The sequence below is a fragment of the Neophocaena asiaeorientalis genome, unplaced genomic scaffold (assembly GCF_003031525.2).
Source record: "Neophocaena asiaeorientalis asiaeorientalis breed wild unplaced genomic scaffold, Neophocaena_asiaeorientalis_V1.1 scaffold423, whole genome shotgun sequence".
Classification (NCBI taxonomy): Eukaryota; Metazoa; Chordata; class Mammalia; order Artiodactyla; family Phocoenidae; genus Neophocaena; species Neophocaena asiaeorientalis.
This window is the reverse complement of record NW_020174133.1, coordinates 1,010,154-1,147,918: the sequence shown is the minus strand read 5'-3', so window position 1 is coordinate 1,147,918 and position 137,765 is coordinate 1,010,154. Positions and strand designations below refer to the sequence as shown.

Genomic DNA, 137,765 nt, shown 5'->3' with positions numbered 1-137,765 from the left:
CCCAAAAAAAAAAAAAAAAAAAAAAAATCACTGCTTTTTAAACTATTTGTGCTGAAGTATTAAGTTTAAAGATTTTTTAATTCATCATAGATCAATATTTTTATACAATACAGTACTTTCTGCAAAAGGCAAAATTACAGCGTAATTGGTAAAAAGATCAGTGGTTGCTAAGGGGAAGGGGGAAGAGGAGGAGTTGAGTAGGTGAAGCGCTGGGGTTTTTAGGGCAGTGAAACTGTTCTGTATGTTATTGTAGTGGTGGATATATGACACGACCCATGTGTAAAAGCCTGTAATACTTTACAGCACAAAGAGTGAACCTTAATGTGTGCGAATGAAAAAGTATTAATTTAGGAGGTCAGGAATCCCAGGACAGAATGCAAAATGTGTCAAAACAATCTAACTGTATTACAAATGTATGAAACAATCTCCCTAATAGGGGTGGAGGAAATAGTGCTGACATAAGTAATTTTGCAGATGAGTGGAGTATATAAGATTAAAGGCAAAAGAAACTGTATATCAAATTCTTTCTCCTTTGCGTACAGGTTAACAATTCTGATGTACACTGGTATTGAGCAATTAAGCAAATGGTGATGGCAGCAATCAGGTACCTCCCTGTTAGAGTGGGAGGTTACAGGTAAGCAGGGGAGGAAGATAGAGTTATCTGTAGAAATGGATTGGCGTTGGAGACATCAGCATGAACTCATGTGTAGCTTAATATAGATACAGATGATTTTATACAAAATATTTATATATATATGTGTGTATGTATGTGGGTTAGTATATACATATATTTTCTTGCTCTGTCAGCTTAGAGATGCTGTGGTAGCAATGGACACACCTAGCATCAAGGATCTTGGTTGCTAATGCCATTCGCCAATAAAAAGGAGCCTGGGCTCCTTGGAGAAATGACTAATTCTAGGATTCAGGCAAGAAATACAAAATATGAACTGGAGCATCTTGGGTTTTTTTAAAATTTTTAATTTTATTTATTTTTTTATACAGCAGGTTCTTATTAGTCATCAATTTTATACACATCAGTGTGTACATGTCAATCCCAACCTCCCAATTCATCACACCACCACCACCACCCCCTGGCCGCTTTTCCCCCTTGGTGTCCATATGTTTGTTCTCTACATCTGTGTCTCAATTCCTGACCTGCAAACTGGTTCATCTGTACCATTTTTCTAGGTTCCACATATATGCATTAATATACGATATTTGTTTTTCTCTTTCTGACATACTGGACTCGGTATGACAGTCTCTAGATCCATCCATGTCTCCACAAACGACCCAATTTCGTTCCTTTTTATGGATGAGTAATATTCAATTGTATATATGTACCACATCTTCTTTATCCATTTGTCTGTCGATGGGCATTTAGGTTGCTTCCATGACCGGGCTATTGTAAATAGTGCTGCAATGAACATTGGGGTGCATGTGTCTTTTTGAATTATGGTTTTCTCTGGGTATATGCCCAGTAGTGGGATTGCTGGATCATATGGTTATTCCATTTTTAGTTTTTTAAGGAACCTCCATACTGTTCTCCATAGTGGCTGTATTCTCCATAGTGGCTGTATTTACATTCCCACCAACAGTGCAAGAGGGTTCCCTTTTGTCCACACCTTATCCAGAATTTGTTGTTTTTAAATTTTTTGATGAAGCCCATTCTAACTGGTGTGAGCTGATACCTCATTGCAGTTTTGATTTGCATTTCTCTAATAATTAGCGATGTTGAGCAGCTTTTCATGTGCTTCTTGGCCATATGTATGTCTTCTTTGGAGAAATGTCTGTTTAGATCTTCTGCCCATTTTTAGATTGGTTTGTTTTTTTTTTAATATTGAGCTGCATGAGCTGTTTGGATATTTTGGAGATTAATCCTTTGTCCATTGCTTAGTTGGCAAATATTTTCTCCCATTGTGAGGGTTCTCTTTTTGTCTTGTTTATGGTTTCCTTTGCTGTGCAAAAGCTTTGAAGTTTCATTATTTTTTGTTATAGATTAGTTGACCATAGGTGTGTGGGTTTACCTCTGGGCTTTCTATCGTGTCCCATTGATCTATGTTTTTGTTTCTGTGCCAGTGCCATATTGTCTTGATTACTGTAGCTTTGTAGTATAGTCTGAAGTCAGGGAGTCTGATTCCTCCAGCTCCATGTTTTTCCCTCAAGACTAGCTTTGGCTAGTAGCTTTGGCTATTCGGGGTCTTTTTTGTCTCCATACAAATTTTAAGATTTTTTGTTCTAGTTCTGTAAAATTCCTATGTTGGGTACATATATATTTATAATTGTTATATTTTCTTCTTGGTTTGATCCCTTGATCATTATATAGTGTCCTTCCTTGTTTCTTGTAACATCCTTTATTTTAAAATCTATTTTATCCGATATGAGTATTGCTACTCCAGCTTTCTTTTGATTTCCATTTGCATGGAATATATTTTCCCGTCCCCTCTCTTTCAATCTCTATGTGTCCCTAGGTCTGAAGTGGGTCTCTTGTAGACAGCATATATATGGGTCTTGTTTTTGTATCCATTCAGCAAGCCTGTGTCTTTTGGTCGGAGCATTTAATCCATTCATGTTTAAGGTAATTATCAATATGAATGTCCCTATGACCATTTTCTTAATTGTTTTGGGTTCATTTTTGTAGGTCCTTTTCTTCTCTTGTGTTTCCCACTTAGAGAAGTTCCTTTAGCATTTGTTGTAGAGCTGGTTTGGTGGTGCTGAATTCTCTTAGCTTTTGCTTGTCTGTAAAGCTTTTGATTTCTCCATTGAAACTGAATGCCAGGTCGAGTAATCTTGTTTGGAGGTTCTTCCCTTTCATCACTTTAAGTATATCATGCCACTCCCTTCTGGTTTGTAGAGTTTCTGCTGAGAAATCAGCTGTTAACCTTATGGGAGTTCCCTTGTACGTTATTTGTCATTTTTCCCTTGTTGCTTTCAATAATTTTTCTTTGTCTTTTGATTTTTTCCAATTTGATTACTATGTGTTTTGGTGTGCTTTCTCCTTGGGTTTATCCTGTATGGGACTCTCTGCACTTCTTGGATTTGGGTGGCTATTACCTTTACCATGTTAGGGAAGTTTTCGACTAATCTCTTCAAATATTTTCTCAGGTCCTTTCTCTCTCTATTCTCCTTCTGGGACCCCTATAATGTGAATGTTGTTGCATTTAATGTTGTCCCAGAGGTCTCTTAGGCTGTCTTCATTTCTTTTCATTCTTTTTTCTTTATTCTGTTCTGCAGCAGTGAATTCCACCATTCTGTCTTCCAGGTCACTTATCCATTCTTCTGCCTCAGTTATTCTGCTATTGATTCCTTCTAGTGTAGTTTTCATTTTAGTTATTGTATTGTTCATCTCTGTTTGTTTGTTCTTTAATTCTTCTAGGTCTTTGTTAAACACTTCTTGCATCTTCTCGATCTTTGCCTCCATCCTTTTTCCAAGGTCCTGGGTCATCTTCACTATCATTATTCTGAATTCTTTTTCTGGAAGGTTGCCTATCTCCACTTCATTTAGTTGTTTTTCTGGGGTTTTATCTTGTTCCTTCATCTGCTACATAGCCCTCTGCCTTTTCATCTTGTCTATCTTTCTGTGAATGTGGTTTTTATTCCACAGGCTGCAGGATTGTAGTTCTTCTTGCTTCTGCTGTCTGCCTTCTGATAGATGAGGCTTTCTAAGAGGCTTGTGCAAGTTTTCTGAAGGGAGGTGGAGCATCTTGTAGAAATGCAGAAAGTTAAGGAAGTGCTCATCAATACATGAATGGATAAAGAAGATGTGGTATACACACACACACACACACACACACACACACTGGAATGTTACTCTGCCATAAAAAAAGAATGAAATCTTGTCATTTGAGACATGTGTGGACCTAGAAGGCATTATACTAAGGAAAATAAATCAGAAAGAGAAAGACAATACTGTATGATTCCACTTATATGTGGAATCTAAAAAACAAAACAAATGAAGAAGCATAACTAAACAGAAACTTGAGTCATAGATACAAAAAATAATCAGGTGGCTGCCAGAGGAGAGGGTGGTGGAGTGATGAGAGAAATAGCTGAGGGAAATTAAGATGTACAAATTTCTAGTTACAAAACAAATGAATCACAGGGATGAAAGGTACAGTGTAGGGAATATACTCAATAATAATATAACATCTTTGTATGGTGACAGATGGTAACTAGACTTATTGTGATGATCATTTTGAAATGTCTAGAAATATTGAATCACAATGTTGTGAACCAGGAACTAACATAGTGTTGTAGGTTAACTATACTTCAAAAATAAACAAACAAACTCATAGAAAAAGAGATCAGATTTATGGTTACCAGAGGTGGGGGTGGGGGTGAAGGAAGGGGGAATTGAATGAAAATAGCCAAAAGGTAAAAACTTCCAGTTATAAGATAAATAACTACTAGGGATGTAATGTTAAACATGATAAATATAATTAATGCCACTTTATGTTATATATGAAAGTTGTTAAGAGAATAAATCCTAAGAGCTCTCATCACAAGGAAAAAAATTTTTTTCTTTTTCTTTTGTATCTATATGAAATGATGAATATTCACTGAATTTATTGTGGCAATCATTTTCTAATGTAACTGAAATCATCATGCTGTCATGCTGTACACTTTAAACTTATACGGTGCTGTATGTCAATTATGACTCACTAAAGCTGGAAGGAAAAGAATCAGAAAAAAAGAGAATTAGTGGACAAATGAAACATAAAAACCAAAGACATAAAATATTAATCCCAAAATTTTACATGATAATATGCTTATTTTATATTTTATTTATCAAATTGTTGGGTATCATTGAACCTATTTTATGATTATAAATACACAGTGATTGCTTAGAGTATTTTTTCTGATTAAAAATAAATTATAGGGCTTCCCTGGTGGCACCGTGGTTGAGAGTCCGCCTGCTGATGCAGGGGACACGGGTTCCTGCCCGGTCTGGGAAGATCCCACATGCTGTGGAGCGGCTAGGCCCATGAGCCATGGCCGCTGAGCCTGCGCGTCTGGAGCCTGTGCTCCGCAACGGGAGAAGCCACAACAGTGAGAGGCCCGTGTACCGCAAAAAATAAATAAATTGTAGCACAATCAGATACCCTTCATCTGACTTTTAATTTATTCTAATTCGATTACAAAGAGCAGAGCCTGGCAAACTTTTTCTGCAAAGGGCCATACAATCTTTGTCCATAGCTACTCAACTCTTCCATGGTAGCATGAAAGCAGCTGTAGACAGTATGGAAACGAATGGGCATGGCTGTGTTCCAATAAAACTTTATTTACAAAAATAGGCAGCAGCTGGATTTGGTCTGTAATTTGCCAACCCGTCACATTTTAGCCAAACATTTGTGAACTTTATGTTTCCCCAAGAGTATCTTCGTTTTCAAATCACTATCTTGTGAAGCAAACTACTCATTTCTTTTCTTTGTGGAATTTTTTTTTCAAAAATCCTTGCTTTCAATGAATATTGCTTGATGGGCCCCATGAATATAGAAGTCTTTCAAATGACATTATAAAGTGAAATAAACATTCCTAGAGACACGTTTATTAAACACATAGAGATATTATTTCATTTAGTACCAGAGTTTCAAATTGTCAAAAATCTTCATTTAATTTCCATGAATTTTTCTCTGATATTGTTCCCTTACATTGATCTATTTACCAGTTCTTAGACCAAGACTATACTTTAAGTTACTATAGTTTTACATTTTGATGTCTGGCTAGTTACTCAAAATTTATTTTTCCATGTGAATTTGAGAATCAAATTTTCAAGTTTCAGGACTTCCCTGGTGGCACAGTGGTTAAGAATCCACCTGCCAATGCAGGGGACATGGGTTCAAGCCCTGGTCCGGGAGGATCCCACATGCCGCGGAGCAACTAAGCCTGTGCGTCACAACTACTGAGCCCACATGCCACAACTACTGAAGCCCACGTGCCTAGAGCCCATGCTCTGCAGCAAAGAGAGACCACCACAATGAGAAGCCTGTGCACTGCAACGAAGAGTAGACCCTGCTCGCTGCAACTAGGGAAAGCCCGCGCAGCAATGAAGACCCAATGCAGCCAAAATAAATAAATAAAATAAATTTAAAAAATAAATTTTTTTCAAGTTTCAAAAAATAACATTAGCATTTTAGTTCTAACTGCAGAGATTAATATGGGGAGAATTACATGTTTATACTATTAACACTTTTCATCTGGGAACACGACATGTCTTCCTATTTATTCAGGACTTTCTTTTTTAAATCCTTCGTTAACAGTTTAAAAGCTTTCCCCATATGACTTTTTCACAATTCTTTTAAAGTTTATTCCTAGCTGTTTTATGCCAAATGTTTATTATATAAGAGAGAAGCAACTTCTCTGTCACAGTGCTGTAGAAGTTCCCAAACACCTCTTCCCAGTTTCTGTAGTTATCTCACGGTGACCAGCATAGGTCTGAGGGCTACATTTGGGAATGCACCCATTTGGACCTCTCTGAGCCTCAGTCTCCTCTGGGCTGACATAAGATGGTAATCCCCTTCTCAGGGATTGTTATGAGGGAAGATAAAATGTTCCCAGAGGGTACAGAGCAGACCCCTAGCCGAGGGAAGCTTTGAGGAGGCATGCCTTCTCTGCCTACATCCCCCAAGCCCTGTAGCTGCTCCCCATGCTTCCCACCCTCCCATCCCCCCTTCCCAGACCCAAGTTCAGGAGTGGGTGGGGAGAGGGGAATCTCCCTCTTGGATGTGATGTGACGTCAAGGTACAAGAACTTGGGCACAGAAGCTCCTTGACAACCAGCCTATTTCCAATACTCATTCCCACCTGCTCTTATTCGGTGTCTTCCTCTGTGTCCTTTCTCCCTCGTTTCCACCCCCTTCTGCCTCTTCTGCCCCATTTCACAGACTATGCCATCTCCATGGCCTTCCTCCTCTGGTACATCCTCGGAGCCATCTTTCCCCCTTCCCTCCTTTCTACTCTCAAGCCTTCTTTAATTGTTGGTTGTCACTCTGGGAACGCAAGACGAGTCAACACAACTTTTTATGCGCGCCTTCTCCCATCTTTGGTTCCTCCCAGTGGGAGATTGTTGAGCGCTCCTGCCAGCCTCAGCCACTCCCCAGCCTCAGCCCCACCCTGGTCACCTTTCACATCCCCTCCACTTCTCTTGCTTGGTGGCTGCCTGGCCCTGTGTGCCTCTGCAGGCTGGTGCTCACGTGTGTCCCTTGCCTCTGGCACAATAGGTCATTGGGCCCCCGAGACTTCCCATCATTTGCAACCTGCCTTGACCCACCTCCACTGAACTCCTCAGTCTGTTCTGCATCTTCCCAGCTTCTGCCCTTGAGTCTTGTTTTCCTGCCGGCCTCAACCCGCCCCTCAGACCTCACTCTTGGCCCTGCTTCACTGTCTATGAACATCTGCATCACATTGTCCCCCTGGCTGTGCTGTGGTCCGTAGCACTATCCAGCCTGGCCTGAGACCTTACACTCCCCTAGGACGTGACAGGTGTGCGTCCCTGGTGAAGGGATTTGCAGACTGTCCTGGTTGTTAGGGCTGCACAGGCCTCACCTTTTTCTGTCTCTGCCAGAGAGCCCTCTCCTTTCTTTGCCTGGCTAATCCCTACAGTCTTGAAAGATTCAGCTAAGGTGTCACCTCCTACGGGAAGCCTTCCCAGATATGTGCTTACCTGTCAGGCTGGCTCAGCTGGGAATGCCAGGAGGACAGAGACGGTGTCTTTCCAGGCCTAGGCAGAGCTGAAACTTAGAAAATATTTGTCCACTGAAAAGAAAATCACTTGCTTGTGATTCACTTGGCGCTTGGCCTCACATCTCCCTGGGCCCACCACACATAATATCTTTTGAAGAACAGCTTCTTTGATTACACTTATGTACTGTGGGGCAGGGTTTTGTGACAGCCATGAAAATGCACTGCTCAGGTCTCCTGCTGCAGGGAGCATAACTGACTGACAACACAGCTGCTGTCCTTCTGTGTCTACCGTCACCTTTGCCCAGAGGCCATTTCTTCCCCCTACCCCCACCTTAGGCTGCTCCCAACCAATGCCTGAGCACAGTGAGACTATAATGCAGGCCCATTCCAGCAAACCATGGAGCTTCTCCAATGCATGACTCTGGCTGGAGAACACCCTATTGGCCTGATGAGAACCATGTTAGAACTGAGCTGTGACCTAGGACTCTTCCTACCCAGTCCTTTTTCCTTTCCTCTTTCCCTGAATCGTGGTCCAAAGGCTGCTCTCACCCTCTCTGGTTCCCTCGCTGTGGTAGCCAGTCTCCAAATGGCGTTCAATGATCCCCACCTCCCAGTATTTGTGTTCCTATGCAGTCCCCTCCCACATTGTACCAGGTTCGGTCTGTGTGACCAGTAGAATATAGCACAAGAGATAGTACGTCATTTCTGAGATAAGGCTATGAAAGGCACTGCGGCTTCTGTCTTGCTCTCTCCCTCTCTCTCTCTCTCAGATCACTTGCTCTGGGGGAAGCCAGCTGCCATGTTGTTGAGCAGCTCTAGTCCACACAGTAAAGAGTTGAGGCCTCCAGCCAACAGTCACCTGAGTGAGTTTGGAAGCCTTTAGCTGACCGTTGCCCCGGCTGACAGCTCAACTGCAACCTTCCAAGAGGCCCTGAGCCAGAAGCACCTAGCTAAACCTCTCCAGATTCCTGACTCTCAGAAACTGTGAAATAATACGTTGGTTGTTTTAAGCCGCTGAGTTTCGAGGTAATCTGATCTGCAGGAATAGATAACAAATATACTCCCCTTCTTTCAGAGGCTTTTCCTCCAATTAATCTTTTGCATGTCTAATCCTGTCATGGCAACAGCTTTTCAGAGGACTGAAACAACATAGGTGTCAAGAGATGACAATAAAAACAGGTAACAGTGGTGGACACTTCTAATCATGTATCATTTTAGTTAATCCTCACGACCGTCCTGTGATAAACTATTATTGTCCCCATTTTATAGACAAGGCACAACAATGTTAACTCTTGAATGTGGAGAGAGAACTTAGAATAGCAGAAAGAGCTGTGTTTACCACAGGGGCTGCTAGTTCTGGCTCAGCTGTGTGACTCTGGACAAGCCGGTTCACTCCTCTGGGCCTCAGTTTCTTCATGCCTACCATGAGAGTACTGAAATAATTGGTCTTTGAAGTCCTTTTTAAGGATAACAATAAGGATTGTTATCCCATCTCTAGGATTCTGAGAGACTAACAAAACTAACATGTAATAGGTAAGATCATACACACAGACACATACACATGTGTACATACACAAACATATAAGACCCAAATGTCAACTGGAGTCATCCTTTCCTTGAAGTCTAGATATGGTGGGTTCAAGTCCCATCCCACCTCCCTCATCAAGTTCAATGCTCCTCCCGGACACTGAGAACCCTTTGGTGGTGGGGGATTGGAAGGGATGTTCTTGTGTCAGCCCCCTACACCCTGACCCCCTCCTCCAGTTTCCTGCCTGGTGACTTTTTGGGCTCTACCCTGCACAAGGCGGTTCTGCTTTTCTCTCTGTCCCTGTGCCAACCCAAATGTGAGACAAAGCTTTCCTCTCCTGGATCCTGGCCCTGTGCCCCAGCCCCATGAGGCACCCCCCTGTAGCAGAACACTGCCTGTGGTCTCCAAGTCACTGGCTGCACGGCACAGCAAACAGCTGCCTGTCACAGAGGGGCAGGCAGTCTTCCTGGCACCTGCCTCAGGCTTGCCCCCAGCACCCCCGCCTCCCAGCCACCCAGGCCTCCCCTTCTTGCTGTCAGATAAAATACAGGAGGTTCAGTTAAATTTGAATTTCACGTGAACAACAAATGATCTTTAGTATAAGTATGTCCCCAATACTGCATGGAATATACAAAATAATTATCTGTTGTTCATATGAAATTCAACTTTTACTGGATATTCTATGTTTTTATTTGTGAAATCTGGCTTCCTCTCCTTTTCCAAGGCTTCTCCTCACCTCTCCCTCTAAGATCACCCTGACACTCCAGATTCTAGTCACTGTGTAAGTCAGAGCAATTCTGGTCTCCCCAGACCTCATCCCCAAACTCAGCCCAGGTCCATGCCTGTGTTTCTAAATCCCTCACGGACATCTGCTTCCTTATTGGCTCAGTGCACCTGCAGTTTATGATTTTTTTCTTGAATTCCTTCCTGGTTCTCCTAAACAGCACTTTCACCCCCTGTTGCTGGTATAGAAGTCGTCTTAAACACAAAAAGGCTTCCCAAGCTATCATCAGGGTATAGAAGGGTTGTCAGAGCCTTGATAATGCAAATAACACAGATAAAGAAAGAATTTGCCAGCAGAAACTGATCAACAAGGAGAACAAGAAAGGGGGCCCATGAAGCTGAACCAGGTGGGGCAGCCTGATGGGAGGGGAGAGGCCCTGGGACAGGAACACGGCTCTCCACTTCCCAGAAACCATTACCCACAGTAGCCCAGCATTAGCCTTCTGATAGTATTAGGGAGTGTGGGGGAAAACAGTTTCACCTTCAAATAAATTTGGAAAATTTCTTGTAAACTTGTTCATTTCACAGCCTTGAATAGGCCAACACACACTGTCAATTTCCAGGAGGGGGCTGAAGTATGCAGCCTTCTCCAAATGCAACTGGCTTTACACGTCCTTTTTTTGGGAAAGTTATTTATGTGAGAATGTTCTGCTTTGGGAAATGCAGCCTTATACTCCCCTCTCCCCTAATTCTGATTCTAGGCTCACCAAGCTACTTAATTTGAGTGTTCAGATACCCACAAGTTGTGAAGGAAATGCCCTGTCATCAGACACAAGTGTTCTAATCCTTGCAAAGGGGCAGACCCCACTGAAGATGAACAGACTAGAACTGGGGAGAATAAATCAACAGGCATCAAGCATTCAGACACTTTGGGAGTTTCATCTTATATTTTCAGTTAACTAACTGGCATTTTGGTTTATATACCAGGTGTCATCCAGTGGGTGTGGTTAGCTGGAATCATTTCCCCAGAGGCTGGGGCACTGACAAGACCTCACTCTTGGCCGCTGGGCTGAGAGCATGGGCCCGGCCAATGTGATCAGTAGGCTCCTTGTCACCTCCCATGGAGCACCTTCCAACTCTAGAATTATGGGCTTTAGGAAATGTGGATCTTTCATAAATGTTAAATTTGCTAAGGATCAAAGGGGTCATCATGGGTCTACCATCTTAGCAATAGGCAAAAGGCCAGCTAGTGGCCTGAGGTGTATGAGGGAGGAGAGAATTGAGAGAAAGGGGAAGGATGACAAAGAAGAGGAGAGATGAGTCAGGGAGGTGCATAATTAGACACGGACAGGAGATTTGGTAGGTGCCCAATACAGCAGGGCAGTGGGGAGCAGAGAGGTGTGGGAAACAGGAGGACAGAGGAACCAGGCTGCTGTGGGCTGGGGCTTCAGAGCAGTTTCAGGTTGAATGCAGGAGAACAAGCCAGGAGGAGATGCACATCTTAGCCTGGGAAGGCCGAGAGATGGCTGTGGGTCTGCACAGCCACGTGGAGTTCTGCAGTAGTGGACAGAGTGTGGAGACCATCCCTGGGGGAGGCACCTGCTCTAAGCTCTCACATGGGAAGAAGGGGCAGGTGAGGGCTTGACTGGGGTGCTGAGTGATGGCAAAAAGACTCTGAGGACTGAGAAGTCAAAGCCTCCCATGCCCCACCTTCCCTTTCATCAGCCACTGCCCTGGTCCTACTCCTCTGATCCAACCTGGTTGTAAGAGGAGAGGGAGCTTCTTGTGGGCCAGTGGAGACCAGCAAGGTCCCTCCCTAGGGGAGCCCCACATTTGCCCCCACCTCTGCCAGGATGTCATGCTGCTGATTCCATTTCCTCTGCCTGGCCCCGGGGTCTGAGCCCATAGTCACCTCCTCTCTGCTTCTGACAGCCCCACCCTTCACCCCATTCCCCACCCAGTTCTCACAGCAGCCCAGATTGAAACTGAATTTGAAACATTCCCTTACTTCCTTGTTCCTCTTGGCACTGGGATCACTGCTGTCTCAGCCCCAAACATCCATGGTGCCAGCACCCTCTGGAATCAGGGACCCACCCAACCCGACTCAGAGTCGCACAGTGTTTGACCTGAAAATGGCTATAGCAACTGACTGGTCCAACCTCATTTCACAAACAGGGACCTGAGGCGCAAAGTGGTAGCAGCCGCCCAAAGTCACACAGTGGTCAGACTGTCCAGGTTTCGGTATCTCCGTGACCTCCCTGAACCAAAGCAGCGCCCACACAGAGAGCTCCTGTGATCAAAATCCAGAGCTCATTTTTTCCAGCCTCCTGCGTCCAAGGGGTTGATGACAGCAGGGGTTGCTGCTGTCTCATAACCTCTGGAACATGCAAGGACCACTCTGGCTGCCCATTGGCAAATCCAGTCCTCTTCCTTCCTCAGGCCCTAGCACATTTTTCTACTCACTGACTTAACATAGGCCATCAAGTAAATGGTGTCAATCTAAATAAAAAGGTAAAATGAGGTAAGATAAAAATTGTCAAAAAAGGGCTTCCCTGGTGGCGCAGTGGTTGAGAGTCCGCCTGCCGATGCAAAGGACACGGGTTCGTGCCCCGGTCCGGGAAGATCCCACATGCCACGGAGCGGCTGGGCCCGTGAGCCATGGCCACTGAACCTGCGCGTCCGGAGCCTGTGCTCTGCAACGGGAGAGGCCACAACAGTGAGAGGCCCACGTACCGCAAAAAAAACAAAAAAAAAAATTGTCAAAAAAGATGAGTTTATTCAGGAATAGCAGAGGAATTCCAATTCAGGACACATATGGGCAGGAATGTGCAGAAGGGAGAATTCAGTTAGAGTCTGTTAAAATAAAAAACAAATGGAGACCAGCTTTGAAAATTCCTGAGCAGATAAAACCAGTTCAGTCATACAAACAAAGTTCAGGTCAGCTTCTTTTGCAAGACCAACCTGACTTGGGTCATTTCTTCTTCATGCCTCTGGAAACCATAAGCAAAATTTCCCAAGGTTGATATGAAGCAACCCCTGACCAACTCTCTATCATTTAAGAAAACTCCAATATTATCAGTTTTCTGTAAATCAGGCACTTACAAAAAAATCAGTCTCTCAGTCCTTAAGTTTTGTTTTCCTGAGGGTACAGGCAAGAGATTTTCCATTTTATATCCTCAGGTTCCATTTTAGATGGAAATTGTTTCACATTTCCCCCGTTTTGATCAAGATCTTTCGCAGAAAGCATTACTCATCAATTATGCCATTCAGGTGTTTTTGTTAATTTTTGTCTAAGGAATAGTTCTTTAAAAGGTTTAAATGGTTTCTATTTAAATGGTTTGTAAGCATTAAATTCAAGGCCACCCCGGTGGATTCAATGTCTATAGGGAGTCCAGAATTTTGTTTAAAGACAATTTGGAGTCTGCTGTAGTAATCATGAACATATTTGGCAGGCTTTTGGGTGCACACCTGAAATTTGTTCTAGTTTAGTAGTTTAGAGAAAGCCCTTGGAATGGCGAGATGCAACCTTTGAGTATGGTACGAGCTTGGTCATATAACATACGAGCTTGGTCATATCACATACAAGCTTGGTCATATAAAACATCTGGTGGTTGACTTAATTGGAATTCTAAAGATTGTTTGGGGCTTTCCCAATTAGCAGTTTTCATCCAATGCTGGACTTGACCTTCTCTAGCAAGCATGTGGACTGACTGATAAAGATTGGAGAAGCCAGGTTGATAAATTTGAATTGCAATACTGAATTCTTCAGCGAATCTGAGGATCCTCAGTTACCTTGGGAAAAATCTTTTATTACAGCTCTAAATTCAGCTTTGGTCCATGGGATTTAAGAAATCCTCAGGAGGCCTAATTTTATTTTTTAATTGAAGTACAGTTGATTTACAATATTGTACTAGTTTCAGGTGTACAGCAAAGTGATTCAGTTATATATATTTTTTCTAGATTATTTTCCATTATAGGTTTTTATGAGATATTGAATATTGTCACCTGTGTTATACAGTAAATCTTTGTTACTTATCTATTTTATGTATAGTAGTATGTATCTGTTAATCCCATAAGGCCTAATTGTATTTTATTTTTAAAAATAAATTTATTTATTTAATTTTTTTTGGCTGCGTTGGTTTTTGTTGTTGCCTGTGGGCTTTCTCTAGTTGTGGTGAGTGGGGGCTACTCTTCGTTGTGGTGCACGGGCTTCTCATTGTGGTGGCTTCTCTTGTTGCAAAGCACGGGCTCTAGGCACGCAGGCTTCAGTAGTTGGGGTGCGTGGGCTTAGCTGTGGCATGTGGAATCTTCCCGAGCCAGGGATTGAACGCGTGTCCCCTGCATTGGCAGGCAGATTCTTAACCACTGTGCCACCAGGGAAGTCCCAGGAGGGCTAATTTTAAAAGGGAATATTTTAGCAGCCTCAGTTGTTTAGTTTCGGCACTAGAGAAGAAAGGGAGTTCAGATAAAGGAAGGAGATTAGAAGAGGGCAAAGGTGGATATAGAGGAGGCAGAGTAATGGGATTAGGGAAACATTGGCTGGTGCTGCTGAGGAAGAGGCCTCAAATGCTTTTTAAAAATCTGGGCTAAGTGAAATAAGTCAGAAAAAGACAAATTCTGTATATCACTCTTATATGTGGAATGCAAAAAATACAACAAACTAGTGAATATAACAAAAAGGAAACAGACTCACAGATACAGAGAACAAACTAGTGGCTACCAGCAGGGAGAAGGGTGGAGGGAGGGGCAAGATAGGGGTAGGGGATTAAGAGATACAAACAATTAGGTATAAAATAAATAAGCTATAAAGATATATTGTACAACACAGGGAATATAGCCAATGTTTTATAATAACTCTAAATGGAGTAGAACCTTTAAAAATTGTGAATCACTATGTTATACGCCTATAACATATAATATTGTACTATATCTCAATAAAAAAAACTAGAAAAAAATTAAAAACCTCCTTGTTTATTTGCTTCTGTTAACTTAGAAATAGTATTTTGTAAAGAAACAGTTTTAGAATTCTGAATACTTTAGAAGTCTTTAGTTACCAAGTAAAATAGCTATTCCATTCATATGTTTAGTTCTATTCACACAGTCTTCTAATTTAGTCCATAGAAAAACAAGTTTGGGGAGATCTAAGGTTCTCCATAACGGCCATTGAAGTTCTAAATTATCTTTAGTAAGGTTGGTCCAGTTAGTCAACAATGCATCTGAGGAGAGACCATAATTTTTTAACATAAAACCAGCCAGGGTCCTTGAAGGAGGGCCACCCTTAGAGCATTCAGATGACTGGGATCACATATCTCAGAGGTTTTCTTAAGAGCAAAAGAAAATTCCTAAATAGTCTGAAAGGGGTGGTTTCAGAGTTGGGAGTTGTGTTTTGTTTCACAGAGTGCCTTTCATGGGAATCTCTCTCTCTCTCTCTCTCTTTTTTTTCCCCTGGCAGACAGCCTTTGTCTCAGTTGTTTGACTCATGACCAGTTATCCCTTGTTACACAGAAATTGTCTTGCAGTTGGCAGGCGACCTAATGTCAATCTGGCCTATCCACAACCAACTTAGCTCTCATGGGAGTCTTGCTTCAAGATCGAAATCTCTCATAACGAGGAGCGGGGAGTGCTCTCGTAGTGTTTATTTGCTTGACCTGTGCCCACTGATTATTTACTTATTCATTCATTCATTCATTCATTCATTTTTGCTCTCAAGAATTCCAAAGGAATTATACCAAAATTCTAGCATGCTTCCAATAAGAAAACAAACAAGTACTCACCAAAAAGGACAAAGCCTTTAAATAGAGCCCAAGTAAAGTCATAAAGTCGGAGAACTCAGCCAAAGGGAGGGATCTCAGAATCTGAGCGGAGGCTCACCAAACTGGAAGTCATGGGTAACACATGGAAGCGATGAGTACAAGGGGCTCAGTGCATGCGCCTGGCTGGATTCTGAGGGGCGTTGTCCTTTAGAGGTCATTTCCTTTGGATCTTACTTCAGACGCCAAGGAATGTTGACTTAAATAAAAAGGTAAAATGAGGCAAGCTCAAAGTTGTCAAAAAAATAAGTTTATTCCGGAATAGCAGAAGAATTGCAGTTGAGGACACGAAAACTGTAGCAAGCTACAGGCAAGTCTGATGAGGATTTGTGGTAGTCTGTATTTATGGGCAGGGACTGTAGAGAGTGGGGGACTCAGAATTTGCTAAAATAAAAAACAAACAGAGACCAGCTTTGAAAATTCCCCAAGCAGACAAAGCCAGTCCAGTCATACAAACGAAGCTCAATTCAGCTCATTTTGTGAGACCAACCTGACCTGGGTCACTTCTTCTTCATGCCTCTGGAAACTATAAGCAAAAATTCGCGAGGTTGATATGAAGCAACCCCTGATCACCTCCGTACCATTTAAGAAAATTCCAATATTATCACTCTTCTGTTAATCAGGGATTTATGAAAAATCAGTTGCTTGGTCCTTAAGTTTTGTTTTCCTGAGGGCCCGTACATGAGATTTTCCGTGTTATAGCTTCAGGTTCCATTGTACATTGAAATTCTTTCACGGTGGTTTCACCTAGGTGACCCTCAGTGTATTCACTGGAGAAGAAAGAGAATGGTCCCAGTAGACTCTTCCTCTTCACAGTGGTACAGTATTTGTAAAGCCAAAATGAGATTCAGATGCAAAAGTACTTGGGACAGGAACATGTGAGGTCCTCACAAGGTGATGGGGAAAGGAGACCTTGAGCCTTGGCTCTGCTCAGGCCAGTGGCTGTGGCTGCCCTGATCCCTTACCTCCAAGCCACAAGGATTCTGGCTGACACTGTTCCCTCCCCTGGACGGTCCTTCCTCCAGCCCTCAGTGCGCCCACCTGACACCACCTTCCTTTTAGGAAGAGACAGTGTCCCCTGCTTTGGGAATCAGTTGGAACTGAGTTCAAATCTCTGCCAGCTAGCGTGCTGTATGGTCTTGGTCTCAATAGCTTCCCCTCCTCTTAGGAAACGTCTGAGATCCTTCAGATGGCTGATGAGACCTACATCTGTACTCCTTGAGGTGTCTGCTTCTGGCTACCTGCCTCAGCATCACTTGGGGAAACAGGTAAAAGTGCAGGTGCTCTGGCTGAGACCCGGTGGAGTGTGGGCTCCAGAGCCGGCCTTGAAATCAGCTCCCCCAGGAGATCCTTATGCCTGCAGAGCTTGAAAACCTGAAGGATCTGACTCCTACCCAGCTCTCTAGCCTCATTCCACTCATTCCCCTGTCTTGGCCCCAATCCCTCTGGCCTTCTTTCAGATCCTTGATTAGGCCAAGTTTCTATGCACCTCAGGGCCTTAGCACATGCCATTGCTCTGCTCACAGCCATCTTGCCCCACCCCTCCCTGGCTAACTCCTGTTCCTCCTTTAGCTCCTGCCTGCCCCCCGACTAAAGTAAGTGCTCCTGCTGTATGTCCCTAGAATGTTCTCTACTTTCCTTCATGGCACTTATCACAATTATTATTTGCTTGCCTTTCTGTTTAATATCTGCTTCCAGACCAGACTGAGGAGGGAAGAGACTGGCAGTCTTGCTCCCCACTGCCTTTATCTCTGCTTCTAGTCTCATACCTTGCACAGACAGGTGCTCAATAGACATTATTTGTACAAAAAAATTAACATCTGTGTTTAATTTTCTCATCTGTAAAACAGGATAAACACCTACTTCAAGAAGTTTCAACGATTAGAGATAATACATCAAAATGCCAAACATAGTGGATACTAAATAAATCATAGCTTAAAAAAAAAAAAAAAGACAAGAAAAATTTGATAACAAGCACAAAAGAGCTGGCATAGACCTTTACGCTTAGTAGCAAGTAAATTCCGGGAGGATGGTTCTGTTTTATTCCCCTACCTGTGCAGGAGGTGGCTGGCACAGGTACTAGTTGTCAGGAACTTTTGGAGCCTCTGTGGGAAGGGGGAAGTGAAAGACAGAGGCTTGTGTGGCTTCGGGCTGCTTGCTGGAGGGACATGCCTCATCCCAGAGCTGGCTGAGGCCCAGAGGGGCTGGCGGGCAGGTGGTGGGCATTGCCTGTGTGATGCACAGAGGCAGGCTTCTCTCTGCTCAAGCAGAGGGAAGACAGCATGCTGAGGTCCCTGGGTGAATGTAAGTCTAGCTGGCCATCATGGGCAACATAGCTTAGTCATGACAAACTTGATCTGTGCTGACGCATCTCACTCCACCAGACTAGGGGATCCCCATGGCAGGTGGCTGGGTCTTCCTTCCTTCCTTCCTTCCTTCCTTCCTTCCTTCCTTCCTTCCTCCCTCCCTCCCTCCCTCCCTTCCTTCCTCCCTCCCTCCCTCCCTTCCTTTCTTCCTTTGTATCTTTCTTTCTTTCTTCTTTTTCTTTTTTTTGTCAAATGAGAGTTAAGTATTTATTATCTGATAATGCTTTTAGTTTATTTTTCTGCAATGATTATTTGGGTAAAGAGTGTTTTCAGGGAGGAAAAACCGACACGCTTACAAGGTTCCCGAAATTGGACAGAATGTTTATGAATAGAGCTCTTCCTTTAGGATTTTTCTACCAGTAAGCTCCTAGAACCTAAATTTTCACACACTGCACCACGACCTTTCTCAAAACGACTGCCAACTTCTACAACCCAACAGCTTTTCAACCCACCCAAGTGAGTGCGGTGGACACAAGGTAGAGTGGGGAAGACTCAAGCGAAGAGTCAAATGGCAGTGTAACCCCCGAGGAAGGAGCTGTGGCAGCTTAAGACTCAGGATGTCTCTGAAAATATCAACACAGTCAATGAGATACAAACCTGAATTTTCTCTATTTTTGTGGTGTTTAGTGTTTCTGTTAAAGTGATTCATAATTTTTGTGGTGGACTTAAGTTAAGAAGAAAGAAGGACAAAAATCCCACAGCCACCTGCCAAGCACCTATTAACCAAAACCTAAAGTAGCATTGACTCTCCTCAGTCAAGCCTTTTCACCTAGGAGATAAATAACTGCAAAAACAACCTGGATAGGCTAACTAAGGATGTAAAAGCCAAAATGAAGAAAAATACACAATCAATGGCTTGATGTTACATATGGCTGTAATGCAGAAATACTGTAAACTACAATCTAGTGTTAATGCTGTCAACTACCAGAAACTTCTGAAAACAGGCAAGGCCTAAACCATAAGAATAAATATACCTTATGTTTTAAGTCTATCAGCTTGGGATTTAAACTATTCCATGTCTGGTAGCATACACCCTGAAGAAAAATGCACAGCTAAAACAGATGAGACAGAAAGTACCCCAAACTTAAAAGACAAGAGCATATCTCTTAAAGATAAAAATCCTTACTGGAACCACAGAACTTATTGAAGGAGGGCCATTCCACTTAAGTTTTCTTTTCATCTTAAAACCCTATTTACCCCAGCTCTACGCACCACCAGTTCCTACCATCAGGAAACGTGCACAAGCCTCGTAGATAGTCTCCTCCACCAGAGGACAGACAGCAGAAGCAAGAACTACAATCCTGCAGCCTGTGGAACAAAAACCACGTTCACAGAAAGACAGACAAGATGAAAAGGCAGAGAGCTATGTACCAGATGAAGGAACAAGATAAAACCCCAGAAAAACAACTAAATGAAGTGGAGATAGGCAACCTTCCAGAAAAAGAATTCAGAATAATGAGAGGGAAGATGATCCAGGACCTCAGAAAAACAATGGAGGCAAAGATCAAGAAGATGTAAGAAATGTTTAACAAAGACCTAGAAGAATTAAAGAACAAACAAACAGAGATGAACAATACAATAACTGAAATGAAAACTACACTAGAAGGAATCAATAGCAGAATGACTGAGGCAGAAGAATGGATAAGTGACCTGGAAGACAGAATGGTGGAATTCACTGCTGCAGAACAGAATAAAGAAAAAAGAATGAAAAGAAATGAAGACAGCCTAAGAGACCTCTGGGACAACATTAAACACAACAATATTCGCATTATAGGGGTCCAAGAAGGAGAATAGAGAGAGAAAGGACCTGAGAAAATATTTGAAGATATTTTAGTCGAAAACTTCCCTAACATGGGGAAGGAAATAGCCACCCAAATCTTATCACATCTTGGGTCACAAATCAAGCCTCAGTAAATTTAAGAAAATTGAAATCAATCAAATCATATCAAAAATATCATATCATATCTTTTCTGACCACAGTGCTATGAGATTAGAAATGAATTACAGGGGAAAAAAACGTAAAAGACACAAACATGTGGAGGCTAAACACTACGTTACTAAATAACCAAGAGATCACTGAAGAAATCAAAGAGGAAATAAAAAATACCTAAAGGCAAATGACAATGAAAACACGACAATCCAAAACCTATGGGATAAAGCAAAAGCAGTTCTAAGGTGGAAGTTTATAGTAAAAAAAGAAAGAAAAAATCTTCCAACAAACAAAAGTCCAGGACCAGATGGCTTCACAGGTGAATTCTATCAAACATTTTGAGATGTTTCCTTCTTAAACTCTTCCAAAAAATTGCAGAGCAAGGAACACTCCCAAACTCACTCTATGAGGCCATCATCACCCCGATACCAAAACCAGAAAAAGATACTACAGAAAAAGAAAATTACAGACCAATATCACTGATGAATATAGATGCAAGAATCCTCAACAAAATACTACAAACAGAATCCAACAACACATTAAAAGGATCATACATCATGATCAAAGGGGATTTATCCCAGGGATGCAAGGATTCTTCAATATCCACAAATCAGTCAATGTGATGTACCATTCTAACAAATTGAAGAAAAACCATATGATCATCTCAATAGATACAGAAAAAGCTTTTGACAAAATTCAACACCGATTTATGATAAAAACTCTCCAGAAAGTGGGCATAGAGGGAACCTACCTCAACATAATAAAGGCCATATACGACAGACCCACAGCAAACTTAAGCAACTTAAATGCCCATCAGCAGATGAATGGATAAAGAAGATGTGGCACATATATACAATGGAATATTATTCAGCCATAAAAAAGGAATGAAATTGGGTCATTTGTTGAGATGTGGTTGGATCTAGAGACTGTCATGCAGAGTGAAGTAAGTCAGAAAGAGAAAAACAAATATCGTATATTAACGCATATATGTGGAACCTAGAAAAATGGTACAGATGAACCAGTTTGCAGGGCAGAAATTGAGACAAATGTAGAGAACAAATGTATGGACACCAAGGGGGAAAAGTGGCTGGGGGTGGGGGTGGTGGTGTGATGAATTGAGCGCTTGGGATTGACATGTATACACTGATGTGTATATAATTGATGACTAATAAGAAAAAAAACAAAACAAAACAAAAAACCCCTGTTTTCTAGCAACAAGTTAAAGACAGCTCCACTTGCATTAATCTACAGAACCGTCCATATGCCAGTGTGAGGCTGCTATCCAATACCAGCACAGCTAGTCTGCCTTTCCACAAGTGGTATTTTGGCAAAAATGTCAACGACAAGACAGGTCGTGGGTTTCTCCCTAAGAAGGTCATCCCATCACCCCTCTCTTTCCCTCCCCAACACGATCCCCAGCTCATGCAAAAAAAATAAATAAATAAAGATTGCAGTAGTAGCATCGGTGTGCACTGCCAGTCCACCTGGGGGCCTTAATTGCTGCCTTCTCCTCCAGCATCGTCTTGCTGATCACTTGTCCAGAGCGTTAGGTTGCCGCGAGGAGCTGCATGATGAGCATGGAGTCCCTGTAGGAGTCTCCACTGAGAGTGTCAAGCTTGGCAATGGCGCTATTGAAAGTTGTCTTGGCCAAGTGGCAGGCTTGCTCTATGGCATTCCGGATCTCATAGTAGAAAAGGCAGTAGTTAAGGGACAGGCTTAATCTAATGAGGTGAGTGGGCTGCGTGTGCCCTTTGCTGACCTTGTGGGCTTCGCTACATGTCTTCTCAGATGACTCCTCAAAGGTTGCCCTCTTCTCTCCAGTGGTGACTTTGGCCAGGTAGCGGTAATAGTCCCCTTTCATATTCAGGTAGAACACTTTGCTCTCATACCGGCTGTCCTGGCAATTCTTGATCTGGTATTTATCCAGCAGGCTCAGCTCATCCTGACACACCAGCTCCTTGTCTATTTTTTCACGGTAAGCACGTACCGTGTCCACCTTCTCGTTGCCCTCTGCAGATATCTTCTGCTCAGCGCTACTAATGACCCTCTAGGAAGAACGGCGTGCCCCAGCTACACTCTTGTAGGCCACAGAGAGAAGGTTTCCTTCTTCACTAGACACTGGCTGCTTCAGCTCTGTCACGTTCTTCGTGGCCGCGGCCCTGTAGTCCTAGCGTTCCGCCTGCTCCACCAGCCGGGCTTCTGCACCAGTTGCTTGCGGTCCACTGTCTTCACGGGCTCTTTCAGGCCGGGCGAGGAGACCGGGGCAGCCTGGAGCCTGGGTGCTGGAGGGACCGACCCAGGCTGAGGCTAGAGCTGCGACCCTGGGACCGGGTGCGAGGCATCTGCCAGGTCTTTCTTATTCTCTGGGGGTCTCCCCTGCACCCAGCACAGAGCTGGGCACACAGTGGGTGCTCCCTTAATGATATCGAATGAATCTGTGGATTCATTAATGAGCAAAATGGCCTGGCATGGTGGTTTCAGTCTTGGGGGAGGGTCATGGGCATGTGTGTGACACTTTAATGGACCGGGGGCGGGGAGAGGATGACTTAAGAAGAGACAGGGGAGGCAAGGGCCTCAGAACTGGGAGTGGGGGTGGTCAAGGAGTTGAAGGGGTGGGGAGGCAGACCTGGACTCAGCGAGACTTGGTGGCTGCCTTCAAACGTCTGAAGTGCTGCCCTGGAGGAGGGAGTTGGGGGCTGATCGGGCATGATGAGAAGCCAGGACTCATTAAATATAAGGAGACCTGTCTAACAGTTTGTACTGTCAAACACCAGCACAAAGGTAGTGAGTTTCCCATCACTAGGAGGGCTCAGCCAGGGCTGGGCAGTGCTTGGTGGGGCTACTGTAGAGTAGGGTCTCAAACTTTTTTTTTCCAAACTACAACCCATATAAAAGTGTAGTTCATGCTGTAGAGTCCTCCTCTACACATGCACAGAGAGTTTCTTAAAATGCTACTGCTGACCCACTCTGTTCGCATGAGACCCTACTGCCTGGTGCTCAGCACAAGCCTGAGGAATGCATCACACTAGTTGGCCCCAAGGCCCTGTCAGGTCTGGGACTCTGTGGCTGTCTGTCTTCTCAAGGAATTCAAACTCCTATGAATAGTCAGATGAGAAAAACTCATTTAGGAAGGTAAATCTTCGTTTTAAAAACTCACAAAACATTCACTCTTTTCTTATAAAAGAGTGCTTAGTGTTGACTATACCAAAAAGCAAAAAGAATGAATGTCACTGACCACTCAGAGAATGCCAATGTTAATATTGGGGTATTTTTTTCCAAGTCTTTTTTTTTTTTTTTTTTTTTGCAGTAACCAGGTCTCTCACTGCTGCGGCCCCTCTCGCTGCGGAGCACAGGCTCCAGATGTGCAGGCTCAGCGGCCACGGCTCACTGGCCCAGCAGCTCCGCGGCACGTGGGATCCTCCCGGACCGGGGCACGAACCCACTTCCCCTACGTCGGCAGGCAGACTCCCAACCACTGCGCCACCAGGGAAGCCCTGTCTTTCTTTTTTTTTCTTGTTGTATACAGCTCTTTAAAAAACTTTTGCAATAACATGGCATAAATGATTTTGTGAACGTTTTACTACACACTGTTTTATTGTTTTCCCTGATTGCTGTATATTCTTCCACAAGATTATTTTTAATGAATGCATTATACTTTATTGTACTAATGCATCATAAGAACTTAACCAAATTCTAGTTGTCATCAGTTAGGCACTTTCCAGTTTTTGCTATGTACGTATGTCTTAGTATATTTGGCCTGTAATTTCATTTGGATAAATTCCTAGAAGTGAATTTTGAAGAGTAGAAGTAAAATCTTAAGACTTTCATTATGTATTAACAAATTCCTTTCCAGAAATATATGATTTTATAATCTCAAGAGCAATTATGAATGTGAGCTTCTCCATATGCTCATCAATCCTGGCTATTGTCATTTATTTGAAATCTTTACAAATGTGATTTTTTTAAAAAAATGGTATCTTGTTTTGATTTTACATTTCTTTAAATACTAGTGGGATTGAAAACCTCTGTGTATTTCTTTGTTTATTCATGTCCTTTGCTCCCATCTTTATTTTATTTTAAAGTATTATTACTACTTTGTAATAATAATATATGATATTTAATATATATATCTATAAACATATAAATATTATGTTTATATATTAAGGATATCTTGCAAATATGTTGCAAATATTTTTCTTTAGTTATTTAAAATTGCTTTTCAAGTTGACTTATGCTTTTTGTTTTACATACAGGGTTAACCTTCTTTTAAAATATTGCCAAATGTATTTGAAATATTTGGACTTTGCATGTGATTCTTCTTTCTTCACTGCCCCCTCTGCTTCTTCCCTCCCCACCATGCACACTACAGATGTAGATAAGCAAGTACTCTTTATGGTTGGCAAGGGTTATCTCATTTTCCAGTCTCATTTTTTTTCCGCCACTCTCCAGGTCACGGTCAGGTTATGACCATATAGTTAAACAGAAGGGTCATGGGAGAATGTGGATATTCTATGTTCTAGACTACTCATCCCTATAATCCCAAACTGCAGCCATGCTGAGGATTCAGGCCCCACTCTCCTTCCTGGGCACAAAGCCCTGTCACCCCGACTCTGCTCCACATGGGACAGAGGGGGGTTAGCCTGCACTCCTCCTGGTGTCCTCACCCCTGTCCCTGATGGGCTTGTCGGGAAGATTCCAGGGTGGAAAGGCCTTTGAAGCCCTGTCTCTTGGGCCGGGCACAGCCATTCCTGTCTGGGATCGGGCCTCTCACAAGCCCCCAACCTCCATCTGCCTTTCCAGCCCTGACCGCTCCACCAGCACACTCTCTTTCAAACTACAGATGCTTTCACTGTTGGAGGAGGTTAAGTAGCAAGAGTGAAAAGCTGTGGAGAGAGACAGACCTGTGTTCTAACTCTGGCTCTGGCCCCTGTTAGCCGCAAAATTCTGGACAAGTTACTTAACCTCTGAGTTGCTCAGAGACAGTTAGTTATCTGCATGCAAGTAATTTATTTACATATAAGAGGCAGGACAGCAAATAGGCTGTTGGTAATGAACAAAGGCAAAACAGGATTTTTAAAAGATGGCAGAGGAAAAAATTTTCTGGGAACTGTGATTTTCTTTTTATATTTTCTTTGTCAGTTGATAAGTGGGTGGCTAGGTGAGAGGCCCACTTAGGCAATCAGCCCTGAGCAGGCTGGCTGGGCCTTGGAAAGTAGCAGTTTTCATTGTTTACGGATTCTCTGGGAAGCTTGAGAGTTTAGCACGTGGTATACAGGAGGGCAGACTCTGTGAGGTCTGCCACGCCCCTCATGTAGGCTGAGTCCTCACCACTCCCTCATGGGAATCTCTCCCAGTAACCACCTCCCGGGTTAGAACTGTGAAGGCTTTATGGGTAGGTACCCGTAAACGTTAAAACAGGACAGTCGGGTCTGCTATAATGATTGTCTCAGAAATACTAATTTGTTTCAGTGCAATTGATACATGAGGGAACAATTTGAACCTACTGCAAATTTCACATTTGCTGATGAATGATTTCATCTTCGGGAAACACTAGGTGAGAGCAGAAACCTGCACCCAGATGAACCAAGCCGCCTAGGAATACAAAAAACACACATGGCCACACCCCAGACATCTCCAGCTACCTCAGTTCACCATATCCTTCCATATCTGGTAATCGCATAACTGATACCCTCGACCGTCCACCATAACACGCAGCCACCCATGTCCAGGAGCCAACAACCCTTCCAACACCCACATCCAGAAGCCAGCTTCAGGTCTTTCTTGAGGTAAAGTGCCATACTTATTATCATCCTGATGAACTTCTTAACCATTCAATGTGTAAAACCATGCTACCATTTTAACTAGGTGTATTTTTTAAGTTGTTTTTTTTTTTTGCGGTACGCGGGCCTATCACTGTCGTGGCCTCTCCCGTTGCGGAGCACAGGCTCCGGACGCGCAGGCTCAGCGGCCATGGCTCACGGGCCCAGCCGCTCCGCGGCATGTGGGATCCTCCCGGACCGGGGCACGAACCCGTGTCCCCTGCATCGGCAGGCGGACTCTCAACCACTGCGCCACCGGGGAAGCCCGACTAGGTGTATTTTTTACGTGTCATTGACAAAGTTTTTGAGTGTTGTGCCCCAACCTCATTTTCCCCATAAGCCCTGTGATTTTTATTTCACGATTTTGCAGAGCGCTGTGAATTTTAGTAACACATGTGCAGACTATAGCCAGGACCAGCTACATAATATGTGGGATCCAATGCAAAATGAAAATGTGGGCCCCCTTGTAAATAAAAACTAAGAATTTCAAGATGATGGCAGCAGAGCATTAAACCAAGCTGAGTGCCCTCCTAATCCTGAGGTCCTGTCTGCCTGCACAGAGACACACCCACGAAGCCAGCTCTGGTTGTAATAGAACTGACTATGCCAGCACGTAGTAAGTACTTGATAAATGTTAGTTGCCATTCCTATTGCGGTTTCTTTAATGTTTAAGCTATTTTCACACTGTAAAGCAGAAATTCTATAAAGACCCAGTCATTTATTTATCCACTTTACAAACATTTATTGAGAATCATCAGGGGTCAGGCACTGTGCTGGGGGCGGAGACCTGGGGGAAGGGAGTACATGGCACTTGAATGAGTCGCCCTAGTAAACCCAAGGTAGGGGAAAGAGCCAACAAGCTGGGCCAGCTGGACTTGGGTTTCCCTGGTGTCGGATGTCCCGAGACATTTCCCCTTTGATCTCTCCTGTTTCTGCAAGTCTCGGGAGCAGAGGTACTGACAGCCTTTTGTTCTCCACTGTCTTTTCAAGGATGTTTATAAAGTGTGAACAGCCTTGGAAGAGAGAGATAGTGTCTCCCTCTGAGACAGAATGCTAATTTGTTTGCCATCCAATATTATAAAGATAACGTCTACCTTGGGGGAAAGGTTGGGCAGGTTTTCTTGCAGCCCCTTAAAAAGATTGGTGTTTTCTAAGGTCAGGGTTCCTCAGCTATGATACAAATCCATTGTGTCCCAGCATCCACTTGGGCCTACCTCTGCACTGCCCAGTAGGACTTTGTGGGCAAGGGAAGCCAATGTGAACATGAAGTTCAGGCTACTTGCTGCTCCTTGAGTAATAAAGCCCTTTGTCTCTGTCTTCTACCTGAATCCATGAAACTGTGCAGGCCAGTCCAGGAGAGACCAGGAGGAGGGGCCAGGCCGGGGCACTGGGCACCTGGGAAACACCTGACTGAGCAGGACGGCAGGCAAGGAGGCTAAGGTTTGCCTGGGAAAGAGCCTCAGCAAAGACCTGATGAATAAGCTTCTTTCAAACCCTGAGGCACTGTGAGGACCCGCCAGGTAGAGTTGGAAATGGAAAAGACAGCTGCAGGAAGAAGGGAGCCAGGGCAGGAATCCCTGGGGGCAACTTGAGGGAGGACCTCCTCCTTAGCAAGCAGGTGTAGGCCACCTGGAAGCTTGGTCAGAGCTTCCTGACTGGGGGTGGGAGATGGCGGCAAAGCCAGTGAGGAAGGGTCTGAGGTCTCAAAGAATCTTCGGACACCGGAGGGAAGCCGGGAGCCTCTGGCCAATGCTGTTCCTGTAGAAAGCCCCTCCTCCCAGAGATGATGACTTTCACACCCTGGTTCCCACCTACCTTCCCTCTCTCCCTCCCCTCCAGGAACTAAAAGTCCTCCATCCCAGGTAGAAAACAGAAACACCCACCCAAGGGAACCCCCAAACACAGGTGCCTTCTGCACAAAGTCCCCCTCCTAACCCTCACCTCCCAACCCAGCAAGCTGAGAGATGCTGCTCCTTGCAAAGCAGGCTCCTGGCATGTTCCTCAGGCCCTTCTCTGCAATTTCCCTCCTTTCCGAGGCTTCCCTCACTCAGGACAGTCATTCTGGATTCCAGTCAGGTACCCAAAGGATTTCACCTACATTCCAGGAAATTTGGGTGAGTCAGCTGCGAGGACTTCCCACGTTTCTCATAGTGCCATGCAAGCTGGCAGCGCCAAACGGCTAACACCTTGTAGGAGCCCTGGTTTCACTGCCTCATTTGCTCTTATTACCACTCCTTCCACGCCCACACCTGGGCTGCATCCGCAGGGGCTGGACTTCTGATCTGCCTCAGTCAGAACGACCATCTTCCTGTGTTCTGGGGACTCTGCCCACAGCAGCCCTTTCCCGTGGTTCGGTAGTTCAGGGTCTGGCCTGGATGCCTAAATCAAGCCTGTAAATTTGCTTAGCTCTCCCCTCTGGCCTCCGCATTTTCTCCTTGCCTTCCTCACCTGCTGTACTCATCTGATGAAAGGCTGTACTTTAGGTCCTGAGAAAGGAACAAGAAGTCGTTGTTTGTTTGTTTTTAATGTGTTGGTCATTTATACAGAAATGCAGACTCACGGATATGGATAAAAACACCAGTGAATTTTGATTTTGCCTCTCATTCTTGCCAAGGGCTGGTGGGGAAGGAAGGAGAGGCTCTAACCAAAGAATAAGGGTTTGGGTTTCACGTTCTTCATTTTTTTTTTTTTCCTTTGCTTCCAGTTTATTTTGACATCTATAGTGACAAGAGTCATAAAATGGGTTTTAATGAAATACCATAAAGCAATTGGAAAGAAACAACTCCCTTAATTGTTTTACTGGTAGAAAACCCTCTGGTCAAAAATCTCACCTAAACTCAGACGCATATATCTGTTGTCACCTTGATAGCTTCACTTGAGTATCTCATCAATACCTCCAACCTCAATACATCCCCAGACTCGAATGAATGACTGTAGGTCTGATTTGCCAGGTACAGGCTCAGTTTAAGTTGTTGTCCCAGTTGCTCCAATGGTGCCTCCTTTCATTTTCAAACGTGTGCTGCTCGGGACAGAAACAATATGGTCACCCTACCAAGAAGAGACTCATGTCTTTCCCTCCTGCGACCTCCCTCCATGCCTCCAACTTATTACTCCACTGATGTTCCCTTTCTCAGTTACTGGCACCATCCTCCTTCCTGTGGCTCAAAGTGGAGCAGAAGAATGATCCTCTCCCATCAAGCCTTGTGGGTTCTATCTCTGAAACCTTTCTCCAACCAAGCATTCTCCACCTCCCTGCCACTGTACTTCTCCGTACACCATCATCTCTTGCCTGGGCTATTCTATGAGGCCTCCTCTCTCATCTAGTCTCGCTCTTTCACAACTTGATTTCCACCTTTTTTGAACCAAAAGTTGGATCATGTCACCCCTGCTTAAATCCCTGCAATGGTCTCTCATTGCCCTTGGATGAGGAGTGCCAAAAGGAGCAGCCTTTTGTGATAGGCCCTAGCGTGATAGCCCAGTGTGATAGGCCCAGCAAACCATGAGTTTCATGTTCTTAATCCTTTAGGCAAAGTACAGTGATCTTTACTCCGATGGCATGGGGTGGGGGGGCCTCTGAAAGCCAGGTCCTTGCAGGTGTGTACCTGCTCTTGGCAGAGGGGCAAACTAACCAAGGGCGGTGGCCTAACTATCTCATAGGGACCAGGGGTTTGGGGTTTGGCTGCCCAGGACTGTTAAAAGCAATCAGACATTCAGGGGCTCTCCAGGCAATAACAGTCATGAAAGCTTTCAAAGCATTTTTAGAAAGCCAATCTCACACTTAAATTAGGCTAATACGATAAGTATAAAATATATATACCAGTATATCACAATAATTTAATAATTATACAATATATATTATTTATTATAAGATATTGGAGCCTACATTTGAAGTCCCGACGTACAGGTTGCATCCAGGGCCTGCAGGCTTTCACTACTCTGTGAGATAGTCTAGTGTCAGAATAAGAAGAAAGCACTCAAAAATATTCAAAATGCCTGATGACAGGGTGGGGTGGCTTATTTTTAAATACATTGTCCTGTCCCTCACCCCTTGCCCACCCTTATTTTCTTCTCCACGTTGAGAAGGAAACCAGGAAGTGTGACACATTCACTCAGCTGTAGTAAGCCCACGTTGGAGAGCGAGTGCGAGGCTGAAACCGCGGTGGTGGGGGGCAGGTGCGGTCGGCTCCAGCTGCGCCCTGCTCTCCTGCTGTCTCCACTTCCCTGGGCAGTGGAGGGTGGTCTCGGCATGGCAGGAGGCCGCCAGGCTGGGGGCTCCTGGGTCTGCTGCCTGCCCAGCTTCCCCCCTCCCCTGGGAAGTTAGATTAGGTGATTAGTCCCGCCCATTTCCCTGGGTCACCCAGCCTGGCTTGTGGCTCAGGGGTGATGAGGGCCGACGTTTGGGGATTTCCAGGGCCAGCCCGGGGGGAAGTGGGCTTACCTGCCGGGCTTCCCTGAGGAGGCCACCTGTCCTCTACCGTAACAACCCACAAGTACCCTTCGCAAGCTTTCTTCGAAGAGATTTTATTGGGCTGGATGAGTGTCCCCCCAAACTCATGTCGCCTCAGAATGTGACCATATTTGGAAATACAGTCTTCACAGATGTCATCAGCTAAGTTAAACTGAGGTCATACTGGATTAGTGTGGGCAGTACTCCAATGACTTTTGTCCTTATAAGAAGAGAAAAGGGGCAAAGACACACAGTGGGAAGATGGCCATGTGGTGACGGAGGCAGAGACTGGAGTGGTGCAGCTGTAAGCCAAGAAATGCCAAGGATGCTGTCAATCACCAGATGGTAGAGAAGGCAAGGATGGATTCTTCCCCGGAGCCTTTGGAGGGAGTGTGCTTTTGCCAACAACTCGATTTAGGATTTCCGGCCTCCAGATCTGGGAGAGAATACATTTCTGTTGTTTTAAGCCACCAAGTCTGTGGTACTTTGTTACGGCAGCCCTAGGAAACTAATAGGAGAGAGATCCTCTTGGACTGCCCTCAGTGAGTCTGTTCCATTGCTCAACATACACCCAGACCTCAGGACCGCAAACCCAGAGGGCCCATCAGTAAATGCCCCTCCCCCCATGTCTAGATCCCTCTAGATTGTGACCCTGTGACGGCAGGGGCTATATCTTATTCATCTCAGCATCCCCTGTGCTGGGCACAGTGCCTGGCACACAGGTTCACAGAATAACAGGGCTGTTGGAGTGCCAGGCTGACCCTGAGTTTTGTTGCCTCTGCTGTATCCTGGGGAGCAGGGCTTGCTGGGACTCCTTGGCTCTGCTCCCCTTACCTCCCCTTGGCCGACCCCTCCAGCTTCAGCTAGTTCCTCTCCCCAGGGAGCTGGGGAAGAAGGAGAGGACCTCACTTCCCAGCTAGGTTTTGCTCCAGGACTATTTCCATTTTCTTTTTCTCTGATCCTCTGGTTAAATTCCCCCACCCCGTCCTCTTTCAAATTCCTTCTGGATTACTTTCTCTAGAATATCACCTGGGCCATGTATCAAGTCTCAGTTCTTCAAATAAGAGGCCTGGCAGCTGGTCCTGGATCAGGGCTGGGAGCCCACCCAGGAAGGCATCCTTGAGGGACTCCACCTGTTTCCCAATCCACCTGCAGAGTCCTTAATCCAACCATGATTTTAGCTCATCTGACTAATGATCTCATTTTACTGTTGGTTTTGCCTCTACCGTCAGACTGTCAGCATTAGACCCCAAGTGTCTGAGAATTCGCTCACACACTGTAGACTTAGCTAATTCATGTTCATTGACTTCCTGCTGTAGGAGAAGGAAGATCAGAGCAGTGTATCAAAACATACCAGTCTTGATTCTAGCTTAAGGAAATGAGCTTAAATAGGAAATCATCTCTGCACTACTTGTAATAGGGACAAGTAAATAGCCCGTGTCCAACTTAATTAAATAAATTATATGGCAGTCCACTCAATGGAACATTACGCTGATTTTAAAAATGTGTGCGTGAAGTGTTTCATAACAATGAGAGGAAACGTTTAGGTTTAAAGTCATGTGGTAAAGTAGAATCCAAATTTATCTATGATGTGATAGATTAAAACTACGTATATGAGCTATTCCTGGAGAAGTAGCTAGAAATCTATCAGTGTATTAAGAGGGGTTTTTCAAACGTACTGATGATGTTTTTCTCCTCTCCAGTTTTAAATATTTTCCATATCTGCTATCGTGAGAATGTATTACTTTCATAAGGGGAAAAAAACAGCGATGGTAAACTTTATTTGAAAAAACTCTTTAAGGCCTGGGCTGGCCTCTCTGTCAGAACCCTGTGTTGGAAGTCTCTGCTGGCCGCCCTGTCTGAGAGAGCAGGAGGCCCCATCGTGACAGCCCTTACTGAGCATTACTTGTGGACAGAGGTTTAGGCTAGAGGCGGGTCTGACTGGGGTGCTAGGAGTGCACAAGACAACCTAATAACCATGGGAGGAAGAGCGCAGAGCAGAATGAACACTGGAACCATGGGTGCAAGCCCGCATCTGCCGCTGACCAACCGTGTGACTTGGGACACTCCCTTTTCTGTGGGCCGGCACCTCTTCCATGGCAGAATGAGCAGTGTGGACTCCATGATTGCCAAGGTTCTTCTGGTTCTAAAATTATGTTCAGACTCTTTTTTTCTTTCAGAATTTGAGAAGGGAAGCCTACCCGTAGGTCACAGATAGTGAATCTGAGCTCCTAGGTGCTGGCTTTTTGACTGAGCACTGTTGCTAACTTCCAGGACTGAGTTTTCTTCCCCTTAAAGTTGAGTGAATGGATAAATTTAGACTCCTGGGCCTCAAGTCTACCCCTTCACCCCTGCCCAGGCACTCAGCACGGAGCCTCCTTCTTGGGTACCCCAGGCCTGGAAGATGTTGCTTGGGGAGGCATTAGTCCCCCTCCGCCGCAGAGGGAAAATGAGAAATGAACTAACTGGTGTGAGAACGCAGGGCACTTTTAGAGAAAGGGCCTTGAAGCCCAAACCTGGGAGAATGACAGAGGCCTTTTTGTGGCACAAACACCAGGGCCCTGGCTTCCACCACGGCCTGGGAGCCAAGATCTCACGAGCAGAGCTTGCCCTTTGTCACCTCGGCTCCCTCATCCGCAATGGCCTGACACCAACACATAGCACACTCCCATGGCGGGTCCAGCCATGGGGGAGCCCCCGCCCCAACCGGCATCAATCCCATTGGTCTGTATCTTTTGCAGCCTGGGAATCTTGCCCTCGCAAGCAGATCTCCCCCTCCTCTGTGTAGCAGGAGCCACGCCCACCAAGACCATAACCACCCGCCCCTCCCCTTGCTGGACTGTTGAGTACAGAGCAGTGGTCAGAGAACTTGGAGTTGCGCAGATTTGGGTTTGAAACCCAGCTCAGATGGTCAGTCTTTATATCGTAGAATGGTCATCCTCTTTTAAGTGAGTGTCTCAGTGTCTGCTGGAAGCAAACGCTGAGATGGAGTGAAATGGAAAAGTTTATTGGGAATAACACCTGTGAAAGGAAAAGGCCGGAGGCAGGATTGGGCAGGAGCCAGCACAGCTGACAAAGCCACGAAGTCCCTACAGGTGCTGTGGGATGCTCTGGGGCGCAGACTGCCTCTTAAAGGAATCCTGTGGAACTGGAACTAGCCAAGTCCTTGCACCACTGCCTTGCTCAGTCATTGACCTGAGGGTCACCATGAGAAGGGAGTGCTCCTGGCTTGAAAGTTGAGGTGCACCTGAAGGAGCTGACAGCTGGCGCTACCAACTAACCACTCTCCTTGCAGCCAACAGTGTATCCATTCTTAAAGGCGTATCTCTGTGTCTACCTTAGGGAAATAACCATTCAGCATATAAGCCCCCACCAGCAGAGGATAAGCGCTCAGGGCATGTTAATTCCATTCTTTGGCTTTGGAGCCAGGCAGACCTAGGCTCGAATTCCAGCTTTGCGACTTCCCCGTGTGACCTGGGCAGGAGTGATTCAGGGCAGTTAGCATTCCCCAGTTCCACCTGATCACACAACCCGGACCGTGACTCAGTCATGATGAGAGTGCGTGTTCATTTCCCTGAACGTCAGTTTTCTCAGATGTGAGCTGGGGATGGTGATATGTACCTTGCAGGGTTACGGGGACATACACAGGGCCTGGCACTCTAGTTCAAGTCTTAAGATTGAATAAATCAGGATGAATACATATCTGACTTCCTGCCCCATCTCAATCTAAGTGTTTTAAGGCTGGCCGGGAGTAACTTTATTAGCAGCATGAGGGTCTATCAGGGCATAAATTATATGGAGGTAAGCAATTTTAACCCCATCCCAAGATGAGAGTCTCCCACTTTGGGAGACTAGGAGAGAAGTCTCCTTTAAAGATCTTGACACACTGCCCAGAACCCAGGCTGAGTCTATTCAAGCCACATCTGTATCTTCATTCCACGTGAAAATGTCATAATCCTATCCTTGCTCCAATTTACTGATACCCCAAGTCAAGACTGAACTCTCTGGCCCCCCGCATGGAATATCAGCCTCAATTTGGTTTCAGATTCTTGCCCCCGAGAACGCCCAGCAGTCTGCAGGTCTAGGAGGTCTCCATCAGACAGACCTCCGGGAATCTACTCATCTCTTCCCTTCTCACTCACCCCTCTCTGTCCCCATCAGATGCCTCAGGAGGGGAGAAGGAAGGACAAACAGATAAAGAGGGGCATTTGTCATAGAGACCCAGAAGCACACCAACCCTGGAAAATGGGCAAGCCGAGAGGTAGCTGGACTCAAAGGGAAATGGGAAGGGAACTGGAGGCAGGCAGGGAGAAGATGAATTAGATTCACACGTGCCAACATCCTAAAACCCAAAAGGGATGCAAGAAAGACCTCAGTATGCAAATGAGCCTGGAATTCTTCTCCAGACTCCTCTTCATGTCCTGCTTCCCTCACTTGTTTCTACCTTCAGGGTTGATGTCAGGATGAAACAAGAGGCCAAGTGCCCTCTACAGGTGTCTTCACAACAATAAAGCACTTTTACATGTTTGAGCTCATTTTATTTTCGCAACCTTTTGGGTAGGTGTTATTTGACAAAGACTTTTGTTTGACTGAAATTTAGTCAGGCTCCTAAACTTCCTTCTAGGCCTGTCTGTGCACTTCCCTGTAAAATCCAGTTTTAGCAAGAGCCCTGCCAAGTCAGTTTAGCAAGAGTGTCCCATCCTCAATATCTGGAACTCTCAATGTCTGATCAGGCACTTCATCCTCCTCCATCCCTCCAAGGTGATGCCTGATCACCCTGGCCTGTCTTCGGCCAAAAGTCCTGTTAGGTTGGTTTAGCCAGAATCGGCTCACCCCTGATGTTTTCTCTTAGTAATTTTCTATCCACTGACCCTTACCCTGCTTCTTGGCTATAAATTCCCACTTGCTCATGCTATATTTGGAGTTGAGCCTGGGTCTATACTGAGGTTCCTTTTCTCACATTGCAAGAGTCCTGAATAAAATCTGTTTTTATGCTTTACCCGTCCAGCTCTGTTTTTTCTTTGACATATTATCCTTATTTTATAGATGAGGAAAATAAGTCTCAAAGAGGCTGTGGCTTGCCTTGGGTGGCAGAGCTGGGATTCAAGTTCAGGTATCCTGAACCCAGTTGGAGTCCTGGCCACCACAGTAGCTTCTGGAGAACACTCTGTGCCTCCAGTGTCCCTTGCATTGGAAAGTGGGAGGTTTGCTGTGTTAGGTCCACAAGATGTCCAACTCTTACTTTGGTCTAACCTGGAATGCTTTTTTCTCTTCTAAATAGGAAACTGTAGTCCAGTAAATGTCACCAAACAAAACACATAGCAAGTTAACAGAAAGAACTCATGAGCAAGAACTGACACAGAAAAACTGATTAAGAGGCCAAGTTGGCCTTGGCGTCTATGTACATTTTTTTCAGTGATATCTTCCTCGTATCCTGTCCCACTGCTCTATGCTTAAAATTCTTTACCCATATGGGTTTCCTTCTCCTGGGAAAGAATGGGATCAACGGATCCATACAGAGGTGGGACTGTTGGGGGGACCATGCTACTTCTCTGAAGTAGTTGCACTATAACTGGAAAGTCCAGCCTTTGGGCTTTGGCTGTAATTGGGATTTCAGCTTCAGAAAGCAAGTAGCCGACAAGGTGGTGGAGCCTTCCTGGTCCTCTGAGACGGCGCCACAGTGTAGCCATCCTCTCCTCTTTGGATGGCTCCAGGCTTCTGCCTGGGAACGTGGAAATGCCGATTCCTCATCCTAGGCTGTGCAGTGAGAGCCTGAGCTCCCTGCCTGGGGACCAGTCACTCCACAGACCCCACACTCAGGGAATGAAATCTGGAGTAACCAGGGAAGCAGGGGTTCACACCGTGGCAAAGGGTGGGGAAACATCGCTGCTGCTGTCCTTTGCAGAACTATACCGGCTACCTTCTTTCCCCTTCAAACTCTGCCTGACACGCTCAGTTTGGAGCTCCTGTCCCTCCTTGGTTATGCTTGTGAGTCCCAAGAAGTCAAAATGGGGTGCCCTGGTCTCCAAGGTCTCCAGGAGCAGACCCTACTTCCTCATGGGCTCACAATCCCTTCTCCCCAGGTTCTACTCTCTACCACACTACCCAGCCCAGATCTCTCAAGCAGCTTCCCCAGGTTGCCTTGGGCTTTCTGGACCCTGGTCCTGCTGCGTCCTGTCCTGGAAAGAGGAAATTCACCATTTGGTGAGGGTCTACCCTGTGCCTAGCACTGAGCAGATATTCCGAGCCCAGTCCTCCATCCCACAAGTAGCATACGGGGTCGGGGGGTATTTCTGATTCCCACCTCTCACCCCACATTGTTCCCCCCACTTGCCATGTTTCTTAGGGTCTCCTCAAGTTTCACTCTCCTATTCATACAGCCCCAAACTCACTCCCTCTTAGCCCCTCTCTTCCCCGTTCTGCCCTGCCCTTCCTCCTGAAATGACCCGGCTGCTCCCGCTGTGGCAGTCCGAAACGCCAGCAAGAAAGGGGCAGCCCAGGACACCAGGCAGGACAGGGGGCCCTCATTTCCGTGTGTCCTGGTTTCTATTCCCCTACATGCCCCTCCCATCCCTCTCCCTACTTGGCCCAGGCTGACTAGGAACAGAGCAGCCTGTTTATATTTTTTATTTTTTCCTGGTGGGGGAAGGGGGTGGAGATTGAGGAAAGGAAAGACGGGTCAAGGATGATTGGCACGGGGCCCCACCTTCTTTTGTCTGCTTCCCCTGGTACTCTGGCCCCTCAGGTAAATACACCTGTTTAAGGCCAGCAGCCAGTGGGGACAGGTTCACCTCTGCTACTTGCACTACCACTTCTGTGCTGAGGAGTTTCCCCAGGGGAGCGTGAGGGACTCTTTCTGGAGCCATGAGGGGTGTCCACTGCAGGAGGGTCCCCTGGGTGTTCCTGAGCTGCTTGTGTTCCTGCGTCCTTGGGCCAGTGCTCCTGGGTAAGTGATGCACCTGGGGCAGCATTCTGGGGACGGGGTAGCTGACGTCGCCGATCCCATCCGAGGAGCTGGGGTCTGTCATGGGGAGAGAGACAGAGACAGAGAGGTAGAGAGAGGTGAATGGATAGAGATGGGACAATATAGGGGAGAGAGAGGGAGAATGCTAAAGAGACCGAGGAAGGAGGATGTAGAGACAGAGAGAAGCAGGGAGTTGGGGGAGTGTCCTGGTTTGGGGAAACTCACTGGGGGAACCAGGGCTTATTTTGTGGAAAGAGACAGGTAGGGAGAGCTGTAGAAAAAGGGAGAGAGGGTTGAGAAGGAATGACACAGAAAAACAGGAAAGCTGGATAACACCCGGAAGAAAAACTTGCAGAAAGATATAGAGTCAGAGGAAAAGACAGGTGAGAAACAGATGAATCAAAGCAAAGTAGATCCAGAGAGAGGAGGGAATCAGAGGAGACAGGCAGGATGGAAAGGAAAGACCAGGGGAGAAAAGAAGCGACTGGCTTGGAGAAAAAAGGCAGGACTAAAGGGCAGCTGAGATAGGCAGTCGGCTTCTTGCCTCTGAACTTGGGTTTAAAAGCTTCCTCTTGGGCTAATGCCCTCAGGGCAGGGCTCATAGCCCTGGCATTGGCCTTGGCCTCCTCTACACCCTGCCTGCCCGCCTCTATCTGGAGCTGCAACTAGAGCTGGAACTAAGGCCTTTGGGGGAAGCTCCCCCTGGGTCCCCTGTCCCTTCCTCACTACCTTCCAAGCTGCCCCCCTGGCCCCAGGGCCAGGTTTCATTCTGTATTTCTCGGTGTCTGAGTCTTCTGAAAGTCTCTGGGGCCAGGAGACGGTGAGAGGTCAGGAGCCCAAACCAAAGATCTAATCACAGCTCCCTCCCCTCCTCAGCAGGCCCGGGGAAGCCTTCACCCAAGGAATCATTTCTCACGCAGCGGGTCAGAGGAACACATTCTCTTACAGATAGTAAGAGGCACAATGCCAAGGATGTGGAAGATTCCACCTTCCTTGAAACGTTTAAGGGCGTGGCTAAGACCAAACAGAACGCCCACCATCTACACCACCCTCACATCCAAAGCCCCTCATCCTCCCTACTCAACACACAGTGAGGAAACAGAGGCCAGAAGGAGCCTTCGGAACCTTCTGTTGCCAGCCCCATAGGGTCTGTTCCTGGGGGTAAACTAAGGGGTGTCTGTAGGAGTCATGACCATGGGCAACGGGGAGAAGGTGGCTTGGATTTAGGGACCTTGGGTCCAGTCTTGGCTCTGCTGCTAAGTGATCTGGTCCCATTACCAGGTCCTATTGTATCTCTCTCCAGGCCTCCGTTCCCCTATGGAAAAAGGATGGCATGGCCTCTGGATTGCTAAGTTCTTAAGGGGCAAGGACTGGGGTGGGAGTGGGCAGGGGAAGGCAGGTAGGGAGCAATGGGGTGTGAGCGAGAGGAGGACCTTGAAGTTGGAAGGGAGTCCCCACGATGGCTCTGAAGCCGCGCAGGGTGCCCTGGAACCGAGTCCTGTGCATTGCGAAAGGGCACAGGATGGAGCAGGGTCAGGAAAGGAGGGGGAGTGGGATGGGAGGTGGTGCCCCAGGTCTGTGATTGAGCATCCAGAGGACCTTGGAGGGAAAAGTAGTCTCTGCTGGACAGGCAGTGGGTGCCCCATGTCTGCCGGGGTGGGGAGTTCTGGGAAAGTGGGAACTGGTCAGTCCCATTCCCTTGGCTCCCTGAAGGGGACTCACGAGTGACCTGCCTATATTTGAACCCAGGGTCTGCTTCCATGTTGCTGCCAGCACCCTCACCCAGGCCTGGGTCATCCTTGGAGCAGGTGTCTGAGCCTTCACCCCAGGTTGAAGGGAGAAACCCTGGGGTTTCCATGAAGGTGCTGTAGTGTAAGGGCTTCCTTAGGAAAAAGCCCTGGATCCTGAAGGGGAAAGGGGAAGAGAAGAGTGGACAGAGGTGGACTGGACAGGGAGCCAGCGGAGACTTGGTGCCTACAGGTGGCTCCCGGCAGGAATGGCTTAGAAGGAAGCCTGGCAACCCTGATTCCACGCCCTCTGGCAAGAAAACGAGGTAAAATAAGCCTCAGTCTCCCATACTATCAGTGGCCCAGTAACGGAGGGGCCACCGCCCTGCACAGCCACTGGGAGGTGATGGGACTGTAGCAAGTGCAAGACGGTGGAGATCCACGGCCACAGAGGGCCCCAGGGAGGGCTCTCCTGCTTCCCTTCTCTCCGAGAACCTCTAATCTGTCTGTCGGTTTAGGGGAGGCCCACCCAACTTGCCACCAATGGCACCCAAGCCCTCCACAGGCTATCTGCCCCCCACCCCAGGAAACCCTCCCTGGGCTTCTGGGCTTCCAACTTTCTCCAAAAGGAGAAAGTCCCTGAACAGGAAAATCAATCAAATTTAAGTCAATGGCTTGCAAAATGTATAGCAAAAAGCAGGAAGTTCAAACCAGGAAGCCCCACGTCAAAATTGCCTCTTACCAGCCCAGAATTTGTGAGAGAAAAAACTTTGACTTGGTGTCTTCACTGGCAAAATTAGTGAAGTGGAAAGAAGCTATTTCACAGGGTTGTGGTGAAGATTAAGTAAGGTAATATCTAGTACAAAGTAGAAGATCCATAATATCTTGTTTGACAGGCCACTCCTAATTTATCCCTGCCTCTCCTTTCCCCTTTGGTAATCATAAGTTTGTTTTCTACATCTGTGAGTCTATTTCTATCGTGTATACAGATTCATTTGTATTATTTTTTAGATTCCGCATATAAGTGACATCGTATGATATTTGTCTTTCTCTGCCTGACTTACTTCACTTAGTATGATACTGTCTAGATACATCCATGTTGCTGCAAATGGCAATATTTTGGGACCACTGCATTTCAGAGCTGGGAAGCTGGGGCAGGAGGATGATGGAGGCAGAGTGGAGAGGGCACCTCTGTTGGCTCGGAGGCATTCCCATTCATCCAAGGATCTTTGAGCTCTAAAAAGCCACCCCCGATCTTCCTGTGGGTTTGCAAGTGTCCGCTTGGTTTATTCAGAATGTGGCATCTCGCATGAACTGACGCTGAATGCCAGCTCCACTGTGGGGCAGAGGTCCCGCTCCCTGACATTGCGGCTGCACGTTTCCTTGTGTGGCAATCTTCTCCACACCCTCGGTTTCTGGGCTCCGGAGGCAGAGGCTGTCCTGGCAGGGTTTGACACACCAGTGATTTACGTCTCCATTGCCAGGAGAGGCCAAGAAGCGGTCGGCCTTTTACATGCTCAAACAAGCAGTTTGCTACCGTGTCTGTTCTCTGGTTTCGTGGTGCTGCTGAATGCTTCAGAGATGCAGCCACCAAGCCACCTCTCTCAAGGCCAGGACTGAGGACTTTCCAGCCATCTCTCCTACTTCCAACCTTTCACCTTCCACCAGGCTGAATTCATGGCAACAAATACTTAGTCACTGTTGTGTCCCTGTCCCCGGCACAGCACTGAAGAGTTCAGTTGAAATGAACTCAATTTGTTGGCATTTCATAGAGGTTTAAATACTCAACATTTTCCATGAGACTCCAAAGCAGCTCCAGGAACTGGGCGTCTGTGTTTGCACATGAGGCCTCCACAGTCGTGGCCAGGCTCCTACGGAGGGTGCTGGCTTTGCGGCAGGCAGCTTGGTTCTCCTAGTGTGCATTTTTAAGGTCTGCAAATACATCTCCGCTCTATTCAGATGTCCCCGACTAAAATTGCAGTTTGAGTTTGACAGTGGGTTTGGAGGAATTCAGAACAGGAAAGAGTGTGGAGTTATTCATTCACTTGCTGAATTTCCACTCATGCCAAATGCTCTGGACACAAGGATGACGAAGTCATGGTTCCAGCCTCCCAAGCTTGTGTGAGGTCGCACAGCCTGTAAATAGGGCAGCTGGGCCTAGAAGGCAGGTCCCCTGACTCCTCGGTCACTGCATTTGCATTGTGGTACACAAGCTCTATAAACCAGCCCTGCTCATTGATGGAGGATGAACAGAAGCACCCACACCTCGTGCTGAGATATTCGTTCGTTTGTTCATTCATACATTTGTTAGTTAAACAACTATTTAAGGAGTGTCTCCTATGTGCCTGACATTGTTCTAGGCAGTGCTGTGTGAACATAGTGAAGAATGGAACAGATGGGGCCCAGCCTCCCGGAGCTAAGATCTAGTATGCTGAGAGACATGAAATAATTACAGAAAAATTCCCAACTGCAAATGTGGTGTTATGTTGAACAAGTATTATGATGAGAGTAAAATAGGGAAACTTCATTTGGATTAGTAAGTCCACCAAGGCCTCTCTGAGGAAGTGCCGGACATGTGAGCTGAGACCTGAAGGTTAAGTAGTAAGTGAGGTGGAAATTGGTGGGGTTGGGGAGAGTAGTGGGGGGGGGGCAGTGGAGGAGGGAGAGGGAGCATGAACCAGGCAGGGGAAGATGTGCAGAGTAAGGAAAGAGCTTGACCCTTTGGAGGACTTGAAAGAGGTAGACAGGTCCAGATGATGTAGGGCCTTGTAAGCCGTGGAATGGATTGTGGATTTTAAGGAACTAAAATGAGCAGACAGTAAGGGGTTTTAGGTAAAGGAGGGATGTGATCAGATCTGAACTTTGGAATGGTTGCTCTGGATACCATGGAGGGAAATGGATTGGAAGGGGGCAAGGGTGAAACAAAAACTAGTTAGGAGCTGGCTGCGGGAGTCCAGGCAGAAGGTGCTATGGCATGGCCTAGTGGTAGCAGTGGAGATCTGGGAAGGGAGTGGATAACAGTAAAAACAGCAGCAAACAGAGCTTCTGCCATAATAAGGACGTAGTCACAAGGATTGTTGCCTTTGTTAGGCAGCAATCTGGCATCTCAGGACCTTGTAAAGACCAAGATAACAGGTAGTGCAGAGTGCCATTTATTGAGCTTAGGTACTGAGCTAAGCTAAGCATTTTACATACATTAGCCCGTTCGCATTACTATTATCTACCATCATCCCACTTTTATAGATAAGGACCTCAAGCCTCAGAGAGGTCAAGTAACTTGCCCAAGTCAAACAGTGAATGTTGGTCAGTTCGACTCTGGAAACAACAGTCATTTTTTTTTTTGAAATTGACGTATGGTTGATGTATAATGTGTTAGTTTCTGGTATACAGCAAAGTGATTCAGTTATATGTATTGATATATGCATATATATTATTTTTCATATTCTTCTCCATTATGGTTTATTTTAAGATATTGAATATGGTTCCCTGTGCTAGACAGTAGGACCCTGTTGTTTATCTATTTTACGTGTAGTGGTGTATATCTGTTAATCCCAAATTCCTAATTGATCCCTCCCCGCTTCCCCTTCGGTAATCATGAGTTTGTTTTCTATCTACGTCTGTGAGTCTGTGGAACCCACACTCTTAACCACTCTGTGGCCTTGTCTCCATTGACTTGTCCCTGTCGGTCTCAGAAAGGACCTTGTTAGGGGGCGTCAGCAGTACCACGTCTGTCTGGAATCACAGCTAAAACAACCAAACAAACACCAAATCATAATAGTTACTGCCATATCATCTTCCCACTTCATTCCCTACTCCCCCAAGTCAGAGACCAGCTGACCTATGTTGTGAGGGAACCGGGGTATCGGAAAATTCACTGACGTCATTACAGCTTTCTCAAGCCTCCCTTCTTTTCCTCACCAGTAAATGGAGCAATCTCCTTAGAGGTGACTGCAAAAAAAATTAGGTCAATAACATCAAAGAAAATTGGCTTCCCATTTGGCTTCAAAGCAAGAACTTTATCTCTCCTTCGCAACTGTACCCACTGAAGTCACACCCCAAACAATGCCTATTCTTCACCTTGGATATCACCACAGGTCATTTGACCTAATGTCTGGTGTAGCAGACATTAGGTGTAGCAGCACTAAGGTTGCCCTGGTGATAACCCCAGAAACTCTGGAACCAAGTCAAGAAGCATCACAACCTAGCTTTTACCATCTGCTTGGCACAGCTCCAACTTTCCTTTTCCTCGATGCCCTCCTTGCCTCAGAAGTCCCATCTCCAGCTTCCAATGTCTTGGTTTTGGAGCTTGTCTCTCCCTGGCCCCAGTCGAGGCAGGCCCACCCTCCTAGCCAAGGGTGGCCCTCAGGAGTTTGGCTACCTTTTGCCACAGCAGTGTTCACACTGCCCAGGCTGCAGCCATCGTGTTGGTCTCCTGACCCCGGGACCACTGTGACAGTCACAGGAGAAATTGGTACCATTTCACCCTCTCTCAGCTAAAGGGACCAAAGACTAGGAGATGGGAACACATGAATTCATTCATTCAGCAGATGTCTATGAAGTAATTCCCATACGCCAGCCATCGTTCTAGGTGCTGGAGATATCTTGAGATCAGTTATCCTAAGGGCATTTTGAGTTAGCATCTTTCATCATCGTGAATTCTAGGAACAATGGAGGAAAGATACCCAGCAGACACAACAGTGGTCACAGTTTCTGTTTCCTCTAACAGCAGGAACACAAACACAGCCACCAGCTCCATTGTCACCTGTCACAGTTCCTATAGCAGGGGCTCCAACAGCCATCACATCCATTACCTAACACCCACCCATCATCCCTGAGGGACAGCTCTGGGAAGTCTCCAGCTCCCAAATCCTGACCACAGAGGGGCAGAAGCCTGAAATCACCCACAGCCCAGGAACCTTTCAGAAATTTCAGGCTTTGGTCACCAAGAATTTCTGAGAGGATGACAGTCTTCATCCTTGATCCTGGGAAGTGCAGACCCAGCTGTCTGTGAGCAGCAGTTTCTACATCCTCCTTCCTCCTCTGTGGGAGGGGCTGATGCTGCATCCCGTTGAAGATGGGGGGCTACGCCGATCTGAGGCTGACACACATACAAATGGCCCTGGTCTCCTGGCATAGTATGGCAAGGAGGGTGGTTCTGCCCCTTTCCTCCAACTTCTTCACAATTTTCAGGGCACCTGCCACCCACCTGTGAGTCAACTTTCTCTTCAAGGTGAATCTTGCCGTTGGGTGATTTCCTTGGCTCTACACTGCCCTAGGCACAGCCCAGTGAAGAGCCCCACAAATCAGGAAATAACAGCAGAAAAGTGAAACTTTGTGGGTGAAATGGCATATGGGTTCCTCACCTCCAGTTCCAAGAATAACTCAAGACAAACAGACCAGGCACGAAGAAGAAGCCTCTGCCCACAGTGCACGTCAGCAAGACACAGGCTTTGTTTTGTTTTCTTCTCAAGGAGTGACGTCACCACTATGTGGGAACGCTATCTCCCACTATCGTCACCGCTTCTGCCACCACTCCTTCACCTGAGTCAACAACACACCCATCACCGCCTCATACCTGTGGAGTCACCAGAGGGCCACACAGGAGAAATGAGGCCTGTCAGCACCATCACACTGGCCGTCCCCGCAGCCCTGAGAGCACAGGGGCAAGAGCTGGCCATCTCCCACCGGACACGGTTCAAGGGGAGAATAACGGCCTTGTGGGGAGATCTCTGACTGCAGTGGTAGCAGAGAAATCCATGGAGGGTTCCAGGACTCCGAGTGAGGAATGCCCCACCTCAGTGCCAGCTCTGGTGTCCTCACTGTCCTTAGATGCAGGTTCCTCCTCTGGAAGAACTTCTTTAAAACTATCCATCTTAGGTGACACGTGTCTTCTGACAGCAGTCTTATCACTGCAAGAGGTCAACAGCCATCACAACTCATTCCAACATCATCACAGACAAGGGGACACCAAGAAAATTGGCAGAAACCTCCTGGTGTCACTTGCCCCTGAAAATGTGTCAGACTTGTTCCCAGGCTCAAACCACTGCACGTGGCAGGCCAAGAGCTCGGGCAGGTCAGTCACCATCCCTTACTTTATCTCTCCTGAGGTAGTGTTTGAAGAGCCCAAATTGTGGAGAGGCCATGCACTTGGTGACAGCCCCACAGCTGAGCCCTGTCCCTCACAAGGTATGCAATGTTGGGCAAGTCACTTAGCCTCTCCAAGTCTCAGTTTCCTCATCTGTGAAATGGGGGTACTGTTAACTAAGAGAAGCTATAAAGCACTCCACAAATATGTGGTACCAAAATTGTTATTATTTATAGAGTGTAAATATGCCTGATGAGAGAAGTATGAAATAAATTCCTATTCCCAATGGTGTGGGTCAGTTAATCACAAGTCAGTTGACACTCAAGAACTTGATGTGAAGACAGTAGCTCCACAGAAACTGCCAAAAGGGTAGAAATGCCTGGGTAAGAGGCATTCCTTATTACAGAAACCATTCTGCAGTGCAGACAGAGCCACTGACAAGACTCTCAAACCCTCTTCTCAGCCACAACCAGAGGAAGGTCAGCCAGCACCAAGTGGCCTCCCTCTGAGGACCCTGGTTTCCTTATCAGTAGTGAGAGGATGACAGGACCAATTCCAGCCACCAGTCTCCATGGCTCTGATAAAACAATGAGACCCTGCCCTCAGGATCCAAGCAGCTGCCTTCTAGGGCAGGCAATCCAGGTGTTTTCTAAAGTGATCCCTGCTACGGAGGCGATAGTAGAAATTCCCCTTCCTGGTCCCCATAGCTGAAGATCAGCCCAGCAGTGGTGTGATGGAAGCTAAGAGTCAGGGTGGGAAATGGAGGAATCAGGAAGAGCAGTTAAGAGGTGGCTGCAATAGTTAATGAGGATAACACAGCAAAGTGAACAGGAGACGGTGTGGGAGAAATACAGTAATTTGGAGGAATAATAGTTGGTCCCAAACTCTGTTGCTGGCAACAAGGAAGAGGAAGGAATCAAAGATGACTCAGGGATTTCTGGCCTGAATATCTGGGTTACAGTTAACTGAAGTTACAATTAACCTAAGGAATGTGTTGGGAGGAAAGAATCCTTCAGCCTCTGTGAGGGCAATACTGTGCAAGTACCAAAGGGACACTGGTCAGGGAGAGACTATTGAGGTAGACGCTCAATAAATGTTTGTTGAATGAGTGAATGGATGGTGCCAAATTTTACAGAAATTAATGGGAACAGAGAAGAAAATTTGTTTTGGTGCTTAGGAAGGAGTTTTCTGGTAACTCTGGAGGAAAGTGTTTTCAGCAAGGTGACTGAGGTGGAGGAGAGAATGTAAGGAGTAGATGATAAAGAACACGTGGAGAGTGTAGACCCCTCTGTCAGGATGCTCATCTGAAATGACAGATAGGGATGTGGAGGACACAATATGGATGAGAGACTTTTATTTTAGGTCAAGAAAGACCTGGGCATGATAGTCAGGAGAAGAGAAGGGGCAATGCACAAAGAGACCCTCAGACAGGGAGAAGTGATGGACTAAGCCATCTGAGGGGAGAAGGAGGAAACAGACAGGGCACTGGGCATGCATACGTGCGTGCGTGTACACAGCCTTTCAGTGAAGACTTAGCCTTTCTTTTTAGGTAGGATAAGGTACCTGGTGAAGACAGAGACATTTCCTGGTGGAGAGATTCTTGGGACATTGAAGGAGATCAAGTTAGATGGCTTTGGTCTTTTCAGTGAAGTAGAAGGTAAAGTGTCATAGAGAAAGGAGAGAGAGGACGGGAGAGGAGAGGAGGGAAGGGGAGGGGAGAGGAAAGGAGAGGAGAGGAGAAACATATTTCTCTCAAATAGCAACTCTCCACAGTCAAATCCTCAGCTCTCTGCTCTGCAAATATATTACGTATTTGGCCAGGGTGAGGATGACAGGCTTCCGTTGTCTAACAATCTGATGAAAACTGAAAAGCCTGACTTGAGTTCTGCTAAAAGACAAGGTCAGTTCATTCCAGCAAAGCTTGAGCAGCAAGAATAAGGCTGGGAATATTCTTTAGAACAAAGCATGGTCAAGACCCCCAATATCTGTGGCTTCAGTAAGGTGGTTTTAGCTTACAAAAACATGTTAAGAGCAGATACTATCATTTTAAGGATAGTGTTTCTTAAAATGTGGCCCATAGACCATCTGTATCAGAATCACCCTGGGCACATGTTAAAATGCAGGTTTCTGGGGCTTCCCTGGTGGTGCAGTGGTTGAGAGTCCGCCTGCCAATGCAGGAGACACGGGTTTGAGCCCTGGTCTGGGAAGATCCCACATGCCACAGAGCAACTAAGCCCGTGCACCACAACTGCTGAGCCTGTGCCCTAGAGCCTTCAAGCCACAGCTACTGAAGCCCATACGCCTGGAGCCCGTGCGCCACAGCAACAGAAGCCACTGCAATGAGAACCCACACACGGCAACGAAAACCCAACGCAGCCATAAATAAATAAACAAATAAATAATAAAATTTTTTTAAAAATGCAGGTTTCTGGATCCCACCCCACACATGGGGAATTGGAAGTGGTGGTAGGACCCAGAACGTATCCTTACAAGCTCCCGCAGGGATTTGGATGCACCCTATCTTTTGAGAACCACTTTCTTACCAATAACAACTTCTCTATAGACTTCCTCCCTCACCAGGATTTCGTGCCTAAGAATAACCCACTCAAGTTTAGCAGGTTGGGTTATCTGCAAATTGTTTTCATAAATAGCTGAATAATCTGTTGAAGGAGCGTCTTAAGACATTGTTTAAATGGTGGTGAAAGACAAATACAATACTGTAGTTTTGATGTAACTAATGCTAATCTCTTCCTTCTAATAACGAGCCCTACAGATTTAGAAACTTGTTAAGACTGCACCTAACAGTAAAACTCTGTCATCAACGTGAAGGGGCTCATTTGCCTTCTTATACGCTGGAAAAGGAGACTCTAATCAACTCAGCCCATGGTTAGCAAGTTCTTTAAAGATTCAAAAAGACAGAGCCCTGTTTGACAATATTTAAAATTGGTACTGCCAAAACAAGATTTTTCTCAAAGGGAGAGGGTATTGGGAAACATGTACTTGCTCATATACTGCCAGTGGGACTGTACATTGGCACAGATTTTCTGCAAAGAAATTTGGCAGTATGTATTAATGACATGAAGACTTTTATAACAGCATTAACCAGTAATTCCACTTACAGAAATTTATGTTGAGACAATGAGCTGAAATAATGAAAACAAAACAAAATATCATACAGAAAGATAGTCATCGAAGCTTTATTTATAGTAAACAGTCTAAGTGTCAAATAGTAAGTTAATTATGGGAATATTATTTGATGTAAAAAGGTGATGTCCAATGTTCCACAAGGGACACAGACTCTCCCTCTCTTTCTCTCTCTCTCTTTCCCTCTCTCTCTCTCTCTCACCCCTCCCCCCACCACACACCCCCACACACACTAGCAACACATGGAACAAGCATAAAATAAGGTTTATTAAGGAAAAACTTCCAAGCAAAGTGCACATGATCCCTGAGCTCTCATTATTTCACAGAGAGGGGGTTATAGCAGGACACAATGGAGGAAGTGTTCTAGGAGAGAGACCTGCCCCTGTGCTGCTGCTGTTTGTAGGGAAATGGGAATGGTAACAATGCAGGTTTTCAGGTTGAGGGAATGGCTTTGTCAGGAAAGGGGACCTCCAGAGCTCAGCCAGTTGTGTTTATGTAAAACACCCAAGATCTTGCTGTTGACATTAGCTGGCCCAATCCCCCTGAGCCAGCTCTTCCATGCCTACAAAAGGAGGAAGATAAAGAACTACCATCAGAGACAGAAAAGATTTGTCTTTCTTCAGGCTATCTGTACAAAGAATGAAAGCATGAAGAAATGCTTATGATATCAGGTAAAATTTTTAAAAAGAATGCAAAGTTATATATGCTAGGTAACTTGAACTATATATATATATATTTTTTTTTTTTTTTTTTATTGTATTTTTTTTTTTTGTTATATATGCTAGGTAACTTGAACTATATATATATATATTTTTTTTTTTTTTTTGAACTATATATTTTTTAAAACATAGGAAAAATCCTGGAAGGATACATAACAATGTGATTGTCTGGGGAGTGAGATTATGAAGTTTTGGTCTTTCAAAGATCTATAGCTTACAATTTTTATATAATGAGTATGTCTCTTTAATATATTTCAATATTGTATAACTTTGTCCATAAAGATTAAGCACATCTTTTGTTGGATTTATTCTTAAGTACTTTATATTTGCACTATCAAAAACACTACCACCAAAAAAATTTTTTGGCTGATGTATAGGAATGCAGTCATTTAAAAATTTTTGTGTTATATATGTGAAACTTTGCTAATGATTTATAAATTTAGGTAGTTTTCTATGTAAACAATTATATCATCTGCAAATAATCACACATTTATTTCTTCCCTTCCATACCAAAAAGAACTTCTCTATACCTTCATACCTTTGTTTATTTTCCTTATCTTATTGCACTGGCTAGACCTCCAGCCTGATGTCGAATAGAAGTTGTTATAGCTGGCATCCTGGACTCATTCTGAATTTTAAAGGAAATATTTCCAATGTTTTATCTTTAAGTATGATGTTTACTACGGGGTTTTATTGATATTGTTGAGCAGGTTAAGGAAGTTCACTTCTATTTTTAGTTTGCTAGGAATTTTAACAGGGATGAGTATTGAATTTTATCAAATAGTTTTTCTGCATCTGTTGTGATGATCATGTTTTCCCTTCCTTCTGTTTATATGATGATTTATATACTTTAATAAAGTTTTATGTTTTTCTTGTATTTCTGGTTTAAACAGCTTGATCATGATATAATTTTTTATAAATGCAATATTGAACTTGGCTTGCTAATATTTTGTTTAAGACATTTCCGTCCATACTATTACTGAGATTTACTGATCTATAGTTTTCCTTTCTTATACTGTCTTTGCATCTTGATATTATACTAACCTTACAAAATTAGTTGTAGAGCATTCCCTCTTTTACTAAACTCTGGAAGAGTTCATATAAATTGAAATTATCTATTCCTTGAATGTCTGGTGAAAATTGCCTATAAAATCATCTCGACCTACATTTTGTGAGGGATGGACTTTTTCACTTTTAACTGGTGATTCAGTTTGGAATAGTTTATATTCAGATTTCCTATTTTTTTCTCAATTACTTTTCTTTTTTTCTTTTTTAATTAATTTATTTATTTTGGCTGTGTTGGGTCTTTGTTACTGCATGTGGGCTTTTCTCTAGCTGCGGCGAGCAGGGGCTACTCTTCCTTGCAGTGCATGGGTTTCTCACCGCGGTGGCTTCTCTTGTTGTGGACATGGGCTCTAGGCACGTGGGCTTCAGTAGTTGTGGCTCATGGGCTTAGATGCTCTGCTGTATGTAGGATCTTCCTGGACCAGGGCTCGAACCAAAGTCCCCTGCATTGGCAGGCGGATTCTTAACCACTGCACCACCAGGGAAGTCCTCAATTACCTTTCTTTTCAATTTTTTAAATTGTGGTAAAATACACGTACATAAAATTTACTATCTTTACTGTTTTTGAGTGACATTAAATACATTTATAATGTTGTGGTACTGTCACCACCATCCATCTCCAGAATTCTTTTCATCTGTAAAACTGAAAGTCTATACCCACTAAACAATAACTCCCCACTTCCCTCTTCCCCCCAGCCCTTGGCAACTGCTGTTCTACTTTCTGTCTCAATTTTGACAAGCCTAAGTACCTCATATAAGTGGAATCATACAATATTTATCTTTTCGTGACTTGCTTATTTCACTTAGCATAATGTACCCTCAAGATTTGTCCATGTTGTAGCATATGTCAGAATTTTGTTCCTTTTTAAGGCTGAATAATATTCCATTGTATGTATATATCACATTTGCTTATCAACTTATCTATCAATAAATGTTGTCTGGGTTTGGTATCAGGGTAATTCTGGCCTAAAAGAATGAGTTAGAAAGTGTTCCTGCCTCTTCAATTTATTGGAAAGGTTTGAGAAGGATTGGTGTTAGTTTTTCTTTAAGTGTTTGGTAGAATTCACCAGTGAAGTCATCAGGTCCAGTGCTTTTCTTTGTTGGTTCAATCTCCTTATGAGTTGTAAGTCTGTTTAGATTTTCTATTTCTTCATTATTTCCTTCCTTTTACTAACTGTGTGTCTATTTTGTCTTCAAAAAAATAACTTTTGGCCTTATTGTTTTCAATTGTTTTTCTATCACTAAGTTCTGTTCTTTTTATATATATATAAATTTATTTATTTATCTACTTTTATTTTTTAAAATTTTACTTTTGGCTGCATTGGGTCTTCATTGCTGTGCGCGGGCTTTCTCTAGTTTGGTGAGCAGGAGCTACTCTTCATTGCGGTGTGCAGACTTCTCATTGCAGTGGCTTCTCTTGTTGCAGAGCATGGGCTCTAGGCACACAGGCTTCAGTAGTTGTGGCACGCGGGCTCAGTAGTTGTGGCGCGTGGGCTTAGTTGCTCCATGACATGTGGGATCTTCCTGGACCAGGGCTCAAACCCATGTCTCCTGCATTTGTAGGTGGATTCTTAACCACTGCACCAGCAGGGAAGTCCCGCTGTTCTTAATTATATTGTTCATTCAGCTTTCTTTTTCTTTCTTCTTTCTGATTTTTTCTAGTCCACCTTTTCACTGAGGGTTCCAGCTTTATGCAGAAGATACTCAATTTACAATGTCCTGATCTAAGATTCTGTCTCCTTTCCCCATGAAGCCCTTAAATCCCCTAACTCTAGATCTCAGAAATACATGCATATCTTGCGAGAGCACTTCTTATCCTCTTAGTTTTCAACTCCTTCACTCCTGAGTGTCTCCCTCCCTTTCTTCTGTTCTCAGTTCAGCATTCAGACAACACTTATTACACATTATTTGTCATTTGCAGGTTTTGTAAAGACTTATCTCTTCTGCCATATTGCTGGAAATGGAGCTGTACTACTTTTATAAACAAAAAAATCTTTACTTAAAAAATTGGGCTGTGCAGTCATGAAACTTTTGCTGCTGATACTGATTTTAGCAGAGGTGATGCAGACTCTGACAAGATTTAATTGCCAAGAATCTATAATAAGTTTAGTAAGTTTGGCATGTAAATAGCTTCTGTCTGGTGACTCAAAGCCAGATGACAGAGTGTTGCTTTTATTTATGTTTTTAGAAAAATAAAATAAGCCAAATAATAATTGCATAGTGTATGTTTTCCTCCAAACCTTATCTAGAGAAACCAAGTTTTGGAACTTTACTGAGGAGAGAGCAGGTATAGAATATGGAGTCCTACAAACAAATCTACTCATAATTCGTAGAGCACAGGCTCCAGACGCGCAGGCCCAGTGGCCATTGCTCACGGGCCCAGCCACTCCGCAGCATGTGGGATCTTCCCGGACCGGGGCACGAACCCGTGTCCCCTGCATCGGCAGGCGGACTCTCAACCACTGCGCCACCAGGGAAGCCCCCGAAGTCCCCTTTTAAAGTCTAAGCAGAGTCATTTTGGGTTAAATAGGAACCCAAGGACTTTCCAACACAGCTCTGCAGCTCAATCCATGCATTTGTCCATACCAACTTAGAAGCGTAATTAGTAACTATTAATAAATAGTAGGTGAGTCACTTTCTTTTTAACAAATTAGAGTTGCAGGTGAGTCACTTTCTTTTTAATAAATTAGAGCTGATTCATAGCCATTCTCACTCAAAAGTCTAAATTGCTTTCTTTTTAAAAAATATTTTATGAAAGTATAGCTGATTTATGATGTTGTATTAATTTCTGCTGTACAGCAAATTGACTCAGTTATATATATATATATTCTTTTTCATATTCTTTTCCATTATGGTTTATCACAGGATATTGAATATAGTTCCCTTTACTACACAGTAGGACCTTGTTTATCCATGAAACTGCTTTCTTAAGAAGAGAAAGTGGTGAAATTGCAGTCACCTCCAGGAACAGCACTCAAACCTAAATTCTTCTCTAGGAGTTTGTCTCACTGTGAACTATATCCTTCCAACTAGTTGTGAGCACAGAAGTTAAAATTTTTTTTTGAGAACAGCAAGGGACCTAACAAAACCCAAAACGACTAAGTTCCTAAGAGGGGGAAAGACTCACGCTTTCTTGGTTTCTTCTTGGTTTAGAAGACTCATGGACCTTAAAGTTCAGGAGGATGGTATGCTCTCCTGGCTGACAGGGTTTGTCTGTAGCTAGTGTAAGTGCAGTCAAATATTTTAAATAAAATAAGTTGACATTTAAACATTTTGCCAGGCCAATAAATTGAAAAAAAATTAGGTATGATCAATTAAATTAACATCATGTTACGATGTGGTCAGGGCTAGAGTAGGTGTACTTACTCATTAGGTTTCTGCTAGATTGGGACAAATGTTAAAAATAAAAATTAAAAAAGGTAGGGCTTCCCTGGTGGTGCTGTGGTTGAGAATCTGCCTGCTAATGCAGGGGACACGGGTTCGAGCCCTGGTCTGGGAGGATCCCACATGCCGCGGAGCGACTAAGCCTGTGCGCCACAACTACTGAGCCTGCGCGTCTGGAGCCCGTGCTCCACAACAAGAGAGGCCGCCATAGTGAGAGGCCTGCGCACCGCGATGAAGAGTGGCCCCCGCTTGCCACAACTAGAGAAAGCCCTCACACAGAAACGAAGACGCAACACAGCAAAAATAAATTAATTAAAAAATTTAAAAAGGTAGAAATTTAATTTGCTTTTTTAAAAATGCTATAATTCAGGTTGAAAGAGTTAACACTCCTTCCCATTATGGAGTTTAAAATAGTCTGGTCACTATTCTAGTCTAATGTTGCCTTCTTTCTCATAAGGAAGATGAGTTGTTATATTCCTGAGATTTTTTTCTTAACAATTTGAAGCAGCCCTAATCAGTTTGCCTCATTCTGTGGGAATCCTGCTTTTCCATCCCTTAGCCTTTATTGTAGCATTTTTTTAAGCTTCCCTCCAAGCTGTCTAAACCTCCGACCTGGCTCAAGTTTTATCGACCAGACCTAACCTGGGCTCATTTAGCCTCAGTACTGCCTGGCAACCCAGGAACGCACACACTTGGGACTCAGTCATCTCCTTCTGCACAGATACTGCTTATTCTCCACAGTGAAGGAACTTGTCTTCATCTTTTGTACCTCTCAGGGAGGTCTTAAGGGAAGGAGTATTTGGTGACTTTAGCAGGAAGACTGGCCATTTCAAATCAAATAAAAAATATTAAAATTTAATCTTATTCTAAATTCCTTGAAAAATATTGATGATGCTTTTTCATTTCAAAAACACATTCAGGGCTTCCCTGGTGGCGCAGTGGTTGAGAGTCCGCCTGCCGATGCAGGGGACACGGGTTCGTGCCCCAGTCCGGGAAGATCCCACATGCCGCGGAGCGGCTGGGTCCGTGAGCCATGGCCGCTGAGCCTGAGCGTCCGGAGCCTGTGCTCCGCAACGGGAGAGGCCACAACAGTGAGAGGCCCGCGTACCGAAAAAAAAAAACAAAAACAAAAAAAAAACACATTCACTTTATAGGATTTTTTAAAAATCAGTGTATGTAGTTGGCAAATTTACTTTTGAGGGCCTGAATGTATATGTCAGAGGCCTCAGCCACCTAGAGAAGCACTTTCTTCTAGATGTTAACCTTATTAATGCTCTGTTTTGAATTTGACTAATGAGGAAAAATCTCCCCCTTCAATTAAGTATTTTGAAACTGGCTACTGTCATCACCTTGGAGAAAAGAGCTCTTTTCAAAGAAAGAATAGTGTCTTAGCCTTGATGTTCATATTACTTAAGAGAACAACATCTCTTGATAAATGGAAAAGGTACTTCTATATAGAACCAAATACTGCAAATTTGTTTAAAACTGGATTCATTGTTGTACTCAGTAACTACTGGAAAAAAATTAGTGTCAACATAAGGGTTGAATCAAAAAGAAGTTAGCTCTGCAGTTTTTTCAATAAACTTTTTTGGGAGTTGAAGATAGTTTGGGGGGAGAAATCAGACAAGGTATCTGAACTAATGTAAAATATAAAATGAAGTTAGATTGTCATCAATGAACTGCCACTATTATGCCTATCTCTTTATCACTGGGTCGAGACTTTTGTTGAGACCGTCTAGAAAAAGGGCCACACAATGACTTTCATGGGTGCTAGGCACTTTTGTCTTCCTGGGCTTCTTCCTCTGATTAAAATAAAAATTAAAAACTATACTTCATGACTGTGTTGGACTAATGCAATCAAGGCTGGATTCATTATTACATATCCATTATAATTACATTGATTTTTTTCCCTTCTGACTGTAAAAGAAATTAACATGAAAACAGTTTTATTGATCCTAAAAGTAGCTTGGGCCCCAGGCCCTGTGGCTCTATGCCTCACCTTGGGGGCTTGCTGGCAACTCTAAGGCAGTGGTGCCTTGAGAAGCATCTTGCTGAGGTTTGTTAAAAGGGGGTCAGCCTGTTCTCAGGACCTCCCACATGGTTCTAAAAACCAACAGAATTCATGCTACTCCCATTTAAAAAGAAAAATTAAGGTAGAAAGGGAAAGCTCTGGATTGTAGGTAGGGGGACCACCCTCAGAGACAGTAAAATGAAATATAAATAACTGTACATCTGAATATAAAAGAGAGTCCAGGGCTTCCATGTTGGTGCAGTGGTTAAGAATCCGCCTGCCAATGCAGGGGAAACGGGGTCGATCCCTCGTCTGGGAAGATCCCACATGTCGCGGAGCAGCTAAGCCTGTGCGCCACAACTACTGAGCCTGCGCTCTAGAGCCACAATTACTGAAGCCCCGTGCCTAGAGCACGTGCTCCACAAAAAGAGAAGCCACCGCAATGAGAAGCCGCACACCGCAATGAGAAGCCCACACACCACAACGAAGAGTAGCACCCGTTTGCTGCAACTACAGAAAAGCCAGTGCGCAGCAATGAAGACCCAATGCAGCCAAAAAAAAAAAAAAGAGAGAGAGAGAGAGCGTCCACCCAAAAAACACCCACAATATTCCAGAGAAGAGGGAGTCACTTTTATACTTGAGTCCTCATAAATTCTCTTGTATTATTCGGTCTACTCCCAAATGCTTTATACTGAATAAACAAAGCTTTTTAAGACAGTACAAGTAGTTGACATGTACTGTCAACAGTACATGTATCTATTCATGTCAGGCATTCAAATACACAAGTTCGTAATATTTCCCTTTCCTTACTCTTCAAAGAAGGTCCTGATGAGTCAGCAAAATTCTTAGGTATTTGAGATGGGGTACGAGAGAGAAATGAAGGAGGAAAAGAAGATCAGAAGATTATCACTGGGGGAGAAAACTGAAGGATTTTTAGAAATAGAATTAGGAGACAGGTGAGAAGGAAAACTGAGAGATAAGCACTAGGTTAATGAAAAGAAAAAGAGGCTATGAAAAAGGCAGAAGGCTACTCATCTCCTTTATCATGTTTAAGAAATGTTTGTATAGGATATGCAAAAATTTGAATGTTTTTCGTTGAATGAACACTGTGTGTATTTTAATTAAAACACTGTTCTGAGACTGCAGCTAATGGATCTTGGCTTCCATATAAGACTTATATGGGGAAGGTAGGAGTATACTGGGCCAGTTTCAATTACCATACCCACAAAATTAATGGTAATGGGGAAAATGTTACCACAAAGACATTCACTGAAATATTATGTATGACGAGGTACCACAGTGTTGGTAGAAAACTTAGACATGGTTAAATAATAAATCCTGCAGCCATTTACTCTGAAGCCCTGTGATATAGCGTGATACATGTGCAAAATGACTGTGTTATAAACTTTCCAGCTTCACAGAAGGAACCTCTAATCTCATGAGTCCTTGTATCTTATATTTAAAGGCACTGCCGAAACAAGCACAGCTGGAACTCCATCTACCACAAATACACACAATATGAAAAGTAGTGTTAGTGAGAATCTGTCTGGTTCCACTATCAGCCACACACTTCTCTCAACATCGGAAATGTCCACAGTAACAAACTCAAAAAAGTCCACTGCATACACAACAAAAGAAACATCACATTCTGTTACTAGCAGTAATGCTCCAGGCACTTCAGCAGTCTCAAACACAAATGGAGGAGAGGGAACAACAAAAGCATCCTCTTCCAGACCCACTACTCAGGTAACATCAGCATCTTCTCAGGACCACCAGGCTCAGAGCATGGAAACCACCAGAGAAACTCAAACCACCACCGTCACAGAGGTGACCCCATCCACTCCCTCATCATCCCCACGGGGATCCACTCTTACAGAAGGCACTCCCCAGGAGACATCCTCTTCAGGTGAAACAATCACTCCTTCCCCAGCCACGGTGAGCCGCACACCTGCGACAACATCAGAAATGTTGACAACACAAACCTCAACAGACAGAAATTTCTCCCCATCTACTGGAAGCAACACGTCTCCTACAACATCAGAGATGATGACATCACCAGCTTCAACAGACACCACTGTAGAAAACACAATGGACACATCACCAGCTCTAACGAGACTTATCACTCCAGTAGCCTCAACAGTCTCAGTACAACCTGGACCAGAGGACCGATCAACCTTACCCTCTTCCACCACTTCTACTGAGGAAACATCAGCATCTTCTCAGGACCACCAGGCTCAGAGCATGGAAACCACCAGAGAAGCTCAAACCACCACCGTCACAGTGGTGACCCCATCCACTCCCTCATCATCCCCACCTGGATCCACTCTTACAGAAGGCACTCCCCAGGAGACATCCTCTTCAGGTGAAACAATCACTCCTTCCCCAGCCACGGTGAGCCGCACACCTGCGACAACCTCAGAAATATTGACAGCACGGACCTCAACAGACAGAAATTTCTCTCCATTTAGTGTAAGCAACACGTCTCCTACAGCATCAGAGATGATAAATTCACCAGCTTCAACAGACACCCTGAGTGATGTAGCCTCTCGTTTTCCTTCCACTATACTGTCCACAAGTGGAGAAGTTCTGACTACAACCCCAGGCTCATTCACCCATGAAAATACGACTGCTGGGGTCATTCCCCCTATAGGTTCTGACAATAACTCCTTGACAAATACCACACAAGTCCCTACTTCCTCAGTGGGTGAGTCAAGGACACTCACCTCCGAGCATCTTGCAACTGTTCAGAAAGTAGCCTCTACTATGCATCCTATTACAAAGCCCACAGATATGGTTTCTACAAATACTCATAACAGTGTAGCTGGATCCACACCGACTTCACCATTTCCACCGACAAGTTACCTTTCCATCAATACCACTCCTGATACTTCTTCAGCATGTAAGTATTCTAAGAGTCCATTGCTTACTCTACAGCCATCCACAGACTGTTCTGTCTCTGACTCTACTTCTTTTGGTGATGTGGGCACAGCTCAGACCATATCAAGTTTCTATACTTCAACCAGTAATTCTTCATTCTCTCAATCAGCCCCTGGCCCTGCAGTCACCTGGAGCTCCACCACCCTATTCACAGGTCACCCCACTCATCTGTCTGTTACCAGCACTTCTCCACCATCCACAGCATCCTTAAGCTCTGCCGTGAAGACTGAGACATCAGGTAGGTGGGGACTCCGGAGTCTTGGCCTCTTACAGTGGCCCAATTGGCTCAGTTCAGCCTCAAGGAGTGCTTGAGAGAGGAAGGTGAGTTAGCACTGCCAGGCTGGAGTTCAGGTCCACGAGAAGATGAAGTCAGTGGCGGGTATGGTGGGTGACAGGCTCATCATCCCTTCTACCCCAGGAGATAACTACTTTTCTGCAGGGAGTGATTTGGGTGTGACCAGAAGACAGACAGGTTCCTAGCTGTCTCTCCCAGCTCCTAAAGTCTCTGACTCTCTTTAACTCTGCTATTTTCTCTGTAAAGCCCACTCCAGTCTTCTTTCCCTGCCTGCCCAGGAACAATCGTAACCTCACAGAAGACAGACAGTGGGAGAAGCACAGCAACATCGCTACCCTCAACAACCTCCCAGACCCTTACCACTCCCACTGCTGGCACTTCCAGAGGCACCTGTTCAACAGCTGCCCCAGTCCCTATCAAGCCCGAGGAAGGCAAGTGATTCCACACAGCTGGAGCCTCTCCACCCTGGGAGGGAGAGGATGGAGTTAGATGTGGAGGTTGTAGCTGTGGCAGCTGGATTGGATCTACCAGTGAGATCCCTCATGGCTCGTTGGGGGAACCAGTTCTGTGGATCTCTCCACTGCCCTACCTGGGCCATTGGAAGTCCAGCCACCCTCCATACCCCCTTGATAGGGGTGGGTAACTGAGTGCTTAGTTTCAGCCTGCTTGCTCATAGACTGTTGTTTTGAATCAGAAGGGCCTTACAGGGGCAATGCAAGAGCATCGGAGTTGGGTGCTGAGGGTTGGCTTTGCACATGGTGCTGGGCTAGGAGCTAGAGATACAGAAATGATCAAGGTGCTGTCTAGCAAGAGACAGAGCTGCTGCCTCAGTAGGTACCATTAGAGGAATAAGCCCAGGATATTAGCTGCACACACTGGAAGGCCCCAGGGAATGTCAGGGGTGGGCGGTGGGGTCAAGGTGAAGAGGAGGCTTCCTGGAAAGAGTGAATAGGAGCTGGGGTAGCGGAAGTGCCCCAGGCAGGCAGGAGGGCCTGAACAGCTGGAATAAAGGCATGGACAGGAAAAGCAGTCCTAGTGTTGCATGGGGAGGAGATCCGTAAAGCATTTGGGGTTACCAGAAGTGAGGGGAAGGGTGCTGAGAAGCAAAGCTGTCATGTGAGGGGATTGTGTAGATAACAGGCACCAGGGAGGACGTGGCGTGATTTACATTTATGAACAGTGCCATGGTGGCTGGGGTGGGGGATGAATTTGCAGGAGGCCAGGAGAGCAGTGTAGAGACTGCTGCAGTATTCCAAGCAACACCAGGTGAGGGCTGCCAGTATGGAAAGGAGGAGGCCCATTTGAGAAAGGTTTAGGACAAGGTTTCTCAGATTGGAGCCCAAGGACCTCCCTGGGGGATCTGATGACAAATTCTACGGGGATTTTAAGTTTACCTAGAGAAATACCATCTTAGGGAACAAGTCTCATTCTGTGAAATGATCTTTCAATTACTCATCTTCACTACATTGGAGGAATTTTGTCTTTTCACCCTTAAAAGAATTTTGAGTACCATAACTGGTACAGAATAATTTGTTGGTATTCTGACAGCAGAACCTGTTTTTCTTCAAACTGGGGAAGGCTGAGTATACCATTTCAGGGGTAAAATGAGGAGATGGGTTGAATGCAAGTGGAGAGAGGAGTCCTTGATGGCTCCCACTTAGGGGAACGGGGGGCAAGGGAGGAGGAGCAGCTTGGGGACACTCTTGGGGGCCCCTACCAGCCCTGATGACATCAGGGCCCATGAGTACTTCCTGCTCCTCTTTGTACCGGCCCAGGCGTTTCCCTGTTTCCCTATGGGCTGTGTGCTGGAGACCAGGAGTTTGTCAAGAGGACTGTGGACTTCACCTCGCCACTCTTCAAACCCCAGATTGGCTTCCCCCTCGGCTCCTCTCTCCGGGATTCCCTCTATGTGAGTCCCCAACTGAAGTCCAAAGGGCAGGACCCATGACCAGCATTCCACGGGCCTTGCTTCTCCCTCTAAGCCTCAGAGACATCCCTGTGACCATGACCAACCATGACCATGACCGAGCAGGAGAATGGAAGCAACGCTGCTCAGGCACCTACTGTGTCCCTGCCGCTAGCTCAGTTTGCATGCACCATCTTTAATGATAGGGCACCAGCTGAAGAAGGCAGGGAGCTAGGCAAGGCCTCCCCACCCAGGTGGACAGAAGTGTTGTCACCTCAGTAGAGAGGTGCCGGGGCCAGTAAGCTCTCCACCGTTTTCACGGGCCCTTTTATTGAGTAGGACGCTCTGCTTGGGAAAATTGACTCTTTGATGCTGTTCACATTTTCTATAATTATTTCCTGGTTCCCTGGTCCAAGTATTGATACTTCATGTCTCCCGGAGGAGAGCTGAATGGCAGTCGTGGCCCTCAGTGAGGGGGCTGAGTCAGGACACACTGTGAAAGGGTGACACAGCGATGGGGTGAGGGTATCAATTCTTTTAGCTCTAATGGATATAGCACAAGCTTCAGGGGTGGGGCTAAGGGGATTTACCTAGAGACGTCTGCTCTATGATGATGGGCTGTCTGTAGATGGGTCTGCCACTGCTGCAGGACAAAACCTACCGCCTTAGGAAGGACTTAGGATGTGAGGAATGGCCTAAGGATGAAGAGTATTTGTGGGAGAACTATGTACAGGGCCTCTCCCGGCAGGGAGGGAGATGGATGAGACCTTCCAGAGGTTGTTGGAATCTCTGAAGTTCTACCCTCATGCATCCCAGGAGCTGATCCAAGGCTGGGATGCTCCCTTCCTGAATGCTAACCAGAAGAACCTTTGTGCTCAGTTCACAGATAATGGCCAGATCATTTTTCCGGAGTCAGAGTACCAGATTTTCTCCTACCCCAACCCTCCCCTTAGAGGCTTTACAGCCTGGGATCCTGTGGCCCTGGTGGCTCCATTCTGGGACGATGCTGATTTCTCCAGCAGCCGGGGAACCATATTTTACCAGGTGGGCCTTTCAAAGCTCAGCACTCAGGGTCCTGCAGCAGCCAAGGAGAGACAAAGGTCTGTGTGGAGGACCTTGAAAGTGCTCCAGCTGTCAGAGCCCGGGCTCAGTGTGGGCAGGGATTGAAGCTTAAATATGAGGGCGGGAAGGAAGCAGACTAGGACACAACCACAGGAAGACTGCAGGTGACAGAGATGCGGTGCAGCGATCCATGGTTTGATTTTAGAATGAGGTTGTAGGAGTCCATCCTAACGAGGCTGAATCAAGCAGGGACCCTGCGTGTGCTCCTGGGTGGGGTTTATGACTCCAATCAGTGGGAGGTACCAGCACAATGAAAGCTACCGTAGGCAAATGTGGATCGTGCCCCTGCCACGGACAAGGCACTGTAGAAGGTCCAAAGGTGAAGAAATACACGCCTGTCTTCAAGGAGCCTTCAGCCGGACATAGGGAGGTACAAAGAGGCACAGGTGGTTGCACAGTCAGAGCCAGCTTATGCTAAGAGATGCACAAGTTCAAGTCCAGAAGACTTGGGTTTCTGGGCCTCGACTCTCCACTCCATACACCCCAGGTGTCCCTGTGGCCCGAATTTGGATCTATCTTAAGGTCACAGGCACTAACTTTGAAAATGTAGGCCTGGGAGGGGGAAGGATGGGAGACACAGGTGGGCTAAAGTGAGCAGAAAGTGGGGGGTCCCTCAGGAGTATTGAGCTGGGACCCTCATTTCCTTGTCCGTATCTGCCTTCTTTTTCTAGGAATACGAGACTCTCTATGATGAATACAACCTGCTAGTGAGGGAGGTGGAGTCTTCGATTAAAAGGTTAACAAACACCTGGAACTACAAAGCCAGGTGGACGCTAAAGGTCACGTGGGTCCACGTCCCCCCCTATCCTGCCTGGGGGACCATCGGGGTGAGTGGACCAATGGGCACTTCCCTGTGAACTATCTGGAAGTCAGACATCCTAGAATCCTAGGCAGGGCCCACTCTTCTAAACTCCTCTCTGACTCAAGGACAGATGGCTGATTATAGCACTCCCCTCCCCGCCCACCTCCCCGCCTCCCCATCCCCCATCCCTCCACCTCCAACCCCCCCCCACCCTGTTTCCTGAGCACTTACCACGTGCCAGGTATGCCTCAGGGCTACGCTTACATGACATCACACCAGCCCAGAGCACTGGGTATTAGGAGTTGAAACATGGGACATGAAATTTCTGTTAGTCAAAAGTGGCTGCCTATTGGCAATTTTATATGGCTCAACCTAATATTATTATTCACATATTAGAGATGAGGGAGATGATGGCTAGAGAGGTTAAACAACTTGCTCATGGTCACCCAGCTAGGAAATGACAAAGCCAGGCCTGGAGCTGAGGTTTTTCTGACTCCGCACTCTGGCTCTCAACTGAAATGCATCCAGTGGAAGGGGGCACACCACAGGCTCTCCTTAATCTTCTCTCTGGGGCCTCACCGCTCGGACAGTCACAAAATTATTCCTTGTGTCTGGTCTAAAAAGTCACTCATTTCTTCATTGGCTCAACAAATTCATTGCTTACTTCCTTTGTACAAACCCAGTGCTTGACACCCACCTTCAGAGAACCTCCAGTCTCACCTGCGTGGTCCTCCACGCTATTTAGGGTGAGGGGACGTTGGGACAATATCCTTAAATATCCCAGAGGAAGTTCCTCAGGCCTCTCCCAGCTCTCAAGCGTCTTGGCTAACCTCTCAGGTTGCTGAAGCTTTCTCATACAGACCCTCTTCTAACTGGATTCTAACCCAGAGTCCTTTACCTTCCCTCCCTGGAAAGAAGTCACAAAGAAGGCAAATCCACCATGGCAGGTGCTCTGACAGTTAGGGTGAAATCTGTGCAAAATTCCAAACTTGTTTATATTTTGAGCCCATGCCTTTGCTCTGGGTAGGCCAGTGGGCCACCCCAGATCTCTCACAGGCATCCCTATGTCTGTCTCCTACCAACCCCCAGACCAACACCTACCAGGCCATCCTTTCCACAGACGGGAGCAGGTCCTACGCCATGTTTCTCTACCAAAGCGGCGGTATGCAGTGGGATGTGACCCGGCACCCAGGCAACCCTGTCCTGATGGGCTTCTCCAGGTAGGACAGGGAGGGGCTGTCAGCCCTGAGCAGATAATTGGAGCCCTGCAGAGCAGGGCTTGCGCTGCACACACACTCCATCCCCCCCAGGACAAGGCAGGATTCCTCCTTGCCAATGCTTCTGACTCACACAGACTCCAGTTCCCATTTCTTGCTGTTTCAGATTAAAAGATCCCTATTCACCCTGCCATTCTCTTTCCTACCCCAATCCCAGTGCACAGTGATAATAATTCCCAGAGTTTTCACTTCTAGGATTTCCACTGACATTAGCTGACCTCTCTCGACTTCTCAAATATCATCACAATAACAGCCAACATTTATTACACCAAGTACTTAATAGGCATTATTTCATTTGACTATCACAGCAACCTCATGAAGGAGATACCATTTACTACCCATTCTGCAGGTAAGGAAACTGAGGTACAAATAGACAAGTCATTGCCCAAAGTCACAGAGCTGGGAAGTGGCAAAGCAGGAAGTTGAATCCAAAATATAATGCTGAAATCTGCCTTCCTGACTTCTGATGGGCTGAGAATTAACCTCTCGCCCAGGGGCACCAACAGCTTGTGTGGGGTCAGTGGCAAAGATGGAGAGCAGAGAGGTGGATGGCGCGTGGATGCGGGCGTGGGTTCCCAAGTGTGGAGATGGCTCATTCTCTGACACAACAGCTCCGAGCCATGGTGTGTGTGCAATCAGTTGTGAAGGTCACATGTAATTTGTTACTGGTAATTGCTGCAAGGGTTTTTCTCCGAGAGTGTGTTCAGGATCGCCCCTATAATTACATTGCTTTCACTTGCTTTTTGATGTGCCCTGGAGGAGAAAGTAGCGGAATTATCCAACTTAGCTAGGAATTTCACACCATTCTGAGTGCACCCATGGAAGGTGTCATGCCCATGAGCCTCATCTGTCCTGTGTCAAAGGGGAGAAAGGATCCGGAGTCGCTGCTCTGAGACGTGCACCCAGAGAGGCTGAGGGTTCTGCTCCAGGGTTTCCTCCTTCCTGGAGCGGCGCTTAAACACCACCCTGGGGTGTGTGGGGAGGGGCGGAGCACCCATTGCCCAGGTCCTCCTAACTCAGAGACTGCTCTTAACCCTCACAACCAGCCGTCCCCTACAGCGCCCCCTCTCCAACCCCTAGTTGAAGGGAAACTAACAGGAAGGAGGCCTGAGCTGTTTCTTTCACACCCCTGTCTCAGGACCAGTTTCCTGCAGTTCTCCATCTGATGTGGAATAAATTAGGGCCTCCTACCCCTGCCCCATCCGCCTCCTTCCCTCTCCTGCTTAGCGCTGGGAGTCAGTGATTCTGACTGAATAGCTGATAACTAATGACCGGCTGGACCGAGTGGGCTGACTGACCGGCCAGATGAATGAGTAACTTGCCGACTGAGGGGCAAGACTCTGTGTGTGACAGAGGCCAGAGATTCTTTCCTTTGCCTGCAGTGGAGATGGGTATTTCAAAAATAGCCCGTTGACGTTCCAGCCAGTGTGGAAGAAGTATCGTCCAGACCAATTCCTGGATTCCAACTCAGGTAAAAGTGCCATCTTATCACACTGGAGGGATTCAAGTCCTCTTCTGTCTCGCACTCCGCGTGCCATGACAGTCCTAGAGGGGCAGCTCCCTTGTATCTCCACCATCCCAAAGGGTGTTTCCAGCACAATCTGACCTCCCACAGGTGGAATCCAGACTTGGCACTGCCCAGGGAGCAGCGTACCTCCTGCACCCTCATGCAGTACAGAGTCTTCTCCCTGGAATGAGCCAAACCCAGGAGGACTATGAGAGGGGGCCCAGATCCTGAAAGCGAGGACGGGGTACAGCAGGAGGTGGGCACATGAATGAGCAGTTAGGAAAATTCTCCAAGTGTCCTGTCCTAGAGCTGGAGAGAGAACCCAGATGAGATCCCTTAATGGATCTACCAAAAAGGAGTTCCAGGGGATCTAACATCCATTCAGTCATCATTTATTGAGTACCTGCTGTGTGCTGGACACAGTGCTAAGAGCCACAAGTATGAAAAAAATAAAGACCAACTATGTTGGTCTCAGAGAGCTCTTTGGTAAGAAGGCCAGTACTTTAGGTCCCATGGGCCTCCTCCATGACTTGTACTGTCTGGTGGCCCCAAAGGGAAAGAAATTACAGTTTCCAAAATGTGATAGAACAAAAGATATTTTAGCATTAGAAATTAACCATGTAAACTGTGAAGCATAAATCCAGTTCTATTTGTTCTGTGGCAAGAAATTCTGGTAAACAGAAGCTGAGTCAAATCATGAGTGCCATCTTGTGGAGAAAGCTATCCTATCAGATTAAGTCCCTTCTATCCAGATGCAGCTGCTTGTGATGTAGGGGGCGCAATGTGATAATGTGTGTGTGTGTTTTGGGGGCGAGTATCTGGTGTGTTTCCCTCGATACCAGGGCATTGTGGAGAAGATACACGAACAGCTAATCATAAACAATGATTATCCTTTTCAAAACCTTATCAAGCTGTAGTTATCTTGATAATTTCTTCTTTTGTGTGGGAACAGGATCAAAATCTAATACATTATGTTCTATTGCATTTTTTTGTACTCTGGAGCCCCATTTCTCTCTCATGCAGCTGGGGTGGGTGGTAAGTAACTTACAGTTAATTAAAGGTCTATTTGAAGTTCAACCCCCCTTCAGGATTTCTTCTCCCAATTACTTCTCGTTTCCAAGGATGGCATCTGGGCACAGAGGAAGCTTCCTCAGCCTCGTATTGTTGGAGCAAGCATCTGCTTCATGTGCCACCTTCCCTGTGGTTCCCCAGCTGACCTCTGAGCCTCAGCCTCCATCCTGGCTGCTTTGGCCACTGGCATGTCTGTGCAAGTGTCTGAGCATGTAGCTGGTGGCTGGTGGCATCACTCACTGAGATATAGGGTGCATGAGGAGAAACTGGTTTGGGGGGATTGGCAGGTATTGGAGCTTAGAGTAGCAGACATGAGGGTAGAGAATGGGGTGGAGTGAAGCTCAGGGCCAGGGTTTGGCTCTGAGTTGGGTATAGGTGAGCTCTCCCTGCCCATCACTTGTACCAGGGTTTCACCCTAAGATCCAAGCTTTGGGATTTTGACCATCACATCAAAGGGGCCTTTGGGGAGGAATCCCTGCCAGTCTCAGTTGGGTTCATCCCTGGAAGAGCTGTCCAGAGTTGGGGGAGTGACATACAGAGGGTACATTTATGAGTTTTGCTTGTCCCTAAAGCTAAATCAGAGCTTGTGGCCCCAGGCCCTGGGATAACCTCTTCTTCCTCTGCTCCCCCAGGCTTCCGAGGGCTGCAAATCTACAAGCTACACAAGGAAAAAAAGCCCAACTACCGTCTCCAGTGCCTGCAGTGGTTGAAGAGAGAGTCTCAGTGGCCCAGCTGGGGCTGGAACCAGATCTCCTGCCCGTGTTCCTGGAGGCAGGGACTATGGGACTTGAGATTCCAGCCCATCAACATAGGTGACGCCTCCTTCCTATCTCTCGAGGCACCCCCAGTGTCCCCCACAAGCCCACCCCCTCCCTCTGGCCATGCCTGACCTTTCCCTTCCGGGGCACCCTCAGTTCCTCCCTGGAAGCACCCTGACCCCACTGCCGCCACCACCACGGGCATCCTGGGCCTGAGTGTGTCTGGGCTTGTTGCAGCCTGGTCGGGCCTTGGCAGCAGGCAGCTGTGCAGCTTCTCCTCCTGGAGAGGGGGCGTGTGCTGCAGCTACGGACCCTGGGGAGAGCTTCTCCAAGGCTGGAGAGTGCAGAGTCCTTGGCAGTTTGGTAAGTGTGTCCACGGAAAACTCAACCCCGCATTTTCTGGAGCTTTTTGTTCTTCACTGTCAGAGACCAGCTTGGGCTCCACGTCAGCAGTGGGACCCACAGAATGAAGCCTCTTTTCCACATTTCCTCCCAGCTGCTTCCCCTCAATTTCCTGATCTTGTAAGATTAGGAAGTTTCCAACATCCCTTCCAGCTGGCATCCTAGGGATTTCTGACTGAGTTCCTCTTGCCCCATCTCCACTTGGCCCATAACCCCAGCCCAGAGTAGGGATATCTTTCTAGGGAAGGGGAGGGGCCTGGTCTGACCCAGATTAGCAGGCTGTCTGGGGGAAGACATGGGGTCGTTTCCCGCAGAGACCTTCCAAAGGAGCTAGAGAGGACAGGGTTGGGGGCCCAGGGTAAGCATGTGCTCCCCACCTCCTCCCTGCAATCTCAGCAGCCTCCTTAGTCCCCAGACGACCAGCCACAGCCTCCCACTCTCAGCGCTTGGAAAACGGTGGGACTCAGCGCACCCAACTCCAAGAAAGGAAGGACCCTGTGCCTGCCCACCAGAGGCTTTGCTCCACGTGGCTCTGACAAGCCCACAAGGGACATAGTAACTGGTCAATGGCCTAAGGTCATTAAGCAGGGTGGGATCTGAACTCATGTGGGCCTGATTTGCCAACCATGCCCTTGCCGCCCACATCATCCTGCCCAAACCTCCCAGCTGGGTCCTGCAGGTCCCTCATCTCCCCCCACCCGCTGCTCTTCCCCACAGACGAAGAACTGGAGCCGCAGAATTGGTGTTGCCGTTTCAACGACAAGCCCTCCTTCTGCGCCCTGTACCAGCTCAGGAGGCCCCGCGTCAGCTGCGCTGGGTACCAGCCCCCGAGGCCAGGTGAGGCTGCCGGAGCCCAGCCCTGGGGCAGGGCTGAAGTGGAAGATCTGGGGAGGGGTAGCCTCTCGAGGTCTGGACCAGGGCGGCAGAAGCTTCCTGGGGCAGCACTGTGACCACAAGGGAAGGTGGAGGTGTGTGCGGAGTGTGGCAGAGGAGGGACTTCAAACATGGCCCTGCGGAGGGAGAGGTGTGGTAGGTGGGGAGGTAATGAGAGGACATGAGTGGGCACACAAGCACGAGAGGGCTTTCGGGGAGGGTTAAATGCTCCATGAGCACCTCTCCAGGCTGAAGCCTCCCAGGTCTTTCCCTGGTCTGCCCTGCAAACCTGGTACCTCATTTGTTCCAGCCTGGATGTTTGGGGACCCCCACATCACCACCTTGGATGGTGCCAATTACACCTTCAATGGGCTGGGAGACTTCCTGCTGGTCCGGACCCAGGATAGAAACTCCTCCTTCCTGCTGCAGGGCCGCACTGCCCAGACCGGCTCGGCCCAGGCCACCAACTTCATTGCCTTCGCCGCTGAATACAACTCCAGCAGCCTGGACCCCATCACGGTGAGTGGGGCCGGGGCCCTCCCCTCGCAGGGAGCCTTTAGCTCAGGGACCTTCAGCTGGAGACTGAGGCCCCGGAGGAGAAAGAGAAGGAAGAAGGGAAGAGAGCAGGAGGGAGGGAGGATGCATCCTGCCAGCGCAGTGGTTCAGATTAGGAGTTTGGGATTAACACACATACACACTACTGTATATAAAATAGATCACCAACAAGGACCTACTATATAGCCCAGGGAACTATACCGAATATTTTGTAATAACCTATAAGGGAAGAGAATCTGAAGAATTATATATATATATATATTCTTCATATACATATATGTCTGAATTGCTGTGCTGTACACCTGAAACTAACATGATATTGTAAATCAACTATACTTCAATAAAAATAAATAAATAATTTAAAAAAGAGTCAACCCGGGAGACACGGGATTAGGGTCCTGGCTGTGAGACTGAAGAAACAACTTAACTTCCAGTGCCTCTTTTTCCTTAGAGTAAAATGGGGATGATAATATTACCTACCTCACAGGGCCGCTGTGAGATTTAAAAGCTAATCTATGAAACGTGCCTCGCTCAGAGCCTGGCCCACGCCAAGCGCCTCACACATGGTAGCTAGTATCACCTCATGGTCACACTCCCCATCACCTTCACCTTCATCCAAGCCCCAGGCTCTGAGCTCTGCGCAGCCTCCCTCCCCAGTTTCTGGGCCCACCTGCAGGTCGGTCTTAGGCCTCTGCCAATTCCCTTCCAGGTTCAATGGCTCCTTGAGCCCAGTGACAAAATCCACGTTCGGCTCAACAACCAGACTGTAACATTTGAGACTAACCATGAAGGTGCAAAAGGTAGGCTGGGGACAGCCGTCAGCTGCCCTCTCCTGCTACCCTGCCTGGGTCAGGATCAGCAGGGTGCCCAGCACCAGGGAGAAGGGAGCTGGGGCCGAGAGGCAGTGGCGTCGGGGAGGAGCAGCGTGGTCACCACCCCTGCTGTCCCTCCAGCAGCTGTGTCTGAGCAGTTCCTTCACCAGAGCTGGGCCTTAAACTTTCCCTCCTCACTTCTCTCCTTCCCCTGAGGCCATGACAGCCTCCAGCCCATCCTCAGTCCCCAGGGAGAAGGGTGTGGGGTGGGCCGTGAAGGTGTCCTGTGAGTGTGGTTTGGGGCCACTGGAGTAGGACCCTGCAGGGCATCTCCCAGCTGCTCTTAGTCTCCTCGCTGCATCTTGAAACTTCACTACTGCCAAGTCTTGGGCCTCCAGGGCTCCAATGCTGGCTTTTTCCTCATTTGTCTCCCAACATTCCAGGCCAGGAGATGTTCAACACCTCTGGAGTCATAATGACCCGCAATGGCTCCACGGTATCAGCCAACTTTGATGGGGCAGTGACCATCTCAGTGATCGCTATCTCCAACATCCTCCACACGTCCTGCAGCCTCCCGGAGGAGTATCAGAACCACACAGAGGGCCTCATGGGTAAGGAACAGGCAGGAGCCTGCCTCTGCCATGGGAGCTCAGAACCCCCAGCCCGTAAGCAGCTCCACCTCCAGTGGGCCTGTGGACATCACAGGTGGAGTTTCCTTTCTCAGCCTCCTTGGAACAGAGCCTGAGGGTACAGAGCAGCAGGCAAGGAGGAGGGAGGTAGCTCTTCAGCTACCTCTGAGGCTCACTTCCCATCCTCCTGAAGCTCCAGGTCCAGGGCAGCGGGAGGGAGGGGGCATCGAGGGTGGGCTCTGGGGAGCATGGGGCCAGCAGCCACCCTTCCCCTCCCTGCCTCCCTCCCTCCTTCCCTCTGGCTTCACATCTTCCCACCCTCCCCCATCCCCCACATTCCCTCCCTTCTTTCCCCACTTCCTCCTTCACTTCCTTCTTCCCTGAAGCAGAGGGGCAGGCTCTGAGGCTATAGTCCTCTCCTGGCCTCCTGGAGGAGTGAACCGACAACAGATGCAACTGAAAGAGGCTTCGCAGGCCTCCTACTCCCCACATCTCTATGTGACCTGTTGGATGCTCCCCAGGGAAGGGAGGGCCACAGTCCCAGGGTGGCTGACCCCTGCTCTGTCCCTCAGGCTTCTGGAACGGCAACCCAGATGACGACTTCAGGATGCCCAATGGCTCCACCCTTCCCCCAGGGAGCTCCGAGGAGATGCTTTTTCACTATGGAATGACCTGTGAGTCTGGGCCTCAGGGTCCCCAGGCAGATGGGGTAGGGCCAGGATGACGGAAGCTACAGCACTGCCTCCCTCAGGCCTGTGGGGACCAGACCCCTGTCCTCTATGAGAGGGGAGTAGGAGGGAAGAGACCTGAGGATGCTGGTGCCACCCCAGATTTGTCCCCTCCACTTCCGTCCCACCTGCATCTCTCTACCTGGAAGAGAGGACAAGGAAGTTGGGTGGCCCTCACTCACGAGAGCGGGGACTTCCAGACTCAGAAGCTGGAAGTCACTCTGTCCTTCCACATACCCCTCCCCCACCCAAACCATATAAATTAAGGGTAAGGGGTGGACACAGCAGAAATATAGCTGGAGTCCCACCCTGGTGCCACCACCATCGCACCTTGTGTGTTTTAGGGGAAATCAACGGAACAAGCCTTTTTGGCAAGAGGGACGACCATTTGCCTTCCAACTTCACCCCTGTCTTCTTGTCACAACTGTCGGGAAACAAATCTTTGAATGAAAATTTGACCTCCAAGTGTAATGGAGATACATACTGCATCTACGATGCCCTGGCCACAGGAAACAAAAGCCTTGGACTGTACACTGGGATGCTCTTTAGAACATACCAGCAGATGAACACCACCCTGAGTAAGTGGTATGAGGCCCAGGGAGGCATGTGCAGAGTTAGGGGGCAGATGAGGTGACCCCCTTCCATGACACTCCTTTAAGCTACACATTTTTAAAACTTAACAGATTCTTTTGCTCATGTTATTCCTCTGCTCAAACCGTCCCATGATCCCCCAGCCCTGTCCTTATGATAACCTTCAAAGCCCTATCCAATCTGGCCCCATTGCCTCTCCAAACTCTTCTCCTAGGACTTCCCACCTCACTCATTCCACTCCAGCCCCACTGGCTTCTTTGTGTTCTTCACACATGCCAGGCTCACACCTGACTCCGAGATACTGCACGTGCTATTCTCTTTGCCTGGAATGCCCTTCCCCCAGAGAGCCACAGGCTCGTCCCTCACCTCCTTGCAGTCTCTATTCAAATGTCACCTTCTCAGCAGTGCCTTTCTTGGCTAGCCTGCCTAAAATTTCACATTCACCCCCACTTCCTATTTGCCTTCCCTGCTTTATTTTTTCTCCTTAGTATCTATAACTATCTAACATATTTTCTAATTTTCATAGGTATCTTTTTTATTATTTGTTCATTGCTGCATCCTTACTACCTAGAACAGTTCCAGCCGTAAAGTAGATGCTCAATAAATATTTGTTATGACTGACTGACTGAATGAATGAATAAACAATTGTATGGAAATAGCAGGGCTCCAAAACACAGAGACCAGTGCAAAGGTTTTACTCCCTCTCCATTTCCTGACAAATGCAAAGCCCATCAGATGTTACCCTCATGGTTTACAGCCCTCTTCCAAAGGTAAAACTCCACAACGGTCTGAGCAATGCTGACCTCTGATTCACTTCATACCATGCCCAGAATAGCATTCTGATCAGGAAAGAACTTGAATCCTGTTTGAGGAGAAGATAAAAGAGAGAATAAAGATTTGGGTGTGTGGGCAATACAACCACAACCTTCTCTGCATGTGTCTGCGAGCAGGTACACAGAATTCCTTCTTCTGGAGGTAGGTCACAGCCCAGGCAATGCCTCACACGAGAGAGAGGACTGAAGAAACAGGAGGCCCAGAAGACAAGAGAGTATCTTGCCTCACATCTCGCATTCCTTCTTTGTGTCTCAGATCAGTACCCCCCGTCTATTGAGGGTCCTGATGTGATGGAAGCCTACATGGGACAGGCCAAGGTGGTTAATTACACCAGCAGCACTAAGGACGTCACATTCACTCTCAGAAACAACTACACTGACTTCAAGCTCTTTGGTAAGAATCCTTGGCTGGGGCTGTAGCAGATGAGGTCACAGTCAAGCTTCGGGTAATTTTGCATTATTATACCCTGTGCAACTTCATGTCACTTTTCCATTGGAATATCCAGGACCAACATTTCTTGGGAATAATCCCTGTAATTCAAATAGGTGCCCCCAGTGAATAGTAGTGATGGGCTTATGGAGATTTGGCTGGCTAGCTAGACTGCCTCTGGGCATGTACAACTGATTCAAAGACCATTTCATCTCAGTCTTATAATATGCAATCATCCTTATGCAATCAACAAATTATTAGAATAAACATAACAATTAACAAATACTAATTTAAAACATTTTCATATCTATTAAAAGAAGGATATCATATGGGACGAGATTTAAAGAAATGCAAATAACTTCATTTGGTACCTTTCTCACTATTTTTATGTTTGTCAACCATGTTTACTTCACTTTGCCTCTCTTTATCTGCTTTTCTGCGCTGGGACCAAGCAAAGCTCCATCTTTCCCTCCCAGTAATGGTGTGAAGACCTGGTTTCAGGCCTGTAACCATGATCTGGGTCAAGAGTCAAAGCCCAGGGAATTCCCTGGCAGTCCAGTCCTTAAGACTCAGCACTTTCACTGCGGTGGGCCCGGGCTCAATCCCCGGTTTGGGAACTAAGATCCCACAAACCACGAGGCATGGCAAAAAAAGAAAAAAAAAGAGTCAAAGCCCACAGGATGTAGCTTGCCTTCTGTTGCCAGCACTAATTAAGCTGGTGACTGTTCTTTGCTAAAACCAAAGCCCTTAGGGACCTTATTCTGAGCTCTGAGCACCTCTCTGACTCATTTTCTTTCTCTGTGCATAAGAAGGGACTGCTTTGGCTGTACCCTGCTGCTCCATATAGCATCCCTTCAGGTGCCAAATTAATAGTATCAGGAGATTTTCTCCTCCATGGGGCTCCTGTCCTGAAGAGTGTTGGCCTGGAAGTTATGCTCGTTTGTTCCCTCCTATCAGCTCTTCTCAATCTACTGTTTTAAGGAGACGTTCCTATTTTCTTGAAAAACATAAGACAGGTTGGATCAGAAGAGTCTTTATTGATAGGTAGCAGTGTTTCACTGTAGTCTGGTGTCTGAAGGTGGCTGGTCAAAAGTCCAGGCAATGAGAGCAGTGGGTGAGAAATCAGGGCGAGGGATGAGGATGCCATGAAGCTGAAGTCAGTTGGGCTTGCAGTGTAGCCTGGGGAAGTGTTGGGAGGATCCTGGCCTTTGTCCTCCATCCCCCCTGGATGTCCCATCCTGGTGCAGGCCTAGGCAGCGTTGCCTTTTGGGGTCTCTTCAGGGGGAGCAGCTGCCTCCCCCTCTGTGAGGTTCCACCCTATGATCACTGAGTTGGGCTGGTGCCACCTCCAGCTCGGAGCGTGATCAGGATTACTCCAGGAAACCAGCCTTGCTCAAGGAAATGCTGGAAAAAATTGGAGGGGTGTTCTGGGGGTGGGGGATGTCCAGCATCAGCTCTTGGGGTGGCGGAGAGCAGAGCAGTTGAGGCCTCCAGCTCTCAACAGTCTCGTCTTCCCTGGGGCAGAGAATGGGACATTGCTATGGACACCAAAGTTGCTGGGACCATTTACTCTGGAGATTCTAGCAAGAAGTGCCAAGGACAACTTGTCATCTGTACTCAAGCCAAGGACAGTGGTCTGTGCGTGCAAGGCAGAGAGCCAGTGTTTATACAACCAGACCAGCTGGGTGGGCAATTCCTCCCTGGAGGTGAGTGGTGAAGAGGGTTGGCGGTGGGGGGGTTTCCAAGTTGAGGGAAAGGAAGTGGGAACTGAAGGGATGTCGTCCTTCAGCTCCTCTGTGCTAATGTGTGTGATGGGAGGCGGGTGGAGCTGTGGTAGGTGAGTAGAGCAGACAACAATCTCGGGCCACGAACTTACAAGTGTAAGAAATAGAACTTTCTTTACTGCTTATAGCTCAACTGAATTTTTATCTCCCAGCTCCCATTTAGCCAGGCTGGCAGGAAACTTCCACCTCAGTCTTTCTTAGAGTTGCCCAGTGGTTGCCAGCTCCATGGTTCTGGAGTAAGACAGTGAAGTAAGACAGTAAGATGTGGGTAGGAAGGTGCCCATGTGGTCCCTGGGCCTGAGTCTACATGGATCACAGCTCCATACACCCTCCCTTCAGACATAGGGGAGTGTTCTGTGGCTTCTGTGCGTTGCTCAGATACAAGAAACCTTGTGGCTTAGGCAGAGTGGCTTAGGGTCCCATCTGCCTAGAAGCACTGCGTAGCCATTTCTCTGGGGCTTCATCTTCATGGTGTTGGGAAGAGAAGTACAGATCCCTCTGATCTTGGTCCCCCCAAAACCTTTTTTTTTCCCCCTTTTACTCTCTTCCTCCAACTAAAAGAAACATCTCTTTTGCAGTTTGAAGAAAATCCTTCTCCATTCAAGTTTCTAGCCAAGATACTTGGCCTAAGTCCATGAATCTGGCCCCATCTCTTTTTTTTTTTTTTTTTTTTTAACTTTTTGGGGGGAGTCAGAAAGGAAAGTGTTCGGCTGGCAATACCCCACTACCTCCTTCACCTCTTACACACACACACACACACCCTTCCCCCGAAGCATGAGCAGAGAATTCCTACTTGAAAGGGAGAGAGGTGGAGGAGTCCAGGAGGCAGAAAAGGAAAAAAATACAGAGTAGGGGGAAAAGGGATTAAAATCAATATATTATTTTAGATATCCCAAGATATCCAGTGTTAAAGGGTTCCATTTCGGGGAGCTTTCCAGCGTCATCTCAGTAGGCAAGATAGAAAAGAGAGATGAGGAACTTGATGAGGATCTGGACGATTCCCCTCCCTGTGCCCTTGTTCTGGTTGTCGCGAGCTCTCACTGTGCTCAGCAACGAGCCTCCTTCTTGGCTGGGAGTCAGCAAGGGAAGAGAGAGCAGGAAACTGCAGCTTACGTAGGATCCAGTTTTCCAGGGATAGTAGAATATTTATTTATTTAGCCCCTGTCTAGGAAGGGTTTCAGGCAGGGAGATTTGCTGTAAGAGGGAAGAGGCTGGGATCCCGGGGCAGAGGCCAGGCAGAGGGCTCAGGAAAAGGATGGCCCAGGGAGGCCACGTGGCCTGGAGGATGGTCTGCCTTTGACAGGGACGTGCAGGCCCAGGGCCTGTTCAAGAAGCTGCTCAGTTGGTACTGGCAGAATTAAGACAAGGACTCAGGGTCCATGGGTTCTCAGACCTGAGGGGTTGGTACAGCAACACCCTAGAAACCCTTAATGGTTCAGCCTCCTGGCCGCCCAGTGATCAGCACCCTATTCCAGGTGGCCGACTGCAAGTGTGACGGGAACACCACAGGCCGCTACTGCAACCGCTTCAAGGACCCCTGTGAAGAGCAGTGCTTCCCGAATGTGAAGTGCATTTCCGGGAAGGGCTGCGAGGCCTGCCCCCCGAACCTGACTGGGGATGGACGTCACTGTGCACGTGAGCTGGGGACAGGGCCTCGGCAGGAGGAGGTTTTGGGGACAGGTGACATCTCGAGGGCCTAAGACAACTGGGTGAACCATTTCTCCCCCCTTTCCATCAAGTCTTTAGAATGTTCAATACAGGTGGGTATGGTAAGGAGGTAATGTGGGTATGGCAGGGTGTGAGGCCGAAGGAGAAAAGATTGTACAGGCATGGAGGAGGGGCCAGAGCTGAGAAGCCCTGAGGCACTGTTGGGGGAAACCCCAGGCAAAAGACTGAAGATGGCCTGGAGAGGGGAGGGAACTTTTAGCAGCAGCCAGGGAGCCAGAAGTAAGCTGGGGTGGGGCCCTCAGGCTCCGGGGGTTTTCAGAGATGCAAGGCCCAGGGTCTCTGCATTTCCCTAGTCAGGACATTGTGTGAGGGGGGGATGGGAGGGCGGGGGTGCTGCCATGGGCATCTGGTGGCAGGGGTGCCTCATCTTCCCTTTGAGTCCTCCTTCCACCATCTGTTGCTTGACCTTTGAGCCATCAGAGTCATGAGGGCATCACGGTGAGGCCTCCACTAAGCCCCCTGAAGCGCCCCAGTGAAATCTAGAGACCACTGCATCTTCTGAGCAGAGACCAGAGAGGTAGAGCCACAGCCTTATAAAGGCAGAAAAGGGGATGGAAGTGAAGAAAACAGGTCGGTGGGCTTTCCTGAAAGAGAGTCCTTTCCTGATGGGAAGGGTCTGATAAACACTCCATTCCCTCAGCAGAATTGGGAGAACCCTTACCTGGCAGGGGAAGAAGGGTCGCCTGGCAAAGAAATGTCTGGAGAAGGAAGAAGGATAGTTTGGGGTTCAGAGTGGCCCACAAGCAGAATGCAGTTTAAGTGGGCTTTGCGGGAAAGAAATCAAGCCTGTCCTGGGAGCAGCTTTCCCTGGGCAGGGGGCTGCCCCTTGCTGCTGAGAGAGGTGTTGCTGACCTCTCTGCTCCCCTTGCAGCTCTGGAGAACCCCTTCCTCTGTCAGAACAAGTCCTGCCCTGAGAATTACTGCTACAACAACGGCCACTGTTACCTCTCCCAGGCTCTGGCCTGCCAGCCCGCCTGCACCTGCCCCCCAGCCTTCACCGACACCCACTGCTTCCTGGCTGGGAACAATTTCACTCCAACCGTCCGTCTAGGTACAACCAGATACTCCACCATCCCCACTTCTCTCTCCTTGGGAGACGATATGGGGATCTGGGGCCAGGCTAAGTCCCTCAAACTCACAGGACACAACTCCAAATTTCCCTCAGGTGGTGGTAAGTTGTAGGCTATGGGAGCGAGTGGGGGGCAGCTGTCACAGCATGAACCACGGGCCTGAGCAGTCTGCTGAGGAAAGACCGAAGGTGACCTCACAGCTCAGCAAGACAAGAGTCAGGGAAGCCTTGACCATAGTCCAACATGCATTTGTGTGAGGGTCAGCAGACTTGGCCACTTCTGCTGATCCTTCTGGTAAACCTGTGAGGTGATTATGAACCTCCTTCTCCCATCTCCAGGGCTTCCCTTAAGGATCATCCATCTCTCACTCATTGAAGACGAAGGTGCCTCCCAAGCAGATGTCAATGCCTCGGTCAGTGCTGCAGGCCAGCTCTGGGTGGGGGATGGGTCTTGGCAGGTTCAGGGTGGGGTCTTAGCCATGGCTTGTGCATTCTGCATCTCATAATCCGTCTAGATTCAACTGCCAGAGGAGGCTGGAGCCTCCTGCCCCAGGGAAGGCTGGGGGTGAGGAAAGCAGGAAGGCCTAGGACAGAGACCTCCAAGGGGGTTAGAATGACCAACTCGCAATGAATAGAGTCCAGGGTGGCCGAGTCAATGCAGGCTTTCCTTCCGAGTATCCCTCAAGACCTGCCCTTGGATATTATATGGAGGAAACACAAGAGGGCATTTCACCTCCAGGAAGCCTTCCCTGACTTCGCCGAGGAAACTGGGCCTCCCTCTTCGTGGCTCCCATGCCCTTGTCCATTCCCCAATCACAGGCAAAGTAGCACAGTAGTTGAGCTATTGAGGCTCTAGAATCCTACCCAGGTTCAAATCCTGACACTACCACTCACTAGAGCAGGTGTCATAATTAGACAAATTATTTGAACTCCCATCTGTAAAAATAAAAGTAATAACAGTACTTATGTCAATGGTTTGTGTCAAGGTTTAAATGATAATGTAGGTAAAGCACTCAGCACGGTGCCTAAAACACAATGTATTAAAAAAAATTACCCAAATTATTATTACTGCTGCTGCTGCTACTACTACAGCACTCCACACTCCGTACGGTAAAATCTGTTAACATTTGTCTACTGCCGCGGACTATGGGTCTTTGAGAATGGACTGTTCCTAAGTCACACTGACATCCCTCACACTTGACCATCCCCTAGGACTGGCTAAAGATAATCTCTGTTCAATATACACGTGGGGAGAGAATGAGTGGATAAATCGGGGATCAGAGGCAAGGTAGAGGTCCTTCATTTCAGATTCTCCCCTTGTGATAGGAAGTGGGGGTGAGGATATGTAAAGTCCTTCACTCACCAACAAACTTCTATTAAGCAGGGACCTGTGCAAGTCACCAGGCTAGGCTGGGGTGTGGGGATGCAGAAATGCATAAGAAACATTCTGGTGTCTTGGGTCCTCATCTTCAAAGAAGGAAACAGGGAGTTCCCTGGTGGCCTAGTGGTTAGGATTCCAGGCTTCCACTGCTGTGGCCCGGGTTCAATCCCTGGTCAGGGAACTGAGATCCCACAAGCTGTAGGGTGTGGCCAGAAAAAAATAAAAAAGGGAAGAAGGAAACAGAAAGGGATGAATATGTGCATTAAAGTGGGAAGGGTCTCCTCTCTGGATTGGTCCTAACCCTCACTTCCACCCTCCCACCCCAACTCCCATCCTCTGCCTTAGGTGGCCTATAGACTGAGGAACCTGGATGTGCGGGCCTTTCTCTGGAACAGACAAGTGGATCGAATGTAAGTGGGACTGTCCCCACCTGGTCGCTGGGTCCTCCCCCAAACTCCTCACCCCTTGGCCCCTCACTGTGCCCCTCCCATACAGTGGACCCCCAATAGCACCGGCCTCAGGAAGCTCCCTTCACCGCTGGAGCATCATCTCGGAGTTCCAGTACCGCCCTGGGGGCCCTGTCATCAACTTCCTGAATACCCAGCTGCTAGACGCAGTGGTGGAGGCGTTCTTAACTCCGTGGAGGAGGTGGAAGAGAAGTGCGGGGCCCAGGAACAACGTGACCTTCCACCCCATCTACAGGAGGGACGTGTACAGTGTTATGGCTCGTGAGTCACTGTCTTGGGGACAGTTACTGGGATAGCTGAGGGGGGAGGTAAGCAGAGGGAGCCTGTCACAGATCTGCAGCCCACACAAATCCATGGCTGAAATGTGTTCTACAGCAAGCCACAGACAAAAATTAAGTTAATTTAGTTTTTTTTGTTTGTAATTTTTGAGAGAAATTGTGAACATTTTACCCACCAGCCTTCTAAATTCAAGAACAGGCGCACAAAATACTGCTTGATGAATCCCCACGTGTACAGGTTCACAGAGCAATTACTCCAACTGCTGCTTTCCTGACCGTCACTGCTAACGGTTTTCTTTCCACAAAATTGTTAATGATTTGGTTAAAAGACCATTGTACTTTATAAACATAAACAAGGACATTCTTTTTGCCTTTGCCCTCCAGCTGGAGATATTCAGTTGAAGGCTGGAGACCTGGCCCAGGGGCAGATATATCCCATCCCTGAAAGAGTGTGACCCCATGCAAAAGCCATCCCCAATCTAGGCCTCCACACTCCCATCTGGAAAATGAGATGGGATTTCTGAGGTCCCTTTCAATTCTGACAGCCCCTAATTATCCCGGAACAGGAATGAAATATGTTGGCAAGCTTGCCAGGGAAGGAAAGGAATAGCCCACCGTATTTTGTGAGTCAGGCAGAGAACAGGGCAGTGAGTATGTCAAACCCAACAGAAGTTGCTGTGTTACTTGGGTCCAGGACCAAGCCAGAGCTCCTTTTAGAATCTAGGCTAAGCCTCCTCCGTCCCAGGGGCAACGATGTGAAATTCTCCAAACTACTATGCGTATGGGTGGTAGGGGGGTAGGCTTGGGGTTAAGAGGACACCCCAGACCTGATTGTGCCTTTTGTTAGAGAAAACAAACAAACGTCCTGCAATTTTTATTATACAAGTACAATGTGTTTATTGTAGAAACTTTAGGAAACACAAATTAACAAAAAGAAAAAAAAAATCACTTGTAATCCCTGTCCCCAAAGACAAATCCATTTTGCACCTATTTTTCTGAATTTTCTTTTATGCATAGGAACCTTCACACATATAAATTTGTTTACAATAAAGGGATCAAATCATGCCTAATGTTTGTTAACCTCCTCATTACTGAAATAATTGTGAACATATTATCTTGTATATTGTTTACACATTCCAATTTCATATATTAGTTTACAATATGTCTTAATATAGTGTGCTATAATAGATTTTAAAAAGAATGTTATACTAATAGTGACCATTTAATGAGGGCTTCCTGTGTCAGGCACTGTTATATTATCTGTTATATTATATTATCTGCATATATTATCTCATTTAAAATTTACAGCAAGGTAGTTTCCTTTTAAAAATAAGGAAACTGAGGCTGAAAGAGTTAAGAAATTTCCCCTAAACCACACAACCAGTTAGTAGTAGAGTTTGAATTTCAACTCAGGTCTGGCTGATTTCAAAGCATATGCTCTTAATCAATGCATTTTTCATACCGTGGTGCTTATCAGTTGCACAATATTTAACAAAACCACTCCTGTTGAACATTATTGCTCTTATTAACCATGCTGCTCTGGTCTTCCATGAACATATGTAGTTTTCATGTGTGTTTCCAATTATTTCTCAGGATAAATGCCTGAAAATGGAATTCTTGATCCAAAAGGTATAGATCTGGTGTTAATCGGTTGCTTTCTATATTCACTTTTATCCTACCTGACAGTGAATGTGAGCACGCTGGAAACTTACTTCCAATGCAGCGGATACAAGGGCTACCATCTGGTCTTCCACCCCCAGAGCGGCTTCACCTGCGTGTCCCCCTGCAGTGAGGGCTACTGTGAGCACGGAGGCCAGTGCCAGCACCTGCCCGATGGGCCCCGCTGCAGGTGGGCGGGGCTGGGGGCAGGAGGCGGAGGGCAGTGCTGGGAATCCAAGCTGCAAGGGGTCCGGAAATGCCATGGTACCTCGTGGTGTCTGAAAATTTAGGATGGCTCCGTTTGTAATTAAGAGAAAGGGGATCAGAGGGAAAAGGGACAATGGAAAAGAAGATGTGTGCATGCCTAAACTGTGCGGATGAAAAAGTTGCTATATTACCTATGCAACTCAAACCGGCTACTGGGTAGATATTATGACCACTTTAAAGATGAGAAAACTGCAGCTTAGAGACGATAAGGAATCTGCCTAAGGTACCCAGCAAGTTAAGTAACAGGATCGGGGTTCCAAAGCCAGACTCTCCCACCTGATTTTGCTTCTTGGGTGGACAGCCTGCTGCCTCATTGTGGAAAAGGAGCCCATTGTCTTGTGTCTAGGCCCGGCCCTGCCCCTCCTTAAGAGTAACAGGGGAGGCCCTCTCAAACTGGCGCCCTCTGTCCCACCGGTTCATCAGCAGTCTGAGGGGCTCCTGTGAGGGGAGTGCACTAGGTCGCAGGCCTGCCATAGAGAGGGGCAGCGCCACCTGGGCCCTCTTGTCACACCAGTGCCCTCCGTCTACGCTTGTTCCCACTGCAGTTGCAGACGGGCCCAGCCCTCTCCGCTCCTGAGTCCAAGGAGGGGGCGGGTGGAGCCTAGCACCGGACCCCAGCTCTCCGGGGGTAGGCAGGGTTTGTGACTGCGCATGCTCACCTGCGGCCAGCCCCGCCCCCTCCCCGAAGTCCCTGTGGAGGCGACCTTAGATGAATTTACCACCCCCTCCCCCATCCCCCGCCCTCCTCGGTAGCCCGGTGGCCTCCCCTCAGCTCCAAGTCAGGGCTGACTCCGCCCCTTCCCTAGAGGGGAGCCGAGCCTATCGTGGAAAACCTCCTCTGGCCCGACAGAGAGGAGGGGTGGGGAGGCCGAGCCACCTGCTGACCGTGTCCCCTCTCTCTGTCCCCAGCTGTGAGCCCTTCTCCATCTACACGCCCTGGGGCAAGCGCTGTGAGCACCTGAGTTTGAAACTCGACGCCTTCTTCGGGATCCTTTTTGGGGCCCTGGGCGCCCTCCTGCTGCTGGGGGTCGTGCTGTTTGTGTTCCTGCGCTTCCGGGACTGCTGCGGGAGCCGTTTCTCCTACCCGCTGGGCTCGGAAAGCTGAGGCTTTGCCCCGAACGGACTGCGATGGCCTATGATACCTCAGGAGCTACCCCAGCCTCACCTGCACACACTCCCAGGCGTCGTGGTTTAGGGAGCCTGGAAAAAGTAAGGTGACTGATGCGGATTCAGGATTCTTTAAGAAGAATGAATAATGGGAATGAATAATAAAGACCACACCTTGTCAGAACAGGAGACACACAGGCTGAAAGGAAGAGGCCATAAAGGCCTACTATATAAATAGATGGATTCTCACACAGACATACCCACACAGAGGACACTGACCTACAGAAACACTACGTGCACACACCAGAGTTGATGGGGTGATGGCTTTAAATTAAAAACCAAAATACATTTGCACACAAAAGTCTCCAGTTTACTTCTAATTAAAGTTTATTTAAATAAAATCCCTCTGACTTTTTGTGTTCCCAAAGCCATGGATTTCATTCATGATTTTCCTCTGGTGGCTAAAGGGCCTGATACAGAGGGTGGAGGGAGCAGAGGTCGGTTGGACCCAGTCCTGCTTCAGCCCTCAGTTACTCTATGTTGGGAAGCTCGGTCATTCCAGCCCAGACTTGGATCTTTGCTTCAGTCTCTACATCCCCTTCTTCCCCTCCCCCCAACACAAGCCAAGGCCTGGCCCTCTGAGGAGAGTGGTAAGGATACCCCCATATGGAGTATCCCCAACTCTCTCCCAGGACCCCTCCCTGCCTTGCTGGTCTCTGCCCGTCAGTTTCAAGAGGATAAGTATGCAGTGCCTTTTCCTATCTGGAGTGTTCCCTGGAGGAAGGATTAAATCATTTCAGCTCCCTTTCCAGGAACCACCCCATCCTTAGATCTAGGGTACCCAACCCCTGATACATTTTCTCTGTCCTTTCCTGGGCCCCAGTTAGAGTCTTTTGAGCTGCTCCACCCCGTAGTCCCTCAGTCCCACTCTCTCTGCTTTTCCCAGGAACCTGATCAGTTTCCACCTCAACCTTCTCTCTTAGCAGGCAGAACTTTACACATATCTGGTATAACAACTCCAAGGACAATTGGTCCACACCTCCTGTGTCCAGAGCACCTCAGTTCCAATCCTGTGCAGAAGCTGGGTAGTTGCCTTTTGGTCCTATATCCCAAATCCATGAAGAGAGAATCTGATTGGTCCAGCTTGTGTCAGTTGTCCATCCCTGGTCCAATCAAGTGTAACCACAGAGTAGGAAAAGAGGTCACATGATACAAGCCTGGTGATCAGGCTCAGACTTGTAGGTGAGTTAGTGGTGTTGGGAGAAGTTCCAAGAGAAATATGATTTCTGATCTGAGCAGAGACTCCAAACTGTCTGTTTTACATAGAGAACGACTTCTCCCAGCAGGTGAAGCACCTCCCAATATGTACAAGTCTGTCGTTTTCCCCTCAAATGCCCCCAAGTGTAATCAAGTCTCCATATAGAACCACATTCATTTAATCCCAGCATTCACTTATCAAGAATTAAGCACATGGGAATTCTCTGGCGGTCCAGTGGTTAGGACTCTGTGCTTCCACTGCAGGGGGTAAGGGTTCGATCCCTGGTCGAAGAACTAAGATCCCACGTGCTGGGTGGCATGGCAAAAAATAATAATAAAAATAAAAAAGAATTAAGCACATAGCCCAAATACGTTCACTGGCGAATTCTGTTGATACCTAACATTTCAGGAAGAAATTCTACCAACTCTATAATCTCTTTCAGAAGACTGAAGCAGAGGGAAGCTTCCTAACTCATTCTGTAAGGCCAGCACTTTCCTAATACTAAAACCAGAAAAATGCATCACAAGAAAATAAAACTATACACCAATCTCTCACTAACATAGATGCAAAAATCCTCAAAAAAATATTGGCAAATCGAATCCAACAATGGATAAAAGGAATTATACACCACAATAAAGTGGCATTTATCCCAGGTACGCAAGTCTGGTTCTACATTTTAAAATAAATTAGTGTAATCTATCATGTCAACAGACTGAAGAAGAAATCACATAATCACATCCATAGATGCAGGAAAAGCATTTGACAAAATTCTACACCCTTTTTTGATGAAAACTCTCAACAGACTAGGAATAGAGGGGAACTTCCTTAGCTTGATAAAACACACACACACACACACACACACACACACACTCTACAAAAAAATCCTACAGCTAACATCATACTTAATGGTGAGAAACTCAAAGCTTTCCAGCTAAGATCAGGAATAAGGCAAGGATGTCCCCTCTTACCACTGCTTTTCAACATTTGTACTGGAAGTCCTAACTAATTCAATAAGACACACAAAAAATTCTTTTTAAGGTATAAAGATTGGGAAGGAAGAAACGAAACTGTCATTGTTCACAAATGACATGATTGTCTATGTAGAAAATCTGAAAGAATTGATTCTAAAAAACCCTCCTGAAACTATTAAGCAATTATATCAAGGTTGTAGGATACAAGGTTAATGTACAAAAATCAACTGTTTTCCTGTATACCAGCAATAAGCAAATAGAATTTGAAATTAAAAGCACTTTACCATGTCCATTAGCAACCAACCAATAGAATTAAATACTTAGGTATAAATCTAACAAAATATATACAAGGTCTATATATGGAAAACCACAAGACTCGGATGAAAGATATCATAGAACTAAATAAGTGGAGAGATACTCCATGTCCATGGATAGGAAGACTCAATACTGTCAAGAAGTTAGTTCTTCCCAGCTTGATCTACAGATTCAATGCAAACCCAATCAAAACCCCAGCAAGATTTTTTATAGATATTCACAAACTGATTCTAAAGTTTCTGTGGAGAGGCAAAAGACCTAGAATAGTCAATTCAATATTGAAGGAGAAGAACAAAGTCAGAAGACTTATACTACCTAATTCAAGACTTACTTTTAAGCTAAGTACTTTATAAACTATAGTAATCAAGACAGTGTGGTGTTATTAAAAGAATAAATAAATAGATCAGTGGAACAGAATAAAGAGCCCAGAAATAGACTCACATAAATATAGTCAACTGATCTTTGACCAAGGAGCAAAGGCAACACAATGAAACAAAGACAGCTTTTTCAACAAATGGTACTAGAACAACTGAACATCCACATGCAAAAATATGACTCTAGACGCAGACTTTACACCCTTCACAAAAACTAACTCAAAATGGAACAAGACATAAATGTAAAATACAAAACTATAAAACTCCTAAAAGATTAACATAAGAGGAAACTTAGATGACCTTGGGTATGGTAATGACTTTTCAGATACAACACCAAAGTCATGATCCATGAAAGAAAGAATCGATAAGCTGGACATCATTAAAATTAAAAACTTCTTTCAAGAGAATGAGAAGACAAGCCTGGGGGAAAATATTTGCAAAAGATGCATCTGATAAAGGACTGTTATCCAAAATATACAAAGGACTCTTAAAACTCAACAAGAAAACAAACAACCTGATTAAAAGATAGGCAAAAGACCTGAGCATAGACCTCACCAAATAAGATATACAGATGGCAAGTAAGCATATGAAAAAATGTTCAACATCATACATCATTAGGGAATTGCAAATGAAAACAATAAGTTTCCACTACACACCTATGAGAATGGCCAAAACCCAGAACACTGACAACACCAAATGCTATAAGGATGTGGAGCAAAAGCGATTCTCATTCCCTGCTCCTGGGAATTCCAAAGTGGTGCAGCCACTTTGGAAGACAGTTTGACAATTTCTTACAGAACTAAACATACTCTTACCATATGATCCAGCGATTGCACTCCTCGGTATTTACCTAAAAGAGATGAAAACTTATATCCACATAAAAACCTATACATGTATGTCTATAGTAACTTTATTCATAATTGCCAAAATTTGGAAGTCACCAAGATGATTTTCAGTCGATGAACAGGTAAATAAACTATGGTACATCCAGACAATGGAATACTACAGAGCACTAAAAAGATATGAGATATCAAGCCATAAGACATGAAGGAAACTTAAATGCATATTATTGCATGAAAGAAGCCAATGTGAAAATGTTACATAGCTTATGATTCCAAGTATATGACATTCTGGAAAAGGCAAAACTATGGAGATAGTAAAAAGATCAGTGGTTTCTAGGGGCTTAAGAGGGACAGAAGGATGAATTGGCAAAACAGAGAGGATACTGAGGGCAGTAAAATTATTCTGTACATCACTACGATGGCAAATGCATGTTATAATACATTTGTCAAAACCCATACAACACCAAGAGTGAAACTTAACGTAAGCTATGGACTTTGGATGCTAATGATGTGTCAACCAACATAGGTTCATTGATTGTAACAGATGTAACAGATGTTCTCCGATGGGGGATGTCAATAGTGGGGGAGATTGTAAGTGTGTGGGGGGAAGGGGCTATGTGGGAATTCTCTGTACTTTTGGCTCAATTTTACTGTGAACGTAAACTACTCTGAAAATAAATTTTATTAACTTAAAAAATAATACAAATTTAAATCAAAAGAATTAAACACATATGACACTGAGGACAGACAGCATGGGGGGTGGGGAGTTGTCCAACAGTTAGAAAGAAGGGAATGTAAAACAAGGAGGGAGGGATGACGGAAGCATGGTGGACTGGCGAGACTGCCGTGCCTTGACCATTGCAATCTCAAAACTAAGCTATGCGATGAGGACTTGAGGTCAGGTAGGGGAAGGCTGTCTTTTAGGGTAAGGTACAAAATTTACGTCTCATCCTCAACCCAGTCAGGAACCTTGGCAAGGGATTTACCCATGCTGTGCAAGACATGATTATTATAGATACTTTGTGTCATCAAACCTGCTAAAGGGAAACCTGATAGAACAAAAGCAAGGTGGAAACGGGGAGCAAGGCACCCAAACCCGAAGTCCTTCCTGCCCCCATCCATGTTCAGACACTAAGCTTCTTCTCCTCCCACTGAGAAATGGAGGTGGAGCAGAAAGACAGAATGTGTGTCACGGACAATCCTGCCAGAGGCAGTGGAGCTGTCCGTAAGCCTAAGAAAAGGCTGGGGGCTTGCCACAGCAGAAGGAAACCCACAGACTGGGAAAAGGGAAGAGGTGGGGACACTGGTGGAAGTGGAGGCATTAAAAGTAGGGTTTCAGATTTAACAATAAAAATACAGAAAGCCCAGTTAAATTTGAATTTCAGATAAACCACAAACGATTTTTTACTATAAGAATGTCCCATGAAATATTTGGGATATCCATATATTTTAAAAAGCATTCATTGTGTATCTGAAATTCTAATTTAACTGGGTGTGCTGTATTTTATCTGGCAACCTGGTCAGAACGGCTGAGGCGCTGGGCATGTAGAGAGAGGGAGTCATGAGAAAGGAGGACGGCGCCTGAGGGGGACAGCCTCCCGGCTGGGAAGGAAAGGCTTCTTCTGAATGGTACGTTTAGATCAAGGACACAGCTGCACATTTTCATCAAGTCCCCGGCTCTGTGATTCTGTCACTTATGCACCTGGAATAAAGAACTGATGGGCTCTGCTTCAGGGCTCCAGGCACGTGTTGGCTTAGCAGAGAGGAAGGAGAGACCACACACCCCTACCCACGGTTGGTGGCAAGCAGCTGAGACACCCTCAGTGGGCACTGGGGGAGCGAAGGGAGCTGTCTGGGGACATGATTGGCCAGAGACACAGATTCCCCTGCCCAACCTTCCCTGCTCTCAAAGGAACCTTTCAGAAACACCCTTGGGCCAGCTTTTAATGACCAGGATGATGCATAATCGATCACTGGTATGATATACCGATGTACCTATTTATTGATACCAAAAAACGTGCCCACTCACTTCAATTTGTGGTGCACCCACGGGATTAGTTACCATTCACTGCTTTCCGCTAACTGGTGGCCAGTCCCGCTCACAAGGGATGAAGGAAGGACGGGCTGTGCAGAAGCTTCAGTTGAAGCCTCTTGTCAGAAAAGTTCCACCTCACACTGTCCTCATCATGGCCTTGTGTTTTTGCCTTCTGAGTCTGTGCTGAGTCACAGGAGACTTTAGACAGGTTGTCTTGTTTAGGTCCATGCCCACCTTTGTCTTTATGAAATACGTGGCATTTTCATCTCATATGTATACATGTTTGAATCTTAAATAACTGGAGAATTTTCTCCAGCCACTTCTGGTTCTTGCTGGTTTGGTAACATTACTTCTGCTAACTTTGGTCATTTCCAGTAATTCTCTCTCTCTCTCTCTCTCTCTCTCTCTCTCTCTCACACACACACACACACACACACACACACACAAGCATAATTATACACTTTAATTCCTAAATGCTTTTAATTGGTGTATCCCATATTTTACAGATATTTTTGGCTTCCAATAATAACAGTAATCAACACTGTATGTACATGTATGTCTTTATAGGTATGTAATTAAGATTAAATTATCCACTTTATTAGGTATCATCTGTTTGAATAAGTGCAAAACAAGAAAAACTATTTAAAAATTGGGTTTCTGTAACAGCAGTGTTATATAAACTGCTCTCAATTCATGCCTAACTATAGTGCAGCTTAATAATTATATCATTAAATTTATCTTCTGTTACTTCAACACTGAATGTCATTTTCTTACCATTCGGAGCTCAGTGCCCATATTTCATGGTCATCTGCTCACACGGCCCGTCCTCTAAGTCATTCAGAAAATATTTGAGTGCCCTCCGTGGCTCTGTGCTAGGTTCTGTGGCTACAGGGATGGATACTATATGGTGCTCTGTCCTGATTTAACAAACTTATAATAAATAAATCATGACATAGCATGTTAGCTCCCCTTTAGGGAATTTGAGAAAAACCACCATGAGGAAGTAGTGGATGATCTGGGCTTCTAAGCATGAGTAGGAGTTTTCCTCCCCCTACTAACTTTAATCCATGTGGGAAGAGACATCTTTGAATCCCCCAAGGCACACAACATAGTCTTCCTTCTGTTGTAGGTGCTGAACAAATATGCCGAGATGAATGTTTGAATTATTTTTGTCCAATCTACTTTATAAAACTCATTCTGCCCCACTCTGCAAGAGGAAGGGAGTCGATTGAAAACACACACTCCCCTTATTCAAAGCAATATCCAAGTTGTCTTGTTGTTTCCTTCTTTTACTCAACAAATATTTACTGAGAGCCTTTTTTGTACCAGGCACTATCCTAGATGCTAGGGATGCTGCAGTGTGCAAACTCTTCCATTCTAGACGAGGGAGACAGATAATAAACAAGACAAATAAAACATGTATTATGTTAGGTTGTGATCAGTGTTATGAAGAAAATCAAAGCAGAGGAGAGTGGTTAGGTAGGCCCACTGAGAAGGTGAAGGAGGTGCAGGAGTTAGCCAAGAGGATATCTGGAGGAGAAGAATTCTAAGCAGACTGAGCAGTGCATGCAAAGGTCCTGAAGCAGCAGCATGCATTCAGGGAACAGCAAGGAAGTCAGTGCGGCTCGTGTGCAGTGAGCAAGTTCAAGAGGCTGGTGGAGGGGGGCAGATCGTGGACAGTTTTGCAGTATTGTAGGAACGTGGCTTGAAATGAATGAACGTGAATGAAATGGGAGGGTTTGGAGCAAAGGAGTGGTACAGTCTGTCTTACATTATAAAAAGACAGCTCTGGCTGATGTACTGGGACTAGATAGGGAGTGGGGGGAAAAGGTAGAGACAGGGAGGCTTGATAAGAAGATACTAGTTATCCAGGTGAGAGATGATGGCAGCTTGGACCAGGGTGAGAGCAGTCAGTAGAGATGGTGAGGTGGGCTCATGTGCTGGGCATATTTTGATGACAATAGAGCCAACAGAATTTCCTCATGAATTGGATATAACATGTGAAAAAAAAAAAAAGGAAACAGAGGAATAAGAAATAGTTCCAAGGATTCGGGCTCGACAAACTGAAGGATGCAACTGACATTAACTGAGATGAGGAAGATGCAGGCAGAGCACGTTTAGGGGTAAGGTTAGTACTCTGATCTTGGAAATGTTGAATGTAAGGTACCTCTTGGTGGAGATCCACTCAGAGCCACCCACGTGGAGAGGCTGAACATATACATTAACAATGGTTGTATTACATACAACTAGACAACTCCAGACAACTAGAGGTGGGATTTTAGACCTTTCTTTCTTTCTCTTCCCCCACTTCTCATTTCCTTTTCCCCCACCCCTTGGTTCTTTTTGAATTTCTCAAAACTTTAAATGCAAGTTTTACTTCTACAATAGAAAAAAAATAAGCCAAGTTTAATTTTTAAAAACAACATGACTTATGAGCTATGGGGGAGGAATAATTGAGGATTGCTTGTGTCGAAAACTTGAAATTCAAGTCCATTCAACAAGCATTCTCTGTGATCCTACTACAGGCCAGGTGCTCTGCTAGGTTCCAGGGATACCGAGATAAACAGATGTGGTTCCTGCTCTGAAGGAGCTCACAGTTCAAGAGGCTCTAAGGCCAGCCTCAGTCAGTGCTGTAATCAAGGTCCAAACTGAGAACCTGGGGAGCATGAAGGAGGGAGGTAGCAGTGAGGGTGCACAAAATTCCTGTACCATAAAAACATGACCCTGGGCCACACTGAGTGTAATTTTAATGTAGGATGGAAGCACACAGCAGGTGACAGATGGGTGATCAGGTCACTCTTTACTGAAACACAACACACATGCCAGGGGAAGTCCAAGGACATCTCTGGAACAGGCGAAGACCCCACCCCCTCCCTACACACGTACACCCAGGCATATGTGAGCCAGGGTCCCACTGCCATGACTGGGTAAGGCCGTGGCTTGCTGATCTACATGTGAACCTTCCAGCTAACATGGCTCAGGCCCAGGCCACAGGCAGCACTGTCCGCTTCCACACATGGCAGTGCCTGATCACAGCTGATGTTCTTCAGCCCCTCCTGACACGCAGCAGGGAGACTTGGGTGGGAGACATAAACGCATGCAGTTTACGGTTGAGCTGGTGGGCAAAAGGGAACATATTAGGAGGCCAGCGGCACTTTCTGAACCTCTTGCAGGCTGGGCATAGGCTAGGTCCTTCATGCCATTTAAACCTCACAGTAACCTTAGAAAGCAGGTAGTACCAGCCTCATTTTACAAGGAAGGAAAGTAATACGGAGTACCTTACTGAAGGTCACACAGTTAGGAACTGGAATTCACACTCAAGTCTACGTGGCGCTCATGCTTGTTGTTTGTCTGACCCCTGAGCCTTTCGCCAGTGGCCAGCTCCCAACAAGAACTGACACCCAACACTTGCATGGCCTGGTTCTTGCACCTCTGCTCCTGATCTGCTCCTATCTCCCTGGCTTCTTTCTGACCCCTGAAATAGTTTCCAGTTTGAAGGGCTCAGATCTGACATATCCTTGGCTTCCTTCTTCAACCAGGATTCACACTTGCTACTTGGATTATCCATGCGCAGTGGGAATTTGTCACTTATTTGGCTCTCCCACTTAAAAGCCCCATGCCATGTTCAGGGACCTCCTTATTATGGGAGTCCTGATAAGCCCCCCTTCCACTAAGAGAACTTCTAGGGCCCAAATAGTCCCTCTTCCCATCATCCCCTGGAAGCAAGTTGGGGGCACAAGAGTTATGCTGAGCTGACTCATTCCAACCTTCCAGTGACTCACATCATCCCCCAAACCCTAACCCTAGAATTCCACCACTAGAAGCTTTGTCCAGGGATCTGGCTTTTAGGAGAATTTTCCCAACTTCTACAAATATAATCTGGGTCCCCATCTAGAACGTACATCTATGGGGTTTTTTTTGTTTGTTTTTTGTTTTCTGTCTAATATCCCTATTTCCTTTGGGACCTTTCCTTCCCATTCCATGTGGTTCAGGTCGGGCTGTCAGTCATGGTGACCCTTCCAGGTCAATGAGATCTGTCCTTCCCTAGTACGATATGCAGATCTTGGGAGAGGTAAGTGCCTTGTGAATCTAGGGCTGTCACAGCCACATTTCCTTACATATGAAGAGACTCTGAGGAACGAAGGGAGCAGAGCTAAGAGGGGGAGAGAAAGAGAAAATCCTGATGATCCTGTTTGAGCTTCTGGATCCAGCCATAACTGAAGCTGGACAGCCACCTCAGTTTCTCAGCCAATACCTTGCCTACTGTATAAGCTATGATGAGTTGGGTTGCCGCCACTTGCAGCTGAAGTCCTGCCTATCTGCCCATTTATAACATTGACCTTCTCCCAGGGGCCTGAAAGCCTGACCTTCCTAAAGCCTGAGGAAATTGGGATTAGGGAAAGAATCTTTTTTTACATAGCAGAGAAGGGGAATACAAAAACAGGCAGAAGCAAAGCCAGACAGGGATTTTTAGATCTCACTCCTAATACTCCATAAGAAACTACACCCTCCCAAGTGTACAGTATCTTCTGTATCCTGGAGATCTTACCCAGGGTCTCCAAGAACCTCTCACTCTCCTCTACTCCCCGGCACAGAAAGTGCCACTCACCTGCTGCATCAACCTCTCTGCCACTCTGGGGGCAGTGAGGTCTTCTGGGGAGGCCACGCTCAGCCTCAGGAGGAAGAAGCCTCCATCCTCACCTGCAAGTTGAGAACAGTGGGAAGATGAAAATATGGGTAAGTCATTTCAGGAATCAAGATGTGAACTGTGCTACCCAGTCTCTGTCCCCACGCTGCATATGTGTGCTCACACTCGTGTGTAAATGAGTCTGTGTTCACATAGGATTTTACCTCTATTCACTGCAAAGAGAAAGGATTCCTTCTCTCCAGTAACTGGACCCATCGTAGTGTCTTCCCAACAAGAGGGAAGGAAATGATGGCTAGAGGCCCCATCCACATTTGGAGAAGTCAAAAGAGTAGTGTGAGGAAGGAGAAATGAAAGTGGATCTAGAATGTTCTCAAGGCCTGGAGGCCTGGATGGGGCTGTTGGGAAAGGGGCCAGCCGGGGAGAAGGCTGCAGAGAGGCTGGTCTCTGAGGGGATGCACTCAGCCGGTGCTTCCAGCTCCAGGTTGGCAGAGGTCTTTCAATCCAGCCTTCCTGACTTAGCAGCTTGTAGGCAACTTCCGTCTTTTCTTGAGCCCTAATGTGCCTGCCTTTACCTGCCACATTTTAGTCATTTCTTCCTGTTAGAATACTATTAGAATTGATCCAGCAATTGCACTCCTAGAAGTTTATCCTACAGAAAATAACACACATGTGAAAAATGTGCTATTTACTGCAGTGCTGTTTGTCATAACAAAATACTGGAAAAGACCTAAATGTCCAAAAAGAGTCATGTACCACAATATTCATTGCAGCTCTGTTTACAATAGCCAGGACATAGAAGCAACCTAAGTGTCCATCGACAGATGAATGGATAAAGAAGGTGTGGCACATATATACAATGGAATATTACTCAGCCATAAAAAGAAATGAAATTGAGTTATTTGTAGTGAGGTGGATGGACCTAGAGTCTGTCATACAGAGTGAAGTAAGTCAGAAAGAGAAAAACAAATACCGTATGCTAACACATATGTATGGAATCTAAAAAAAAAGGTCATGAAGAACCTAGGGGCAAGATGGGAATAAAGATGCAGACCTACTAGAGAATGGACTTGAGGACATGGGGAGGGGGAAGGGTAAGCTGGGACAAAGTGAGAGAGTGGCATGGACATATATATATACTACCAAATGTAAGGTAGATAGCTAGTGGGAAGCAACCGCATAGCACAAGGAGATCAGCTCGGTGCTTTGTGATCACCTAGAGGGGTGGGATAGGGAGAGTGGGAGGGAGGGAGACGCAAGAGGGAAGAGATATGGGGATATATGTATATGTATAACTGATTCATTTTGTTATAAAGCAGAAACTAACACACCATTGGAAAGCAATTATACTCCAATAACGATGTTAAAAAAAAAAAAGACCTAAATGTCCATCCATAAAACACTGGTTAAATAAATTATGGTAAAACAAAATACTGAGAAGCCATAAAAAAGAATGGCCTTGTCTCAGAGATCTGTGTTTAACACATGCTCCATTTGCATGAAAAGGAAGATGAGAGATATTATTCTATATCTATATGATATAGTATCTATGTCTATATTATATCGATATCATATGCAGATATCCTCCATCTTCCCTCTTATGCTTCCATATGCATATGTCATGTCCAGAAGAGGATTCACAAGAAAATGATACCATCAGTTACGGATGTAAGGAAAACTGGGGAGCTGGGGGACAGCAATGGGAGAAAGACATTTTACGGTGTACTCTTTTGTACTTACTCAATTTCAAATCATGTGAATGTATCATCTAATCAACAAATAAAAGCTTTTTAAAATAAAAATATATTAATAAATTGAGCCTTTAAAAATAAAAGCACAACAGGAGACTGAGTTTTGGAATCAAACAGACTTGGAAGTCCACTGTTACTTTTTTACCATCTTTAAATCTATTCCTCATCTGTCAGGTGGGGTGTAAGAATACCCACCTCATAAGGTAGTTTTGAAGGTTTAGTTAGAGGAGATAACATGCAAAGCTCATACAGTAGTTTACTGCCTGGCATCAGAGAGAAACTTCAGCTGGTGCCAATGCTCACTAGCTGTGAAATATTTTTATATCACCTCTGCCTGGAATACAAAAGATATTCAGTAACGTGGTTGTGATTAATATTTTTATTTCACCCCCCAAAAAAGGCAGTGCAAGCTGAGGATACTGCAGGGATGAGGCACGAGGAAAGAGTGATGGGAAGTGTAGGTGAAGGCTATAGGCTGACTGGGAGCTGGGCTGACAAGGCACCTCCTCTCCAAGACATATCTGTTGTCTTAGAGATGTAGCTTTATTTATTTTTTAACATCTTTATTGGAGTATAATTGCTTTACATTTTTCTGTTAGTTTCTGCTGTATAACAAAGTGAATCAGCTATACATATACATATATCCTCATATCCCCTCTCTCTTGAGCCTCCCTCCCACCCTCCCTATCCCACCCCTCTAGGTGGTCACAAAGCACCAAGCTGATCTCCCTGCTATACAGCTGTTTCCCACTAGCTATTTTACATTTGGTAGCGTATATATGTCCGTGCCACTCTCTCACTTTGTCTCAGCTTACCTTTCCCCCTCCCCGTGTCCTCAAGTCCATTCTCTAGGTCTGCGTCTTTATTCCTGTCCTGCCCAGAGATGTAGCTTTAGACTCCCAAATCTTTGCCCAATTTATTTATTTATTTTAAGTCACCATTTATGGCCACCAATCCCAGCAAGTGCATCCAGTGAGCTCCATTTTCATGGGGTCCCAGCTGCTCAGAGGGCAGCAATTTGGGCCAGATGCCCATATGGTATGGCCCTGGCTGAACCAGAGGCGTTCAGATAATGAGGGCTGTGTCTTTTAAGTAAAATTTGGGTCCTTGCCTGGTGCACAGTAGTTACTTAACAGTCAACTCCGTAGAATGGCAGAGATGGAAAGGACTTCATCGCAACCTCCTCCAGCAACTGGTGGAGAAACTGAGGCCCAGAGAGGGAGAGGGACCTGTCCTAGGTCACTCAGGTTGTTAAGGGCAGAGACAAGATCCCAAACCATTTCTCCACACTTTTTCCATACACCACCTTAATTCTGCTCGTTACTGATTTTGGCAAGTACCACTAGAAGATCATGAAGGGGTGACATCAGAGACAGGGCTCAGAATAGGCCCCCAGATCCTTCCTTTCTCCCTACTCCCTAAACATGCAGACTCCAAACCCCAAATCCCCAAAAATAACACATGGGGGAAGCCGCTCACCTGCAGTAACATCTGTCAGACTGGTCTGAGCACTGGTGGACGTGGCTGTTGAGGGTTTCCCTCCAGCTGTGCTGGCTATATTCAAGGTCTTTGCAGAGGCTGTGGTCTTGGCTAAGGTGATGTTTGTTTCTTGACTGCTGTTGGCTGTAGCCGGATGGACAGAAGGAAGAGGGCTCCTGCTGTTGGGAGCGGGCGCACTGAATGTGATGTCAGTGGTAGAAGTCTCTGAAGGGGTGGAACTCATGATGGTAGTCACTTCAGACAGGCTGTAGACCGTAGCTGAGAACCTAGCAGGGGAAGTCACCTCGCCTACTGTTGACGCAGTCCCTGTGGAGATTGTAACTGCTCCTGAGACCTCGGTGTGGATTGTTGTCTCAACAGAGAGGGATGAGTTTTCTTCCAACAGGTTCATGCTAACTGTCACCAAGGTTCCACTGGGGGCCGTGGCCTTGGCGGCTGTTGTTTCCATTTCCGTGGTGCTACTGATGGTGAGTGTGACGTCAGGTGTGGCTGATTCTGTGGCGCTGGCTGCAGACAAGGTCTCATCAGAGGCTGTGGTCCTGGCGGGGTGTGATTTTGCTTCAGTGGAGTCAGGCAAAGCGGATGTCTCGGGGGTAGGCAGGGTCTTTCCTCCCGTGGGGCTGCGATCTATGTCTGAGGCCCCAGGGATGCTGGTAGTTGCTTCTCTTTCTGTAACACTGCAATCGATCACCTCGATGTTGCTGATGTTGTAGGTAACCAAGGCTTTAGCCAGGGCAGCGATGTCAGGTGACAGGACTTGTGAGGCGGTGATGGCTGGAACCGAGCTGTCAGAGGAAGCGCTGCTCTCCGAGGACAAGTCCTCGGCTTCTGTAGAGGTGTGAGCTAATTTCAAGAAGTCTACCATGATTCTCTTTGCCTCTTCAGAGCTGTCGAAATTGCAAAGCGTGTCAAAGGCGGCTTTCGAGAGCTCAGTGCCTGTGACGGTCTCAACTGTGGTCATTCCACGTCCTGTGGGGCTGCCGCTTGTGGCTGATGTCTCCATAGGAGTGGTCATCACAGCCGAGGACTTGGAAGGCATTATTTTTATGAGGGCCATGGTCTTGTTTTCCCTGTTCTCTGCTACTGAAATAGTGCTGCCTGGGAGGAAGGTCGTATCAGAGGTCTGGGTGCTTAGGGTTTGAGTTTCCAAAGAGATATGGTTTGACATAGAGGTCTCAGTGAGGTCAGTGGTCTGGAAGACTCCCTCTGAGCTCGTCCTGACCCCTGGAGTCACAGCAGGCACTTCTGTGTGGCCTGGTTCACTGGTGCTGGGGCCTGTATTGGGTAAGACCAACTTTGTGAGCTATGAGTCCCAGGGCACTGACTTCACACAAGCTCTTGTGCTTATGCCCTGGGCCCTGCTGGGAGGAAGGTGGGGAGGGAGACTGCTTTTGCCCTATTTTTCATCTATATATTCAAGGAAGAGGAGGCACTATTGGGAAGACCAGGCCCATGTGGCAGCCATGGAACTGGGATTGCCCTGACTGATGTCCTCTGATGGCCCACATGAGGCAAGCAATCCCCAGAATCTAGTTGATTATTGGTCTGAAACCATCCGAGTGAATGTGTAGGGCCAGGATCCAGTTTCAAGGGGGAGCAAAAAAGGCAGAAGACCCAAGTGAGCCAAGAACTGCAGAGCAGGGACCATGACTCTTAGAACTTTGTGGAAGAACCTTGTCACTTTTTTTTTTAATGTCTATTTATTTATTTATTTTCTTATTAGTCATCCATCTTATACACATCAGTGTATACATGTCAGTCCCAATCTCCCAACTCATCACACCACCACCCCCTTGTCACTTTCCTATCAATTCTTTTCTCATCCAGTGACTGTTTCCGCATGGAAGTAAAACACTTCAACCACAAGAAACCTCTGTGGTTTTGTGTTGAGAGGTAGCTGCGGGGATTGGAGGAGAGGAATTTCCTGGACAGTGTGGGTGATGGCTGCTGCAAAAGAGGGAAGCAGGCAGAGCCCCCAGGGCTCTAGCAAAGGAAAAGGGCAAGCTGCCCACCCGCTCAAGCCTCTCCTAAACGTGGGCCTTAGACGGCAAGGATGGAACCCCAGAACGCCAGAAATGATGAACCCAGCGTCTTCCACAGGAAACAGGGAGCCAGGTGAAGCAAAACTGTACTTTTTAGAAAGATGCTGCTAGCATGTCTGCCCAGGGCAGGAGGTCTCTGCTCACGGCACCGACACTCTGAGGTCGTGTGAGTGGAGGGCCAGCAGGCACGCATTGCCCGGGGGAGGCTACAGCAAATATTTAGGAGCTGACAAGGGTGCCTCTCCTGTCTACAGAGGGAGAGGGGATCTCTCTGTATGTAGGCCATGGTGCCTCTTGAGAAAGGTTGCCAGATTTAGCAAATAAAAATACAGGATGCCCAGTTAAATTTGAATTTGAATTTCAGATAAACAAGGAATTATTTTAATGACAAATTCTTTTAGTATGTGTATTTCTCATGTAATATTTAAGACATACTTATACTGATAAACTCATTACCTGAAATTCAAATTTAGGTGGACACCCTGTATTTTATCTAGTAACCCTACTCTTGGAAGGAAAAGATGAAAATATAAGCACCCTTTTTTGGGGTTCTTATGGTTTAAGATGGTCTTTCCTGAGACCTACTGGTCCCAAATTACCCAAGGGCCCAAAGGAGGGCCAGGACCATTTGGTCACCTCTACCTAGGGTGTCAGGACAGGTCCTCGGCTTGTCCTCTTGTGTCTCCCATTGGATAATGAAGCATCACTGGGCCAGGAGGCAAGACACTGGGTTCTAGTCCCAGGTGTGTTGTCTACCAGCTCTGGAGTCTGACGATTTACTGGTGCAAAAACTGACTCTGTCCCCTACCAGCAAGGGTCTCATACCTGCCTTGCTGTGGGGGTGAGGACCAGAGGGGAAGGGGAATGGGGAAGCCCTTACATTCCAAAGCCTGCAGGGGGTTATTAAGCATCCCTCCCTGACCACGTCCTTTCAAGGAGTCACCTGAGAGCACACAACCTACTTTCATATAGCGAGAGTTTCAGGCTGTACCCACATGAGTATTAGGTGGTCATGGCACTCGCTCTCATTACCTGTTCAGTGCGGTCTACCTACACACACAAACCACGCTTTTACAGAAATATACTTGCTTCTCTCCACTTCAAAGCCCGAGATACTTCTCTGAGCCTCTCAGTCCCCACAGGTGGAGGCAGAGCCCTTCTGCAGCCGCCCACACAGCCTGAAGCTCAAGCTGTGGGGTCTGACCACTGACCACCCCTCACACATTTTCTTCCTTTCTTGGGAGCCTTGTGAGGTCATCTTGCGGTGAAACCTCCTCATGCTTCCCAAACCCATAGCCTCTTCATCTCTGGAGCCCTCACAACCCCCCACCCAACTCTCTTATCCACTGGGGGTCTTCTCAAACAGAGCAAAGCCCACCCTGGCTCTTTACAGCTCTAGAATGCTGCAGCTCTCCTGACCCATTCCTCAAATCAAACTGGTGGAGAGGAAAACATCTGGACTTGGACTCTGAGTTCGAGTCCCCTCTCTGCTGCTTGCTCTGCTGCTTACCAACCTTGTGACCCGGCCAGTTCTCCCAGCTCCAAGCCTACATTTTCCCATCTGTGGAATGGAGCTGGGGTACCTATTTCATAGGATTGTGAACATTATATTAAATTAAACGTCAAATGTGCAGCACAGGACTTCCCTGGTGGCGCAGTGGTTAAGAATCCGCCTGCCAATGCAGGGGACATGGTTTCGAGCCCTGGTCTGGGAAGATCCTACATGCTGTGAAGCAACTAAGCCCGCAAGCCACACTACTGAGCCCACGTGCTGCAACTACTGAAGCCCGCGTGCCTAGAGCCCGTGCTCCGCAACAAGAGAAGCCACTGCAATGAGAAGCCCGTGCACAGCAACAAAGACCCAACGCAGCAAAAAAAAAAAAAAAAATGTGCAGCACAAGCCTGGTAGATCATGAGTGCATGCAGGAGGCAGTGTGGTCCAGGGGTTAGGTATGTGGGGAATAAAAGCCTGGCTCTGCAGACAATTTACTTAATCCCAGTAAGAAGCCTCAGTCTCCTCACGGTGGGTGGGGGGCTGGACGAGAGTAAGAATGAAAATTGTATCTCTCTCACAGGGTTAACTGTGAGGATTAAAAGGATAGTGATGGCTGAGTAGAGTTGTCTGTGCTATACAGTGGGTTCTCATTAGTTATCTATTTTATACATAGTATCAGTAGTGTATATATGTCAAAATGTCATCAAACTATATATTGTGTTACAACTTTTTTCATTCAATAAAACGTTATGGGTATATCCATGTCAAAAAAAAAAAGTGATGATCACAAAGAAAAAAAAAAAAGATAGTGGTGGGAGTATATGGGAAATCCCTGTACCTTCCTCTCAATTTTGCTGTGAAGCTAAAACTGTTCTGAAAAATAAAGTCTTAAAAGATAATGCATGATAATGATGTGTCAGTGTAGCTTCCTCGATTGTAATACATGTACCTCTCTTGTAAGGGATGTTAATAGCAGAGGAGGCTGTGGGGAGGTGGGCAGAAGATACATAGGAATCTCTGTACTTTCTGCTCATTTTGCTGTGAACCTAAAACTGCTCTAAAAAATAAAGTCTATTTTTACAAGAGATAATGCATGTGACAAGCCTCGCACAGTTCCTATTACAGATCAATGTTCATTCTCTTCTTTCATAAAAGCCCTGCCTCTCTCAGAATCCACCCTCCACAAACAACCTGTGACAGTCAGACTTTTCACACAAAAATGGGTTTTTGAAGGAAATCCATGCTAGAAAATAAACTTGGAGGAGAAAGAATCTTGTCAAGCCACATTCTTAGGCTTTAATCAGATTTATCACCAGCCTGCACCTCCCTGACCCCCACAATCTCCCCGCCTCACGTACTCACACCCTCACAGGCATAAAGACAAACCCACAGCAACCTCACATTTGTATGGACCGCAGAGTCCCACATGCTTAAGCTGACCCAGTGCCGTTGCATACTATCAGCCATAGTAATACTTCATGTATATAGCTTTATGGTTGATGATAACTAACCTGAGAGAGCTACCCTCACCCACAAAGGGCTGCAGTACAGAAGCTCTCACCCAGAGTCAGGAGAGAAGCCCACAGGCACCCTCTTGCCTCCTTACCTGCAGAGCTCCTAGGAGCCACAGCCACCCAGCAGAAGAAGAAAAGGGGCAGAGCCAGGCCCCAGAGAAAGCCCATCCTAGCTGGGGCTCCGGCCACCATTGCCCAGCAGATCTGCCCACTGCCTCTTGCTGCCACCTTTTCCTGCTTGCTCAACCTGCGGAGCAAGGGCGGGCCACCTGCTTAGGTGTGGCTGGGTAGTTTCCAGGATGTAACCAGGTGACCACAAGTGCACAGGCTGAGAGCTGGCAGGTTGTGTGTCAGGGCTGACAAGGAGCTAACCCTCCTGCCCCCCTTGCCCACTGACACCCCCCTCTCTGAAGTTTGGTTTGAAGATATGGAATCATTTCCACAGTGATATTCATCCCCTGGGTCCTGCAGGCAGGGAGGCCATGGAAGATGGTGTTTCACACACATTTCCCCCTTCCCACAGCCTTTCTCCCCTTCCTCTCCCCTTGTGCATGGGGCTTTGACTTCTAGTTGGAGAAACATGGATTTTATTCCTAATTCTAGACTTACTAGCTCTATAATCTAGGGCAAATTGAAGAACTTTCTGAACCTCAACCTCCTGATCTGTAAAATGGGCATAATCCTTACCTCACTGGGCTGTTTCATGAGGCTCACATGAGATAAAAAGGCTCTATGGGCTTCCCTGGTGGCGCAGTGGTTGAGAGTCTGCCTGCCGATTCAGGGGACACGGGTTTGTGCCCCAGTCCAGGAGGATCCCGCGTGCCGCGGAGCGACTGGACCCGTGAGCCATGGCTGCTGAGCCTGTGCTCCGCAGAGGGAGAGGCCACAACAGTGAGAGGCCTGCGTACCGCAAAAAAAAAAAAAAAAAAAGGCTCTAACAGTGCCTGCTACATACTTGGTGCTTGTTGAAAACATATACATTTTAGGTGCTCAGTAAATGAGTGAAGGCCCTGATGTCCACTCAAATCCTCAAGCAACAGAGAGAAGGAACAGTCCCCTGAGGTCTGCAGGAGACAGCTCTCCAGTGTGGGGCAGGACTCTGATCCCTAACATCCTTCCATCTTTACATCCTGTGATCCTGCATCCCAGCCAGAGGCAGGATCATGTCTTGGGCCAGACTGGAGGTGTGGGGTAGGAAGAGCACAGCTGGGAGAAGGGAAAGTGTAAGTGTGCTGGTCTGAGTCCCCAGGCCTGGGAGGAGGGACACTGAGGGTGATTACTTAGGGAACCTTGGGGATTTGGCCACAAGACGGGGAATGAGGTTGCAGAATGTATTTCCAAATGCCCTAGTGAAGAATCTTATCCCCTCAAAGGGCCAAGGACATAGCTGTTATGGCCACAGCCAGTGGCCAGACAAGGTATCTTGGGGATTTCAGGGCAAGAGTTTTGTGATGAAAGCAGCTCCAGAGTAGAGGAAAGCTTGCTGAACAGGTGTCAAAAAAATCACAAAATCTCACAGCTGGAAGGAAATTTAAAGTGGAATCAGAAGGTCTAGGTTTGGGACTTCCCTGGTGGTGCAGTGGTTAAGAATCCGCCTGCCAATGCAGGGAACACAGGTTCGAGCCCTGGTCCAGGAAGAACCCACATGCCACGTAGCAACTAAGCCTGTGTGCCACAACTACTGAAGCCTGCGTGCCTAGAGCCTGTGCTCCGCAACAAGAGAAGCCACCGCAGTGAGAAGCCCGTGCGCCACAACGAAGAGTAGCTCCAGCTCACTGCAACTAGAGAAAGCCCGAGTACAGCAACAAAGACCCAACGAAGAATAAGTGGAATCAGAAGGTCTAGGTTTGGGACTTCCCTGGTGGTGCAGTGGTTAAGAATCCGCCTGCCAATGCAGGGAACACAGGTTCGAGCCCTGGTCCAGGAAGAACCCACATGCCACGTAGCAACTAAGCCTGTGCGCCACAACTACTGAGCCTGCGCTCTAGAGCCCGTGAGCCAGGGCTACTGAGCCCACATGCCACAACTACTGAAGCCTGCGTGCCTAGAGCCTGTGCTCCGCAACAAGAGAAGCCACCGCAGTGAGAAGCCCGTGCGCCACAACGAAGAGTAGCTCCAGCTCACTGCAACTAGAGAAAGCACGAGTACAGCAACAAAGACCCAACGAAGCCAAAAATAAATAAATTAAAAAAAAAAAAAAGGTCTAGGTTCTGTTTCCAGCTCCTTCCTTGGTAGTGGTCCAAGAGCTCTGTATGATCTTGGATAAGTTATTTGCCTTCTCTGGGCCTCTGTCAATAAGACCTCTGAGGTCCTCTTGGCCATGAAGTCTGAGGTCCTGCGTTTGGTGTGAGCCACTGTCTTCTAGAACTTTACCCTCCATTGGGATAAAGGGCTCTGTGGCCTAGAAGGAGAAGGGAGTCATTCTAGGGCATGGGGGTGGGATGAGGGGAGGAAGACTCTATGAGAGGAGACTGAGGGGTCTGTCTGGGACACAGTCCAGCACATGGGGTCAGGGATCTTGGACCCCAGTTCCAACCACACTGTTAATCCATATAGTACTCCTGCCAGGCTGAGCCCTTCCACCCTCCCATTCAACCTCAGTCCTTCACTTTATAAAATGGGAGAACTGATTTCCCCTTGGGGGGTGGGTAGGTGGGGAGAGGAGGCCCCAGGGCCATAGCAGTGACCTGAATTCTGTTTGACCCGATCTAGTAATGAGTGATCTGGTGTGACTCTTCACCCTTGAGAAGACAGAGGAGAAATCCAGAAAGAATGCAACTCCTTTGAGCCGCCTCCCTCCCCTCCTGGCCCACCTGTCTGCCCCACCCTAGCGGGGAAAGGGACTTCCTCATTCTAGCGGCCAGTGGCTTAATCTACAGACCGAGGTACTCCAGGTGCCCTTGCACCCCCACCACAGACTTCCCTTCTCCATTTCCTTTCTCTTTTCATCCTCTAAGTGATCAACAGCTCAGCTCTAGCCCAGTGGTCTACGATGAGATCTAACCAGGAACCTGCTAGAAGGGAAGCCTGGCTGAGTGCTTTCCTGAGTTTTGCTGAATTTTGTCTGGTCCATCTTCCCCTGTATCTGGGGGAATTTCCAAGCCCTGTTGGCCCTGGGGGCATAATAGTCTTATCCAGAAAGTTCCTGGACATTTTGTTCAGCCCAACTCAGCTCTCACCCTGAATGAGCATAGGAGGCTAGTTTTATTAATTTAGCAGACATATATGGAGCACCTACTAGATGCCAGACACTGTTCTAGGCACCCAGGATACAGCACTGAGTAAAACAGATCCCTGCCCTCATGGAACTAACTTCCCGGTGAAAGGAGATGGCAAACATTAATAAGTGAACAATATAGGGATGAATATTATGGAAAAAAGAAAAAAAAAAGACAGGTAAGAAGAACCTGGTGTGTGTGGCGTGGAGAGGTGAGGGACAGATTAAAGTATCAAATAGCACCATGGGATCTGAGCAATGACTCCAAGCTGGTGAGAAAGTTAACCAAGTGGATACGTGGGGAAGAACACTCCAGGCAGCGGAACTGCTAGAGAAAGATCCAGAGACCTAAGGCAGGACCTAGTTCAAGAAGCACAAAAGAGGGCGTGTGGCTGGAGCCACGTGAGAGGGCAGAGTTGGGGGGCAGGGGAGCAGGGTGATAAGACATAGGAGACAAGGGGCCTTGCCAGCCTTGGGCGCTGGGTTCTTGGAGTGAGGTGGGAGCAGCCCCTGGGGAGTTTTGAGCGGAGGAGTGACGGGTTCTAACCTGGGTTTTAGAAGGACCACTCTGGCAGCTGTGGGCTGGAATAGAAACTGGAATAGAGTTGGGACGCTTTTGCCCTAGTCCAGGTAAGAGAGGAGGGTGGCTCTGACCATAGTGGTACCAGAGGAGGTTGGAGTTGGTCAGATTCTGGATATATTTTGAACGCAGAGCCAACATGACTTCCTACCAGATCGGTGTGGGCTGTCAAAGGAAGAGAAAAGTCAAGAAAACTACAGACTTCTCAGCCTGAACAAATGGAAGGATGGAGTTGTCACCAGCGCCATTTGGGTCTGTGTTTGTTGGGAGGAAAAACTTTTTCCTCTTCCAACCTGGGTCCAGTGACTGGAGGCCTGCAACTTAACTAAGAAAAGACAGATGAACAGGAGAAAAGACAAAGTTTGTTTACACGTGCACCAGGGAGCTGCTTAGTAATGAGTAAGTAACTCACTGAATAACCAGAGACAAAGGTTTCTACACCGCACTTAACAAAGGCATAGGGCTTAGGACCTCTGTAGGAAAATATGGAAGGTTCTGTTGGCAGTCTGTCTCCACGGCAGCTAAAATTGGCTGGAAAATCCCTTGGAGGGAGATTTATGGCAGCTGTATTTTTAGAAGGCTCTGTTTTAGTCAGATAAGGGAAGTTCAGATAACATTTCTTTCTGCATCTTCTGTAGGTCAAATGTTTCCTCTTTAAAATAATCTTTATACCAACTCTGGGGGTCTGAGTGGGTCCCCACAGGTTCAAAATGTGTAGATAAGGAGAGATGGTGGGAATCATTTAAGTTTGCAAAGCCCTGAGAATGGACCCCTCCATACCCTAGCCCCTATTTCCTTGGGTTGTAGCATAGAAACCTCTAGGGAGCCCTCTCTTCTTTCATTTCTTTTATTAGGGTACAACCAACATACAGTTAACTATGCCAACCTCAAGTAGTATACAGCTTGATGAATTTTTACATGTGCTTACACCCAGGATGTATTCACCGCTCAGATCAAGATATAGGACACTTTCAGCACCTCAACAGGTTCCCTTGTGTTCACTTCCAGTCAGTATCCCTCCAAGGACCACCATTCCCACCTCTATCACCATAGACCGGTTCTGCCTATTTTTGAACTTCATATAAATGGGATTATGCACATATAATTTCTTATATCTGGCTTTTTTCTCTTAACATTATGCCTGCGAGACTCACCCATTTTGTTGTATATAATGGCACTTCATTCTTTTTTTATTGTTGGGTAGTATTCCATCGTATAAATATACCACAATTTATTTATCTACTTTCCTAATGATGGACATTTGGATTATTTCTAGTCTTTCACTATTCTGAATAACACTGCTATCAACGTTCTTGTATATGTCTTGGGTATATATATATATATATATATCTCCAGGAGTGGAATTGCTGGGTCATGTGTTTATCTTCAGTATACAGCATCGAACAGTTTTCCAAATTCATTGTGCCCGCTTATACTATACCAGCAATGTATGAGAGTTCCAGTTGCTCCACATTCTCATCAACACTTGGTACCACAGGTCCTTTTAATTTTAGACATTCTTGCGGATTAAAAGAATCACCTGTTAACACTGTGATTTTAACTTACATTACAGGAAGCCCTCTGCTTTCTCAGGGCTTTGCCCAGGTGGTATGCCGCTGCCGGGGAAATGACTTTCACAGGGAAGAGGTTTGAAGAACACAGGGAGGGAGGATGGAGAGCCAGGTAGAAATAAAATTTGCATGTACATGTGCACACACCTGCACACTTGACTAGCGAGGAATCTGTGCCAGTACTGGAACATCTATGGGGACCCTGTTTGGGATGGGGGATAATGTAGGAGAGACAAGTGAAGGAGGAGATGGAGTTTCTGGGCATTTGGAAGGAGAATGAGCACTGACCCAAGAAGAGGAAAGAGCCCACAAATCAGCATCTTTGGGCTCTCTATGAGGCCCACAGGATGATCCCAGCTGGAGAGGCCACATCCCACAGAGCCTCACCTGAAAAACTCTTCCTGGCAAGGGAGATCTCAGGCTCTGGAGGTAGGAGTGGGGCTTTCCCAAACAGGGACCCGGGCTGTCTCTCCCCGAGGCTAGCAGGAGATAAGGCCAGAAATGTGCCTTGGGGCTGTGTGGTGGATTTTGCATGCCATGCATGGGAGGTTAGCCTTATTCTAGAGACAATGGGAAGCCAGTGGTGGTTTCTGAATGGAGAACTGGCAGAACCAGAGCTCTGCTTTGGGCAGTACAATGTGCTACAATGTGGGTTGAGACCAGTTAGGGCAAGAGGACCAGGACTGTGAGGCTGTGACCTAGGACTTCAGCAGTGGGACGTAAAGGGGACAGACGTGGACTGTGTTGTGAAGCAGAACTAGAAAGACTTGGCACCTTGCAGAAGAAGACCAGGGGCAGAGAGAAGTAAAAGATGACCCTGAGGTTTAGAGTCCAGGAGGCTAGAGGACAGGGAACCATGCACAGGACAGGAGGAAGAGCAGATTTGGGAGGAAAGGATGGGCTTGGCAGACCCTAAAGCCCCTGGCATCATTTTTCTAGTGCTCTGAAATCCTGCACACGAGGAGACCCCAGGGAGGCCACTCCCGGCACACCAGAGGAAGGTACCCTGCCCCTCCTGTCACAGTGGGAAGAGAAGGGGGTGGGCAAGAGGCCACAGGGCTCAGGCCAGGCTATTTTAGGACTTACAGGCAATACTATGGAGCCCAGGAAGGAACACTGAGAAGAGGGGCAAGAATTACTTAGCCACAGGGCCGCTAGGTTCTTACTTTCTACTTTCAAGGAATGTTTGCTATATTCAGTGTAACCATCACAAAACAATAAATACTGTGAGCCAAATTTCTGTTTTATAGTTTGTATGGCTGATTCTATGCACATTTAACAGAGTTTACGACGACAGCAGGTTTCCGTTTTTCCTCTGGTTGAACCAATGGGGAAGCACACAGGGTGGCAGCTGGGAGACAAGCACCCCTGGGCCCAGTGATCATGGCCCCAGGAGGGGAGGCTGAGCTTTGTTCCAGGGCCCTGCTGGTACCGAGTGGGGGAGAAGCTTCAGGAAGGCGTCAGGCTGTCTTCTTGAGTCCCTTCATGGAGATGGAGAGGGGCTGGTTTGGAGAAGCTGCCAGACCTAAGTGAGCAGTAAGTGAAGGCCTGTTGCCTCTCCAGCTTATTTACATTTCCCCAAATAACCGCTCTCTCTTGTTCATCCACCAAGAACCAGGCCCTTCCACAGCGGCCCTACAAGGCAAGCTCTAGGACACAGATGAGGAAAGGGAGGCTCGGAAAGGCTCAGAAGACTGAAGGCTTGAGGTCAGCCAGGATTTGAACCCAGGTCTATCTGGCTCCCAAGTCCAAGCTCTTTCCATCGCGCTATACTGCCTTTCTTTCTGCCCAACGCTGTAATATGCTAGGGTGGGGGCTGAGGGCTCTCCTCCAGTGCTGCACAGAGAGCTGGACAGGTCAGGGCTGAAGCTGGGACACAAAAGGAAAATAAAGAACATAGGGCAGAGAGCAGCAAACCACAGTCTGTGGACCAAATCTGTCTTGCTGCCGGTTTTTGGCATAGATCACAAGTTAAGAATGTTTTTTACATTTTTATACGGTTGAAAAAAGTCAAAAGAAGAATATTACTTCATGACACATGAGAATTATATGAAATTCAGTGTCAGTGTTCATGGGCAGGAACCCTGGCTTCTACCCTAAAACTGTGGCTGCAACAGTGCTGCGACCAACTCAGGCTCTTTGCCCGCTTTGGTATTTGCTCCTTGACTTTGGGGCTTGGAGGCCAGGGAGGCAGGAGCAGGTTGCCAGCCACCCTGTCTAGGAGCATCTCCAGGGCACTCACCATGCTTTGCATCCAGTCTAGATTGCTTCTGGCAGGGCTTGGGCGGGTTCTCCTTCCTCAGCACCACCATGCTGATAGTTTGAGGAGCGGAAAAACACAGGTGAAAGATCCTGTCCTCATCCCTGCCTCCCACCCCCTGCTGCTGCCCAATACCCCCAGCACCTCTCTGCAGACTCCTGTCTGCCCTCAGAAGTCTACATGGGACAGGTCAAGAGGCATCTGTACTGCAAGAGAAGCGGGGATAGTTAGGTGCAACACAGCCACCCTGTTTCCCCACCCTATTCCCCAGTCACCAACAGCTGAACCTCTCCTTGTGGGACCTGCAAAAGTGTCTCAGAGGGGAGCAGCATGAGGCAAGGAGCAGTGGGGAAAAGAAAGTGGGGAGGAATGTGTAGGCACTTTTGAGATGAAATGGACAGAATGCCAGGATCTTGGGAATGTCAGGGACCTTAGAAGCCATCCAGTCCACACCCTGGCCTTGGCCTAAAATACATGCAAGGGGCTTGCCTCTGTCAATCACAGCATCCAGCTCTGCTGGGGGTGGAACGGAGCCTGCATGTGAGTTACCAGTGTTGCAGAGGGCACGGTGATCCAGGCAGCGGTCTGGTACCACACGGCAGAATTCATCACAGTAGCAGCTTCCTCTCCTGCAGTGGTGATCCATTCCAAGGCAGCAGAGGGGCTGGGGTTGGGAGCAGCTGCCTGGAGAAAAAGGGACATTAAAAAGAGACAGGGTTTCCCTGGTGGCGCAGTGGTTGAGAGTCTGCCTGCCGATGCAGGGGACATGGGTTCATGCCCCGGTCCGGGAAGATCCCACATGCCGCGGAGCGGCTGGGCCCGTGAGCCATGGCCGCTGAGCCTGCGTGTCTGGAGCCTGTGCTCCGCAACGGGAGAGGCCACAACAGTGAGAGGCCTGCGTACCACAAAAAAAAAAAAAAAAAAAAGAGAGACAGATTTAACAAATGGTGCTGGGACAACTAGATATCCATATGCAAAAGAATGAATTTGGACCTCTACCTCACACCATATATAAAAATTAACTGAAAATGGATCACAAATCTAAATGTAAGAGTTAAAACTGTAAAACTCTAGATATTGTCATGACCTTGGATTTAGCAGTAGTTTTTCAGGTATGACACCAGAAGCATAAGTGACAAAAGAAAGAATAGATAAAGTAGACTTGATCAAAGTTTTGGGCTTCTAAGGATACTATCAAGAAAGTGAAAAGACAACCCATGGGATGGGAAAACATCTGCAAATCATATATGCAATAAAAGAATTTTATTCAGAATATGTAAAGAACTCTCACAAACTCAACAACGTAAAAAGACAAATAACCCCATTTTAAAATGAGCAAAGAATATATCCAAAGAAGATACACAAATGGCCAATAAGCACATAAAAGGGTGCTCAACATCACTAGTCATCAGGAAAATGCAAAAAACACAATGAGTTCCCACTCCACATCCACTAGGATGGCTAAAAACAAAAACAAGTGTTGGTGAGGATGTGGAGAAATTGGTACCCCACACATGGCTAGCAGAAGTGTAAAATGGTGCAGCCACTTTGAAAAATTGTTTGGCAGTTCCTCAGAATGTTAAATGTAGAGTTACCATATGACCCAGCAAATCCACTTCTGGGTATATACTTAAAAGAATTGAAAATATCTGTTCACATAAAATCCTGTACATAAATGTTCATAGAAACATTATTCATAATAGCAAAAGAGTGGAAATCATTCAAATGTCCATTAACTGATGAGAGGATAAAACAAAATATGGAATTTCTATACAATGGAATATCATTCAGCCATAAAAATGAATGAAATGCTGATACATGCTACACCATGGATGAACCTTGAAAATGTTACGCTAGACGAAAGAAGTCAACCACAAAAGGCCATGTATTATATGATCCTATTTCTGTGAAATGTCTAGAACAGGCAAATCCATAGAAAGTAGATTAATAGCTGCCAGGGGGGGGAGGTGTGGTGAATAAGGGTGTGACTCTTAATGGGGACGGTGTTTCTTTGGGAGGTGATGAAATGTTCTAAACTTAGGTAATAGTGTTGGTTGCACAACTCTGTAAATATAGTAAAAACCATGAATTGTATATTTTAAAAGGATGACTTTTACATTATGTGAATTGTATCTCAATAAAGTTGCTATTAAAAGGAGAGAGACAGGACTTCCCTGGTGGCGCATTGGTTGGGAGTCCGCCTGCCGATGCAGGGGACACGGGTTCGTGCCCCGGTCCGGGAGGATCCCGCATGCCGCGGAGCGGCTGGGCCTGTGAACCATGGCCGCTGAACCTGCGCGTCTGGAGCCTGTACTCCACAATGGGAGAGGCCACAACAGTGAGAGGCCCGTGTACCGCAAAAAAAAAGGAGAGCGACAGAGCTAAGAGAGAAGAATGAGCAAGAAGAGAGACAAAAAGAAGAGTGTGACAGGGGAGTGACAGCAAGGAAGACACAGAGGCAATAGAGAAAACGACAGAAGAGTTGTGAGAAGAGGGACGTAGAAAAACCCCACAAAGTTAGAGGAAGTTCTCCAAGGTCGCTATTCACAAAACAGTTTCACCAACCCCAATTCCTACCATTTCCCCAAGGTGTTCAACTCAATTATTATTATTTCAATTTATTTATCTTATTTTATTTTGGGTTGCACTGGGTCTTCGTTGATGCACACGGGGCTTTCTCTAGTTACAGTGAGACGGGGCTACTCTTCGTTGCAGTGCCTGGGCTTCTCATTGCGGTGGCTTCTCTTGTTGCGGAGCACAGACTCTAGGTGCACAGGCTTCAATAGTTGTGGCTTGCGGGTTCTAGAGTGCAGGCTCAGTAGTTGTGGCTCACGGGCTTAGTTGCCCCACAGCATGTGGGATCTTCCTGGACCAGGGCTCAAACCCGTGTCCCTTGCATTGGCAGGCAGATTCTCAACCACTGCGTCACCAGGGCAGCCCTCAACTCAGCTATTATCTGATCATTCCTTATCCACTACAAGATGAAGGGGTTCATCCTCTTTAAGACCGTGGCCCAGGTAACCTGGTGAGTCTTTGGCTCAGAGCAGAAGGGGCCCCAGTACTCTCATGCCCAGGACTCTCAATGTTGTTTTCCCTTTACTTTACCTTGACCTTCCCAATTGACTCCTGTTAGGTTAGCACCTGCCTGGGGCTTTGTTTAGGGATAAGCCTGACGACCTTCCAAAGTCGAAAGGATCAGCAGGGAGCGGGCCTCTGAGGGGATGCGGGATCAGGTGTGGCTAACCCAGCCTGTTGTGGAAACAGGGGCCAGCAGGTAGGTGTCTGGTGAAAGGCGGGCAGTGGTCCAGGGAGGTCAGATCTCTCAAGGTGATGGTGGGCTGGGCTGGAATGGTGGCCTCTGAGTTTGGTCTGGCTTCTGCCTCATGTTCTACTCAGGAGCCTCCTGCAAATGATCAGTTTCCATTCTCATATCATCCCCCTTCCCACTGGTTCAGTGTCAGGTTGTCACCAAGACCAGGAAACGATCAAAGGATTGGAGCCGGCAAAGAGCCCCAGGGACCATCCAAATGAGGGCTGTACCCCATTTGGGGGTCAGTGATCAAGTCAGTGGTCATAACCAGCATTTATTTTAACAGTTTGGGATGGAGTGGAATGGAGTGGAGTGGAATAGGATAGGATAGCATAGGATAGGATAGGATACAAAATATCTACATATATTGTATATTGTATATAGAAGTGTAAGTTGCTTGGGGTTCTTTCTGAAATTTTTGTGTTTTTCTGTATATGTATGTAAGTATTGGATCATAGCGTAAAATATCTCTATTAATGTGGACCGTGGCCAGAAAAGTTTGAAAGACACTGATCTAAAAATGGAAAAGCAGTGTTCACAAGCAGTGATTGGGTGACAGAGCTGGGAGTGGAACCAGCAATTTTGACTTTCCCCTTGCTTTTTCCACCACATCAGGCTCAGGGCTTTTTCTTTCAAAAAGCCTTTGGTTGCACTTGCCACTGCTCTGGGCCATTCTCTAAAGATCCTGCATATTCCTGCTTTTGAGCCTTTAGTCAAGCTGTTTCCTCTGATTGGAAGGCCCTTCCCTCTCATAGCCACTAGAAGAAAACATTCTTATCCTTCAAGGTCATGATTAAATTCAACCTTCCCAGGGTTGCTAACGAACCAGCTTGTTATTTTGAGAGTGATAAATGAAGAATCATTTATCCAGTCTTTCCACACAAACCAAATAGTTGACAAGGGAAAGGTCTTCTTTATAGAAGAACTCCAGCTAACAAATGCAGAATCAATGGTAGAATTAGAAAACCACCTTGTGGCAATCCTTAATGAAAAAATGGATCTAGGTAACAATCATCAGTGGAAGCTAAAACCATTAGAGAAAGGTCGAGGGGGAACTTTTATAATGGACCTACAAACGGATGCATCTGGCTGATCAAGTTTAACACCAGTAGAAGTGAGATGACTAGACATTGCCTGTCTCCTTCTCCATGCAATAGGTAGTACAAAGCCTCACCTACAGAATATACTTACCAAAAGAAATGAACCTTAACTACCAGATTTCAGGAAATGCAGGGGACAGAGGAGCACCCACAAGGATCCAGTCAGACAAATCCAGAATTCAGGAGAGTCTACAGGACAAATGACCTGGTTTCTTCAACAAATAAACAGCATGAAAAAAAAAGGAAGAGAGCTGATATAGATTTAAAGAGACTTAAGAATATAACAGCTAAATGTATGTGTGGACCTTGTTTGGATCCTGATTCGAATAAGCCAGTTGCAAAAAGGACTTTTTGATAGTTGGAGAAGTATGCACACTAATAGGTATGAAATGGTAGTAATTATTTTAATTATTTCAGCTCTGATAAGGTATTGTGGTTATATATTTTTTTAATATGGCGGATAAGAATTTGGTGTTGATAATTTTCACACTAGCCAATAGGTCCATTGGGTTCATTTAACTATCCCCTCTACTTTTGTGTGTTTCAAATTTTCCATAATAAAAATTTTTTAAAAATAAATTTGATCTATCCTGAGAGGCCTTCCTACATCCCCCCAGCTGGGACGTAGGTATTAACTACATTTCCTGGGATTAACTTTTTCCTCTTACTTTTAAAATCTATTGATTTCAATTTCTAACATAGCATTAATCCCTGTCTCCATTATTGTTACGATCTTTTTCCTGAAGGTGTGTTTATCTGCCTTCCTACCAATTGGTTGAAGGCAGGAAATGTATCTCTGTAGTTCTGGTGTCAAATAATTTATACTTAATTTAATTTAAAAGAGCTGCATTGGACTTGGGCTCACACTTGAGCTCCCAGGGTGTCCATAGGCCAGGACAGATTTACAGTTCCTGACAGCGCTGACTGGTCCCATGAGAAAAATGACAGCGCAATAAGGGAAAGGAAGTCCACCCCATGGTGACCAAGCACCCATTCACTCACTCATGCATTCATTCATTTATTCATTTTATTCTATTGAGTGACTCTCTGAGCCAGGTACCATGGTGGATCATGGACATACATTCCACTGCCCTGTCCAACCCAACCCTCCAAAGAAACACCTTCTAAGAGCTCAGTCTAGTGAACAGAGTGTCATCATACTACAAGTAACCAGAATGTCATCATACTGTATGGTAAGTGCTGCACCACAGGTAAGAGGAGAGAGCCGCGGGGTTGGTGGAGGGCCAGTGAGCCCACCAGGAAACAGACTCCTGGTGAAGAGGTGGTAGCTCAGGGACTCCTGTGTGACCATCTCGTTGGCTTCAGTCTAAAAGGCTTGTAGAAGTGACAAGCTGTGAGGCCAGGAACAGCCCCAAACAAGGCTGGGTGAAGAACCCCATGCTAATAGTTGGCACCCCTCCAGAACAACACTCTTTAAACCTGTTTGACAGTTTTATAGAGAAGAGGGTGAGCCCTGCTGGGGCAGGGTGTGGAAAGGGGGCACTGGGCAGCCTCCCCCTCCCCTTTACAGTTCCCAGTGATACTGCTCCAGCCCCCAAATTGCGAACCCCACTCAGCAAATCTGAAGCCCCGCCCTTCCTCAGAAGTCCTTTTTACAAGCAATTTATTAACACATCTGTTATTACTTAAGCATGCACCTTGAGGCTCCCACCCCTACAAAAAGTATTCCTAGCAATGACATCTAGTTTTCTCCCAAAAGAGGTTCTGGTAGATACAGCTTTCTCCATCCCATTGGATTTCCAGGAATATTTTAGCAAACCAAATGGGTTGGTGCCTGGTAGTTGCCCAGTGAGTCTGCCTATTAATCTGGATCTGGGCCTGTCATACCACCTTCTCTCTTGTAACACTCCCATCCCCCGACAGTGCACATTCCAGAGCTCCCTGCTGCCTCTACTCATAGGCACCTCTTCTGGACATTCCTCTTGATTCCCCAACCAAAACAGACCTTCCCAAGCGAATCATCCAAGGACAACTTATAAATATGAATGTGGGTACACAGAGAAGCCACCTTAAGCACTGGTAGATGCTTAGTAAACGTCTGAATAAATGAATTATTTAATTAATGAATCAGTGAACATAAGGAGGTGGATCATGCCAGGGACAAAAATGGTTGATTAAACGAATGAATGAATAAATAAAAGAGACTAGAGGCCAGGTCCCTTCGACCTGCTAGCCTGGCTTCTCACCTGTCTCCTGGTTTGGGGCTGCAGGGCTCAGCCACAGCAGGAGGAGGAGAACCAGCCACATGGCTGCAGACATCAAGCAGAGACAGTGTTTCAGGGACCGAGGCCAGGACTTTTAATACCCACCCATCCCAGTAAGTTCATTTGGTATCTGCACCCCCAGGGAGGAGCCAGCTGGCACCTGGGCAGTCACTGGCAGGGGCAGAGGTGGCACCAAGACAGGGGCACAGGTGTCCCATTTGCTTGGAATAGCTTGCCCAAGCAGAGGTAACACAGCAGAAAAACAATTCTTCCATCTCCTGGGGTTTCCAGGCCTTTGGGAAGAGCAGAATCAGAGAAACCAGAGTGACTGCTGTCAGGGATTGCAACCTCATCTTACCTTGATTTCATCTGCAAAGACCCTATTTTCATAAAGGTCACATTCACAGGTACCAAGGATTAGGACTTGAACAGATCTTTTGGGGGGACACAGTTTAAGCCACAACAGTAATAAAATTTTATTTTTCACATTTAGGTCTTTACCTAGAATTTTTCTGTGTGTTGACTTGAGGTGTGGATCTAAAATAATTTTGTTTCATATGGATAACCCGTATTAAATAATCATTTACCAAAAAATCTATCACTGCCCTATTGACTTGTGATACCACCTCTGTGGCATATCAAGCTTCCTTGTATGTATAGATCTATTTATGGACTTCCCATTTTGTTTCGTTGTTCTAATTTGTCTTTTCCTACACAAGTGCCACACTATCTTAATTATGATAGCTTTAGAACACATTTTGATGTCTGTTAGAGCAAGATTATTCTTCTTAGCATTTCCTTGTCTATTTTTAGCCCTTTCCATTTCCATGTAAATTAATATATTTATTTTAAATTCCCTTTCATATTGCTCTAAATTCTGTAGCTCCTGGAGAATTTTCCTATTACATCTGCTGATTCTTTCTCATGGCAATTTATAACATCAATTTTTAAAATTAAACTTTTAGTTTGAAATAATTGTAGACACACATGCAATTATAAGAAATAATACAGACACAGTCCACATACCTTTTACCCCATTTCCTCCAATGGTAATAGCTTGCAAAACTATAATACAACATCACAAACAGGATGCTAACATTGAAAGAGTAAAGATACAGAATATTGCCAAGGATCCCTCCTGTTGCCCTTTTATAGCCACATTCACTTCCCCCCTGCCCCCACCCTCTCCTTAACGTCTGGAAACCACTACTCTGTTCTCCGTTTCTATACTTTTGTCATTTCAAGGACGTTATATAAATGGAATCATGCAGAATGTTTGGGGATTGACTTTTTTTCACTCAGCATAACTCTCTGGGGACTCATCCAGGTTGTTGCATGTATCAATAGTTTGTTCCTTTTAATTCTGAGTAATGTTTTAAGGTACGGATGTACTGTAGTTTTTTAATTATTCAGCTGTAGAATGATACCTGGGTTGTTTCCAGTTTTTGACTAATAAAGCTGCTATTAACATCACACATGGATTTTTGTGTGAATATGTATTTTCATTTCTTGGAGATAAATGTGCAACAGTGAAATTGGTGGGTTGTAGGATAGTTGTATGCTCAGTCTTATAAGAAACTGACAAACTGTTTTCCAGGGTGGCTATACAATTTTATACTCCCACCTGCAATAAACAAGTGATACAGGCTCTCTGCATCGTTGCCAACATTTAATATTGTTACTATTTTTAATTTCTGTGATTCTGATAGCTATGTAGTTATATCTTGTGGTTTAAATTTGCATTTCCCTAATGGCTAGTGACATTGACCATGTTTTCATGTGCTTATTTGCGATCTGTGTATCTTTTTCAGTGAAATGTCTCTTCATATCTTTTGCTCATATTCTAGTTGGATTATTACTGTTGAGTTTTTAATTATTAAAAATTGAGATATAATTGACATACATTTACTGTTGAGTTTTGAGAGTTCCTTATGTATTTTAGGTACTAGCTCTTTACTGCATGTGTGGTTTGCAATATTTTCTCCCAGTTTGTAGCTTGCGTTTTTGTCCTCCTAACAGGGTCTTTTGCAGAGAAAAAGTTTTTATTTTGATGTGTCCTTATATAAATCATGCTTTTGGTGTCAAGTCTAAGAATTCTTTGCTTAGCCATAGATCCTGAGATTTTCTCTTTTTTTTCCCGAAAAGTTCTATAATTTTACATTTAAGTCTGTGATCCATTTTGAGTTAATTTTTGTATAGCTGTGATACTAAGTCAAGGTTCATTTTTTTTTTTTTTTTGTCTGTGGATTTCCAATTGTTCCAGGAACATTTGTTGAAAGGGCTATCTTTCTTCCATCAAACTGCTTTTGCTTCTTTGTCAAAAATCAGGTGGGCATAATGTGCGTTGGTCTATTGCTGGGCTCTCTATTCTGTTTCATTGATCTGTGTCTATACCTCCACCAATACCACACAGTTCTTTTTTTTTTTTTAAATAAATTTATTTATTTTTATTTTTGGCTGCATTGGGTCTTCGTTGCTGCGCACGGGCTTTCTCTAGTGGCGGCGAGTGGGGGCTACTCTTCGTTGCGGTGTGTGGGCTTCTCATTGCGGTGGCTTCTCTTGTTGCAGAGCACAGGCTCTAGGCTCACGGGTTCAGTAGTTGTGGCTCACGGGCTCTAGAGCGCAGGCTCAGTAGTTGTGGCACACGGGCTTAGCTGCTCCGCAGCATGTGTGATCTTCCCATACCAGGGCTCAAACCCGTGTCTCCTGCATTGGCAGGCGGATTCTTAACCACTGCATCACCAGCGAAGCCCCTACCACACAGTTCTTCATTACTGTAACCATACAATGTCTTGAAATTGGGTAGGCTGATTCCTCTTACTTTCTTCTTTTTCAAAATAGTTTGTTATTCTTGTCCTTTGTCTTTTCATATAAATTTTAGAATAACCTTGTCCATAAAACAAAAAAATCTTGCTGAAATTTTGATAGGATTTGCATTAAGTCTGTATATAAATTTGGAGATAACTGACATCTTTACTATGTTGACTCTTCCAGTCCTTGAACATAATATACCTCTCCATTCATTTAGATCTTCTTTGATATCTTTCATCTGAAATTTGGGCTTTCTGCGTACAAATCCTGTACATAGTTTGATTTACACCTAAGTGTTTCTTTTTTTTTTTTTTTTTTTTTTAAAATGTTGGGGATAGGAGTTTTTATTAATTAATTAATTTATTTTTGCTGTGTTGGGTCTTCGTTTCTGTGCGAGGGCTTTCTCTAATTGTGGCAAGTGGGGGCCACTCTTCGTCGCGGTACGCGGGCCTCTCACTATCGCGGCCTCTCTTGTTGCAGAGCACAGGCTCCGGACGCTCAGGCTCAGTAGTTGTGGTTCACGGGCCTAGTTGCTCCGTGGCATGTGGGATCTTCCCAGACCAGGGCTCGAACCCGTGTCCCCTGCATTGGCAGGCAGATTCTCAACCACTGCGCCACCAGGGAAGCCCGAAGTGTTTCTTTTTTTTAGTAAGTGGTATGGTATTAATTTTGGTGTCCACGTGTTCATTGCTAGTATACAGAAATGCAATTGACTTTTGTATGTTTATCTTATATCCTACTACATTGCTAAACTCATTAGTTTTAGGAGGGTTTTAAAAAATAGATTCCCTGGGATTTTCTACATATACTGAAGTATGTACAGATGAATTAATATGTCTGAGATTTGCTTCAAAATAATCTTGATGGGGTAGAGGGTGGGGATATAGATGAAACACAATTGACTGTGAGCTGGTAATTGCTGAAGCTGCATAAAGGATACACGGGGGTTCAGTATTCTACTCTCAATATCTTTGTGTATGCTTTCAATTTTCTATAACAAAATAATGTTCCCAAATGTTATTCCCTGTAAAAGCTGTAGGGGCCCTCATTGTAGGGTAAAGTCATAGTGGTTGAACTGTCATTCAAGGCCCTTTATGGTCTGACCTCCCCGCTAACTATCCAGTTGTTCTTTGAATGCTTTCCAAAAGACCCCCTTCTCTGTATGTCTCATAGTTGTCTAAACAACGTTTTCAGTTTCAGCTTTGTTTTTGCTCCTGCTGCATTGACCCTCCTCTCTGTCCCCAAAGACCCTTCTCCCTCCTCTCAGATTAAATCCCACGCTGCCTCCCACCCAGCTCCAGAACCAAGAGGCCCTTGAGGCCTCCCCTGATCAGTCTGGCCACATTGATCTCCCCCTTCTCTGACCTCCCAGAACTCTGTCTTTAACATTCATTCCCATATAACATAGTTGTTAAGAGTGGGAATTTTGGAACCAGACTGGCTGTATTTGGATCCAGGCTCCATTGTTTACCAGCTTTGTCACTTTGGGCAAGTTATTTAAACTCTCTGTGCCTCAATTACTTCTTTATAGAATGGAAATGATAATGGTATCTACTTCATAGTGTCGTTGGGAGGATTAAATGAGTCATACATGTAAAAACTTTAGAATAGTGTTCAGCACACAGTAAAAAATCCGTATGTAATGATTTCGTTTGTGTACGTCCTATGTTATAACGAAACTGTAAATTCCTAAAGGGCAGGAACTGCATCCAAGCACTGAGTCATTTACATGGGAGAAGAAAAGAATCACACATCCATGATCTGGATCAGTTTAAGTCAGACAAGTAAAGCCAACATTTAATTGCATAATTTGTCACTGTGGCCCTTTCACTGCCTATACCAAGGTTCTTTGCTTGCCAGCAACAGAATCTGGCTCCTGCTAACTTAAGAAAAAGGAATGTACTAAAAAGATTTGAAGGTTAAGCTAAAAAACTGGACTCAGAACAGGATAGGAAACTGGCGGCCCCGGAATCCAGGAGAGAGGAACGACAGTCTCTTCACCATGCTAGAATGAGAAAGCGCCAGCCCACTTACTTTTTCGGTCATTGTCTTATTTGCTCAAGGTTCCAAGACTAGGGAAAGAGTTTTGGCAATCCAGCTTGATCCATGTGCCCACTCCTTGGCCAGAGGTTTAAAAACATGAACTTATTTCTGGTCATTTTTTTGGGGTGGGTGGGTGATGTTAATTAAGAACTAAAAAGAAGGCTTGCTCTATCTATCTGTTCTCTGGGATCTTTGACTGGCGTATTATGGAAAGAAGGCAAGCTGGATAAGTATTTCTGTCTGGCTGGTAAACTCTTTGCCTTTAAAGACTTTACTTCTACTTGGGTCCAAAAGGGGTATGGTATGGGCAAGTAAGTGCAAATGAAGGAATGGCTTCTGCTCACGGGTGCTGATGGGAGCTCCATGCCAGAGTCAAATAGTGCTGTTTGTATGTAGTCTCTGGAATAGCTGGAATCCTAGAGGCCTCTGGAGAACTGTCCAGATGGTCATTATCTGGACCTTCCATTCTAAAACCTCAAGAGGGTTTTCCTGATTCCCACTAGCCTTGTCTCTATCCCTGGCTCTTATGGAAACTCTAAGGTGTCCTCTCCCTGTGTGCTCTCAGGACAGAAGGGCTGGACAGAGGCACCAGTTCTCAGAGGAACTGCACATGAGGCAGGGAGATAAAGAAGGAAGGACAAAACTGGAAGGAAAAAAAGAAAAAGAAAGAAGGAAGGAGCTCTCCATGTTTTCTGGGCCAACGTGGGTCAGGACATCTTGTGCAGAATATTTGGGGGTATTTTAAAGCAATAGCTATCTTGACCCCCCCCCTCCAGTGTCTATATACTTTTGTACATTCCCTCTGCATTTCAAGGGAAAGAATTTTTTCCCTAAAACCAAACCAAACCAAAGTGAACTCTTTAAATTATAAAAAATAATATGACCACTTTACAGATATTTCAATAGGCAGATAAAAGGAAAGAAATCACTCCATAGTTCCATAATTTCTGCAGAGCTACACTTACTTTTATGTATTTCCTTCTCTTCCCATGTGTATTTTTCTTTCCATGAATGTTTTTCTATAATTGCAATAAGGGGGTATATATACTAAGTATATATACTAAGGGGGTATATAAACTTCTTATTTTGGAACAATTTTAGATTTATAGGAAAGTTGCAAAGATAGTGAGTTCTTATATACCCCTCATCCAATTTGTTTTTGCTAATGTCACCATCTTACATCTTTCAAGACTAAGAAACCAACATAGTACATTGCTTTTAACTAAGCTCTAGACTTATTCAGATTTTACCGGTTTTGCCAGTAATGTCCTTTTTTCTGTTCCAGGATCCAATCTAGGATAGCACATTGCATTTAGTCATCATGTCTCCTTAGGCTCTTTTGGTCTGTGATAGTTACTTAGTCTCGTTTTTCATGACTTTGATAGTTTTGAGGAGTACTGTTCAGGTATTTTGTAGAACGTCCCTCAAATTGGGTTTGTGTTATGTTTTTCTCATGATTAGACTGGGGCAATGGATTTTTGGAAAGAATACCACGTGGCGATGTGCCCATCTCATCACAGGGGTGCATAATATCCAAACGGCACCCCTGGTGATGTTAACCTTGATCACTTGGTTAAGGTAATGTTGGCCAGCTTTGTCCACTGTACAGCTATTTCTCCATTTCCATGCCCTTTTTTTAAAAGCAAATCACTAATTCCAGTCCACCCTCATGGGGAGAGGGGATTAAGCCCCACCTCCTGGAGGGGCATAGGATTTACATATATTGTTTGGAATTCTGTCAGGAAGATTTGTCTCTTCTTCCCAATTTATTTATTTATTCAATTCTTTATTTATTAGTATGGACTCACAAATATTTGACATAAACTTTTTCTCTTTTGTTTCATATAACATTGTGTTATAAGGTTTTTTGCATGTTACCATCCTGGTCTTTATAACCATCATTTTAATGATCGCATCTACTTTTGGATATTTTCCATTAACTTTGTACTCTCATAAATTATGCTTCTGTAAACATCTTTTGAAACAATGTTCTACGATTCTTTGTATTCCAGATCTGGCCTGGTGTCTGGAATACAGAAACATAGCATATATTCGATAGATGTTTATTTGGGATGGATGGATGGATAGACGAATGAGTAAATAAATGAATGAATGAATGCTGGGCTGGCAATGTAACTCAGTAGCCCCCTTTTTTTTTCCCCCTGCTGAACAGTCTTCTCACTCTTGGCCTATGAAGATCTCAAATCTAAGTTAAATGTTGAGAAGAGAAGTTTGAGAACTTGCTGGAAATCAAGCTTTGGCTTCCTGTGAACCACACCTAGTTTGTAATAAACAAAGAACCTCAGAACAAGTAAAGATTCTGTACTGTAAGCTATTTATTTTTAATCTCTGATTCGAAAACATTTGGATATTCTATCAACTTCAGCAGTCTTTCACACAGCTTTATCATTCTTCTCTCTGCTTACCTTGTAGACATAACAATTTTTAAATACCTAGGGTATTTTTAGGACATAGAAATACCTTTGTATCTCCTGGTTTAGTCCCTGGCAAGGAAAAGCTGACAGTTTAATAATAAAGTGAGTGAAGTACATTTGGAATGCTATCTACTCTAATAATGGCTGCTGGACAAAACAAAACAGAAACAGTCGCAGACAAAGCTGAGGGAGGAGAAGGGAGATGAGGACATTTTCATCACTTCAAGACTTGGGAAAGTAATCACTGTAGATATTTGCTGGCAAGAAAAGAGATAAGAAAGCTAAGACGGGAGGTAATCAGAGGCAAGGTCAGAACAATCCTGTCCCAAATGTACTGCTGATCATTCTTTTTCCCACTGACAGGCAGAGAGGGAAGAACTATCAAGAACAGAATGTTTCCCAAGTGGTTTTCTCACTCTCCAGGAAGGGTCACGTCTATTTGTTGAACCCAACTATTATGAATAGTTGAACCCACACAGACTCTGAAGGCATGGGTTCCCACAGAATGGTCTGTAGTAGAGTCCCCTGTGGATCCCTGATCTGGGGAAAAACAGCAGGGACACCCTAAAGACAAATTGTGCAGTGAGACTGGAGAGCCCCAGGGTCAGTTGGCTTCATATTCATCTCAGATTTGTGTGAGTTCAGGCTCTTTTGGTTGGAAGAAATCAGACCTGCTCCTGCTGGTAGTAAAAAGGTGAAGAACAGTCATTACAGAGATCCATGTGGCAAAGAGGAAAACTGACTAAATTCATCTGATTACAGGACCCCAATATGGGTTGACCCTGTCAGGGCCTCCTTTCTGCCTAAGACCTCAGCATGGGTTCTTCTGGCTTAATTTGGAAGGGCTCGTGTGGGGTCTTTGGGGATATCATTGGGATTTTGCAGAGGGAACACTAATGAGCTTAGGGTGATTAAAGAGGACAGGAAGGACCACTGCTGTAGCAAAGGCAATCCTTGTCAGGAAAGACCCTCGAAGGGTCATTTCATCTGTCCACTTGCCTCCACATAGAACAGGCAATTCCTTACATTCATTCATTCACTCCATTCATTTACTTGTTTGTTTGTTCTATTTGGGAAAATACTAAATAACAAGATTGTGTGAGAAGTGCTCTAACAGGAGGTTTAGAGAGAGTGCCAAGGGCTCACAGTGGGTGGGTACAGTAGAATGCAGGCAGGGAACGCTGTGATATAGCTGAGTTTGTTCTTTAAAAGAGGAAAGATCAAGGTGTATTTAGGAAACCGCTAGTAGTTCAGGGAGTGGCAGGAGATCAGGCCATGAAGCTAAAGTGTGGTCATGTATTGAAGGTCCTTTACATCCCAGGAGAAGAAACCAAACTTTATCTTATGGGGAGAGAAATACTGGTGAGTTTTAGGCAGGGGAGTATGACTCCACAGTAATGCTTTCTGTCCTTCCCACTGCTCCAATCTCCTTATTCCCACTATGGAGGGCAATCTGGCAACATTTATCAAAATTACAAATGCACGAATCTTTTGTGCCAGCCATTCCACTTTGGATAATTTATCCTACGGATATGCTTGCACCCATGTGAAATGACATATGACCAGGTTTTTCACTGTAGCGTTGTTTGTATTAGTAAAAGATTGGAAACAACTTAAATGTTCCTCAATAGGTAAATGGTTGAATCCATTATAATCTATCCATATAATGGAAAATGTACAGCTATAAAAAAGAATATAGAAACTCTTCATGTAGTGATATAGAAAATTCTCTAAGATATCCTGTTAGGGAGAAAAAAAGCAAGAGACAGAAATGTGTATACAGTATGCTAGTTTTTAAAGAATGCATAAAGAAACTCTGTAAGGATAAAAAGAAAAGTCACGAGTGGCTACCGAAGAGGGTGAGGCAGAAACAGGACACATGGCTACAGAAATGGGAGGGACTTTTCATTGTATATCTTTCTATGGATTTTAAGCATGTGAATGTATCAGAAAACTACATTTAAATATTAAATAAGGAAGAAAGAAAGAGAGAGGGAGGGAGAGAAAGAGAGAGAAAGGGGAAGCTCTGTTTTTCCCTTTACCTCTGCAGGCCTCATTCTTGCTTTTCACCTTGTCAGGAAGTTTCTTTTGGTTAGCTCTGTGGTTGAGGGCTTCCAGTGGTTAAGAGAGACATATACAACTCTTCTTTTAGACCTTTGTGTAGACAGACCCATTGTTGGCATCTAGGTTGAATTTCTTTTTTCAGTTTCTAAGTAGAAAAAGGCTGGGAAGTGAGGGGCAGAGCAGAGAGAGGTGCCTTTTACTTCCCTGTTTGCCCCTTACCACTGCTAGTGCTGTTTTGTGCTTGCTGTGGAAACAGGAGCTTGAAGGCGAAGCCAGGAGTCTGGCTGTTCCTGCAGTGGGCCAGTGGGAAAATAAAACCATTTGGGAACTATAGCCATCACTGTTTAAAAGGAAAACAGGTGAGAAATTGCAGGAGCCGTGAGAGAAAAGGACAGGACTTTCCTAGGGCTTGTTGCCTAATGGTTACAGGATAACTGTGCTGTGCTATGTTTCAGGCTTGAGTCTTACTGGTCTGCTGTAGTCTCTTGGAGGGCTGGTCACTAAAACTCCCACCTACATCCTAAGAACCTTCTGACCATGCAAGGTTTCTTTTAACACAGGAACTCTCACCTCGCTGGTCTGGTATTAAGTGTACATCCAAAACCAGAGCACAGCTCTCTGCTTTCCGTTCCTCCCCCAGAAGCAGTCCACAGAATTGAGGGAGACAAGGGTATATGCAAAGCACATCCTCGTGTTCTCCACGCTCTTAGAATACTAGTGCTAGGTAGATTCTTTTTCCTTTTTATCACATTCATCTCTGATCCCAAGAACGTCAAGCTCACAATTGGAATGCTTGGACCATCTGGCAGCTGCTTCACTAAAGCTTTAAAAGCAAACAGTTTGATACCCTGGAGATCAGAAATGGGAGAGGACTATAGTTGACCAGGTAGAAGAGCCAGCAGGATATGGTGGTGGGCATATTGATCCCCTTCTCCCATCCTCTAGGCCCAACGTTCAAACGAAAAAGGAAGTAGGGTTGGGCCTCACTTTAACCAGGATGCTATAAAAATTATGCCTACTCTTTACACCATTAGAGGGTATAGTAAACCTACAAACATTTGGGGCCACAGAAAATGATGAATAACAAAGTCAATGCCGGAAAGGATGAGTGCCCAGCTCACAGTTCCCCTTTCTTTGTGGTGTACCCCCAATCCTCAGTAGGGAGTCCCCAACACAGCCATAAGTCTACTGTCTGGCCTGCCTCGCTGGCAGCAGACTCAAGAGGATGGCAAATCCTGCAGCTGAGGTTCTAGAGCTGCCCTGGTCTCTGCCCTTCCTGAAACTTAGTTGTTAACTTTCCTTGGATTCTGTAATGTATCCCAGCATCTTTCTAATATCTTGCCCCACTCCCCCACCCCCAGCCTTTTGCTCCCTGCTTAAAAATGTCAGAGTCAGAACAAAACATTTGGAATTTATCTTGTTTTTAGAGGTTTTGGGCTAATGAGGTGACAGTGACAGTGCTATGCCACACCCTCATCCAAACGAACATAATTTCTCTCCTGAACTACCGCAGCCATCTCCTTAGGATATCTACCGCTTCTACTCTTGTTTTACTCTATTTTCTGCAAAGCGGATGCTGACATTTTAACCAGATCACTCACTCCTCTGATTAAAACTCCTCAATGGCTTTCCAATGTTCTCAGAATAAAATCTAAAATCTTTGGTGCCCCATGTTCTTACAATACAATCTGAAACTCTTAGTAAGTCCTTCTTGCAGTTCCTTGCCCAAACTCCTTCTGTCTTAGGACCATCAGTATATGCTAGTCCCAGTCTGGAGCCCTTTTCTCCCTACTCTGAGCCTCATTTTGGGGGTCTTGGTGGAAGTATCACCTTCTCAGGGGCCTTACTTCTCTCCAATCTAAATTAGGTATCCTTGTTATTTATTTTTTTAACTGCATTGACTCTTTTTCTTCATAGCTATTACAGCTTGTAATTACATATTCATTTTGGTAACTTTAGGCAATGTCTGTCTCCCCCACAAGACCCTGAGTGCCTTAAGGGGCAGGGACTGTCTCTGTTTTGCTCCATGCGATAGCCCCAGAGCCTAGCACAGAAACCAGCATACAGTAGGTACCCAAGTATTAGACGGATGATTAAATAGGAAGAGACGGGAGTGGCTGGCGACGGTTGAGATTTAAGATAAGAAGCTGAAATTGCGTGCTAGTGGTAGAAAAGGAATGAGGTACATTTACTTTAAAGAGAAAAATCAACATAACTTGACGACAGGGGGTGGGGAAGGAGATAATGCTTTCCCAGCCAAAAGTGCCACCTGACTCAGAGAGGAAGAAACTAAATTTTCAAACCGGGGTGACTAATGGTTAGGTTTGGGGAAATATGATACTTATGTTGGTTTTAGACATACTGGTTGGAGCTAAGCAAGGGACATCGAAGGGGGAAGTGTTCAGAAAGTTGCAGGGTAGAGCTGGAGCTCCAGCGGGCCAGGAGCATAAAAGAGAAACTCAGAGCTGGTTGTTCACAGAAGTGGGAACTGAAGCAGCTAAGACAATTCATATGTTGTGGAGAGGAAGATTTACGTCGCTTTAAGCGACAGCTACACCAAGGGGACAGGTAGGGGGCACACCCCGTGCACTGGAAAGTGCCACAAAGTGCTTCATACACGAAGACATAGAAATCTAGAGAGGTGAAGTGATCTGCTCAAGGTCACACAGCAAGTCAGTGACAAAGCATTCCAATCTATTTGTCCTGACTTGTAAGGTCCAGTTTTCTTTGCATTGATACACAGAAACTTCCTGAATTTTCAGACACGCCTGCTTTATAGTGGACACTCCATACCAGTTCCTGATAGTCAAGGCAGGCAAATAAAAGGCAGAATTTCATTTCCTTAGTTTATTAATGACGACAATGAACTGTCAGGCTGTGTATGAATTATAACAGGTAGAAACCTAGCTCGGAACACGAGTTGTACACACCCCAGAACATCTCCATTTAGACTCTTGCTCCTTTTATGTTAATTCAACAGAAGCTCTAAAGCGTTGGTAGAGAAAGTCAATAACAGCCTCATTTAAGTGGAAAATATTTGCCTTCCACTCTTCTGCTATGTCTTAAATCTTGTCTCTACCTTGTAAGCAAACTTCTTTTTCCCTTTATTTCTAGAAAGAAAACACTTCTTCCTTCCCATTTCATTCAGAAGGAACTCTCTTCAGTGCATTCAAAGCTTCTCCCCACAACAGCAGGGATTTTCAGATACTGATAAGTTGCAAAGTGCTTTCAAAAAATCCCATCCTCTTTCCTCTCCCCACCTACTCTCAAATAAATAAATAAATGGGTATTTGGACAGTGATGACAGCACAGTGTCAGGGTCACTAAAACAGATATGCAACCTAAAGGGATGAGGTGAGAGAGGTGGAGAAAAATAAGTGAAAAACCAGGAGGGTGAGATTGTTGAGCTCAGCTTTAGAAACAGTGTCAGCATCTTCCATCCTTTGATCCTATGCTATATGAAACACGCATGACAATAATAAGGGTATATCTCTCCTCCAGTGTAGTGACTTGGAGTAAGGAGCTAGACTTGCAATTTAAACCAAAAGTGGAAGTAGAGCTCACCATCTTCACAAAGCCCTTAGTCTGAATCCGAGGCCTAATCCTCAGTGAGACTTGAGTCTCATAGGGTCATTCCCAAAGCTCCTTGAAGGACAAGGGAGCTTCTAGTCCGCCCTGTAAAACTGGGCTGGGCTGGAGGCCTTGGCTTTCACAGCCCCTCCGCCCCACCCGCGAACTGAAGGGAGAACAGCCTGAAGTAGCCTTCAGATCCCAAGTCTGAAGCAGAGGGACCAACATCAGAGGTCAATTCCTCCCCGCTCCCTCTTGTCCTGGTGGAGCCTCAGCTCTGGCTGTTACTTTACTGCCCCTTCGACTTCCTGTGAGACTCCTGGTTGCCTCCAACTCAGGCACTCATCAGCTTCCACCAACCATGTGCAACTTTCTGTTCAGCTTCCTGGGGCAGCACCCACAGCAAGTTTTTCTTACAAGCAACCAACTATGGAAAGACAGGCATCCAGGAAGAAGTCAGTCCCAAAACAAAAATGCTCTGGGCTTTTGTTCACAGAGCTGCCAGCCCTCAGAGCAGTGATCCTGACCAGTGTTTTACACACAGGTCAGGAAGTACAGCAACTTAAATATGACAAACATATACTCGGTCCCAGCAAAAACTTTTCCCATCAAAACACACATTAAAAAAGGGTGTGTGTGTGTGTGTGTGCGCGTGTGCGTGTTAAAGTTAGTAATAAGAAAAGGATGAGTGAACATATGAATATCACCAGGCTAAAGAGTTAAGTGCATAATTGGCATAAAGGCTCTTGTTATCCCAAGAACACGGGAACATTCGCGCTCACATCCACAAACTGCCAAGTTGTCTGACACCACTAATAGCAAGAAGCTTTTTCCTCAACTTTGACAAAAGAAACTAACGCAAGAGATCAGCCACCAGGGAGGGTCCCAGCTGTGCTTCAGGAGCGGAGGGAGAGCACGGAGTTGGGCCAGGCTTCTACTCAGAACCACACTGACCACCTAACAGAGGACACAGTGGCAAGAGACCCACTGATAAAATGGTGCATGGGGTTTCTGTCCTCAGTTTAGGATGGTGTCAGGGACTTGCCTGAGCTTGAAAGATCAAACCTGCACCAGAGCTATGTTGACTAAAAGGGACCTGATCACCTAAGAGGAGGCCAACAGCCCCTCTGACTGAATAAATGCTCCTTAAACAACAGAGTTGTAGCGTCACTTATGCTAGAAATGGGCCTGGTCTAAGTATCAGTTCTGTTCTTCATGTCAAGTCCCCCAGGGTAGATAAAGAAAGTCAGCCTGTGACATCATCTATGCCTAGAATATTTCAAACAAGGAAGTCATCACTGCCTCCTTGAGGTCTCTGAAAATTCTAAGGTAGCAATAACGCTGTTTTTATGGCCTCAAAAACACCTAAATAAGAATGCCCATGATGTAGTCCCATTCTCTGCTGCTTCTCCTCAGGGCAGTCTGACCCTATTCCAGGACTGGGAGAGAGAAAACTCCATCCTCCTGTTTCAGCAGCAAAGGGGAAGTGAGTTCGCTGAGAAAGGCCTGGCTCAGAAGCTCCAGAATTACAACAAAATAAAACTGGAAATGATACTTGAGACGCAGCTGAAACCAGATCTGGTCCAAGTGGAGAAGGCCATGGATGTCAGAAGAACTGGGTCTCCCTGTCCATTTTCCTGACAGAGGCACTAGAAGCTTCACTTAGGGACCCATGTGTCAGTTCTGATGGAAATACTTGGTACCTATAAATTGTCACAACAGACTGGACCCCACCAACCTAAATAAGGTTGACTGTACATGGACATTAGACAGGTCGTAAAAATTAATAATGATGATAATAATTAAAAAAAAAAACCAAGTGGGGAAAGTCCTTAAAAAGGTGGCTCAGTTCTGCACTATGTGTGACCCTAGCCCCTAGGAAGAGCGCTTTACGTGCTTTCTTCAGGTGGTCTCCAGGATGGCGGCCTCCAGGGCCAAGGCCTCGGTGGGTTCTTCCTCAGAGTCTGACATGTAGGACTCCAGGCTCTGCTTGGCCAGCAACTCCCGCCGGGCCTGCAGCCGCTCACAGCGGGGACAGCTTCCAGACTTGAAACAAGCTTTATGGTAACACGCTTTACACTCTATTCAAGTTGGGAAGGGGAGAGAGAAAAGAACAATTTGTATTATCTCGAACTGGAAGCAAGTCGCCGCCGTAACCCTTCTCACACCACGGCTTGGTGCACCTGTGGGGAAACACAGGGAGCTGCTGAACCAAACCAAACTCTTACTGATAGGGGTGGCTGACGGGAAATAAATGAACCTTGTGTTCTGTCTTGTTTGCCCACCCCACACCGGGCACCAGCCCTCACCTTCACAGGTCCGGCACTTATGGAGCTCAAAGGGAAAGATGATGTCATCCGCATTCTGACAGAACTCACAGATGAAGCCCTTGGCTTGGCAGAGCTGGAGAGGAAAGACACAGGCAGCAAAATGAGGCAAAGCACACCACAGGAACTGGCCAAGAGGGTGAACACAAGCGAGGGGAGGAGCAAAATATAAATAAGTCTTGAGGGACTCAAACGTTTTCTCCCACCTTCAGGAAAGAGACCCAGGCTGGACTTAGCATGATAGCCAAACTGGGGCCAGGGCTGGGCAGTGTTGCCGGGCAGTGTTAGACAAAGCTTTAAGGTGAAGACAAGAGAGGCATGAGTTTGAGAACTCCAGCCGTGAGAGTGGTTCTCAAAGAAGAGATGAAAAGAAGGAAGGAACGAAGGGTTTCCTAAAGTCAAAATTCCAGCCTGGGTAATGATTTAATTTTGAAATAGGAAACACAACCAATTAAGGTAAAATGTAAAGGCAAGTACAGTTCTCCAAAATAACACCCAGCCTTGAGTCAGGTTACAGTGAAGTCTTTCCAATGCCCCCTGCTACATGGGACTTCTACATATGCCCTATTTTAAGCTCTAATTCTGGGACTGTTACAGGAACACAAACTGGACATATTCTAAGATGGGAAATTCTAAATATGGAATTTATGAATTTCTGGTATGTTGGATACATCAAGAACAATGATAACTTGCATCTACAGAATACTTAAGTTTACACAATGCTTCCACATAAATTATTTCATCAATCCTCAAAAATACTGAGAGGAAAGGACAGTGGGTATTAATCATTATCTCCATTTTAGAGACAAGAAAATTGAGGCTTACCTCAGAGAGGGCAAAGTATTTCCTTTGATCACAGTGATTGAAAGTGATAAAGCCAAGACCCAGTCCCCCTCCAGAATCTAATCCAGGGTCCTCCTCTCACATCATGACAATTCTTTAGTGAAGGCCTGCTTAGTCCTGCCCATTTCCTAGGAGAAATGCCAGCACCAGATTGTCTTCTAATTCTAGGTTCCTTAGAGCTGGATGATTTAGCTGTTCAGCAACCCAGGGAAGAGCAATCCTGTACAGTTTTTCTCACAGTGTTGACAAGCCAATTCAACTTCCTGGAACTAAATGCCAAGAACCCTGGATGCACGCTACTCTCGGTGTCCCTAAGCAAGGGCCCAGCAGCACGTTAAAGTGAGAGTTTCTTACCATGCATCGCTCTACGTGGGCAGCCCCCGCCCTGGTGAGGTCAGTGAGCCGGGGCCCCAGCTCTCCCTTCCTGGCTGCAGTCAGGTCATTCAGCGAGTACAGGTGGAGATCCTCTGTCAGGTGGCCTGGAACTGTGTCAAAGGAGTCCAGAAGCCTGCAGGAAATGAGGGGAGGTGGGTGGGAGCGGAGAACGAACACTTTGTGTGGCACATCAGGGCAGAAGGATTTCTATCCAGAAGCAGGATAGGGAAGAAAAGCGTCCTAGGCAGAGTAATGAGGGTGGGTAACATTCAGCCAGCCCAGGCCACCTCAACCCTCCATACCACCAGGTGTCTGGAGGGCAGAAGTGACTTTTACGCCCTTCTGTAGTGATGCATGTCAGCCTGCAAAGAGTGGTGGGCGTGCCCTGGGTAGAATAACCAGATCTCCCCTTCCAGAGAGAGGGACACAGACACAGTTACTGCTGTAGGCTTCTCATTGACCATTTCTGGAATTTTCTGCAAGATCCCCCTACTCTCCTGCTTCACATAACAAGGGCCAAATGCTGGGACATGTTTCTTTCAGAGACATTAGCTCAGCCAGAGGCCTCTGGCCTCCACACAAGACTTACTCTTTGGCCAGTCGGCACGTCTTGAACATATTCTTCATGTGACAGAGCTGGACCCGCAGCAGCTGAAGAGAACGGCATTGTGGTGGTAGGTGGGGAGTCAGAGGGGTGTAAAGAGGAGAGAAACCACCATTAGAAAGGCCAGTACCTTTAAACCCTGCGTGTCTGGAGGCTTTGCACGAGGCAGCCAGAGCCAGACTGTTCTCTATACCTGTAACTCAACAACTCGCTTCAAAGGCACCCCCAGTCAGGGCAGGGCCCTCTGCTAGGTCAGTCTGCCCAGATCACATACACAGCTGGGAGCTGCTGAGAAGTCCAGAATCTGAACTTCCAACCCGACACCCCATTCTCCGTTCAGTAACATTTTCAGGGAAGGGAGAAATCCTGCTTTTGCCATCGTTATCTATAGCTTTTAAGCTGCCTTGCCAGGTTCGAGACTCTAACTAGACAGATACCTCGAAAATGGCATGAAGAAGTACGTAGAGAAAGTGAGAATGATGAGATGGTCACAGCACTACCACAGCAACAAAGAGGAGTGTGGTGATATTGGGCAACCTCTATGAACAGAGGGTAATCTACGACGTGACCTTTTCAAGGGTCTTACCCGGACTTGATTGAGCAGCTTGACCTTCCTATAGAGGGCACTGTTGATGTCCTGCACATTGAAGAGAGGATCGTTCCAGATCTTAATGAGCAGGTCCTTGGAGAAGTTGCTGACGTAGTACTTGCTGAAGTCCCACTTGCGCAGAACTCGGCTGGGGATAACCATCTGTGCATTCTCGTGGCAGCACTGACAGAAGTACTTGCCCAAGTACTCGCAGTACCGCAGCCGCTTGATGTAATCTGAAAACGACGGAAAGTCAGAAGGTCAGAGGTGGCTTTCCCATCTATCAGCTGGTGAGGCAGCCTGGCTGTTCCTTTTGAAAGAGGAGGAAGGGATGGCCAGTGGGCTCCAGCCACCTCTGTTTGAGCTCCCAAAGCTGCCAGAAACCGACACAGTGGGGCCTGTGGTTTCTGTGTCCCAGCCTGGAGGCCGCCGAGGAAACAAGTGCTGCCGGAGTTGGGAAGATCCAGCCTCCAAGGACCTGGCTGAGGGCACACAACGTTCTCCAGGGCACAATCCTGGTAATGGGCTCCCAGAAATCATTGCCCTCTGATTACCAGTACTGCTGCCTAGTAGTACATCTTTCCGTCCTCCAGGCCTCTTCTTTCCCTTTCCCCAGTTCTGCTCTGTCACCTCCTCTTACTACTTCTCTGACCAGCTCCCTCGCCCAGGTGCGTGACAGGGTAAAGCCCTTGGAGGCAGCAGGGGAGGTCAGAGAAGACGCTCACCAGGGTCACTCCGGATGCCACATCCTGCACAGCGGTAATTCTGCTTGGCCACAGCGATTTTCCTCCTGAGGAAACGGGAAGGAGAGGGGATTGGCAGATACCAGCTGCATGAGGTCTCTGAGACGTAAAGGATGGGGATACAAATACAGGGCTCCCATAAGGATGGGAAGAGAAGGGAATTCACCTATTTTTTTAGAGTTGGACAAAATGAACCTATTGGGAGAACCAATTTAAACCAAGGATTGTAAGGTTAGAATTTAGGTCTAGGCAGTGACTCTCCCCAGTAATGAACCATACTTTCTGTACAAATGTAAGAGGTGAGAAATAGTAAAGAGGAGAGCACAAAAGGAAAGAAAAGCATCCATCCATCTTGAGGAAAAAAAAAAAAGCTCATAAAACTATTGGGAGGAAAGCAATAGGTTGGGAGGCCAGTGATAAAAGAGCTCATTTCTGGGACTTCCCTGGTGGCGCAGTGGTTGAGAGTCCACCTGCTGATGCAGGGGACATGGGTTCGTGCCCCGGTCCGGGAAGATCCCACATGCCGCGGAGCGGCTGGGCCCATGAGCCATGGCCGCTGAGCCTTCGCGTGCGGAGCCTGTGCTCCGCAACGGGAGAGGCCACAACAGTGAAAAGCCCACGTACCGCCGAAAAAAAAAAAGACCTCATTTCTGGTTAGCTCTGGGAAGGAATGGAAGGACTAAGAGTAAAACTCGCAGACAAGGGACTTCCCTTGTGGTCAAGTGGGTAAGACTCTGTGCTCCCAATGCAGGGGGCCCAGGTTCGATCCCTGGTCGGGGAACTAGATCCCACATGCATGCCGCAACTAAGAGTCCACATACTGCAACTAAGACTCGGCGCAGCCAAAATAAATAAATGAATATTAAAAAAAAAAAACTCGCAGACAAGTAGGTAACTCTCTCCCTCTGCCTTTTAGAATTGTATGGGAGATACAGCAGCAGGTAGGGACAATAGGGTGAAGAGAAGGCTCTGACAATCCAAAGAGAATGTATCTGTTTGCCAAAGGGCACGGCCACTGACTACTCACGTTGGGGCTGGATGAACATTAAAAATTATCTGAGGCCGGGGTGGGGCCCACTCCAGGTTGCCTCGAACACGAATACGTAGCTTGTAGATGTCAGCATGCTGCCCGTCATCTGGTGAGATGGGCAGTGAGTCAGGGATGGGCAGGAGCTGCAGGAGAAAAGCACAGGGTGATCCACCACGGACAATCTGGGGGAATACATATGCTTGACCCTCTGGCCATGGCAGAAGCATAATTAATGAAAGCCGTTTCAGGAACACCATAAGCAAGGGCTTCAGGGAACCTTGGCCCTCGAAATAAATGATAAGGCACCAGGCTACTAGAAGTGAGGGTCTTGGGTTCCAAGAATCAAAAGGAACAGAAATGGCATCCCAGTGTGGTAGCACCCCTTGATAATGCTGTCCCTGAACCCAGCCCGGGACCCTTGGTGTGCCAAGGTGCTTCATGCCTTATTCAACTGCAGAGCAAAGAAGAACCTGAATAGTTCACTTTTCCAGTGTCTCAAGGTGGTCACAACACAGAAGTGCTGCCCCCGGGTCTAGTGAGCAGTCATGTGGAATAAGGACACTGGAGGAGCCGTTATCTCCTATCCTGACATTGGCTAGGGGAAACCTAGGCAAGCGTGCACGCATTCCTTCATTTATCTGACATACATTTGTAATGAATGGCTTCTAAAAGTAAGGAAGGAAACATGGAGGCTCATTCTAAACTGGAGACGTGTAATAAAGGAGAACAATATCAGAAAGGCTCACAGCCTCCTGGGGCTCGACGCTGGGTGGAGAAAAAGACTTGAAGAATGTACCTTCTGAGGGGCATCGTGCTCTGGAACAAGCCACTCTAGCTCTGAGGCGGCTGGGAGCTGCATCCCCTCAAACTGCTTCAGGAGCCCCATGGCCACTGCCTCAGCAGACGTGGAGTGTAGGAAGCAGTGAGAGCTGAAACAGAGAGTCAAGGAAGACTGAGCATAGAGAAAAGACAGGAGGATGGGAGCCCTAACTTCAGGACCCAATACCATACACAGTGATTTATGGACTGAGAGAACACTCGCAGCACCCCCAGTCCACTCAGCTTCCTTTCTCATCATCCTCAGACATGTGAGTATAGAGCAAAATACACAGGTCCACACATAGTTTTAAGACTTAGGCTCAAATCCCACTGCTACTTAAGAATTCTGTCAAATCCTTTCTCTAAACTTCACTTTCTTTTTTTTTTTAAAGTAATTAATTAATTTATTTATTTGGTGGCTGCGTCGGGTCTTCGTTGCTGCGTGCGGGCTTTCTCTAGTTGCAGCAAGTGGGGATTACTCTTCGTCGCGGTGCGCGGACTTCTCATTGCGGTGGCTTCTCTTGTTGTGGAGCACGGGCTCTAGGTGTGCGGGCTTCAGTAGTTGTGGCACGTGGGCTCAGTAGTTGTGGCTCACGAGCTCTAGAGCACAGGCTCAGTAGTTGTGGTGCACGGGCTTAGTTGCTCCGCGGCATGTGGGATCTTCCCGGACCAGGGCTCGAACCCGTGTCCCCTGCATTGGCAGGCGGATTCTTAGCCACTGCGCCACCAGGGAAGCCCTAAACTTCACTTTCTTTAATTGCAAAATGGAGATGACAACACCTGTTTACAAAACAGAGTGAGTCAAACTGCTTTGTGGACTATGAAGACTATTGTCACTCCCACATGAACTACTATTTCCTCTAGTTGAGTCTACGTGGAACCTGTTCAATCTGATTTCATAATCAGAAATCACGATCACTGTTCTCTTTTGAGAACTGATCTTCTGGGAGCCTCTGGTATAATCAGAGTTAGCAGAGAAGGAATAATCCACGCTGCGAGCTTTGCCTCCACCGGAGCCCAGCCTGTTTGATCCCATGATCTTCTGCTCTCTTCCCTGGACTCACCACCATCAGGCAGGCCTGTCACATTAAACTTGCCTCTTTGTGAATTCAGATGGCTTCATCCCATGGCCTTCCCATCCATATGCCAAGACCTGGGTTTGTTTCTCGACATATCCCAAAGTTTTATTTAAAAAAAAAAAAGTACTTACAAGGACTGGGAGGAAACACATGATTTGTCGTTTGAGAGTGTGCTCCTTCTGATGTCAGCATCTAAATGCAAACAAGAGTTAAGGGGAGCAGGAAATGGAAAGGGAGGAGGTAAGGGATAATAATGGAAAGCAGTCCAAGCTATTGCCAGCTAAGCACTCAGGGCAGCAGCTAGGTGCTACATTCTATGCAGGATACGGAGCAGAGTCCAGGTGAAGCTTTACATACAATTTATAGTTTGGCTCTGTTCAAGTCACAACAGACTGAATTGGTGACATTATGCATAGCATTGAGAAGGTCAAAGTGGCTACAAATCCAGGTGGAAACACAAATTCACATTTAGTGCAAAGCAGTGAAGGAGAAAATGAAGCATCCTAAGGCAAACAGGGACACACTCTCTACCAAGCAGCAACAAATTACTCCAATTTCTCTCATTCTCTAAATCTCAAGTGCTCTTAAATGACAAACTCTCAGAGTCAAGAACTCTATCTAGCTCTTTTTTTTTTATACCAGAATCAGTACCTAACACAGAATTTAGGTCATAGAGGTTACTCATTAAATGTATGTGGAACTGAAACTTTGCTTCTAACATCTGACCACTATTGCTATTAACCACTGAATGTGAGAAGT

The 137,765-nt window shown here is 46.1% G+C and overlaps 3 protein-coding genes and 1 pseudogene across 5 annotated transcripts in view; 1 reads left to right on the top strand and 3 right to left on the bottom strand.

Annotated features, from left to right (window-relative positions):
• Positions 1–21,529: 21,529 nt before the first annotated feature.
• On the bottom strand, positions 21,530–30,103 carry LOC112406091 (14-3-3 protein gamma-like; annotated as a pseudogene).
• A 7,063-nt stretch (positions 30,104–37,166) lies between these two features.
• On the top strand, positions 37,167–83,008 carry MUC4 (mucin 4, cell surface associated). Its single transcript, XM_024754764.1, is given in 25 exon segments — positions 37,167–37,248; positions 58,912–59,064; positions 60,409–60,542; positions 61,419–61,583; positions 62,333–62,488; positions 63,553–63,683; positions 65,123–65,211; positions 66,951–67,130; positions 67,314–67,439; positions 68,196–68,315; positions 68,662–68,870; positions 69,616–69,706; positions 70,162–70,329; positions 70,920–71,021; positions 71,420–71,653; positions 72,756–72,893; positions 74,454–74,635; positions 76,189–76,348; positions 77,313–77,492; positions 77,850–77,923; positions 79,237–79,301; positions 79,387–79,619; positions 81,323–81,485; positions 82,472–82,661; positions 82,663–83,008. Coding segments are annotated over 25 exon segments (3,564 nt in total). The 3' UTR covers positions 82,702–83,008.
• Positions 83,009–91,245: 8,237 nt separating this feature from the next.
• Positions 91,246–101,657, bottom strand: MUC20 (mucin 20, cell surface associated). The gene is made up of 4 exons (XM_024754765.1): positions 101,504–101,657; positions 96,340–97,635; positions 93,074–93,165; positions 91,246–91,579 (listed from the first exon to the last, which is right to left on the bottom strand). Exons 1-4 carry the CDS (start codon positions 101,601–101,603, stop codon positions 91,511–91,513), a joined length of 1,557 nt encoding a protein of 518 aa, XP_024610533.1. The 5' UTR covers positions 101,604–101,657; the 3' UTR covers positions 91,246–91,510.
• A 23,722-nt stretch (positions 101,658–125,379) lies between these two features.
• Positions 125,380–137,765, bottom strand: part of RUBCN (rubicon autophagy regulator) — a 66,150-nt gene continuing 53,764 nt past the window's right edge. For all 3 annotated transcript variants that reach the window (XM_024754749.1, XM_024754747.1, XM_024754746.1), the window contains 9 exons: positions 137,138–137,198; positions 135,905–136,037; positions 135,106–135,251; positions 134,061–134,125; positions 133,333–133,571; positions 132,732–132,793; positions 132,122–132,275; positions 130,907–131,000; positions 125,380–130,678 (listed from right to left, as the gene is read on the bottom strand). In XM_024754749.1, coding sequence (XP_024610517.1) covers positions 130,500–130,678; positions 130,907–131,000; positions 132,122–132,275; positions 132,732–132,793; positions 133,333–133,571; positions 134,061–134,125; positions 135,106–135,251; positions 135,905–136,037; positions 137,138–137,198 — 1,133 coding nt within the window. In that variant the 3' untranslated portion in view covers positions 125,380–130,499. The remainder of the gene's footprint in view (positions 130,679–130,906; positions 131,001–132,121; positions 132,276–132,731; positions 132,794–133,332; positions 133,572–134,060; positions 134,126–135,105; positions 135,252–135,904; positions 136,038–137,137; positions 137,199–137,765) is intronic.

Bases quoted from the DNA above. Each gene is read 5' to 3' on its own strand.
- MUC20 (XM_024754765.1), bottom strand. From the start codon at position 101,603: ATGGTGGCCGGAGCCCCAGCTAGGATGGGCTTTCTCTGGGGCCTGGCT. The intron at 93,166-96,339 runs GTGAGCGGCTTC...CTCAACTTGCAG, and splicing joins TCTGACAGATGTTACTGCAG to GTGAGGATGGAGGCTTCTTC. The intron at 91,580-93,073 runs GTGAGTGGCACT...TTTGCCCACCAG, and splicing joins CAGAGAGGTTGATGCAGCAG to CTCAACCGTAAACTGCATGC.